Raw genomic sequence first — 124,448 nt, 5'->3', positions numbered from 1 at the left:
CTTCATTTGTAGAATGAGACCAACACACCTTAGATTTGTAATGAAAGGTCAAAGTAATGTTTGTAAAATGTGACATTCAGAAAGTATTGGTCTATCCTTAAGACTTTAATATGAATCTACAGAAACTAATTGATAAAATGAACCCTGGTGGTCCAGTGTTTAGGTGGAAAAGTCCCTTGGACTGCAAGGAGATCCAACCAGTCAATCCTAAAGGAGATCAGCCCTGAAACTTCATTGGAAGGACTGATTCTGGCTCTAGGTAAGTGAGCACACCATTGTGGTTATCTGGGTCATGAAGATATTTTTTTGTATAGTTTTTCTGTGTATTCTTGTCATCTCTTCTTAATATCTTCTGCTTCTGTTAGGTCCATACCATTTCTGTCCTTTAGTGCCCATCTTTGCATGAAATGTTCCCCTGGTATCTCTAATTTTCTTGAAGAGATCTCTAGTCTTTCCCATTCTATTATTTATTAGGTCCATGAATCAAGGTAAATTAGAAGTGGTCAAACAGGAGATGGCAAGAGTGAACACTGACACATTAGGAATCAGTGAACTAAAATGGACTGAAATAGGCGAATTTAATTCAGATGACCATTATATCTACTATTGTGGGCAAGAATCCCTTAGAAGAAGTGGAGTAGCCCACATAGTCAACAAAAGAGTCTGAAATGTAGTACTTGGGTGCAATCTCAAAAATGACAGAATGATCTATTTGTTTCCAAGACAAGCCATTTAGTATCACTTAATCCAAGTCTATGCCCCAACTGGTAATGCTGAAGAAGCTCAAGTTGAACAGTTCTATGCAGACTTACAAGGCCTTCTAGAACTAACACCCAAAAAAGATGTCATTTTCATTGGAGGGGACTGGAATGCAAAAGTAGGAAGTTAAGAGATACCTGGAATAACAGGCAAATTTGACCTTGGAGTACAAAATGAAGCAGGGCAAAGGCGAACAGAGTTTTGCCAAGATAACACACTGGTCATAGCAAACACCCTCTTTGAACAACACAAGAGAAGATTCTACACAGGAACATCACCAGATGATCAATACCGAAATCAGATTGATTATATTCTTTACAGCCAAAGATGGAGAAACTCTACAGTTAGCAAAATCAAGACTGGCAGCTGACTGTGGCTCATATCATGAACTCATTATTGCAAAATTTAGACTTAAATTGCAGAAAGTAGGGAAAACCACTAGACCATTCAGGTATGACCTAAATCAAATCCCTTACAATTATACAGTGGAAGTGACAAATAGATTCAAGAGATTAGATCTGACAGAGTGCCTGAAGAACTATGGACGGAGGTTCATGACACTGTACAGGAGGCAGTGATCAAGACCATCCCCTGGAAAAAAAATGCAAAAAGGCAAAATGGCTGTCTGAGGAGGTCTTACAAATAGCTGAGAAAAGAAAAGAAGCAAAAGGCAAAGGAGAAAAGGAACGATATACCCATTTGAATGCAGAGTTCCAAAGAATAGCAAGGAGAGATAAGAAAGGTTTCCTCAATGATCAATGCAAAGAAATAAGGGAAAGCCAACTCAATGGACATGAGTTTGAGGAAGCTTTGGGAGATGTTGATGGACAGGGAAGCCTGGCATGCTGCAGTCTACGGGGTCGCAAAGAGTTGGACACGACTGAGTGACTGAACCTTCTTCTTGGTTGATTGATTCATTTCACTTTTCAAGTTATATTTATGTATCCTGCTTTAAAATGTTCATTCTAAAGATTCACTGCCTAAATGAGAGTGGAGTTGTAGCTAACACCCAGCTCTTTAAACAGTCTAGGAACCATGCTGGGAATGGATCAGCCAGGAGAATATCATCTCCTCTGTGTCCCAGTGGACTCAAGGGAGAAATAAAGCTCTGGTCTAAACTGTGAGTCTTTCCTGGAATCTAAGCACCCAATCTTTGATCATCGTAGGGTCATAAAATGTTAAAGCCAGAAGCCACCTTTGGAATGATGAAGCCCAAACTCCATTTTACCCTAAAACAGCAGGTTCAGAGGTGGTGAAATAACAGAGATGCTTGCGGTTGGAACAAGGGCACTAGAGTCTGATGAGCCAGGTACAGTTCTGTCTTATTCCCTTCGTTGTCATTTTCCCATAAGACAAGTCATCTAACTTCTCTGAACCTCAATTTCGTCATCACAGTAACCACCAATAAGAGTATGGTGAGGATTGAATGAGATAATAATGCATGTAAAGCATTTAGCACAGGCCCTGGCACATAGTAAATGCTTGATAAGACATTACTTTGCCAACAAAGGTCTGTCTAGTCAAAGCTATGGTTTTCCCAGTAGTCATGTATGGATGTGAGATTTGGACCATAAAGAAACCTGAGCGCCGAAGAATTGATGCTTTTGAACTGTGGTGTTGGAGAAGACTCTTGAGAGTCCCTTGGTCTGCAAGGAGATCCAACCAGTCAATCCTAAAGGAAATCAGTCCTGAATATTGGAAGGACTGATGCTGAAGCTGAAACTCCAATCCTTTGGCCACCTGGTGCAAAGAACTAACTCATTGGAAAAGACCCTGATGCTGGGAAAGATTGAAGGTGGGAGGAGAAGGGGATGACAGAGGATGAGATGGTTGGATGGCATCACTGACACAAAGGACATGAGTTTGAGTAAACTCCAGGAGTTGGTGATGGACAGGGAGGCCTGGTGTGCTGCAATACATGGGGTTGCAAAGAGTTGGACACGACTGAGTGACTGAACTGAACTGATATAGTTACCACTTATATTTCCATTTTGTGACTTCCTCAGGTCCTGCTCCAAATTTTTGGTAGAATTTGAATCCCTCTCTTTTTAGTTTATTTTCACTTGTTAGAAACAACTTGTGTCATATCTCATATCACGGTTGTCATTTTTAGATTTTCTTTAATTTCCTCCTTCAGGTAGGAGGAAGTCAGTCACTTAATTCTCATCAGTGATGTTTTTTTGAATAGGTGGCTTGGAGATGTCTATGATGAAATACAGAAATACAGATTTGGTTCAAATTTCACAAAATTTTATGCTAGTGTCCATTATTTGTTTTCATACCTTATCAAGACTCTACATTGTATTTAATTGCATTGAGTAGCTTCAGCTGCATGCAACAAATTCTGGTAAATTCTCTTTTCATTTTTATTCTATTAAGAATATTTTCTAATTTTCCTTGTTATGGCTTCTTAGATACACCCATCATTTAAAAGTGGACATTTAATTTCCAAATACATGGGATTTTGTTTAAAGTATCTTTAATATTAATTCCTCATGTTGATACTAACTTCTCATTTAAATGCTTTCTTCTCTGCAATCACCATCTGGGTTTTTTTTTTAGTCTAACTTCACTGAGGCTTTCAATGGCTAAGTTCAAGATCTTTCTCAGTAAATGCCATACTGGACTTGAAAATATGTGGGTTATTTTCAAATATCTTTTAATATTGATTTCTAACATAATTCCACAGTGCTAACAGACTCTGTATGATTTCAATACCCTTAGAACATGAAATTTTTGCATTTTTTTTGTGTGTCCCTGGATATGTTCTAGTGTCTCCTAGTTTAAAGTCTATGGAAACTTGAATGGAATTTGTATCTTGCTATTGTGTGAAAAATTTCACTGTTTTACATCCTTCCTCTCTGCAAATGTTTTGCCACAAGCATGCCATACGTGTACAATTTTGTAGTACCTTTTTTGGTTTGTTTGTTTTTTATGTATAACCCATTCTTTTTATTGTGGTGAAATATACATTATATAAAAGTTACCATCTTAACCATTTTAAAGTGTTAATGCAGTTCAGATATTAAATATATGAAATATATTCAGAAGGTTGTGCAGCCACCACCACCATCCATTTTCATAATTCTTTTCATCCAGTAAAACTGAAGGCAACTGAATCTGACTCTGTGCTCATTAGATAATAACTCCCCTGTCCCTAGTCCCTGGCAAACACCATTTTACTTTCTGTCTCTATGATTCTGACTACTCTTAAGTACTTTATACAAGGGGAATCATACAGAATTGGTCTTTTTGTGACTGGTTTATTTCACTTAGCATAATATCCTCAAGGTTCATTCCTGTTGTAGCGTATATCAGACTTTCTTTCTAAGGTGTTAAGTAATTTTTCTGATCGTGAAAATAATATATAAAACTCAGAGTTCTTGGTCTTATTTGCCATCTGCCTTCCACATACTCCAGAAGAGTAGTAGTTTGTGTCTCCTTTAGGAGGGCACAGAAGCTCCATTTAGGAACTTGGCCTGATGCCTGTCTGTTTGGGTCAAGGTAATTACTAGTGGTGCGATGCTCCCACAGTTTGAAACGTTTGACCTTTGACTTGACTTCAAGTTTGAAGACAGTATCATACACCATGCTCACTGTACGCTCAGTACCTTCGTGAAGCGAGTACAGAGTTCAGTAGGAGATGCCAGACTCCTTCCGAGGCCTAAACAAAAAGGATTCAGCTATAATGCTTTGCTGTAACTTGCTATTTGTCCAGCTGTAGTATGCTTTAAAGGGATGTGGCATCAGTAGGAATGTTACTTGGGAAAACGTCAGAAAGGAGAGCTACTGGGCAACAGGAAGTAGAGAGGTTGTAGGGTCGGGAGGCGGTGGGGCGGGATGACGATGCAAAAGCAGCTAGTGATACAGGTCCTGATGGTTTCCAACATGAAATAAGAAATATACGGCAAACCTTGGCCATCATAACTTTTTCTCTTTTCCTGAGGCTCCGCAATTACTTCAGGGGACGGGGCAAAGAATAAGGGATCTACAATTGCCCAAAAAGCATAGCCCGCTCCGAGGGTGGAGAGGACCGGGTTCCGGGTGGGGGGTGGGCACCGAGGAAACGCGATCCCGGTCCCGCAGCCGCATCAGTCACGCTGCCTCCACGGACAACCAGCCTTGGTAGCAGCCCGGCACCAGCGAGAGGCTCCAGCATGCTCGCGGGGCTGATGGGCTGTAGCCACACGCGCAGGTTCCCACCTCGCCATCAACCGGTTAGTAACTCAGCAGGAAGAAACACATACCGAATTCCACATTTAGGGGCTGAGCAAAAGGTTTGGAGCTGAATCCCTTTCGCTTAAGAATGTGCTCTTGTAAAATCAATAAGTAAAAAAAAGCCAAGCATAATTGAATACAAGAATGTGTTTTGGGCCTATTAACAGATAATTAGAATGAGCTGCTCTGTGTGCAACATGAATAAGTGTTTTGGTGCTTTTTTTTTTTTTTTTTAACTGTTTTACGATAATGATCAGTGCAATACTTTTCCCCCCTTCAATATAAATTCAAATGTATATTGTGTCATACATGGTCATATTAAACTTTTTAACAACAATACAGAAATAGAAGAAATACAGGTAACATCATCCCCCCTCCCATTTTTTTAAAAAACAAATGCTGTCTTACAAAACCGTTGGATTTCCAAACATTTACTGCATTAAAGCTGCCTGTTACCAACTCTCTTAGAATCTCCTTTGGGCAGCAGTCTTGAGAATGCCACTCAAATAATTACAGTAATGACAGTAATAAAAATATAGCTAATCTTTAATTTCTGGAAACAGCCAAGTTTGGTGGATAAAGTGGAGATACCATCTCTGTTTCCAAATGAGGTACAACTATAACATAATGTCCCTGATGTTACTGTGTGGGTCTGGAGGACAGCCACAGTTTTATATACCTTGGTAACAGTGGGGATCCAAGGACCTCAGATGAAAAACTCCAACTTTTTTTTTTTAATTAATTAATTTATTTATTTTTTCAGTGGGCTTTGTCATCCATTGACATGAATCAGCAATAGATTTACACGTATTCCCCATCCCGATCCCCGCTCCCACCTCCCTCTCCACCCAATTCCTCTGGGTCTTCCCAGTGCACCAGGCCCGAGCACTTGTCTCATGCATCCCACCTGGGCTGGTGACCTGTTTCACCATAGATAATATACATGCTGTTCTTTCGAAACATCCCACCCTCACCTTCTCCCACAGAGTTCAAAAGTCTGTTCTGTACTTCTGTGTCTCTTTTTCTGTTTTGCATAAAGGGTTGTCGTTACCATCTTTCTAAATTCCATATATATGTGTTAGTATGCTGTAATGTTCTTTATCTTTCTGGCTTACTTCACTCTGTATAAGGGGCTCCAGTTTCATCCATCTCATTAGAACTGGTTCAAATGAATTCTTTTTAATGGCTGAGTAATATTCCATGGTGTATATGTACCACAGCTTCCTTATCCATTCATCTGCTGATGGGCATCTAGGTTGCTTCCATGTCCTGGCTATTATAAACAGTGCTGCGATGAACATTGGGGTGCACATGTCTCTTTCAGATCTGCTTTCCTCAGTGTGTATGCCCAGAAGTGGGATTGCTGGGTCATGTGGCAGTTCTATTTCCAGTTTTTTAAGAAATCTCCACACTGTTCTCCATAGTGGCTGTACTAGTTTGCATTCCCACCAACAGTGTAAGAGGGTTCCCTTTTCTCCACACCCTCTCCAGCATTTATTGCTTGTAGACTTTTGGATAGCAGCCATCCTGACTGGTGTGTAATGGTACCTCACTGTGGTTTTGATTTGCATTTCTCTGATAATGAGTGATGTTGAGCATCTTTTCATGTGTTTGTTAGCCATCTGTATGTCTTCTTTGGAGAAATGTCTGTTTAGTTCTTTGGCCCATTTTTTGATTGGGTCATTTATTTTTCTGGGATTGAGCTGCAGGAGTTGCTTGTATATTTTTGAGATTAATCCTTTGTCTGTTGCTTCGTTTGCTCTTATTTTCTCCCAATCTGAGGGCTGTCTTTTCACCTTACTTATAGTTTCCTTTGTTGTGCAAAAGCTTTTAAGTTTCATTAGGTCCCATTTGTTTATTTTTGCTTTTATTTCCAATATTCTGGGAGGTGGGTCATAGAGGATCTTGCTGTGATTTATGTCGGAGAGTGTTTTGCCTATGTTCTCCTCTAGGAGTTTTATAGTTTCTGGTCTTACATTTAGATCTTTAATCCATTTTGAGTTTATTTTTGTGTATGGTGTTAGAAAGTGTTCTAGTTTCATTCTTTTACAAGTGGTTGACCAGTTTTCCCACCACCACTTTTTAAAGAGGTTGTCTTTTTTCCATTGTATATCCTTGCCTCCTTTGTCAAAGATAAGGTGTCCATAAGTTTGTGGATTTATCTCTGGGCTTTCTATTCTGTTCCATTGATCTATATTTCTGTCTTTGTGCCAGTACCATACTGTCTTGATGACTGTGGCTTTGTAGTAGAGTCTGAAGTCAGGCAGGTTGATTCCTCCAGTTCCATTCTTCTTTCTCAAGATTGCTTTGGCTATTCGAGGTTTTTTGTATTTCCATACAAATTGTGAAATTATTTGTTCTAGTTCTGTGAAAAATACCGTTGGTAGCTTGATAGGGATTGCATTGAATCTATAGATTGCTTTGGGTAGAATAGCCATTTTGACAATATTGATTCTTCCAATGCATGAGCATGGTATGTTTCTCCATTTGTTTGTGTCCTCTTTGATTTCTTTCATCAGTGTTTTATAGTTTTCTATGTATAGGTCTTTTGTTTCTTTAGGTAGATATACTCCTAAGTATTTTATTCTTTTTGTTGCAATGGTAAATGGTATTGTTTCCTTAATTTCTCTTTCTGTTTTTTCATTGTTAGTATATAGGAATGCAAGGGATTTCTGTGTGTTAATTTTATATCCTGCAACTTTACTATATTCAAAACTCCAACTTTTGAGAATTTCCTTTGGCTCATTTAACTAAGGGATCTACTAATGCTCCAGCTATCATGTGGCTTTTAGATACAGGAGACTCTGGTTCGATCTCTGGGTTGGGAAGATCCCTTGGGGAAGAAAATGGCAGCCCGCTCCAGTATTCTTGCCTGGAAAATTTCATGGATAGAGGAGCCTGGCAGATTATAGTCCATGGGGTTGCAAAGAGTCAGACATGACTGAGCAACTGATCACAAACACACACACACAAACACACACACACAAACATGCACACACGCAGGCATGCGTGCACACCCTCAGAGGCCATGGCTCTCTGCAGACAGGAGCTAAGGACAGTAGCTCGGCACAGCTGGAGCCCTGCTTTCCAGTCACAGTACTGCGGCTGAGCAATGATCTGGCTCCTGGGATGGAAGAGAATGGACGTGACACTGCACTGCAGCTGACATGTGTCAGTTATTGAGTTCTGATTGTTTTAAGTGCTTTGCATTCATTCATTTGATCCTCACAGAAACCCTAAATCATGTTGCCTCCCTTTTATAGCTGACATGCGGAGGCACCAGAAAGCCAAGTAATTTGCCCAGAAGTCACAGGATAAGCGGCCAAGCTGGGATTTGAAATCGGCTATGCTGAGCTCCAGAGTCACTGTTGGTGTCTTTAACCACTCACTAAGCTGTACGGACAAGAATCTTAAGCCACTTAAGTGTGTATTTCAGAATCTCATAATGTAGGAGTTTTATTTGTTTTAGCAGATGTCTCATGTAAAAGTCATAGGAACTTGGGACTTCCCTGGTGGTCCAGTGGCTAAGACTCTGCACTTCCAAGGCAGGGGGCCCAGGTTCGATCCCACGCCCGGGAACCAGATCCTACCTGCTGCAACCAAGGGTTGCATGCCGCAACTAAGTCCTGGCACAGCAAATAAAGAAATAAAAGTAATTAGAAAAGCCATAGGAACGTGGACAAGTCACTTAACTGCACCAAGCCTCCCTTTGTCGTCTGAAGAAATAGGGAGAACACAAACTCAAAGCTACAAGGATTCCTAAAAAAAATGGATACAAAGCTTCTGGTATTTAAGAGGCAAGCTGGCCATTTCCTATAGAAGAGGGAAATGCCCACTTACTACTTACTTTTTACAGGGTGGGGGGCACATTATGAGAAGATTATTATGATTCCACTTTAATATAATAAAAGTTTGCTTAATATCATGAACAATCTTCCCTATTTTTAACGTTAACTCCTTTTTGTTCATATGATTCAACTCATTTAAAAATTATACCTTTTTCTCCTTAAAAACAATATATGCGTTGTTTGTAATAATATAGAAAACACATAAATCATAAGGAAAGAAATGCTCACAATACATTTACCCACAAATAACTCAGCATTTTGATGTGTAACCTCTTTCTACATACAAATACATTTAAATAAAACTAGCATCAAATTGTATATACTTTTTGCAAGCTGCTTTGTCTTAAAAATGTTATCATGGTGTGAGCTGTTACATATAGGATGGATGAACAACAAGGTCCTACTGTATAGCACAGGGAACTATATTTGATAACTGATAAACCACAGTGGAAAGAATATTGAAAAGGAATGTATATGTATGTGTGTGTGTATATATATATGTGTATAACTGAGTCACTGCTATACAGTAGAAATGAACACATTATAAACGAACTGCACTGCAAAAAAGAAAAACATTAGTATCTAGAAATATAAAATCAATATGTACAAATAGCTATTTAATCAATATTCCCAAATGATGTTACTATATAATGGCTAAGAACTTCTAGAATAATGGATAGAACACAAAAAAGAATATAAGAAAATATAACAGAAACAAAATAATGGTGTGTCTTTGGTGTTCCTCAACAAAAAAAAAGAAAAAAAGATGAGGAAACAAGGTTAAAAATATGTTTTCACCAAATGTTTTGTAACTTTTAATAAAACACGTTAGTCAACTGTTTTCCTAAAGGAATTAAAGCTATAATAAAAACACAACCATCTCAAAAACAAACAAAAAATGTTATTCTGAAAGTATTAATCTTACTCTCCCATGTCGTTAAATATTCTCCTCCAACATCTTTGTGAAGGTCTGTAAACTATCACATCACATGGATGTATTAATTTACTTAATTAAGCAGTCCTCCATAGATGTTTTGTTTCTAAGTCCACAGTGAATATCTAACTAGATGTTAAGATGGTTTCCGAGGACACAATGAATATCCTTGGGGATAAAATGCATAGAAATACAACTAATTTTTTTTTTTTTCAGGCAAGGCTTTACTGGGACTCCTGCTGCAGCAGGAGAGAGTGAGAACAAGTCACAGGTTCCCTTGCTCACTCCCAAGCAGGGGTGAGCTGGTTCCACGTACGGGGTGAGGGTAGGGATGTGTCCAGACCGAAGGGGTGACCGGTTATGTTGTGTGCAGAGGGCATGAGCAGTACCCTGCTTTTACTCAGGGCACCGTGCTTTTGCTCCCAGCTCTTCAGAAGTGGAGTTGTGTTTTTTACCTTTTTGTATTTTGTTGTCCATAATTTCCTCCACCTGCACACCCACACCGTTATTTTTAGTTCCTTATGAAAGTGAAAGTGTCAGTCACTCAGTCATGTCCGACTCTTTGTGACTCCGTGGACTGTAGCCCATGGAAATCTCCAAGAAAGAATACCGTGGTGGGTTGCCGTTCCCTTCTCCAGGGGATCTTTCTGACCCAGGGATCGATCCCCGGTCTCCTGCACTGCAGGGAGGTTCTTCACCATCTGAGTCACCAGGGAAACCCCTACATAGTTTCCTTGTTTTCTGTTATTCTTACAATTTCTTTGCATTCTGTTGCTCAAGGAGGAGGTGTTTTTCCAGGTGCAAGCACTCAGCAAAGGGTCCCAGGTCCCAGCCTGTCTCATCTCTCCCCCGGGGATGACCCACCTGACTTTGAAGAACAAAGTCTGCAGGCAAAAGGCAGTGAGTCTCAAAGCCCCATGTCCTGACTCTGGAGGAAAGTCATGGTCCTACAGAGGTCAACAGAGCAGATCTTTAGAGTTTGGGGGAAGTTCCATTTTCTCCCAGACCCCAGAGGCTCCCAGGCTCTGAATGGGCCCTGGCTGGAATCCAGAACAGATACAGAAATGTCTCAGGGAGACCGGAACAGAGGTAGGGGGAAAGGACCCTGCCTCTGACAGCCCAGCTAGAGAGGAAGCCACCAGTAATCGTCCATCTCTCGGCCTCAGGCCTGACTCCATTGGCCAAGTCACCCCCTTCCCTCTTGGATCCTACACTGAGAAGAGGCCAAACCACTGGGGTGACCAACTGAACCGTTTGCCTGGGACCTCGCTAGTGTCAGCAGCAAGAGCCCTGTGACCTGCCTAGCCTGGGTGAACTAGCATGGCTCATCAGCCTCCATAAATCCAAGTCACTGCAAATGCCCATGGCGCCCTGGATGCAAGGGCCCGGGTATTCCTGTGGGCAGGGGTCCTCCAAGACTCACTGGCTAAGTTCCCACAATCTGAAGCAGCAGGTTTCACTGCCTGTGAGTGCATTTTTCCTCCACGTTCACCAGGATTTTCCATCGCTCACAGTCAGATCCAGTAAGCGCAGCTAACTAGTAACTGTGGCTGTGGCCAGTGATCGGTAGAAACTGCTTTGAGTTCCTCTACCTGAAACGTCCTCATGCTCTAGGCAGTGGTCCCCGTCTCTGGGGATACACTAGAATCCCCTGGGGGACTGGACGTCTGTGTTGTTCAAAGCTCCAAGGTCATTCTGGTGCACAGCTAGGGTTAAAGACCCACAATACTAGGACATAGAACACCAGCCACTCGATTTCCCCTTTATCTGAAACAGTTTGTTTCTCAGGACAACTCAGCTCTGCTCAGGGTCTTCAGCTCTCCTTTCTGTATCTGTGAACTGGCCTCCACTCAGGCATAAATCCTGGTTAAAGGAATTTTCTTAAACCAAAAAGATCAGCCCTCGATTACATTTTCTTTCTTTTTTATTTATTTTTATTTTTTTTGTGTGTAATAAAGTTTTATTAAAGTATAAAGTGAAAGGTCGGGCATGTTGAGGTATGCCCCGGAAAAGTGCCGCAGGCAAGTTTCGGAGGCTGACTAAACTTCCGGGGACCGACCCCCTGCAGCCTGGTCCAATCAGGTGCCAACACGGAGCCCTTGGACACCAACCGCCGCTGTAGCCCGCGCTTTCTTCCTTATATGGGAAGACCTGGCTTGGACGCCGGCCCTGGCTATAAAACCTCTCCCCACCCCTCATACCTCGCAGACTCCCTTTGTCTCCACTCCCCGAGAGCGACCGCCCAATAAAGGCCTTCATCAACGGTCCTTAGAGGTGGCTTTTTCTTCCCGCAGCGTTTTCTAACATAAAGGAGATAGAGAAAGCTTCTGACATAGGCATCAGAAGCGGGCAAAAGAGTACCCCTTTGCTAGTGTTAGCAATGGAGTTATATACTCTCCAATGAATCCAAAGAATGCCTGGAGGTTGCAAAGACCTCACCAGACCCACTCCCATAATTTACATTTTAAGATAACAGAGTTGGCTAGGAGGTTTAATCCAAAGATTGTCCTCAGGCAGGATACATCCTTGTAAAGACCAGACCTACTCCCTTAATTTACATTTTAAGATAACAGAATTAGCCAGAGGGTTTAATCCAAAGACTGTCCTCAGGCAGGATACATTATTGTTATATAATCCTAAGGAATGTAGAGGAAAAAAAGTAAAAGAGTTTGTCCTTTCTTCCTCCTTGAATATCCCAGACCTCTCTTTCCTTGGGGACCCCTAGACTTCTTATCAACCTGCCTAGGAAATAACTCTCTCATTCCCCTTTTCTTTTAGGAGAATTATGTTGCCTAGGGAAAAGGGGCGTCGTTCTCATTCCATAACTGCTTCCGACCTGACAAGGGGCGTTGTCCCTAAATTGGTGAGGCAACATATTCTCCTAATCCTCATAGTGAGGATGTCTGATCCAGGGGCCCCAAATAGTAGTCGGGAGAAGCTGCAGTGATAGCAGGAGTTTGAGCAACCATTTGTAACTTAAAAGCTTTCATGCGACTAGAAACAAATCCAGTTACACAGTTACAGATGCAGGGAGCAAACAGCAAAAACAAAACAATCAGAATTATTGTAATTAAGATAGATTTCCACCATGGGGAACTAGTTAACGTCTCCCAAAGTGAGACAATCTAGGCTTCAGGAGTATCCATGGCCCCAATCATCTTGTTCATGTGTTTAGTGAAGTGAGTAACATTAGTGCTCATATCAGGTATATATGTACAGCATTGGGTATGAATGATGGCACAAGTTCCTCCTTGTGCAGCTGTCCGAATATCTAAAGCCAATCTGTTTTGTAAAACCACCTTTCTAATTTGTGCTTGATCAGCATTAAGAGCTGAAATGGCTTTTTGAGAATCTTGTAATGCCTGTTGAGTAAAATTAGTCAAAGCATCTAATCGTAGCATAACATCTGTAGTTCCCAAAGAGGGGACAAACACTGCAGCCAAATAATCATACCAGTGAAATACACACCTTGCCCACCGAGTTTTAAGGTGGGGTAAACTAGCAGGCTTTTCTGGAAGCTCTGAAAATATAAAGCCATGAGTAAAGGCTAGACCCAGGGTGCATCTCCCTATCCAGCCAGGGGGAAGCCAAGCCCATAGGTAAGAGCCACATATCCAGTAAGTCCTGTTTGGAGCAAGCCAGCATGACTGAGATATCCAGTCCCAATTAGTGCCTGGCCAGACAAAGGGAGATCCTGAACTGGGGTTGTAAAACACGGGAATGATTATGTTACATATTTTCTGAGGCAAAAATCCCAATTGTTTCCAATCATTGTAATTAAGTTGTTGGCTAACTTTGGGGGATGGCTCTGTTTGTTCCCAGCATATAGGGGCAGTAGATATTAGACGTCCTTTTTCAGGAGTTAGCCAAATAACGTCATCCCATATTTGATAAACGTCAGGTAAAAAACCATCAGATCTAGACCTATTTGTCTTATGTACAGCAAAATAGTCATTAAACTGAGACAGTGTATAATCAAAATTAAAAGTCACATTATGTCCATAGTTAAGGTACAAAGTATTACACCAGTCCATTCTAGGGTTGTTAGATGTCATTAGAGGAAGAAGAGGCATCACATGTGATTGTTGTCAAAGGTATTCGCAGACTTGGAGAAAGTCTTTTCCTTGAAGTGGAGATGTCCACCACGGGAAGACTACCACTGATGAAGTGGGGAGTGCTCCGCAGACCCAGCAGTTAGACCAATTGTGGAATGCAGCATAGGAGTGAGCCCAGGACAGGAAGGCATTGTCTTGAGGATAAAACGACAAATTAATTTATTTTTGGCTGTGTTGCTGTACGCAGGATTTCCCTCGCTGTGGAAAGTGAGGGCTACTCTAGATGCGGTGCATCGGCTTCTCATTACAGTGGCTTCTCTTGTTGCGGCTCGTGAAATACAACTAATTTATAAAAGTAGTCTAAGGCAGACTACTGAGGATAAACCCCTGGCCTCCAAAATGGCCCATCGTGTTTGTTTGTTGTTAAGCAATTATTTGATGTTTTGAATTCTTAGAACCATTACTTCTTCTGAGAATAAAATTAAGAGAATGTGCTAATGTGCTAGGTATATAGGAGCTGTCTAGTTTTAGATAATCAATGCAAACAGCACATTCTCCTGAAAGCTCCCCTAAGCCTGTTACAATTCCTTTAGCTGGCTTTCCTCTCAGTTCAGTTCAGTGCAGTCACTCAGTCATGTCTGACTCTTTGCGACTCCATGGACTGCAGCACGCCAGGCTTCCCTGTCCATCACCAATTCCCAGAGCTTGCTGAAACTCATGTCCATCGAGTCAGTGATGCCATCCAACCACCTCATCCTCTGTCGTCCCCTTCTCCTCCCACTCTCAATCTTTCCTAGCATCAGAGTCTTTTCCAAGGAGTCAATTCTTTGCATCAGGTGGTCAAAGTATTGGAGTTTCAGCTTCAACATCAGTCCTTCCAATGAATAGTCAGGACTGATTTCCTTTAGGATTGACTGATTTGATCTCCTTGTAGTCCAAGGGACTCTCAAGAGTCTTCTCCAACACCACAGTTCAAAAGCATCAATTCTTGGGCACTCAGGTTTCTTTATGGTCCAAATCTCACATCCATACATGACTACTGGAAAAACCATAGCTTTGACTAGAAGGACCTTTGTTGGCAAAGTAATGTCTCTGCTTTTTAATATGCTATCTAGGTTGGTCATCGCTTTTCTTCCAAGAAGCAAGTGTCTTTTAATTTCACGGCTGCAGTCACCATCTGCAGTGATTTTGGAGCCCAGGAAAATAAAATCTGTCACTCTTTCCATTGTTTCCCCATCTATTTGCCATGAAGTGATGGGACCAGATGCCATGATCTTCATTTTTTGAATGTTGAGTTCTAAGCAAGCCTTTTCACTTTCCTTTTTCATTTTCATCAAGAGGCTCTTTAGTTCCTCTTTGCTTTCTGCTATAAGGGTGGTGTCATCTGCCTTTCTGAGGTTACTGATATTTCTCCTGGCAATCTTGATTGCACCTTGTGCTTCATCCAACCCGGCATTTTGCATGAGGTACTCTGCATAGCATTTGCTTAATCCAGCACCATTTTGACTCCTAATTAATTTATCAAACAGACCATTAATGGTATCACAGAATAGTTTTGAAATAGGAGAGAAGAGGGTAGGACATAACATTTGAAAGAGTGACACAGCCTTAGGACACAACATAAGCTGATTAGAATCGAATGGGTCCAAGATGGCAGACAAGGCCACCTGACTAGTCCTTGATCTTCAGTGTATGCTCACTGGAACACAGCAGCGAGCTACATGACACACCCACAGGAATTGTGACAGGTCCAAGGCCAACCATCAAAGATCAAAAAGTGGATGGGGGCCCAATTCCTGGTCATCTCTGCCCTCTCCCCAAAACAGTTGGAATAATTTTTCCACTCATTAGCCTATGAAATTACCCAGCCCATAAAAACTAACCACACCACATTTCGAGGCCACTCATCTTCTGACATGGCCCGTGTTGTTTAGAGTGTGTTTCTTGCTAAATAAATCCACTTATTATCTATCACTTTGTCTCTCACTGAATTCTTTCTGTGATGAGACATCCAGAAACTGAGCTTTGGACTACCCATGTGGTACAGTGGATGGGAATCTGCCTGCCAATGCAGAGGACATGAGTCCAATCCCCAGTCTGGGATGATTCTACATGCCACGGAGCAACTAACGTTCATGAGCCACAACTATCGAAGTCCGGCTCACAGACCGCCACTACTGTGAGCTGCCACTACTGAAGCCCGTGTGCCTAGAGCCTGTGCTCTGGCAGAAAGAGAATCCACTGCCAGAGAAGCCTACACACGGCAATAAAGTGTAGCCCCTGCTGAACACAACTAGAGAATGCTCGCGTGCAGCAATGGATACCCTGTACAATCAAAACTAAAAAAGAACCTGAGCTTTACTAGGTCTTGAAACCAGGTCTTGAAACCTCAACTGGAAAACTATGGCTTTTGGCCAGGTGCAAGTCCCAGCCACAGGGGTAAGAGTCCCAAACTGGGTTTTGGCTGGGTTTGAGTCCCAGCAGATGGGTTTAAGTCCCAATATGAGGTGAATGGTTTCCATTTCACTGCCTTAAAAATCTTCTGGAAACTACTGATCTTTTTGCTGTCTCCATATATTTTGCCTTATCCAGAATGTTATACCAGGGACATATCCAGAATGTCCCTGGTAGCTTAGCTGGTAAAGAATCTGCCTGCACACTGTTTATAATAGCCAGGACATGGAAGCAACCTAGATGCCCATCAGCAGATGAATGGATAAGGAAGCTCTGGTACACGTACACCATGGAATATTACTCAGCCGTTAAAAAGAATTCATTTGAACCAGTTCTAATGAGATGGATGAAACTGGAGCCCATTATACAGAGTGAAGTAAGCCAGAAAGATAAAGAACATTACAGCATACTAACACATATATATGGAATTTAGAAAGATGGTAATGATAACCCTATATGCAAAACAGAAAAAGAGACACAGAAGTACAGAACAGACTTTTGAACTCTGTGGGAGAAGGTGAGGGTGGGATGTTTCGAAAGAACAGCATGTATATTATCTATGGTGAAACAGATCACCAGCCCAGGTGGGATGCATGAGACAAGTGCTCGGGCCTGGCATACTGGGAAGACCCAGAGGAATCGGGTGGAAAGGGAGGTGGGAGGGGGGATCGGGATGGGGAATGTGTGTAACTCTATGGCTGATTCATATCAATGTATGACAAAACCCACTGAAATGTTGTGAAGTAATTAGCCTCCAACTAATAAAAAATAAAAATTAAAAAAAAAAAAAAAAGAATCTGCCTGCAATGCAGGAGACCCTGGTTTGATTCCTGGGGCAATAAGATCTGTTGGAGAAGGGAGAGGCTACCCATTCCAGTATTCTAGGACTTCCCTGGTGGCTCAGCTGGTAAAGAACCCGCCTGCAATGTGGGAGACCTGGGCTCGGTCCCTGGCTTGGGAAGATCCCATGGAGAAGGGAATAGCTAATGGCTCCAATATTCTGGTCTGGAGAATACCATGGACTATACAGTCCATGGGGTCGCAGAGAGTCAGACAGGACTGAGTGACTTTCACTTTCAGAATGTCATATAGTTGGAATCATACAGTATTTAGCCTTTTCAGATTGACTTCTTTCACTTAATAATGTACATTTAAGTACATTTCCTCCATGTCTTGACTTGACAGCTCACTTCTTTTTAGTACTGAATAATATTCCATAGTCTGGATGCACCAAAGTTTATTTACCCATTTACCTACTGAAGGACATCTTGACTGTTTCCAAGTTGTGGCAATTATGAATAAAGTTACCATAAATATCTGCATACAGGTTTTTGTGTGGACACCAATTTTCAGCTCCTTTGGGTAAATACCAATGAACATGATTACTGAATTATGTGTTGAGTATGTCACTTCTGTAAAAAATGTCAAACTGATTTCTAAAATAGCTGTTCCCTTTTTGTATTCCCATCAGCAATGACTGAGAGTTCCTGGAGGGTATTGTTAAAGTTTTAGATTTTGGCCTTTCTGATTGATGTAAACTAGTATCTTGTTGCTTTAATTTGCATTTCCTTGATGACATACCATGTGGAGCATCTTTTCATATACTTATTTGCCATCTATATATCTTCTTTGATAAAGTTCTTGTTCAGGCCTTTGGCCCATTTTTTTATTGGGGTTGTTTGTTTTCTTATTGTTGAGTTTTATGAGTTCTTCCCATATTTTGAAAAATCATCTTTCATCAGGTACATGTTTTACCAGTATTTTCTCATATTCTGTGGCTTGTCTCCTTATTCTCTTGATCCTAATCCATTTTTAGGATTAGAAGATAGAGTGGGAAAAAAATAGGAGAGAGGGTGGTGCTGGATTATCGAAATGGTGGACTAGGACTAAGCTTACCGCCCCAGTAGAAAACAGCATCAAAAACATCAGAAACAAAATGTTCTGAAAGAATCTGATATCAAAAAAGACACGAGAAATGTCGACCTCTGGCTCCCTCCCGCCTCCTCTCAGTCACTCAGTGGTGTCTGACTCTCTGCAGCCCAACTGACTGTAGCCCACCAGGCTCCTCTGTCCGTGGAATTTTCCAGGCAATACTGGAGTGGGGTGCCATTTCCTACTGCTAGGGGATTGAACCCACATCCCATGTGTCTCCTGCACTGGCAAGCAAATTCGTTACCACCAGCGCCACCTGGGACAGCAAGTTAAAGACTTCAGAAGAAAGGATTGGTAAACCCTGAAATCAGGTCAATAGAAACAATACTAGCTAAAGATGAGGAAGAAAATGAGACTTAAAAAAGATGAACAAAGCCTCAGTAACCTATGGGACAGTATCAAGCAAGATAACATGTATTTAACTGGAGAGAGGAAATGAGGCCCCAAACTGGAAGAAACAGGAACGGAAAACATTGCCCAAATTTGGAAAAAGAGAATGAGTTACAAATCCAAGAAGCCTAGTGAGAGAGTCAGTTCTTACGTAGGTTGATAAGGAGTCCAGGGCCTTGGAGGAGGAGAAAGTGGTCTTAGGCCCTAGAGGAGAAAAGGGATAAACCTTTTTTCTACGTTCCTTGTCTTAGTGACTTAAGACTTTTTCTTAAAGCTCTGAGTTGTTACTTGCAACAATCTATTTCTTCTAAGACTAATTTAAGCTCAGAGCTAATCATTATACAACAAAACAATTCATCTTGCGCAAGGGCATGTTTTTCCTTAAATTCTGTACTAATGATTATAAAACAACAATTTTATCTTGCTCGAGGACATATTTCTCCTTCTTAACAAGAACCTTCTGACTAATCCTATTATCTTAAAGTGTATGTTGTGGGAGTGGGTCTGGTAAGACCTTTCTTTTGTTAGTAACCAACTGAAAAAAGTACATAAGGTCTTGATAAGACTAGTGAGTGGGGCACTCTCTGCCCCTTTCTGATGTCTATGGCAGAAGCTTTCTCTCTTTTTCACTGTAATAAAACTTTTTCCGAACAAAGTTCTGAGTGCCTGAAGCTGTGTCTCTGGTCTCGAAGCTAAATTCTCTACTTCAGAGATCACGAATCTGACACCATTCACCAGAAGCTATCATTAGCAAACCCCAAGCAAGATATTTTTTAAAAAAGACACTTAGGCACATCATAGTTAAAATGCTGAAAATCACAGTTAAAGAGAAAATCTCAAAACTCACCTGAGGAAGTAAAAAACATTCAACAAACTGTGGAAAATTCTTAAAGAGGTTGGAATACCAGACCACCTTATCTGCCTCTTGCTAAACCTGTATGCAGGTAAAAAAGCAACAGTTAGAACTGGACATGAAGCAACAGACTGGTTCAAAATTGGGAAAGGAGAACACCAAGGTTGTATACTGTCACCCTGCTTATTTAGCTTATATGCAGAGTACATCATGAGAAATGCTGGGCTGGATGAATCATAAGCTGGAATCAAGATAGCTGGGAGAAATATCAATAACCTCAAATATACAGATGACACCACCCTTATGGCAGAAAGTGAAGAGGAACTAAAGAACTTCTTGATGAAGGTGAAAGAGGAGAGTGAAAAAGCTGGCTTAAAATTCAACACTCAAAAAAATAAGATCATGGTCTCCAGTCCCATCACTTCATGGCATATAGATGAGGAAAAAACAAAAACAGTGACAGACTTAACTTTCTTGGGCTCCAAAATCACTGTGGACAGTGACTGCAGCCACAAAATTGAAAGACGCTTGCTCCTTGGAAGAAAAGCTATGACAAATCTAGACAGCATATTAAAAAGCAGAGACTTCACTTTGATGACAAAAGCCTGTCTAGTCAAAGCTATGGTTTTTCCAGTAGTCATGTACAGATGTGAGAGTTGGACTATAAAGAAAACTGAGTGCTGAAGAATTGATGCTTTTGAACTGTGGTGTTGGAGAAGACTCTTGAGAGTCCCTTGGACTGCAAGGAGATCCAACCAGTCCATCCTAAAGGAGATCAATCCTGGGTGTTCATAGGAAGGACTGATGTTGAAGCTGAAACTGCAGTACTTTGGCTACCTGATGTGAAGAGTTGACTCATTGGAAAAGACCCTGATGCTGGGAAAGATTGAGGGCAGGAGGAGAAGAGGGGTGACAGAGAATGAGTTGGTTGGATGGCATCACTGACTCAATGGACATGAGCCTAAGCAAACTCTGGGAGATAGTGAAGGACAGGGAAACCTGGTGTGCTGCAGTCTAAGGGGTCACAAAGAGTCATACATAACTTAGCAACTGAACAATAACAACAGGGGAGCCCCACTACAAATGGAAGTTGATGTTTCATCAGAAACAATAGAGGGCAAAGAGAACAGAATGTCATCTTTAAAGTGTTGAAAGGAAAGTCAACCAACAATTATATATGCTGTGAAATTACCCATTAAAAGTGAAGATGAAAAAAGACACTTCCAGATAAGTAAAAGATGAAAGAATTGCTAGCAGTTCTGCACTACAGGATATGCAGAAGTAAACTTGCCGTCAGAAGGATGAAGACTACTAGAAATGGTAAATATGTGGAGAATAGATCTATCTTTTATGTATAACTGTATTTTCCTTTGAGAGGTGACTGCTTAAAGTAAATGTAATACTATAACACTGTTAAAAGATTAACTGGGGAACATTACACTTGTGAAGAGTTCATTGGAGCAAACGATTTAAATCAGGCAGTGCCAAACTGAAAGTGGTTACAGGGCACTCACTCCGCCAGCAGGAATGAAGGGGAAGGCTCCAAAGGGCAGACACAGGAGCAAAACAAGGGGGTCGTTTAACTGGTTTTAGTTTGGGCAGTTGCATTACTCGGGAAAGTCTAGTTAGCGGGGTTTGTGATTGGTTGTACTCAAGTGTTGATTTCTTAACCTTGAGGTATTTACAGAAATTGACTCTGGCTTAGGTTGTGGCTTGCTTACGTTGGCTGCCAAGCATGGGAGTCACCCTAGTCTAATGACTTCCTTGTTTAATGACTTTCACAATGGTGAGGGGTTATTAGGTATGTATATGTAAAATGCATGTGGCCACTAAGTCATGTCAGGCTCTTACATGACAACAAGAGCAAAAGAAGTGGTAGATAAAATTTTAATGTAATAAGACTGTCACACTTTATATATTTATTAATTTTAATATATTCATTATAAATAGACTGTGATAAATTAAGGATGCATATTAAAATCCTTAGAATAACCATGAGAAATATAATAAAAAGAAGGGATAGTTAGGGAGTTTGGGACTGACATGTACACACTGTTATATTTAAAATACAACCAACAATTTAAAATAAAATCAACAAGGACCTACTGTATATAGAACAGGGAATGTTCTATGTTATGTCTGCTCAATGTTATGCAACAACCTAAATGGGAAAATAACTTGAAAAATGATAGATACATGTATAAGTGAACCACTTTGCTGTGGACGGAAACTAACACAACACTGTCAACCAATCATACTCGAATATAAAGTAAAAAGTACAAAAAAATAGTATAAGCATAAGGCCAAAAGAGAAACGAAAAAGAAATGTACAACATCTTTGATTAGTCCAAAAGAAGACGAGAAAAGAGGAAAAACAGAAAAAACCCAAAGAAACAACCAAACACAAGTAACATTTTGGTACATTTCAAATCAATAAGCACGTTAAATTCAAATGGACTAAATACTCTAGTTGAAAGGCTGAGATTGTCAGACCCGATGTAAAAGGAAGACCCAACTATGTTCAATCTACATATTTTAAATATAAAGACACAGAGAAACAGAAATTAACAGGTTAGAAATCTATACCATGCAGGTAGTAAGATAAGAAAACTATTTGACTATACTGATATTGGACAAAGTGGATTTTTTTTGTTTTGTTTTTTTAAATGATGTATCATCTGTTTATTTATTTGGTTGCACTGGGTCTTAGTTGTGGCGTTCGAGATCTTCATTGCATCATGCAGATCTTCTGCTGTGGCACACGGACGCTCTAGCTGTGGTGTATGGACTCAGTAGTTGTGGCGTGTGGACTCAGTAGTTGTGACACATGGGTTTAGTTGCTCCACCATATGTGGGATCTAAATTTCCCAACCAGGAATTGAACCCACATCCCCAGCAGAAAAGTCCCAACAAAGTAGATTTTAAGAGAAAGATTATTATGAGACATAAGGGTGGATTTCAAGGGGTTAAATACCACAAAACATATAAAATCCTTAATGTGTATGTACTTGTACTAATTTCCTAGGGTTACCATTACAAAGTACCACAAACTAGGAGACTTAGAACAAAAATTTATTCACTCACAGTTCTGGACGCTGAACGTCTGAAATCAAGGTATCAGTGGGCATGCTTCCTCCGGAATCTGTAAGAGAGGCTCCTTTCTGGCCTCTTTGCAGCTTATGATGACTTTCCCGTGATCTTTGGTGTCCCTTGGCTTTCAGCTACAGCAGTTTAGTCTCTGACTTCAGTGTCATCCTACATCATGCCAAATTAGGGCCACCCTAATGACCCCATCTTAACTGATTACAACTGCAAAACCCTATTTCCAAATAAGGTCACATTTATAGACACCAAGGGTTAGGACTTCAACATATGTTGTGTAAAGACACAATTCAATGCATAGGGAAGTGAAAGTGAAGTCGCTCAGTTGTGTCTGACCCTGCAACCACATGGACTATAGCCCACCAGGCTCCTCCGTCCATGGGACTCTCCAGGCAAGAGTACTGGAGTGGGTTGCCATTTCCTTCTCCAGGGGATCTTCCCGACCCAGGGATTGAACCCAGGGGTCCCGCATTGCGGGCAGACACTTTAACCTCTGAGCCACCAGGGAAGCCCAATTCAATGCATAACAGTACCTAATAACAAAGTTTCAGAATACATTGGGGGGTGCGGGGCAAATATAAAGTGAGAAACAGACAGACAAGTTCATCATCACATTGAAGAAATTAACATCCTGTCAGACTCAACATATTTCAAAAGACAAACATCTTAAATAATAGAGCTGGCTAAAATGAAATTATATTAGAAATTAATAACAATAAGATATCCAGGAAAGTGCTAGATATTGGGAAGTGAAGCCATATCATTATAAGTAATTAGAAAGAAATTGCAATAACAAAGAAGAAATTACAAAGGAAAATAGAAAATATTTTGAATGCAATGAAAATACACATATCAAAACTTTTGGAATATAACTAAAACAATGCATAGAGGGAGATTTATAAACATTTATATTAGAAAAGAAATTTAACAATATTGATCTGATGTTCCAACTTCATAAACTTGAAAAAGAAGAGCAAACTAAACCAAAAGTAAATAGAAGGAAATACTAGCTACGAGAAGAAATCAATGAAAAAAAACAGCAAATAGAGAAAATTAAAGCTGAAAGCTGGTTCTTTGAAAAAATTAATAAATAATCTAGTAGATGGAGTAACCAAGAAAAAAGAAAACACAGATTACTTGTATCAGGAATGAAAGAGGGGTTACTGCCACAGATTCTACTGACATTAAAAGAGTTATATGGCAGAAATAAAGACTTCTGAAAATTCTGCCTCTATAAAAGAAAACTAGCAAAAAGTTCCAGAATAAATGTTTTCAGCGCTCTATAAATTAGCAAAAAGCCTGCAACAATTCAGAAAAATGCTTACTCAAAGAAAGTGGCTGAATCTTGGTAAGAACAGCAAGTTTTGTGGGGTTTTAACTTGACCTTTTCCCAATATCCCCACCCTAGCTCCATGGCAGCCTCAAAAAGTAATGGTCTGCAAATAACACCAAGCCCTTAGAAACCACCGGGCCTGGATTTAGGGACTCAAGGAAATTCATATCTAATCACTGGCTGATCACGAAGCTAAACAAGCAGAGTTAAGAGCAACACATGACAAAGAATACAGACTTCACAGAATTAATTCAGAAAAGTCACTAAACAAAGAACAAATGGCCACAACAACAAACCCCGGGACTGGGGGAATCTGGTGTCCACAGTGCCACACTGTACTATTTTAAATGTCCATGTCCAGTTTTGAACAAAAATTGATGACACATACAAAGAAGCCATGGCCCATATAAGGAAAAAAATCCAGAAACTGTCCCTGAGTAAGCACGGATGTTGCACTTTCTAGAAAAATTCTTTAAATGTTATGCAAAATATGTTCCAAGAACATCAGGAAATCATGTCTAAAGAAATAAAGCATGAGAATGATGTCTCTTTATTGTATCAGTATGGAGACAGAAATTATTATTATTTCTTAAAAAGAACCAGATTGAAATTCTGGTTTTGGAAAGTACAATAATTACAATGAAAAATTCACCAGAGGGACTCAACATCAGACTTGAGCAGGCAGAAGAAAGAATTCATGAACCTGGACATAGATTGAGACAATCCAGTCAGTGAAGCAGAAAAGAAAAAGAATAATGCATACAGGCTCAAAGACCTGTGAGACATCAACAAGCTTATCAACATACACATGATGGAAATTCCTAAAGGAGAGGAGAGAGAAGGAGGGAGGAAAGAATATTGGAAGAAATGACAAAAGAATAAAACAGTTTACTTGAAAATATTGAACACAGTAATTGGGAAGTTATTTAGTTGCTGAGTCATGTCCAACTCTTTCGTGACCCATGGGTTGTAGCTCCCCAGGCTTATCTGTCCATGGAATTTCCCAGGAAGGAATACTCTAGTGGGATGCCATTTCCTTTTCTAGGGGATCTTCGCAACCCAGGGATCCAATCCGCATCTCCTGCACTGGCAGGCGGGTTCTTTGTGGCTGAGCCACCAGGGAAACCCAGTAATGGAGATACTGAAGTGCAAAAAGATATATGACATAAAAATAGGTAGTGAATGACAGATAAAAATCCTATCTTCTGAGGAATTTAATGTAAATGGGTCAGATGCTCCAATTAAAAGGCAGAGATTGGCAGGATCACAAAAAAATGTGATCTGACCATATACAGTCCACAAGAACCACACTTTAGATTCACAGACACAAATAGGTTGAAAATAAAAGGATAGAAAAAGAGAAACTATGCAAATACCAACCAATGACAAGACAGACCACATTTGGGTCTCAATAAATTTAAAGGATTGAAATAATACAAAGTATATTCTCTCTCCATAATGGAATGTATTTAGATAGGTCTTAGTAAATAGCTACTTCATGGAATTTGATAATAACACATGTTCCTCCTAATGTTATTCACTGACTAATCAGCCTTTCTAAACTTCTCTTCCTGGAAGGAAAATTCTACAAGCATTCTGACATGAGTCAGGTCACCTCACCCACAAGAGCTAGGTCAGAGGGAATTTCATAATGTTTATTTCCTGGAAAATGCTCCCCATGGGGGACAACATTTTATAGTAGGACACACTTGGTTTTTGGAATCATAGTCTGGATACCTATAATCATTACCTTAGATAAGTTAGTTTCTCTAAGCCTCAGCTTTCTCATCTGTACCATAAGGTATTTATACCTCAAGGATTTAGATACTAAATAAATAAATCTTAATTTCCTACCCTCTTCTTTCTTTTTCTCATACAAAGAACATCGCAATATGCAAGAGAAGAAATGGGGTAAATAGTCCTGGAGCAATAGTTAGAGAAAGCTGGAATCAGGATGTTGAATAAAGCAATCTTGAGCTAGTATCCCAGTCCTCTTTTGTATGAAATACGTGACCCTCATCTATAAAATGGACATAATGACATCCCTCCTGTAGTGCTAACAAGGATTATGGGAGATTATAAGGGTATCTAGCGCCCAGAGGTACTGATAAATGGCAGTGATCAGAATTAGAATCTGCCTTTCCCCCCTTTTTGGTGCCCACCCTGTCCCCAAAGTAAACTCCAGTTCACTCCTTCCAAAGCACTACCTTTCCTTTCGCTCCGCATCTTCTTTCTTGAACACGTCTCCCCTAGTGTACACACACTTGTCCTGCACCGAAGCTAGAGCAGGCAGGAAAACAAAGCTACAATGAAGTAGAAGAAAATAACTCTAAACAATTGTGAGAACAATGTCTCAGAATTATATTTGTGTGCGTGCACATGTGCACGTGAAAGTGGGTATGTATGAGACAGGAGATTTTTGTGAGACTAGGGTATCTCCAAACTCCAGAAAAGTGGAAGGCGGGGCGGGGCGTGGAGGGGAAAGCTTGTTACATCGCCGGGTGGGGAAAGAAATCGCCAAGCTGAAGCCTCAGTGTGTGACCGGAGGTTCCAGCCTGCGGAGATCATGTTGCCCAAACGCCAGGGCCAGAACCAGAGAAAAGAAAGGAAGGATGAAATAAATAAAATTTTAAAAAGGCAGTGAGGCCACCCGGGAAGCCCTTTCTGTAGGTTTTTTCACAGGTCCATCCGAGAAGCCCGCCTGACTCGCGGGGGCGGCTGGCGTCCGGCCGGGCTCCCGGAGGGCCGGGACCCGCGCAGGCCCCTGGGGCCCCCGGCGCGCCCGGGATCCGGGGTTCACTCCCCTCGACGCGCTCGCTTCCTCCTCCGCCCCGCGCCCGCGGGAAACGCCCGGGAAACCGAGAGGCCGGTCTGAACGCCCGGGGTCGGGCGCCCCGCGCCCGTCACCTCGGGGACACCCCGGGCACCCCCGCCCGGCGCGCCCCGCCCGCCCCGCCCGCCCCACGTGACTTCCTGGAAGCCCGGGGGCCCCGCCCCGCCGCTCGGTTTCGTTTCCTCGGCGGCCTCGCGGCCACTGCGCCGCCGCGTCCCCGCGCGTTCCGTCGGGCTCCCCCGACGCACCATGGCGGAGCTGTGCCCGCTCGCCGAGGAGCTGTCGTGCTCCATCTGCCTGGAGCCCTTCAAGGGCCCGGTCACCACGCCGTGCGGCCACAACTTCTGCGGCGCGTGCCTGGACGAGACGTGGGCCGTCCAGGGCGCGCCGTACCTGTGCCCGCACTGCCGCACCGGCTTCCCCGCGCGGCCGCAGCTGCGCAAGAACACGGTGCTGTGCGCGGTGGTGGAGCAGTTCCTGCAGGCGGAGCAGGCCCGGCCCGCGCTCGCCGACGACGGCTGGACACCGCCCACGCGCGCCGCCGCCCCCAGCGCGGCCGGCCAGGTGGCCTGCGACCACTGCCTGCAGGCCGCCGCCGTCAAGACGTGCCTGGTGTGCATGGCCTCCTTCTGCCAGGAGCACCTGCGGCCGCACCTGGACAGCCCCGCCTTCCAGGACCACCCGCTGCAGCCGCCCGTCCGCGACCTGATGCGCCGCAAGTGCGCCCGGCACAACCGCCTGCGGGACTACTTCTGCCCCGAGCACAGCGAGTGTATCTGCCATGTCTGCGTGGTGGACCACAAGACCTGCTCGCCTGCGCCCCTCAACGAGGCCAGCACCGACCTGGAGGTAGGGGGCGGCGGGCGGGGGCGCCGAGAGGCAGCCTGGGCCGGCTGGGTGGCGCGCAGGGCCCCGCTGTGGGCAGCGTGGCCGACCAGGTGGATCCCCTTGGGTGCGGTGGATGGGCACCCTCAGGCCTTGCTGTGCCTGAGATGGGGGCGGGGGCACAGCCAGTGTCCAAGTGGAAGGGGCCGTGAGAACATACAGCCCTCGTATTTGTGGCTCACCCCATTCACCCATTTTACAGAGGGAACTACTGAAGACACGTGATATGTTGTTTGCATTAAGCCTAGCAGTTGTCTGGTGCTTCCCTTGTGGCTCAGACGGTAGAGAATCTGCCTGCTATGCGGGAGACTCAGCTTCTATCTCTGGGTCGGGAAGATCCCCTGGAGAAGGGAATGGCAACCCACTCCAGTGTTCTTGCCTGGAGAATTCCATGGACAGAGGAGCCTGGCGGGCTACAGTCCCTGACGTCTCAAAGAGTGGGACAAGACCGAGTGACTACACTTTCACTTTAGCAGTTGTCTGACATGTTTAGTAGAGGGTTTTGAACATCAAATATGAGCGCTGGAAGTTACCTCTGTTCCCTCAAGGTCCCCTAGCACCCAGGTGATGGTATAATTAGTTGTTTACAGCTGAGGAAATAGAAAATGGACATTCAGAGAAGTTCATTTCACTCGAGTTAACCCAAGTGGTCGTTAAGCCGTGGCCAGCTGGTCTGACACCATCGTTGCTGTTTCTCCCGGTGGACCAGCCTGAAGGCCAAGTCCTGGAGTTCAGAGCACAGAGCATTCCTGAGGTCATGTGAGATAAAGTCTTTGTGAGCCAGAGACTTCTGGTGACCAGGGAGGACCGACCACTGTGAGGGGGAGGGTGGGCAGGGTCCCAGGAGGCCCAGCCGCACGCTTGCTGTGCCCTTTCTTCTGCCTGAGCCACTTTAAAGCCCGGGGCTGGTCCTCATCAGCACCGTGAGGAGGGGCATCAGGTGGATTCCTCAGGGCCCTTCTTGCTCTGAGATGGTTTCAGTGGTTCGCGGATCCTGATTTCCCATCTGGAATGGAGGCAGAGGCTGAACAGGCGTAGTCCCACTCCCTTGCCTTGCCTCAGTCTAACTCCAGGGTGAGGCCTGGGTTCTCTTCCCTCTCCCAGGCTCTCAGGGAAAACACGGGCTGTCCTTGTGCTGTCTAAGGAGACGTGAAGTCTGGGGAGGTTTGCAGTGGCTCCAGGGCTCGGGTGCAGGTGTTGCTCTGGCCCGGGCAGGCCCCTCCCTGCCTGGCCAGCCTGGCCAGGCTGAGCTGGGTTCCTGCGGCCTGTTTCCCTGAGTCCCTCAGGCCTTGCCTGACGTTGACCTGTGAGGTAAAACCATCTCAGGCCCAGCCCACCTGGTCTCCACCTGTTACAGGAAAGAACCTTTCTGGCCTTCAGAGCCTGGAGGCCTGCTCTGCTTACATTAGCTGTGGTTCAGGGCAAGTCATTGCATTTCTCTTGAGGGTCAGCTTCTTCATCCCTAAAATGGGATTAATAGCATTCTCTCTGCACGTCCAAGGGCGGCCAGGAGGCTTCAGAGGGCTGAGCTGTTTGGGAAGTGCTTCTTAGGCAGGCCCCAGGGCCTGGCTGGTTGACCTGGACTCTGACCAGAGCTGAATGTTGAGACCTGGGTTTGAATTCTGGCTCTGCTTCCTGGCTGGGAACCCATCAAAGGGCCCAATAATGGTGCCTATCTGAGGAGGCTGTTGGGAGGATTAATGAGGTGATCCATAAATGGCAGGGTTTTGTTTATTTGTTTTAAACCCAGCTGTCAATCCGCCTGCAGGGCGGGAGACTCAGGTTAAACCCCGGGGGTGGGAAGATCCCCTGGAGAAGGGAATGGCTACCCACTCCAGTATTCTTGCCTGGAGAATTCCAAGGACAGAGGAGCCTGGCAAGCTACAGTCCATGGGGTTGCAAAGAATCAGACACGACTGAGCAACTAACATTTCACTTCTCAGCTTTTAGGTTGTGTATTTTGTTTTTTTTTTCAGTTGACAGAGATCAGAGTTGCTTTTTAAAAAAAATAGTTATTTTAATTTTTGGCTATGATGGTCTTAGTTGCGGTGCACAGACTCTCTGGTTGTGGTGCACAGGATTAGTTGCTCCTTGGCATATGGGATCTTAGTTCCCTGAGCAGGGACTGAACCTGTGTCTCTTGCATTGGAAGGTGGATTCTTAGCCACTGGACCACCAGAGAATTCCCCATGCATGGCATTTTTATAGTTCACTAGTGCTGCATAGAGCTGCTGCTAACATTGCTGTTACTCAGAAATGCCCCAAGGAGAGTTTGCTGCATGGAGGGTGTTAGACTGCCCAGATTTTCTTCTTCTCGGGATGTGTGGGCCTGAGGACTTGGGCGGCCTGGCTCTGCTCAGAAGGCCTGCTAGCGGTTCTTATCCAGGAGGCAGAAGGCAGGGGCAGAAGGACCCGTCGTAGTCTGGTCTGGAGCCACAGCTTCCACTCGGCCTCCAGGGCCTGGAGCTGGAATCTGCACCCAGATTATCTGTATGCCCTACACACTTGGCTTTTTAATCCTTTTAACAAGCCTTGCCTGCCCCCATCTCCTGGCCTGCTAAGTCCTTTAACCCGGCGGCCCCCCACCTTTTTGGCAGGCAGCAGGGACTGGTTTCGTGAAAGACGGGAAGAGGTGGTTCAGGCAGTGTGGGGAGCGGCAGATGAAGCCTCGCTTGCTTGCCTACTGCTCACCTCTTGCGCTGCGGCCCGGTTCATGGCAGGCCTTGGACCGGTACCGGTCTACGGCCCAGGGTTGGGGACTCCCTGCTTTAACCCGTCTCCTTTTCCAGTCCTGCTGCTGGTCAGTACTGGCAGCAAAGCCAGCCCAGCTGGGTGTGATCACTGGTGTGGGGTGGACTTAGGACTCTGGTGCCTACTTGGAGGACCGAAGTCCCCAGTCTGTGAAGGGATGCTCAGAACTTTGAAAAGTTCCCTGTCCTTGATTAGCTGCTCTCAAAGGCCTTGGGTGGCTTTCTTTTGGTCTGTAGCCCTGTGGGCCCCTGTGTATCATCAGGGACTGTTGTATGCCTTTGATCAATATGTGTAAAATCTTTCAAGATATGGTGAGGGACAGGGAGGCCTGGTGTGTTGCAGTCCATGGGGTTGTAAAGAGTCGGACACGACTGGGAGACTGAACAACTATAAGAACAACCCCTGAGACTGGGTCTTGGAAGCAGTTGTGAGCCCTCAGGAGTCCTGAGGTCTCTTCCAGCTCTGAGACCTGTGAGGCTGGATGTGCCCAGGGCTGGCCTTCCGCCTCTGGCCACGGTTTATCTTGGCCACTGCTAGAGGCCGGGTCAGAGGTTATTGTCACAGAAGTCACATCTGAAACACCATCAGTGACTTGGGCTTTCAGGGTTGAGTTAGTGTGGCCTTGGTTTGTGCTTCCAGGCTTTCCATGTGACTGTCACTGGGTTATTCCAATCCAGAGTGAAGGTCAGTGACCTGGGAGAGTCAGAGGAGAGGAAGGGAAGGCCAGAGAATTGTTGAGCCAGCTAGTTAAGGGACGTGCATGTTTTTCCCCTAGAAATTTCCTGTGTGCTCAGTTTGGACATAAGTCTGTCATTGTAATACCAGGATCTTGTAACACCAGTTAATAGCGATGTGGCCTAGGTAAGCCCCTTGATTATTCTGCTTCAGTGACGTCATCTGTAAAGGGCGGATAACTCTCTACCTCCTACTGTTGTTTTTAGCTTTACAAAGTTAATAACGTGGAAAGCACTAGAATAGTGTCTGACTTGGAGTGAGTTCATGACCAACACTGGCTGCCGTCATATTATGGTGGAGGTGGTGGTGATTTTCGTACCTATTTCTACGCCCCAGCATTTCGCCTGAGTTGGGTGCAAGTTGGCTGGTGATTATGAAAATTTACAAAAATACTCGGAGGCCTCGGGTGGCATTAGCTGCCTTGGTGCCTAATTTACTTTGCATCTGAACATGACCTGGGGCCTAGTGATTCTGAATCACCCTAGTTCAGTTTCAGGGACTGAGCTGGTTTTCCGCCAGTTCATCCTTATTCCAGGGTGTAGCCCTTGGAGGGCTTAGTCTGTGGGGCTTATCAGGTGAGCCTTGGATTTTGGTTTTTGTTCTCCCCCTGCCTCTCTGAGGCGCATAGAGGCTCTCCCAGCTGTGTTCCGGAACTGGCAGATGGCCCTGGGAGAACCCCAGATGCCAGACTTATCTCTTTGGGTTTCCTTCTTCTGGATCTTAACTGTGTGATCCTCCCCTTCTTTGTTAGCCCCCCATTGGTTTTCAGTAGGTGCCCCCTCCCCCAGTGTTATGTCTGCTTGCTGGTTGTTTGTAGTGGGAGGCTTGATGTGAACAACTCCATTTGCCGCTTACTGCTCGACTGTCTCAGCTCATTCTGTCTGGGTGAGCCTGGCCCCCTTGCTTTCCTCTCTGCCTCAGTTTCAACATCTGTAAAATGGGTGCTAGTGAAGAAGCTTGTAATAATCCAAGCTGACATTTACTAAGGACGTTTGTCCTTGCTAAGATCCAGGCACTAGGCTGAGGACTCACACTGCTTCAGTTAATCGTTCCCCTAGCCCTGCAGGGTATGAACAGCTGTATCTATTTCTTGACCAGAGAAGCTGGTGAGAGGCAGTTCGACAACTGAGAATTGAGTCGGTCTGTCTAGCTCCAAGTCCTATACTTATAACTTCTTCACTATCCTGTCCCCCTGAAAGGATGGAAGCTGTAAATACGAGACTGCATCAGAAAGCTGCAAGCAGGAGAGACTTGGGGTGGTGGAAACAGCTGTGGGGGTGACTTGAGGGTAGTCTCTGGTGTTGGGTGCTTCTGGGGGGCTGGGACAAGGTGTGTTCTTACCCGGTTCATTTTCTCTGCAGAACAAGTTGAGGCAAAAACTGACTGTCATGTATGGCCAGATCAATGGGGCGTCAAGAGCGCTGGAGGACGTGAGAGCTAGGCAGCAGGAGGTGCAGGTGAGTGACTGGGCTCCCGGCCCCGCCCAGCCCCGCCCCCGTGGAGGCGGGCACAGCTCTGGCATCCACACGGCTCCTGTTGGGTTCACTCACAGTGTCAAAATTCAACAAAACATGCAAAAATCTACATGCCCAGAGAGATCCTTCATAGACTACAAGTCTAACCTGGGTGGGAGGAATCACTAAAAATTAATGTTAAAACATAGTAATGTAAAAAAAGTAGTTACCGTTTAAGTGGGAGAGAAACAGGAATACAAAGCTGCATCTATTTATTTAGTTAGTTTTTCGCTGTGCTGCATGCAGCATGGAGGAACTTTTGTTCCCCAGCCAGGGATTGAACCTATGTCCCCTGCATTTGAAGCACAGAGTCTTAACCACCAGACCACCAGGGAAGTTCCTGCATCTGTTTGTTAATAGTGTATTTGTCTTTTAGGACTAATGTAACAAATTACCACAAACTTGGGTTATGACAACAGAAAGGTAGTTTTCACAGTTCAGTTTTCTGGTTGTTTGCAGGGGGAGGCTTGGTTTGACCGACCCCATCTGCCACTTACTGAAGCCACTATCTTAGCTCATTCCATCTTTGTGAACTTGACCCCCATGCTCTCCCCTCTGCCTTAGTTTCATCATCTGTAAAATGGGCGCCAGGAGGCCAGCAGTCCAAATCCAAAGTGTTGACAGGGCCACACTGCTTCCGAAGTTTCCGAGGAAGAGTCTGTCCCCGCCTCTCGAGCTTCTGGTGGCATCAGGCATTCCTTGACCTGTGGCTGCATCACTCCAGTCTCTGCCCCCATCTTCACACATTGCCTCCTCCCTCTGTGTCTGCTCTTTGTCGCCAGTAAGGACACTTGCTAGTGGCTTTAGAACCACCTGGGTAAACTAGGATGATCTTGGCTCAAGATTTCTACCTTAGTTACATCTGCAGAGACTCCTTTTCTCAGTAAGGTCACACTTCCAGGTTCTGGAACGTGGATGTAACTTTTTGGGAGCCACCATTAAACCCATTACCAGAAGTGTAGGAAAAAAGACTGGAAGGAAATATAGTCAAAGAATAGTAGTACGAGTGTTGGAATGGTAGAATTATAGAGGTTTTTTTCCCTCCAGGTTCGTAATTTTTATAAGGTTACAGTGCTTTTATATTGAGAGAAGTTCTGATTTTTAAGCATCCTTTCTGGAGTGGCAGCGTCTGGTTTCATTGCCACAGCTGTGGTTAGATTAGATGAGATCTGGGTTAGAATACTAGCCTGTGATACTGTGGTCATGTTGGCAGATCTCTGAGCCTCAGTTTTTCCATCTCCTTCCATAACCTCTTTCTGAAGGTGAGTTTGAGGCTTAAGTGAAAGAATGCACATGAGAATACCTGTATTGATTGGCGGGCAGGCTCAGTTCTTGCAGCAAAGCTACCCCTCAGAATCAGAGGCTTAAATAGGATAGCTGTGTATGTTCCTCACTGTGACCGCTCAGGGCTGGACCTGCGTAACCCAGGCAGGCTATGGAGTGGTCTGCCGCCTGTGACCCATCAGGGTTCAGGACCTTGCCTTCTTACTGCCCTTCCTCGTCCCTGGCTGCCACTGGGTCACCATTAGATTTTGCTGTAGCCTCTGAGAAGGGGGGACAAGGGGGGAGAGTGTTGTGCTTGTCACTTCTGTTCCCATTGTGTAGGGCAGCAGCCTAGTCACGTGACCAGCTGCAGGGGACGCCGGGAGATGTAGTCTGTGGCTGGGTAGCCATGTGCCCATCTGAACCCAGGGGTGTGTTCTTACTGACGGGGGCGAAGGAGGATGAATACTCGGGGACATTGCTAGTCACATTGGAAGTGGCAGGGTCGGGTACTGGTTTAAGAAGTACTTGAATTCTCAGGAATTCCTGGTGGTCCAGTGATTAAGACTCTGAGCTTCTACTGTAGGAGGCTTGGGTTCAAATCCCTGGTAGGAAAACTAAGATCCTGAATGTCGCATGGTGTGGCCAAAAAAAAATTGAATTCCAATCTCCCTGGCCCTCTTGTGTGTTTCTCTTTGTCACGTTTGATTCTGAGCTGTTGAGGTTACCCAACCTGTAAAGGGAAATTGCAGCTTCTAGAGCAGTGAAGCAGCTTCATCCAGTAGAAATATAAAGTGAACCTTATATATAATTTTAATTTGAATAATACATGAGACTAGTTTTATTAATATTTTTTATTTAACTCAGTACATCCAAAGTGTTATTTTAATCAATATAAGGTATTAATGAGATATTTCATGCTTTTTTTATTTTACCCTGTCTCCCATCTTAACTGGGACTGGCCATAGTTCAAGTGTGCTGTAGCTACATGTAGCAAGTGACTGTAGTATTGGGTAGTGCAGTTCTAGAGGAAGTTGTCTAGGGCAGCTTCATACCCTTTAAGAAAACTACTCATGAACTGCGTTCTAGCTTAAGAAATAAAATATCGCCAAGGAGAATAGAGCCCTGGCTTTGCTTCTCCCGTCTGCATCCCTCTTCCTCTCTTCCAGAAGTCGCAGAGAGTCCATGGGGTCGCAGAGAGTTGGACACGACTGAAGTGACTAAGCACGCACACGTGTGCCATGCTATTTGTTTCTAAGTCTTAAGTGAAGCGCATCTTACTGTGTGTCTTCTATAAGTCATTTTTCCCTTATCATAGTTTAATATTCCATCCCAGTGAATAATTTTCAGTCTTCTACTGACAGACATTCAGCTTGTTTCCTTGATTTTTCTATTCAGTGCTGCTTAGAGCGTTCTTCTGTGTCTCAGGAGCAGGGCCTTTTTCTAGAGTACATTCTTTGGACTCAGTTGCTGGGTCCTAAGGTGGCGGTGGTGGTGGTGTTCAGTTGTGTCCGACTCTTTATGACCCATGGACTGCAGCACGCCAGGTCGCCCTGTCCTTTACTATCTCCCAGAGTCTGCTCACACTCATGTCCACTGAGTTGATGGTTCCATCCAAGCATGTGTCGTCCCCTTCTCCTCCTGCCCTCACTCTTCCCCAGCATCAGGGTCTTCTCAAATGAGTCAGCTCTTGGCATCAGGAGGCCAAAGTATTTGAGCTTCAGCAACAGTCCTTCCAATGAATATTTAGGGTTGATTTCCTCTAGGATTTAGGTCATAAGGTATGAACACCTTGAAATTCACTGATCTTGCCAGATCACTCTCCAAATTGGTTGCACCCGTCTGAATTCCCATAAGTATAGGTGAGAGCTTGTGGTGCTCCACGTGTCAGGCCTAGCCTTTCTGCCAGTCTGATGGGTGCCCTCTTGTTCTGGCCTCTCAGGAGGCTGCACACAGGAAGGTGGACCAGCTGAGACAAGAATACCTGGAAATAAAGGCTCTCATTGATGCCTCAGAGGCCAGCTCCACAAGGAAGATAAAGGAAGAGGAGAAGAGGGTCACCAGCAAGTTCGACAACATTTACCAGATCATCCTCAAGAAGAAGAGTGAGATCCAGACCTTGAAGGAGGAGGTTGAACTGGCCCTGACTAAGGGGGACGAGTTTGAGTTTCTGGAGGTAGGTCATGATGAGGACGCTGTTCAATCCTCTTTCTGCCTCGCCTTACGGTGTTGAGTGGATCTCTAAAGGAGTTGGGGCAGTGAGGGGTTTTGGGAAGCATCCCTGAGACACACAGGCCTTATTAGTTTTCTACGTTTTGTGACCACTTAGCGCAAACTGCGTGGCTTAGAAGAAAAGCTGTCCGTTACCTCGAACTCTGTGTGGCTTAGGCTGTGGTCTCACCAGGCTGTATGTTCCTTTTGGAGCTCAGGGTTGTCTTCCAAGCTGACATGCTTTTTTTTTCTTCCATTGTGTAATTTTTTTTATTAAAAGAGATTTGTTTCTCTGATATGATAACTCTACTATTTGAATTCATAGTTGGAATGAGATTCAATCAAAGCACTCAGCAGTTTGTGTCCGTTCAGCCTCTTTTCCACTTTTATTCTTCTGATTGCCCCAGAGTTCTTCTTCCTGTTATTCACATCTGTCAGAATCTTAGTGACAACGTTACTAATTCCTTTCCAGCTTAAACTCTCTTCAGCCAGTGTCTCGTCAAATCACTTGGAATAAGCAGGGTCATCACTGATATCCGATCCTAATTGAACTCCATCTTTGTGTACAGCTTAAAGTCTTCATTCAATGGGCCTCATACTCTGAGAAATCCACACACTTCAGGGAAGTTTTAGCTCGACCCAGTTTTCAGTGTTTTCTGCTGTTTGCTGTATCTCCTTTGCCTGTTTGACAAACACAGACATAATACCTGTGTCCCTTGGACATTTCCCCCAAGACATGGATTTCTTTCTCCCTGAGAAGAGAGTCTAATTCTCCTTTGTTGGGTTCCAGTGTGTTTGGTACATGTGGGTTCTAATAACTCACAAATAGGAAGTCTGACTCTCCTGTTTGAGAAAGGAGGATATTCTGTGATTGTTTAGTCGCTAAGTTGTGTCTGACTCTCTGGCGACCCCACGGACAGTAGCCTGCCAGGCTCTTCCCTCGGTGGGATTTCCCAGAGAAGAATGCTGGAGGGGGTGCCGCTTCCTTCTCCAGGGACGCTCACATGCTTGTTGGCAGAGTTCAGTCCCTCGTGGTGCAGGCTTGAGGTCCCTGTGTCCTTGATGACTGTCAGCTGGGGCCGGTTGAGGTTCCTAGAGGCTGCCACGATTCCTCAGCATGTGGTCCTCTTTCGACTGGGCAGCAGCTTTCCTCAAAACCAGCAGAGAATTTCTCCTTTTGGGAAGGCCCAGTTTCTGTTTTAAGGACTTTTACCTGATTTGGTGAGGCCCCCCCAGAAGAATCATCTTTCTGATGAACACAAAATCAACAGATATGGGATCTTACACCTGCAGTACTCCTTCATTGTTTCCATGTAATGTAAACTAGTCCCGGGAGTGATAACCCTTTCATACTCACTGACCTGCCCTTAACCTGGGGGAGAGGATGTGTAATGTGTGTGCCCAGGGCAGTCAGGAGGCTCGGGGGCCATCTTGGGATGCTGCCTGCGTTAGGCCTCCACCTTCTTTCCCCCTATCCCGCCTCTGCATGGTCCTGGGAAGTATCTTTCTACAGTGTGGACAACCCTCGCCACCCTTTCTGACTTCGTGTTCCTCGGTGTGGCCCTTAGGGCCCTCGGTGACCTGCCTGCCTTTGCCAGCAGCCTTATCTCTTGCGAGCCACCCCCAGCCCGTGCCTGGGGCTCTGACCACAGCAGGGCACTCCTCAGAGGCCCTGAGAGTGGGCAGGGATCTCCGAGCTTCCCTCTGCCTCGTAAACCCTGTCGTTTGTCCAGGGCAGCCCCAGGTCCCCCATCTTCCTGGGATCTGTTGTTCTCCCACTGTTGGCGATCCCTGCTCTCTCCCTTGATGACCTCAGTCTAGACGTGCTTGTTTTCTTGTCTGTTTCGAAGGCTGCCCGCGCCTCTCAAGAGGGGCCCTTCACCCTCCTGGCATGTCCGAGCACAGTAGAGTGCCGGGCACACGACGGGTGTCTCCGGGAGCCCTGCTGACTGGGTGGCGTGCAGGCCTAGATCCCACATTCAGGTCCTGGGTGGCACAGGAGTGCCCAGGAACCTTCTCTCCTATGTGCAGGGTCTTCTAGCCACGCCTGGGTGGGATGGCATTTTCTTCTCACGTGCCCACTCCTGTTTGTTGACCCAGCTGCCTCGAGCTCTCCCAGAAGGATTCTGAGTCCACATCTGGACCTCTTGATGCCATATGATCTGATCTGGTCTCTAAGCTTGGTAAGCCTTCTGTAAGATTCTTCTCCTGCATTGGATGTGTGGCTGAATCCTGAGCCCTTCAGGCCTTCCTGTTCTGTTTTCAGAACATGCATTCAGAGCTGGTCTTTGAAGGGCGATGGTGATGGAAAGAACATTATCCATGGGTTAAGAGGCCTGGGTCCCAGCTTTGTCCTTGCTACTAATTGCAGAGGTCCTGGCAGGACACCTGTCATTTCTTGACTGCAGTTTTTCCCTTTGGAAGGCGAGGGCTCTTCCACCTCCAGATGGCTGTGTCTTAAAGTGGCACTTCAACCCCCAGCCACTTTTGAGAGACTGATTAGACTTTTTGCCCACGGGCACAGGGAAGCTCCTTCCAGGGTTCATGAGGCCTGAGCCTGGGCCCTAGCTTCGCTAGAGCTGCCTGAACTAACCCCCTGCCTCATTGCAGAAAGCGACAAAACTGCAGGGAATCACCACGAAGCCAGTCTTCGTCCCCAAGGTGGAGCTGAACCACGAGCTGATTAAGGAGGTCTGTCAGGGCACCTCCGACCTGAAGAATGAGCTGAAGCGGTGCCTCAGACAGCCCCAGGACAAGAAGCCCGAGGAGCTCACTGTCCCAGGTAACCGTCGGCAGCCTCCCAGGCTTTCCACTGGGGTCCTGGAAACGGGATGGGTCCCCTCTGTGGTTCAGGAAGGGAAATCCTGCTCTGGAGCACTGGGGCTTGAGCTTCAGATGTTACAAGACCACTGCCCTCATCTAGGAGGTGGTGGGCAGTCTTCACCTCATCCTGAGACTATAGCCTTCCTTCCTCAGATGTCTTTTGTGGCCAGGTGTTACGATGGGCCTTTCTGGATAGGCTTTTATTTGGTCTGAGTCTGAGGCTGACTCAGATGGGCTGAATGGATTCTGGGTTGTCAGTGTTATTTGGTAAGGAAGTGGCTAGTTTGGAGGTCAGAGAAACATGAAATTCTTTCTTGATACCCATACGCTCGGGCCTCCTGGGTGGCTCAGTGGTAAAGAATCCACCTGCCCAGCAGGAGACGTGGGTTTGATCCCTGGTTTGGGAAGATCCCCCGGAGAAGGAAATGGCAACGCTTCAGTACTCTTGCCTGAAGAATCCGATGGACAGAGGAGCCCAGCAGGCTACAGTCCATGGGGTTGCAAAAGAGTTGGACACGACTTAGCGACTAAACAACCACCACCCCTTGCCCTTCTGCTTCTATCCAACCCATTGTCAGATTTTGCTTCTTAAATATCTCTGGACTCAGCTCGTTTCACCGCAGCCACCACGTGGCTGCTCTCCGTTGAATCACCTACAGCAGCTTCCTAATGAGCTCCTCTGCAGCCGCTCCCATCACAGCTGGAGAGAGCGTCTCAGGATGACGGTCTGCTCTCCTGGCACCCTCTCCCCTGCCTCTTCGGAGAATTTCCTTTGTTTAGATTGCAGACCACACTCTTGACTCTGGCTGTTAAGCCCCTACCTGATCAGGCCCCATCCACCTCTCCAGCCCTGAAGTGGCCCCCTCCCCCCAATCCATCCCTTTATGCTCAAGTCTTCAAATATGTTAACCTCCCCCCACAGGGTCTTTATACACACACCCCCTCCTCCCCACCTAGAGGGCTCAGACTCCACCGGATGACTCCTGTCTCCCTTTGGAGATCAGTTGAAACGTTACATTTCTCAGCAAAACATTCCTGTTGCCAGTCTGGCTCCTCAGACAAGGTCCCAGGGTCCTTATCCTTCCCTTGGGGCCCTTTTTGCTCCTGTCCTTTTTTTAAAAAGAATATTTATTTATGTAGCTGCATCGGGTCTTAGTTGCATCATGCGGGCTCTTGTATTGAGATGCACGGACCCTCTAGTTGTGGCTTTCAGGCCCTGGAGTGCCCAGGCTCACAGGCTTAGTTGCCCTAAGGCCTGTGGAGTCTTAGTTCCCCAACCAGGGCTTGAACCCACATCCCCTGCTTTGCAGGGTGGATTCTTAACCACTGGAGCACCTGGGAAGTTCCTTCGTGCCCGTCATTTTACTCTTCCTTGCCATCACCCTCTGTCTCCCCTGCCAGACTGTGATCCGTGAGAGCAGGGGCTGGGTCTGTTTTTCATCTAGTACTGTCCCCAGCACTGGGTCTTTGGTCTGTAATCCAGGGAGCAGGCCTGAGTCCCAGCCTAGTCGGCCGAGTGGCCCTGCCAAAGAGCCTCTGCAACCGCGGTGTTGCAGCCGTGGCCTAGGGAAAGCTAATTTGGTGCATTAGCCCTGTGTGTTTGTTTTCCTGCTACGTCCGTGCTCATGAGTGGTGAGAGATTCCCAGGGGAAGGGAACCTCCTGGACACAGCAGGCACCTTGGTCTTGCCCCCTGGGTGAAGAGTCCTCCCTGTGGTGCGGGCGAGCGAGTGCAGCTCGCAGACGGGTCAGCGGCCATGAAGCGGGGTGCTGGCAGGGAAGAGACTGCACCCCAGCTACCTTTTAAGGCAGAGAAGAGAGGGAACACACCAAACTTGTGCTTCTGTTGCCTTGTTTCTAGTCCTTGTGAGTGATCAGCGGGGAATGCTGCTGGGAATCACCTCTGTAAGCTCCCTGCAGCTCGCTGCCCTTCCACCGTGCGGCTGGCTCCTCGCTTGGTGTGGAAGAGCCGCCTAAACTAACCTCTCCTTCTTTGGCCCAGGGGACGCTGGAGGACACTGCGGACCACATACCCCGAAGACCCACCGGCCTGTGAAGAAGCCCCTGAGTAAGTAGTTCTGCCTCTGTGCCCGTGGGTGGCGGCAGCTGTGGGCATCAGCGCTCAGGCTCAGGCACCGGAGGGCATCCCGGCTCCTCCCCAGGGGGCCCGGCCCAGCCCGGGTTCGGGGGGGCCCGGAAGCGTCTCAGGGCAGGTACCGACTGACCCTGATGCGGGGAGGTTTTAGGGCTCCTGGGAGGACCAGCCATCAGCGCTGGATATTTCCACTGCCAAGGACAGCAAGGTGACCAAAGCTGGTTCGTCTTGAGAAATACTTACGTGACGCCAAATTCTGGCCCGGGGGCATCACCCCGAGAAGAGGCTGTCTCTCTTCAGTCCTGGGTGTGACGTGAGTCAGCCCTCACAGAGCCTCTCAGCCTTTTCTCCGTTATTACCCTCCTTTGCTTTTTACCTCTGAAGCCCTTTTAGGCAAAATTTTCCAAATCACCCCATACATGAAGTTTAATACCCCACATATGGTGTGTCTATTTACATATGGTGCTTTGATCCATAAAAAGAACAAGATTTTTCCTTCCTTACCTCTTTCTGAGCCTTTAAGAATCAATTTTTGTCCCCTACTTTGGGGGTAATGGGCTGATGACTCAGATGGTACCTAATCTGCCTGCCATGCAGGAGACCTGGGTTCGACTCCTGGGTTGGGAAGATCCCCTGGAGAAGGGCATGGTAACCCATTCCAGTACTCTTGCTTGGAGAATTCCATGGACAGAGGAGCCTGGGGGGCTACAGTCCATGGGGTCTCAAAGAGTCGGATGTGACTGAGTGACTATCATTTTCACTTTCACTTGGGGATGTTGGAACCCTTGTTGAGATGGGGGCTGGGTGGAGAATGGTCCTCAGTTTCCTCATCTGTCAAATGCAGACCATAATGGCGCTGACCTCATGGGATTGCTGTGTGAGGTTTATGTGGGACACTGATGGTGAAAGCTCTTTAAAGGCCAGGCATATGTCCCTGATGCTGAAGCTGAGACTCCAGTACTCTGGCTGAATGAAGTGAAGAGCTGACTCACTGGAAAAGACCTTGATGCTGGGAAAGCTTGAGGGCAGGAGGAGAAGGGGTTAGCAGAGGATGAGATGGTTAGAAAGCATCACAGACTCAATGGACGTGAATCTGAGCAAACTCCGAGAGACAGTGAAGGACAGAGGAGCCTGGTGTGCTGCAGGCCATGGGGTCGCAAAGAGTGGGACAGAACTGAGCGACTGGACAGCAGTAAATGTCATCAAACTGTTGACCGAAACAGTCAGTGAGGATGGAGGAGGGCTGCCCGCCGCCATGGGGTGGTGAGGGGCTGAGAGGATGCTGCCCTAGTTTTTGTTGTTGTTTGCTTGTTGTTAGTATTTAGTGTTTGTCTTTCGCAGACAAGTGTGTGGTTTCTGAGTGGAGTGTAGTCAGGGGCTGGGATGCCTGGGGCAGGGGAGGAGGGAGGCGTCGGGGAGCCTGAACATGTGCATGGGCACCCGATGTGAAGAGGTGACCCGCACTGTAAACTGTGTCCTTCTCAAGGCACGGGCCCAGAAAGCCTCCTTCCCACTGCCCCCCTCCGCAAGCCTGCTCTGCATGCGTGAGCCGAGGATGCTGGCATCAGGCTGGCTCGTGGATGGACTCATCACAGTGTGGGTGAGCCTCCTGTGGTCACTGGGAGGGGGCCGTGTGCCCACAGCTGAGGTCACAGCCTGGAGTCCTCCCAAGATGCTGGTCCAGTGGGAGTGGGGGCGGGGAGAAGCAGATGGGGAGATGGGGAGAGTGAAAATGACCCCTGAGAGACGGGGCTCTGGAGGGAGAGGAAGGGGCGGCCGGGGGCCAGGTGGGCCGTGGGCGGGTCTGGTGGGGCTGGTCTGGAATGTGCAGGGTCCTCAGGCCGGCAGGGATGAGATCCAGGACTCCCCTTTTCATTTCAGTTGTGGTGGTGAAGAGCGGACCCGAAGTCTTCTGGCCCTCCAAACTTGAGCACATGTCAGAGTCCAGTCGCTTGTAACACAGACTGTTAGTTTCAGCAGGTCTGAGGGGCCTGGGAATTTGCATTCCTTACAGCTGCCCGGGTGACGCTGATGCTGCTGACTTGGGGCGTGTGCTTTGAGGACAGTTGTTTTAACTAAACTCAGTTCCCATAGATATAAGACTCCAGATACTTTATAAAGACTATTGTGATATCTGGCAAGCATGTTTTTTTTTTTTGGCTGGCTTTCTATGTGGGTTTTTTTGTGTGTGTGTTTTTGCATTTTTTTAGTGGAGATATGATTTACCTACAGTAAAATGTCCAGATCTTAAAAGTACAGTTAGATTAACAAACGCATACATCTGTGTTGCTGCTGCCGCTGCTAAGTTGTACCATTACACAAATCGGGATAAAGATTTCCATTTCACCAGGAAGTCCATTCATGCTCCTTGTTAGCCCCTCCCCGCCAAAACCATGATGTACGACCATAGATTAATTTGCCTGTTGACCCCCTTACATTTTTCAAATTAAAACATACTAGCTTTATTTGTATGGGCCACATTCAGGTAGCGGTTATTATTATGGTGTTTGAAAGTGTGGTTGTGTTGTGCTTTGAAACATCTTAATTCTGTAAATTTTTGTTTTTCAGAAGAAGAGAAGAAGCCCAGGAAACCTGGTAAGTTATGCATGTCTGTGTCTTTTAGTTCCTTGAGTGCCTGAGTGCGGAACTAAAAGCCAGCAGGGAAAGCTCGGCTGTGGGCTGGTGTGTGGGGGGGTCTGAGATGGGCCTGGGCTTCACGACTCTGACCTGTGCTGGCTGCCAGGTCTGGGCTTGGGGGTGAGGATACGTGGACAGGCATGAGACCAGTACGATGTATGTTGCCCTGGCTGTCCAGCTGTGTGTCTGTGGAGGCAGCTCTTGAGCAATGGTGTGGGAGGGATTCCAGGCCATCAGGTCACTCTGTCGTTTCCCCAACTGATACCTCTTTTCTCTTATCCCAGCCTCTGCCGCCCTCAACAAGCCTGTCACCTTTGGATCCTCGGAACACTTAGTGAATCTCAAACCAACTGTCCAGGAGGGTAAGTTCAGTGGGCCGTGGACAGTGGGATGCCTACTCTGAATTTTTTTAGAAAATGATTTTCTGTTCCTCCTCCAGGTGCAGCCAAAGCCCCTCCCGTGCCGCCGACCTCAGCATCTCTCACCGCCAAGGTGCTGGAAAACTTCCTAACCAAGTCCAGGCCGGAGCTCCTGGAGTGTGAGTAGCTGCTGCCTTGCTTGTCCTTGCCTCTGTCTGGTGTGGTTAGCCTGTCCCCTGGAGAGTCCACTGTGTTCTGCTCTGTCGTGCCCTACTGCTCTCCTGTGGCTTCCAGCCTGGAAGTGGTGGGAGTTTCTTCCTCCAGGCCAGGCCTCCGGGCCACCCATAGCTTCACCCACAGAGCACCCTCCCCTGGTTCTCACTTCCTTGCAGCTGCCGAAACCTCTCTCTGCACGCTCTGACCCTTCTTTCCCCACAGCCGCAGTGGGCGTGGTTCTAGCGCAGTGGGCGTGGTTCACCCATTGCTGGAGCTGTGGGCGTGGTTCTGGCGCAGTGGGCGTGGTTCACCCATTGCTGGAGCTGTGCGCGTGGTTCTGGCGCAGTGGGCGTGGTTCACCCATTGCTGGCGCTGTGGTACCTGGTTCTCAGGCCCGGCCGGCCTCCCTGGAGCTTCCTGGCTGGGAAAGGCCTCCCCTGCTCCCAGCCCCCGTGACTGCTGCCAGGCTGCTGGGGGCGGTGCTGAGCCACATGTCTGTGGAGCCCCCTGCGCTCTGCCGTACAGCTGTCTAAGCAGGAGAAACGAGTTCTAGGGGCTTCGGGTGTTCAGAGGACATTTTCCCAGGCCATTCATTTTACCCTGGGGGAAGCCCAGGGCCAGGTGCACAGTGTCTTTCCCTGGGCCACTGAGCCAGGGGGTGGCAGAGACCCCTGGTCTCTAGCTTCCCAGTTCCCAAGCGCAAGTGCGGGATTTTCCCTGTCTGCCCTGGTTCAGGGTCCTCGGCGAGTGGAAGGGCAGGGAGGGCTGTGTCCTGGGGAGGAGGTGGAGGCCAGGCTTGTGTCCTAGTCAAGGATTCTATTCAGGCCGTTGCTGTGCTTGGCAGACCTCAGTTGGCTGCCTGTTGCCATCAGTTTAAGTCGAGACCCTTTGACTCACCACTTATGGCTCCAGGGGTCCCTCTTCTCTTGCTGCGGCCTCTGTGTTCCCAGCTGCCCGGCCTTCCCTGGTCGCGGCGCATGTCTGCCATCCTCATGACTCCATGCTTGCCTGCACTGTTTCCTCTGTCCAGCGTAGCCTTTCTCCCTCCTCTGCTCTCCTGTTTAATTCTTCTTATCTCCCTTTCGCTTGGCTCAGATTCCAGTCCGCCCATGAAGTAAGTGTTCCTCTGTGCTCTCCCCTCCCTTGGCCCATTGCCCCCATGGCTGTGTCCTTCCAGCAGAGTGCCTGCCCTTTAGTGGAGTGTGGAGTCTTCACTGTTGTCGTTACTGATGGGCTTGCCTGCCTTCTGTGAGTGTGAACTCCACGAGGCCAGGCACCACGTCTGGTTCATGACTGTGTGTCCTGTATAGAACCTGGCATAAGCCAGGGGCTCAGTACATGGTTTTGGGTGGAGGAATAGACAGACAGTTGGGTGACTAATAGACACACAGATGGCTTGGTTGGTGGTTAGAGAGATGGACAAACGTCTGACGAACTAGACAGAATGAATGGACTGGATGCATGTGTGGATGGAAGGGTGGTTGAATGGATGGGTAGAACAAATGAATAAATATTACCAGCTAGGGAGGGGATTAAAGGTGAGAGCGCTTGGAGCTCCTCATGATTGACCCCTTGATGCTTCCTTAGATGTTGTTAAAGTTGTCCTGGACTACAACACCGCTCACAACAAGGTGGCCCTGTCCGAGAACTACACCGTTGCATCCGTGGCTGACACGTCCCTGAACTACCGGCCGCATCCCCAGAGGTTCACATACTGCTCGCAGGTGTTGGGGCTGCACTGCTACAAGAAAGGGATTCACTACTGGGAGGTGGAGCTGCAGAAGAACAACTTCTGCGGGGTGGGTATCTGCTATGGCAGCATGGAGCGGCAGGGTCCCGAGAGCCGTCTTGGCCGCAACAGCGCGTCCTGGTGTGTGGAGTGGTTCAACACCAAGATCTCCGCCTGGCACAACAACGTGGAGAAAACCCTGCCCTCCACCAAGGCCACGCGGGTGGGGGTGCTTCTCAACTGCGATCACGGCTTTGTCCTCTTCTTTGCCGCGGCTGACAAGGTCCACTTGTTGTATAAGTACAAGGTGGACTTCGCCGAGGCCGTGTACCCAGCCTTCTGGCTCTTCTCCACGGGTGCCACGCTCTCCATCTGCTCCTCCAAGTAGGCCGGCCACAGATGCTTGGCCGGACCGCCCGCGCGCTTCCCCAGGTCCCCCAGAGCCAAAGGGATGGGAGGGCAGCTGCTGAGGGCAGGAGGCTGGGCAGATGGGATGAGAGGTCGGGGTTGGCCAGGGACAGGGGTGGGGTGTTTGCCTTGTGGGTGAGGAAGCCTCCCACTTCCTGGTGCCTCTCCGGCAGGATGCTGGCCCCCCACCCCCGATCGGTTCTGGTAGATCTCCAGGCTGCTGGGTGGGTCTCTGGGGAGTTAAAGTCACTAGCGCCCCTTTCCTGCTGGACATAATCTGTAGCCACTGTGGGTTCTTCCTCAGGCCTCTGGTGCCTGCTTCTTTGCTCTCTGAAGTAGCCTTCAAATCTTGGAGTTCTGATGACTCTTTGTAGAGCTATTCAGCTCTGTAGATTTAAAAAAAAAAAGCCAAAGTCAGTGAATTTCATTCCCCTCCACTGCCTCCACACAGGAGCTGGGATGAATGCTCAGACTTCTGGTGATTTTCTGTGCTCGAGGGAAGCAACAGGTCTCCACCCAGACCAGAGTTTCCCAAAGAAGTATGTCCTTTATCCCCTCCAGGTCCCTTCCTGTCTTGCACCTCATCACCCCATCCACGGTTTTAAAATGTTGAGTCCCAACAGGAACCCTTTCGGTCTGAGATTTCAAACCATATCTGAATCAGCCTGTGTTGACTTTGTGATTCAGGGTCAGCATGACCTGGTCCTCATGTGGCCACAAGCCCCTCCCACTCCTGTGTATTATGAAAGGCATTTCCACAGATGCCTTTGGCTTTGACTGCAGCCCCAGACCCTTCTGGTTGCGCAGGCCGTGGGGCAGCGGTCCCCCATAGATAAGAGAGTGTTAGCAGTTGGCAGTTTTGCTCTTATCAGAGCATCTTGCCTTCTGACTGATCGCTCTCATCAGTGGTAGCCTCCATCCTCCAGGATCGTGAGATCCTGCCCTGGCTGGTGGAGACCCCACCGTGGCCAGCAGAGCTCAACGGTTAGCTAAGCCTGCTGTCACTCAGATAGGGCGGGTGCGGCTGCCTCCGAGGCCACCCTCGTCACCTGCTGGGGTGCCTACCTGTGGCCAGAAGGGTCTGCTAGCAGATCCACGGGAAGCAGCAACATTCCTGTTCAACCTAGCGCTGGTCCTCTTGTGAGTCAGAGAGGCCCAAACCCTTTCTCCTCTCTGCCTCACGTGAGCCAAATGCAGATGTAGGAACTGACCAGGAGAAGGGTCAGACAGGCTGAAACCAGGGAGGAAACCAGCTGCCAGGCTCAAGTACAAGGGGCTCTTTTTTCCTGCAGCATTTCTGTGCAGTGGAAATAGCCTCAGCCCACTGAGGGCTAGAGGGAGTGGGTGGCTGGAATTTCCCGAGCTCCTGATATCCTGACATTGTCAGAATGTAAGTTTTCATCCCCATGGTGGGAGCAATGGAACGGCTTGTGATGAAATAAGTCCTGCTCTGGGCTTGCCCAACAGGGGAGCTGAAGTCAGGTTCCTTATGCCTTAGGGTCTGAACAGGACGATACTATTGGAGGCACACACCCCAGCCTTTCCGTAAAGATGTTCGATGTTACGTCAGTTCATCTCTGGTCTTGTGCTGGGTCCCTAGGCATTCTAGTCAGGCCTGGAGTACTTGATGTTCCTGACAGAAGTGTTGATCTGTGTCATCTTCCAACACGAACTTTTACTTCCTTGGGAGAGAACTCATCTTTGTAGGGAAGATCCCCTGCAATAGCTGAACTGTGGGTGTTTGAAGATTTTCTTCCTTTGCTACTAGGACGAAAAATTCTTTGGTGATTCTTCTCTGCTTTTGGAGATGGTTCAAAGCACCTTCCTTGATCTCCTGAAACAAAAGCCTTGTTTAGAGCCAGTTCGTGCTTGGGAAACAGCTGGGTTAGGAGGAGAATGCCCAAGATTAAACCACAGGTCCTGCTTGGGCTCTGCTTTAGAAATGAGGGCAGCCGGGGGGGGTGCTTCCCTGACAGTGCATCGTCCAGCTCAGGATGGAGGAGCCTGAGCCCCTCTTGTGATGAAAGGTGAGCAGGTAACCCAAGCTGAGGCCTCTGTGGGTGCCTTGGAGACATGAATTGAGGAGCACACCCTCGCTGCCTCGAACCATACTCTATCCAATGGTAAGACTTCGTGTCCCCTCTTGCCTTGCAGGGCTGGTACTCAGTGCTCAAGTCCTAGACTTGGGGGAGCTTTGCATTCATTTGACTTCCTGTTTTGCAGAGTTAAGTCAGATGGGCAGGTATTGGATGAATCTACTCACTGCTCCTGCCATCCCATCTTGGAGGAGGTACCTTGTAGATGCCTCCTGGTACCTTGGGGGAGGGTCAGAACTTCCCAGATAAACATACAAATATTCTCCCAACCTAGGTAGCAGGGACTGTCTCTGCCACTCTGGCATGATAAATAAAAGATTGGGGTCAAGTTTTTGTTGTTCAAAGACTGGTTGAATGGTTTGCCTGTTTTAATTATTCTGAGATGGGTCTGTGATCTATAAATAATACTGATACATTATTTCTTACCTTATTGTGTCTGACCCTGAATTGATTTTATTTAGGAGTATTTAAGCCTGTGATCTTGAGCTTGTTTTTTTATGCGTTGATTCTTTAGGACATAATCAGTGTTGTAGACACTATTCCTTTGAAAGACATGAGAAATATCAGGACCAAGGCTGGCTTACGTGCCTTAGAGGCTTTGAATGCAATAAAGTGGCGTTTGGTGTTCTTGCACACATTGCAGTGTGTGTAGAAAGTGTTCCTTAACTGTCATGCTGGAGTCAGTAAATGAGGTGCCCAAGGGCCTCTGAGTGCCCCGCACTCAGCTGCCTGCTAGATTTCAGCAGAGCTGGAGCCTACTTGAGGCTGCTTGGGTGGGGCAGCCCCTCAGGAAGCTTGCCATGAATTCTCAGCCAAATGTCCTTCTGGGCTTTGCTTCAAGATGATCTGAGGATGAGGGTAGGGAGGCAGGGGAGGGGTATGAGTGAAGAGGTAAATAAACCACAATTGAGTAATTAAGGAAACAGTGGTGGAAATATGAGTGTTTACTATATTATTCCTTCTACTGTTGTCTCTGTTTGAAAATTCCTATAATAAAAACTTAAAAACAATGAAACAAAACTAGCTAGCAATGGGCCCAGATTTTATCCATGTTTGAACAGGGGAAGGGAGTTGTGGGAGATGTGGATTTGAGGTTGCTGTATAATAACTTGACTGGCTGTTGTCTCTTGTTCCTGGTGGGGAGATTCTAAATCCTTGGAATTGCCCTCAGTAATGGGAGTGTCCTTATTGTTCACCAGCCCCTTGGATCACATCTGAGCTTATGCTAAGAGATGAGATGACCCAGGATCGGGGCTGGTCATCAGAGAGACCAGGCATGAGATTATAAATAAAATAACATGTACACAGCAAAGGAAACCATAAAGAAAACAAAACAGAAAGACACCCACGGAATGGGAGAAAATATTTGCAAATGATGCAACAGACAAGGGCTTAATTTCCAGAACAGACCAGCACCTCATACAAGAGCAACAACAAAAAACAACCCAATCTAAAAAGAGCAGAAGACCTAAATAGATAATTCTCCAAAGAAGACATACAGATGGTCAATGTACACGTGAAAAGATGCTCAGTGTCACTAATTATTAGAGAAATGCAAATCAGAACTACAGTGAGGTACCATCTCACACCAGTCAGAATGACCATCTTTTAAAAGTCTGTAAATAACAAATGCTGGAGAGGTTGTGGAGAAAAGGGAACCTTCCTACACTGCTGGTGGGAATGTAAGTTGGTTCAGTCACAATGGAAAACAGTGTGGTGGTTCCTAGGAAAACTAAAAATATTATAAAATTAACCATATGATCCAGCAGTCCCACTCCTAGGCATATATCTGGACAAAACTATAATTTAAAAAGATACATGTACCCCTGTGTTCATAGCAGCATTAGTCATGATAGCCAAGACATGGAGACAACCTAAAAGTTCATCGACGGAGGAATGGGTAAGAAGAGGTGGCATGATGGGATACTACTCAGCCGTTAAAAATGAAAATGTGATTTGCAGCAACATGCATTCAACTAGAGATGATCACACTAAGCGAAGTCAAAAAGAGGAAGACAAATACCATATGACGTAACTCACATCTGTTATCTAAAATATGGCACAAATGAACCCATCTGCAAAGTAGAAACAGACTCAGACATAGAGAACAGGCTTGTGGTTGCCAAGGGGTGTGGGGAAGGGTTGGACTGGGAGTTTGGGGTTAGTAGATGCAAACTATTATAGATAGAATGGATGGACAACAAGGTCCTACTATATAGCACAGAGAACTATATTCAACATCCTGGGATAAACCTTAATAGAGAAGAATATAAAAGGAATGTTCATATGTTGTATAACTGAGTCACTCTGCTTGCAGCAGAGATTGGCATAACATTGTAGATCAACTATACTTCAATAAATTAAAAAAAGAAAATAATGTATATGCTGCTCTTGTTGGGTGGAGGGTTCTGTGTCAGTTGGTCAAGTTGGTTGATAAATGTTTAGGTCTTTTATACTCTTTAAAACAATTTGTTTGGCTGTGCTGGGTCTTAGTTGTGGTATGTGGGATCTTTCAGTTGCAGCGTGAAAACTTTTACCTTAGTTGCAGCATGTGGGATCTAGTACCCTGACCAGGGATTGAACTCGGGGCCCCTGCATTGCGAGCATGAAATCTTAGCCACTGGATCACCAGGGAAATCCCAGGTCTTTTATATGCTTATTGATTTGTGTCTACTTGTATTAATCACTGGGAGAAGGGTGTTAGAAATCTCTAAAACTTTGAATGTATCTACCTTTCCTTGAGGTTCTGTCAGTTTTCATTCTATGTAATTTGAAGTTGCCTTGTGCTTAGAGCTCAGTTGTGTCTGACTCTTGCACCCCTAGGAGCTTGCCAGGTTCCTCTGTTCATGGGATTTCCCAGGCAAGAATACTGGAGTGGGTTGCCATTTCCTTCTCCAGGGGATCTTTCCAACCCAGGAATTGAATCTGGGTCTGCCTGAAGCTGCCCTACTAAGTGTATAAATACTTAGGATTTTTATGTTCTTTTGGTGATTTGACCTCTTTATGAACTAACCCTTTTTACACTGCTACTATTTTTTGCTCTGAAAAACCACTTCTTGTGATATTAATATAGACAGTCTAATTTTCTTTTGATTAATGTTAGTGTGACATATCTTTCTTTCATTCTTTTGCTTTTAACCTGTTTCGTCATATTTAAAGTGTATGAGCATGTATTTGGGTCTTGCAGATCTGACAGTCTGTTTTCGATTGGTATGCTTAGACCATTTACATTTAATGTAATTGAGCATGTAGATTGGGAAATAATGGTGTGGTTATCTCTGGGGAAAAAAATCTGTCATAATCCTCTGAGTCACTTCTTGAAAACAAATGAAACCATGTGACTCATATTGGGACTTGAACCTGGCCAAAACCCAGGTTGGGATTTGAACCCACAGTCTTTTAACTGAGATCACACCTGGTCTCAGGGCTTAATGAATCTGAGAAGTTCTTGATGTCTCATCACAGAAAGAATTCAGTGAGAGACAAAGTGATCGGTAAGAAGTGGATTTATTTAGAGAGAAAAACACACCACAGACAGTGTGTGGGCTGTGTTAGAAGGTGAGAGAGAGCCTCGAAATTGGCAGGTTAGTTTTTATGGGCTGGGTAGTTTCATAGGCTAATGAGTGAGAGGATTATTCCAGCTATTTTGAAGAATGGTGGAGATTTGCAGGCAGTGGCCACCACCCTCTTTTTGGTCTTTGATGGTTGGCCTCGAAACTGACAAGCTGCTGATGAGCGTATCACTTGACACATGCTAATATATTATGATGAACACATGAAGAGACTCAAGGTCCACTGAAGGTGATGTATTCTGCCAACCAGAACCTAGTTGGTTCTAACCAGTTTTCAGCACATACCCAATGGCTATGTCATTCTTTTAAAGGTTAGGCCGTGCCCCCCTTCCTTCCTGTTTCACTTACACACTGGTTTCAGCTTGCCAACACCTGTAATAATTTAGTATTGTTCTTTGAAAATGTTGTTTTGAGTATGAGGGAATGTTTTTATATGTGTGTGTGTATATATATATAATTACTCAGTTTGCAACTTTGCATTCATCTTTGTGTAAAAGATTCAGATACACATACAAATGGCATTTGACTTTCAATACCAATGTCCATGAATAATATTAGAATATTAATCACCCTCTGTTGCCACTGGGACTATCAGATACAATAACCCTTAAAGTTACAAAAAGAAGTGTTACCTATTTAGAGCACAAAAACTAAATTCTTAAAATGCCATGCAAATCAATGTTTCTTTTAACAGAAACTACTTTTTTAAAAAAAAAAAAAAAAAGCTCAAAAGTTTATTCCCACTTTATAAAACAGTCATTGCTTATCTGTAAGAAATGACATCTCTTTATACAACACTTAAAGAAAAGGCTGAATGCAATCTGTGCTGTGTTCCCTTTTTGGAAAGTTATTTTTTGAAAACTATAAGTCTAAATTTTCTAATGGTGTAGGAAGTGCCAACTATCTTTAGTCAGAAATAGATGCCAGTTATGTCATCTCAAAACAATTCTATGAAGTGTAAACAAAAAAGCTACATTTATTTTCGTGTTGTGGGTTGCTGCACAATTTTGTGCTATTCTATGAGCAGCCCTTTGCTCTGTTAGTAGGAGCCCCACCTGTTAGGTGGAGTGGTTTCTGTTTTGTATTTCTAACACTTAATTTCTAACATTAATTCATGATTCATGATTCTTTATGTCTAGCTGTTTAAGTTGCCTCAAGTCAGATTTGCTTAGCAAATTCTAACAATGGCACACAGTGACCTTCCTTTTGTCACCTTTCTGGAAGGTAGCCAATTATGAGAAACTACAGTGGTACTGGGTACTCTTGAACACTTTTAGGAAATAGTAGTTGCTACCATGAGGAAAAGGAAAGAGTAATAGAAGTGATAATTCCTAATTTTATGGCAAGATAGACACTAAGAGAAGCTGAAAAGTAGAGGTAGGAATTCTGTTCCACAGTCATCTTTTCTCTTGTGTATTTTTAATCTTTCCCTTTCCCCTACGCTGCATGGCAACCCACTCCAGTATTCTTGCCTGGAGAATCCCATGGACAGAGGAGCCTTGCAGGCTATGTCCATAGGGTTGCAAAGAGCTGGACACAACTGAAGCGACTTAGCATGCATGCATGCTGCCAATTATGCCGTTACATTTCTTTCTTTAAAAAAAATTATTTTATTTTTGACTGTGTTGTGTCTTCATTGCTTTGCATAGGCTTTCTCTAGTTGCTGTGAGTGGTGGCTGCTCTTCGTTGCAGTGCATGAGCTTCACATTGCAGTGGCTTCTCTTGTTATGGAGCTTAATAGTTGCGGCTTGTAGACTCTAGAGCACGAGCTCAATAGCTGTGGTACATGGGCTTAGTTGCTCCTTGGTATTCAGAATCTTCTTGGTTGAGAGATCTAACTTGTGCCCCTACATTGGCAGGCAGATTCTTATCCACTGCATCACCAGGGACCTCTGCCACTATACTTTTTTAACAAAGCACCAATATTTAATGAAAAATCACACTAACTTGCTAAATCTGTTGTAGTCCAAGTGTTACAGGAAGGGGGACCCCTTCCAGGGCCTGAAAGTGGGCTTTTATCTAACACTCGGAAATGAATCGTCCAAGGAGACACACATGCTGATAAAGCAAGAGACTTTATTGGGAAGGGGTGCCTGGGTGGAGAGCGGTGGGGTGAGGGAACCCAGGAAGACCGCTCTGCCACATGGCTGGCAGTCTCAGGGTTTATGGCGATGGTATTAGTTTCCGGGTTGTCTCTGACCAGTCATTCTGACTCAGAGTCCTTCCTGGTGGCGCACGCGTCACTCAGCCAAGATGGATGCCAGCGAGGAGGGTTCTGGGAGGTGGTCGGACATGTGGTGTCTCCTTTTGATCTTTCCTGAACTCTTCTGGTTGGCAGTGGCTTATTAGTTCCATGTTCCTTACCAGGACCTCCTATCATAAAACAACTCACGCAAATGGTTACTCTGGTGCCTGGCCAGGGTGGCTGGTTTGAGTAAGTGTGCTTCCCCTGACGTGAGGGTCTGCCTCCCAGGTCCTGGTTCATCTTCAGCTGCTCCATGCAGGACAGCTGCTCCTCTGTTACTGAACACAAGTTCACGTGCCTGATGCACAGTGAAGTCCCTGGATCCAAGCTTGCTCTGCTCACTGCACAACAGGCCAGTAAACCATGAGGTAAAGTGTTGAGGCAAGAAACACAACTGTATTTGGAAAGCTGGCAGACTGAGAAGATGGAGGACTAGTGTTCCCCTAGAAACCATTTTATTGGGGTCTGGATGCCAGTTTCTCTTATAGAACAGAAAGGAAGAGGAGATGAGCAAGTAAAATAAAATGGCAATTAGTATTGCAAAATATTGCCTGGCTTGACCAGCATCAGGGAGGGGATGTATTAATTTCTTCTTTTCTGTAGCTGTGAATACCTGTGAATACACAGGTGGGCAGGGTCAGATTGTCGCTCTGTGAGATAAACAAAGTCACTTTAGTTTAATACTCAGACAGAGGGGCACATTTCCTGGGGCAGGCCACCATGTGTGAATGTAATAACAAAAGCAATGAGAAAAAACTCAGAGAAACAGATCCAACACAGAGTCAGATTTTGCTAAACTTCTTGTTACAGTGAAGCCAAATAAACTGAAATGTCAGAGTCTGGAGCAGAGAAAGGTTTATGGCAGTGTCAAGAAAGGAGAATGGGTGGCTTGTGTTTAAAAGCCTTGACGTCCCTGATAGTTTGGGAGAAGGATTTCTTATAGGCAACTTTTGGGGTAAGGGCTGCAGGGTGTGTGACTTTCTTCTGATTGGTTGATGGTGAGGTAACAGGCTGGTGCTCCAAGGATCTAATGATCATGGAGAAGTTACCGTCCTCCACCTTGGTAGAGACCTTTGTTTCTGCAGAAGAACTCAAAGATCCTGTTTTGTGTATTCTTCAGGAGGAATCAGGACCCTGCCCCGAGGCTATACTATTATTTCTTGACTGCTCCTCCTGTGTTTCTGTATTCCTTCCCTTCCTTGATGAGCAACTGTTTGAATCTGCCCTTTGGAACTCAGGGAAGGTCAAGGAGGCTGAATGAAACCTACTGCCTACCAATAAGAAAAGTGGACACAGAAAGGACTTGCACCCAGCACGGCCCCACAGGGTCCTGCTGCGTCACCTCCATGTGACTTGTCCTGTCCCCACCCTCCCCCAGGTACGGCTCCGGTTCACTAGTGCTTCCTCACCTAGAACCCTGGCTTACCACCCCCTTGAAACAATGCTCCTGTTGCTACAGTGGCCTCGTGGACAGGTGCCTTATTCCGTGAGCATTTTTTGAGTTCCAGTTATGTGCCAGGCGTTGTTCTCATGCTGGGGACACAATGGGAAAAAAAAACACCACCACCAAACCCTGCTTTCATGGATCCTACACTCTAGCAGAGGGTACAGACAATACACAAAGTATTAGTTAAGGAAAAACTGCTATAAAGAAAGTAAGGTAAGGGGATAGCAAAGCTCTATACAGTCAGCAAAATCAGTACCTGGAGGTGACTGAGGCTCAGATCATGAACTCCTTATTGCCAAATTCAGACTTAAGTTGAAGAAAGTAGGGAAAACTGCTAGGCCATTCAGTCAGTCAGTTCAGTTGCTCAGTCGTGTTCAACTCTTTGCAACCCCATGGACTGCAGCACGCCAGGCTTCCCTGTCCACCACCAACTCCTGGAGTTTACTCAAACTCATGTCCATTGAGTTGGTGATGCCATCCAACCATCTCATCCTCTGTCGTCCCCTTCTCCTCCCATCTTCAGTCTTTCCCAGCATCAGGGTCTTTTCTGATGAGTCAGTTCTTTGCATCAGGTGGCCAAAGTATTGGAGCTTCAGCATCAGTCCTTCCAATGAATATTCAGGACTGATTTCCTTTAGGATGGACTGGTTGGATCTCCTTGCACTCCAGGGACTCTCAAGAGTCTTCTCCAACACCACAGTTCAAAAGCATCAATTCTTCGGCACTCAGCTTTCTTTATAGTCCAACACTCACATCCATACATGACTACTGGAAAGACCATAGCTTTGACTAGACAGACCTTTGTTGGCAAAATAATGTCTCTGCTTTTTAATATGCTGTCTAGGTTGGTCATAACTTTCCTTCCAAGGAGTAAGCGTCTTTTCATTTCATGGCTGCAATCACCATCTACTGTGATTTTCGAGGCCAAAAAAATAAAGTCTGTCAGTGTTTCCCCATCTATTTGCCATGAAGTGATGGGACCAGATGCCATGATCTTAGTTTTCTGAATGTTGAGCTTTAAGCCAACTTTTTCAGTCTCCTTTTTCAGTGTCATCAAGAGGCTCTTTAGTTCTTCTTTACCTTCTGCCATAAGGGTGATGTCATCTGCATATCTGAGGTTATTGATATTTCTCCTGGCAATCTTGATTCCAGCTTGTGCTTCATCCAGTCCCACATTTCTCATGATGTACTCTGCGTATAATTTAAATAAGCAGGGTGACAACATACAGCCTTGATGTACTCCTTTCCCTATTTGGACCCAGTGTGTTGTTTCATGTCCAGTTATAACCATTGCTTCCTGACCTGCATACAAGTTTCTCAAGAGGCAGGTCAGGTTGTCTAGTACTTCCATCTCTTTAAGAATTTTCCAGTTTGTTGTGATCCACATAGCCAAAGGCTTTGGCATAGTCAATAAAGCAGAAGTAGATATTTTTTTGGAACTCTCTTTTTCGATGATCTGGCAGATGTTGGCAGTTTGATCTCTGGTTCCTCTGCCTTTTCTGAATTCAGCTTGAACATCTGGAAGGTCACGGTTCACATACTTTTGAAAGGCCATTCAGGTATCAGCTAATTCAATCCCTTATGATTATACAGTGGGATAGATTGAAGGGATTAGGTCTGATAGACTAAGTGCCTGAAGAACCATGGACAGAGGACTATAATGAGGTGGAAATTTCTAGGCCATCAGTATAGGACTCTGAGATCTCAGTCTTGTTTTCAATAAACATCTCGCACCATTAACCTAAAGCTATACCCCTTGTTCTGAATTCCTGGAATGTGTTCTTGGTCTGATAAATTATCAGCACTCAGATCCAGGGAAGGGCTGTAATTAGCTTCTGTTCCACATGCTTGAGGGGAAAACAAGTGGTGATCATTAATCTTTAGCCCATACATCTGTTCCATTGTAAAATGACCAGGGGGCATTTCTTCAATCCGAGGATCAACAGAAGCCATAAAGATGTTAAGTTGACCTTTAAACTGATTGGTTAAAAATGATCTATTTTAAGGAAAGGAGCCAACCAAAAACGTACAGGTTAATATGGGTAAAGATATAAACTGTTGTAAGTCCCACCTTTGGGGGACTCTCTACCCCATCTCAGTGTCTATGCTGAGAGTTTTGTACTTTCCTTCTCTTTAATAAATGCTATTTGCTTGCTACCTTGTGTGTGTGTGTTCTTAAAGTTCATCCTTTGGCTTCATGAACAAAAACTTGGATTCCCACTTCATCAACATTGTACAAGAGGCAGTGATCAAAACTATCCCCCCAAGAAAGAGAATTGCAAAAAGGCAAAATGGTTGACTGAGGAGGCCTTACAAATAGCTGAGAAAAGAAGAGAAGCTAAAGGCAAATGAGAAAAGGAAAGGTATACCCATCTGAATGCAAAGTACCAAAGAGTAGCAAGGAGAGATTAAAAAAAGCCTCCTTAAGTGAATAATGCAAAGAAATAGAGGAAAATAATAGAATGGGAAAGACTAGAGATGTCTTCAAGAAAATTAGAGATACCAAGGGAACATGTCATGCAAAGATGGGCACAATAAAGGACAGAAACAATATGGACCTAACAGAAGCAGACGCTATTAAGAAGTAAGAATACACAGAACTATACAAAAACGGTCTTAATGAACCGGACCCCCATGATGATGTGGTTACTCACCTAGAGCCAGACACTCTAGACTGTGAAGTCAAGTGGGCCTTAGGAAGCATTACTACAAACAAAGGTAGTAGAAGTGATGGGATTCCAGCTGAGCTGTTGTAAATCCTAAAAGATGATGCTGTTAAAGTGCTGCAGTCAATATTGCAGCAAATTTGGAACACTCAGTAGTGGCCATGGACTGGAAAAGGTCAGTTTCATTCCAGTTACAAAGAAGGGCAATGCCAAAGAACATTCAAACTGCTTCACAATTGCACTCGTTTCACATGCCTGCAAGGTAATGCTCAAAATCCTTCAAGCTAGGCTTCAGCAGTATGTGAGCTGGGAAACATTCAGATGTACAAGCTGGGTTTAGAAAAGGCAGAGGAACCAGAGATCAAATTGCCAACATCCATCATAGAAAAAGCAAGTGAATGCCAGAAAAACATCTGCTTCACTGACTATGCTAAAGCCTTTATGTGGATCACAACAAATTGTGGAAAATTCTTCAAGAGATGGGACTGCAGAACTACCTTACCTGCCTCCTGAGAAACCTGTGTGCAGGTCAAGAAATAACAGACTGACATGGAGCAACAAACTGGCTCAAAATTGGGAAAGGACTATATCAAGGCTGTATGTATATCAACCCTGCTTATTTAACTTCTATGCAGAGTACATAATGAGAAATGCCGGGCTAGATGAAGCACAAGCTGGAATCAAGATTGCAGGGAGAAATACCATTAATCTCAGATATGCAGATGACATCATCCTAATGGCAGAAAGCAAAGAGGAACTAAAGAGTGTCTTGATGAAGGTGAAAGAGGAGAGTGAAAAAGCTGGTTTAAAACTCATCATTCAGAAAATGAAGATCATGGCATCTGGTCCCATGACTTCTTGGCAAACGAATGGGGAAGAAATGGAAGCAGTGTCAGATTTTATTTTCTTGGGCTCCAAAATCACCTTGGATGGTGACTGCAGTGATGAAATTAAAAGATGCTTACTCCTTGGAAGAAAAGCTATGATGAAAACGTAGACAGCATATTAAAAAGCAGAGACATCCTTTGCTAACAAAGGTCTGTACAGTCAAAACTATGGTTTTTCTAGTAGTCATGTATCGATGTGAGAGTTGGACCATATAGAAGGCTGAGTGCTGAAGAATTGATGCTTTTGAACTGTAGTGTTGGAGAAGACTTTTGAGAGTCCCTTGGACTGCAAGGAGATCAAATCAGTAAATCCTGAAGGAAATCAACCCTGAATATTCACTGGAAGGACTGATGCTGATGCTGAATCTCCGGTACTTTGACCAACAGCAACAACAGATTCCTGGACTCCATCTGTGAGTTTCTGACTTGAGAGTTTGTACTTTTAACAAGTTCATTGGTGTTGCTGATGCTGCTGATCTGGGAACTGTACTTCGAGAATCACTGATATAAAAGTACACCTCAGGGGGTGTTCATCCACCTGGGCTTTTGCATGTCATATTTGTCCCCTTTGAGGTCTCCACTGATAAGACTGCAAGAGGATCTGCTCTGCAAGATTTATATGGTGGAATCACCCCTTGGTATTGATAGAGGTTTACCCTGTATCTGAAAGTAGTTGTTTGTTGTTGTTCAGTCACTAAGTTGTGTCTGACTCTTTGTGACCCCATGGACTGCAGCATGCCAGGCTACACTGTCCTTCACTGTCTCCCGGAGTTGCTCAAATTCATGTCCACTGAATCAGTGATGCCATCCAACCATCTCATCCTCTGTCATCCCCTTCTCCTGCCCTCAATCTTTCCCAGCATCAGGGTCTTTTCCAGTGAGTCAGTTCTTCACATCAGGTGGCCAAAGTATTGGAGCTTCAGCTTCAGCATCAGTCCTTCCAATAAATATTCAGGACTGATTTCCTTTAGGATGGACTCGTTTGATCTCCTCGCTATCCAAGGGACTCTTAAGAGTCTTCTCCAGCAGCACAGTTCAAGAGCATCCATTCTCCAGTTCTCAGCCTTCTTTATGGTCCAACATTTATATCTGTGAAAGTAGAGCGCACCTATTATGGCATAAAGTAAAGAGTATCCCCAGTTTTCAGTTAGTTCCAGTTAAGATACAGACACACAGGCTTAGATTTGGCAACCGTTATGGTTGCCACTGGGGAAGGATGGGCGGAAGGGATAGTACAGAGTCTGGGATGGACATGTATACATTGCTATACTTAAAATGGATAACCAATGAGGACTTACGGTATAGCACAAGGAACTCTGCTCAACGTTATGTGAAAGCCTGGTTGAGTGGTTGGTGGGGAGAAGTTTAGGGGAGAATGGATACATGTATGTGTATTGCTGAGTCCCTTTGCTGTCCACCTGAAACTATTAAATATTGTTAATTGGTTATACTCTAATATAAAATAAAAAGTTAAAATAACAGTTCCAGTTAGATCACTTTGCTTTCACAAAAGTCCTACATTAGTACATTAATATGGCAATGACTTTTTCTCATAAGAACAAAAATTCTTTTCAGATGTCTCCAAGTTGTTGAAAACAGGGACTAAGGTAGGTGTTTTATAAAAGCAAAATAGTGTAATGTGAACTTCCAGAAATTGAGAGATACCTGTAATCTCATTTCCTTGCTTTCACGATACTTCTTTCCTTTCCTGGTATTTGTTACTTTGTCCATTGTTGATTCTCCCTAGCCACTCTCCCCTAAAGTAGAGTGTTCTCCTCAAAGTCCACCGTTTTTGCTGTTCTCACCTGAGTATTCTCATTTCCAAGAATTCACCCTCTTTCTTCATCATCATCATCATCATCATTGCAGACATTTATTTCTACTTACTGTGTTCTTATGTTCCTTGTAATGCACCACAGTTGATAAACATATCAGGATGTTGCCTTTGGAGGCAATGAGCAGAAAATCCAACTTTTAAAAAATAAGGAAGATGACAGAGGAGTAGGTGGACGTGGAGTACATCTCTCTCCAAGGATGCATCAGGAATACACCTTCAGACACAGAAGTGCGTGCAGAACACCAGCTGAAAGCAGACAGGAGTACCTGACCATGGAAAAGAATATATAGAACCATGCAAAACTCAATAGGACGAAGGAACTAGGGGGAAAAACAGGAGTGTTAGTAGGACTGGACTTGTTCTCTGAGGGTAGGGGAATGGAAGCAGGTGTCCCATCCCCACATCAGGGCAATTGTCTTGAGTCAGAGGAGAAACATTTAAGGTTGAGAGTGAAACAGCTGATCTGTGGCAACCTAAATGGAATGCGATACAGAGAGTCCTTGCCACAGCCATACATACCTCGGACAGGGACATAGGTCCCATGGAAGGCACATTGGCTGGGAGCTGGAGTTTGGGGATGGTGGCACAATCTCAGGATGAGTGCTGCTGTTGACTGCGGATTGAGGGGATGTGAGGGAGGAGATGTGGTGGGAAATGCCTGTGGAAGAAAGCCAGGAACCATGGAAGCAAAGTGATACTGCTGAGTCATGAGTAGGGGATGGTGCCATCACCATAGCCTCTCTCTCCCCAAATGGCCAGAATGGGCATTTGAACAATGGAGAGGCTGGCCCATCAAATGCCTGACGCACTGAACTACAGAGTAGGACCCCACCCAGGGTGCCTCTTTAGTGCGTGATGCACTGCTCTACAGAGTAGGACCCCAGCCAAGGGGGCCCCTCTGTGTGCCTGATGCACGGAACAGAGAAGGACCCCAGGCAAGGGAGCCCTCTAGGTGCCTGAATGGGCAGAGCAAGGAGAAAGACTGGCCAAAGATGCCTTCTGATCGCCAGTACAAGGGGCTCGAAAAAGACTCTGATTGGGCCACAACTCCTGGGGTGGAGGCAGTCCGTTTCCCTGCACACTTGGCGCCACCTGGGTCCCCACAAGCCAAGCAGCTGCGCCACCTTCACACTCAACCCTCACTAAGGCAGAGCTGCCACCGGCAAAAAATGTCTTGCGTCTACATGCACAGGGATGCTTCAGGCGTGTCTGACTCTTTGTGACCCTGTAGACTGTGGCCTGCCAGGCTTCTATCAGGGGGATTCTCCAGGCTAGAATACAGGAGCGTATTGGCCAATACTGATTGCCATACCCTTCTAGAGCACTATATTCCCTTCTTCCTTAGCCGCCAACCCCCCTGAGTACCCTGTGCTGCCAGAACCCCTGCAGCCCAAGCAGCTGCACTACTTCCACACCTGACACAGGGGCAAACCCAAGTCCTCCAGGGCAGCCTCAGGAGCACACCCCAGTGGACGACCCACATGCAGAGGCAGAAATAAAACCACAATTGAAACCCAGGGGTAGTGTGGCTAAGGATGAAGACCCAAAACCTTCCCACTACCTGTACAAGCTGTAGATTAAATCCACATGATTAACTAGGCAGACTCTGTCTATGGAATATATAAAAGTCTATTGGGAGCTGCCATGAAAGAAAATGCACTAGTTCTCATAGCTGTGGACATTGGAGGTAAGAACACACAGGAGTAGGACCAGATTAGTATCTGAGCTGCCCCCACAGCAGATGCAGAGATCAGCACAGTGTTGGAGGGCATCCTAGGGAGGTGAGGTGGACTCTGACTCCCAGCGAGGGAAAGGACTCTTGAACCATTTATTATTCTTATGTTTTGACTTGTTCTGTAGATTCTTTCGGATTTTTTTCTCTCTCAACCCCCCTCCTTTTCTCCCTCTGTTTTAGTTGTCGATTTTATTGGCACTATGAAATCTAATTAAGCTTCTGAGGTTTTTTTTTTTTGGTCAGTCACACTTTTTATTGTTGTCATAAACCTCTGCCTCTATGCTGGGCTTTTGCAGTTCTGAGGAGTTTTTCTCTTTTTTTCTTTCTTTTCTCTTTTTTTAATTTAAAATTTTAATTTTTTAAATCTATTATTACCTTTTCTACATTTCTTTCTTTCTTTTTTTTCTATTCCTGAACTCATATAAGTCAGCTTTATTGAATTTTTAAACAGGAACACAACTTTGCTTTCTTTGTTTTTGTTTTTTTAATCTCAAGCAGCATTTTATTTCTGCATTGTAAAGTTTTGATATCATCAGGGCATGAGTTTCCCATAAATTAATTTTCCAATAACAGCACTTATTCTTCTTTGATAGAAAGCTTAGTAATGTTACCTCTATTCCTCAGCATTCTTTTTTTTAATTAAAAAAATTAATTTACTTTACTTTACAATATTGTATTGGTTTTGCCATACATTGACTTGCATCCACCATGAATGTACATGTATTCCCCATCCTGAACACCCCTCCCATCTCCCTCCCCATCCCATCCCTCTGGGTCATCTCAGTGCACCAGCCCTGAGCACCCTGTATGATGCATCAAACCTGGACTGGCGATTCATTTCACATATGATAATTTACATGTTTCAATGTGATTCTCCCATAGCATCCCGCCATTGCCCTCTCCCACAGAGTCCAAAAGACTGTTCAATACATCTGTGTCTCTTGCTGTCTCGCATACAGGGTTATCGTTACCTTCTTTTTAAATTCCACACATATGTGTTAGTATACTGTGTTGGTGTTTTTCTTTCTGGCTTACTTCACTCTGTATAATAGGCTCCAGTTTCATCCACCTCATTAGAACTGATTCAAATGTATTCTCTTTAATGGCTGAGTAATATTCTATTGTGTATATGTACCACAGCTTTCTTATCCATTCATCTGCTGATGGACATCTAGGTTGCTTCCATATCCTGGCTATTATAAACAGTGCTGCGATGAACATTGGGGTGCATGTGTCTCTTTTGATTCTGGTTTGCTCAGTGTGTATGCCCAGCAGTGGGATTGCTGGGTCATGTGGCAGTTCTATTTCCAGTTTTTCAAGGAATCTCCACACTGTTCTCCATAGCGGCTGTACTAGTTTGCATTCCCACCAACAGTGTAAGAGGGTTCCCTTTTCTCCACACCCTCTCCAGCATTTATTGCTTGTAGACTTTTGGTAGCAGCCATTCTGACTGGTGTGAGATGGTACCTCATTGTGGTTTTGATTTGCATTTCTCTGATAATGAGTGATGTTGAGCATCTTTTCATGTGTTTGTTAGCCATCTGTATGTCTTCTTTAGAGAACTGTCTGTTTAGTTCTTTGGCCCACTTTTTGATTGGGTCATTTATTTTTCTGGAATTGAGCTGCAGGAGTTGCTTGTATATTTTTGAGATTAATTCTTTGTCCGTTGCTTCATTTGCTGTTATTTTCTCCCAATCTGAGGGCTGTCTTTTCACCTTACTTATAGTTTCCCTTGTTGTGCAAAAGCTTTTAATTTTAATTAGGTCCCATTTGTTTATTTTTGCTTTTATTTCCAATATTCTGGGAGGTGGGTCATAGAGGATCCTGCTGCAATTTGTGTCAGAGAGTGTTTTGCCTATGTTCTCCTCTAGGAGTTTTATAGTTTCTGGTCTTACATTTAGATCTTTAATCCATTTTGAGTTTATTTTTGTGTATGGTGTTAGAAAGTGTTCTAGTTTCATTCTTTTACAAGTGGTTGACCAGTTTTCCCAGCACCACTTTTTAAAGAGGTTGTCTTTTTTCCATTGTATATCCTTGCCTCCTTTGTCAAAGATAAGGTGTCCATAGGTGCATGGATTTATCTCTGGGCTTTCTATTCTGTTCCATTGATCTATATTTCTGTCTTTGTGCCAGTACTAAACTGTCTTGATGACTGTGGCTTTGTAGTAGAGTCTGAAGTCAGGCAGGTTGATTCCTCCAGTTCCATTCTTCTTTCTCAAGATTGCTTTGGCTATTCGAGGTTTTTTGTGTTTCCATACAAATTGTGAAATTATTTGTTCTAGTTCTGTGAAAAATACCGTTGGTAGCTTGATAGGGATTGCATTGAATCAGTAGATTGCTTTGGATAGTATACTCATTTTCACTATATTGATTCTTCTGATCCATGAACACGGTATATTTCTCTATCTATTTGTGTCCTCTTTGATGTCTTTCATGAGTGTTTTATAGTTTTCTATATATATGTCTTTTGTTTCTTTAGGTGGATTATATTCCTAAGTATTTTATTCTTTTCATTGCAATGGTGAATGGAATTGTTTCCTTAATTTCTTTTTCTGTTTTCTCATTGTTAGTGTATAGGAATGCAAGGGATTTCTGGGTGTTAATTTTATATCTTGCAACTTTACTATATTCATTGATTAGCTCTAGTAATTTTCTGGTGGAGTCTTTAGGGTTTTCTATGTAGAGGATCATGTCATCTGCAGTGAGAGTTTTACCTCTCCTTTTCCAGTCTGGATTCCTTTTATTTCTTTTTCTGCTCTGATTGCTGTGGCCAAAACTTACAAAACTATGTTGAATAGTAGTGGTGAGAGTGGGCACCCTTGTCTTGTTCCTGACTTTAGGGGAAATGCTTTCAGTGTTTCACCATTGAGGATTATGTTTGCTGAGGGTTTGTCATTTATAGCTTTTATTATGTTGAGGTATGTTCCTTCTATTCCTGCTTTCTGGAGGGTTTTTATCATAAGTGGATGTTGAATTTTGTCAAAGGCTTTCTCTGCATCTATTGAGATAATCATATGGTTTTTATTTTTCAATTTGTTAATGTGGTGTATTACATTGACTGATTTGCAGATATTGAAGAATCCTTGCATCCCTGGGATAAAACCCACTTGGTCACGATGTATGATCTTTTTAATATGTTGTTGGATTCTGTTTGCTAGAATTTTGTTAAGGATTTTTGCATCTATGTTTATCAGTGATATTGGCCTGTAGTTTTGTTTTTTTGTGGCATCTTTGTCAGGTTTTGGTATTAGGGTGATGGTGGCCTCATAGAATGAGTTTGGAAGTTTACCTTCCTCTGCAATTTTCTGGAAGAGTTTGAGTAGGATAGGTGTTAGTTCTTCTCTAAATTTTTGGTAGAATTCAGCTGTGAAGCCGTCTGGTCCTGGGCTTTTGTTTGTTGGAAGATTTCTGATTACAGTTTGAATTTCTGTGCTTGTGATGGGTCTGTTAGGATTTTCTATTTCTTCCTGGTTCAGTTTTGGAAAGTTGTACTTATCTAAGAATTTGTCCATTTCTTCCAAGTTGTCCATTTTATTTGCATATATTTCTGATAATAGTCTCTTATGATCCTTTGCATTTCTGTGTTGTCTGTTGTGATCTCTCCATTTTCATTTCTAATTTTGTTGATTTGATTTTCTCCCTTTGTTTCTTGATGAGTCTGGCTAATGGTTTGCCAATTTTATTTATCTTCTTAAAGAACCAGCTTTTGGTTTTGTTGATTTTTGCTATGGTCTCTTTTGTTTCTTTTGCATTTATTTCTGCTCTAATTTTTAAGGTTTCTTTCCTTCTACTAACCCTGGGGTGCTTCATTTCTTCCTTCTCTAGTTGCTTTAGGTGTAGATTTAGGTTATTTATTCGACTTTTTTCTTGTTTATTGAGGTAAGCCTGTATTGCTATGAACCTTCCCCTTAGCACTGCTTTTACAGTGTCCCATAGGTTTTGGGTTGTTGTGTTTTCATTTTCATTCGTTTCTATGCATATTTTGATTTCTTCTATGATTTGTTGGTTATTCAGCAGCGTGTTGTTCAGCCTCCATATGTTGAAATTTTTAATAGTTTTTCTCCTGTAATTGACATCTAATCTTACTGCATTGTGGTCAGAAAAGATGCTTGGAATGATTTCATTGTTTTGCATTTACCAAGGCTAGACTTGTGGCCCAGGATGTGATCTATCCTGGAGAAGGTTCCGTGTGCGCTGAGAAAAAGGTGAAATTCATTGTTTTGGGGTGAAATGTCCTAGATATCAGTTAGGCCTAACTGGTCTATTGTATCATTTAAAGTTTGTGTTTCCTTGTTAATTTTCTGATTAGTTGATCTATCCATAGTTGTGAGTGGGGTATTAAAGTCTCCCACTATTATTGTGTTATTGTTAATTTCCCCTTTCATACTTGTTAGCATTTGTCTTACATATTGTGGTGCTCCTATGTTGGGTGCATATATATTTATGATTGTTATATCTTCTTCTTGGATTGATCCTTTGATCATTATGTAGTGTCCATCTTTGTCTCTTTTCACAGCCTTTGTTTTAAAGTCTGTTTTATCTGATATGAATATTGCTACTCCTGCTTTCTTTTGGTCTCTATTTGCATGGAATATCTTTTTCTAGCCCTTCACTTTCAGTCTGTATGTGTCCCTTGTTTTGAGGTGGGTCTCTTGTAGACAACATATATATGGGTCTTGTTTTTGCATCCATTCAGCCAGTCTTTGTCTTTTGGTCGGGGCATTCAACCCATTTACATTTAAAGTAATCATTGATAAGTATGATCCGTTGCCATTTACTTTGTTGTTTTGGGTTTGAATTTATACACCCATTCTGTGTTTCCTTGTCTAGAGAAGATCTTTAGCATTTGTTGGAGAGCTGGTTTGGTGGTGCTGAATTCTCTCAGCTTTTGCTTGTCTGTAAAGCTTTTGAATTCTCCTTCATATCTGAATGAGATCCTTGCTGGGTACAGTAATCTGGGCTGTAGGTTATTTTCTTTCATCACTTTAAGTATGTCCTGCCATTCCCTTCTGGCCTGAAGAATTTCTATTGAAAGATCAGCTGTTATCCTTATGGGAATCCCCTTGTGTGTTATTTGTTGTTTCTCCCTTGCTGCTTTTAATGATTTTTGTTAATTTGATTAATATTGTGTCTTGGCGTGTTTTGCCTTGGGTTTATCCTGTTCGGGACTCTCTGGGTTTCTTGGACTTGGGTGATTATTTCCTTCCCCATTTTAGGGAAGTTTTCAACTATTATCTCCTCAAGTATTTTCTCATGGTCTTTCTTATTGTCTTCTTCTTCTGGGACTCCTATGATTCAAATGTTGGGGTGTTTCACATCGTCCCAGAGTTCTCTGAGGTTGTCCTCATTTAATTCTTTTTTCTTCTCGGTTTCATTTATTTCTACCATTCTATCTTCAACCTCAATTATCCTGTCTTCTGCCTCTGTTATTCTACTGTTGGTTCTCTCCAGAGTGTTTTTGATCTCATTTATTGCATTATTCATTATATATTGACTCTTTTTTATTTCCTCTAGGTCCTTGTTAAACCTTTCTTGCATCTTCTCGATCCTTGTCTCCAGGCTATTTATCTTTAATTCCAATTTGCTTTCAAGACTTTGGATCATTTTCACTATCATTATTCAGAATTCTTTTTCAGGTAGACTCCCTATCTTCTCCTCTTTTGTTTGGTTTGGTGGGCATTTATCATATTCCTTTACCTACTGAGTATTTCTCTGCCTTTTCATCTGTTTATATTGCTGTGTTTGTTGTGGCCTTTCCATATTCTGGCAGTTGGTGGTTCCTCTTTATTGTGGAGGTTCCTCACTGTGGGTGGGGTTGGACAGGTGGCTTGTCAAGGTTTTCTGGTTAGGGAAGTTTGTGTCGGTGTTCTGGTGGGTGGAGCTGGATTTCTTCTCTCTGGAGTGCAATGAAGTGTCCAGTAGTGAGTTTTGAGACATCAGTGGGTTTGGTGTGACTTTGGTCAGCCTGTATATTGATGCTCAGTTCCTGTGTTGCTGGAGAATTTGCGTGGTATGTCTTGCTCTGGAGCTTGTTGGCCCTTGGGTGGTGCTTGGTTTCAGTGTAGGTATGGAGGCGTTTGATGAGCTCCTATCGATTAATGTTCCCTGGAGTCAGGAGTTCTCTGGTTTTCTCAGGATTTGGACTTAAGCCTCCTTCCTCTGGTTTTCAGTCTTATTCTTACAGTAGCCTCAAGACTTCTCCATCTATACAGCACCAGTGATAAAATATCTAGGTTAATGATGAAAAGTTTCTCCACAGTGAGGGACACCCGGAGACGTACCCAGAGTTACATGGAGAAGAAGAGAGGGAGGAGGGAGATAGAGGTGACCAGGAGAAGAGGGGGAATCAAAAGGGGCGAGAGCAAGCTAGCCAGTAATCACTTCCCTATGTGCTCTCCACAGTCTGGACCCCTCAGAGATGTTCATGGAGTTACACAGAGAAAAGAAGAGGGAGGAAGGAGACCGAGGTGGCCAGGAGGCTAAAAGGGGGAATCAAAAGGAGAGAGACAGATCCAGCCAGTAATCAGTTCTCTAAGTGTTCTCCACAGCCTGGAACACACAAAGAGATTCACAGATTTGGGTAGAGAAGAGAAGGGGGAGGGAGGAGATAGAGGCAACCTGGTGGAGAAAAAGGAGAGTCTAAAGGGGGAGAAAGTAATCAGGCCAGTGATCTCGCTCCCAAGTAAAAATGGGTACTGAAGATTGGGTTCTTAAAGGTACAAAGTTGATAACATATACCAAAAAGCAAAGATTAAAAATCTAGAGTAGAGGTTAGATTCTCAAACTACAATATTTTTTTAAAAAAAACGAAAAAAAAAAAAAAAAACAAAAAGACAAAACAAAACAAAAACAAACAAAAAACACCAGAAAGGCACAGAAATTATAAAATATATATATATGATGTTTGCTTTAAAAATAGGGTCTTTTTAAAAATTTTTTTTGCAAGGTAATAGTAGGTTATAAAAATGAAAATTAAAGGAGTAATGGGGACTTGAAAATAACGAAAAAATAAAAAAATAATTCATTTTTATTTTTTTTAATTAAAAGAATGATAATAGTAAAAATATATCTAAGACTTTCTCTGGAGCTGTTGTGGACAGTGTGGGCTCAGTTCATTTTCAGATAGTTCTTTGGCTCAGCTTGTACTTCTCATGGTCTATAGGCCCCTTCCTATGTAGTTGGTGGTAACTACAGGGTTTTAATCTATTGCACCTGTCACTTCCAAAGTGGTTCCCTCTGTTTATTTTAGCTTCTTCTGTTTTCTGGTCTCTTCAGTGTCTAATTTCCACCCTGACATAAGGGGTGCAGTGGTGGTCACTTTTTTTTTTTTTTTAGGCTCACTTGTTCAGTCGTGCTGTGGGGGGGGAGGGATACTATAAACAAATATCACCGGCATGTGTGGGCCGTGCTCACAGTGTCTGGGCCACACTGGGTTTGACCCCGCTCACGGCGTGTGAGCTTTCCCAGTCTACACTGCTCAGGCTCCAGGTTGCTCTGCTGGGAACTGTCTGATGCAGGCTCTGGTTTACATGTACTTCCCAGGTCTAAGCCACTCAGGTTCAGGTTCTCGGGTACTCCGCAAAGGCGCAGACTTGGTTGGGCCTGCCTTTTGTGCCCGTCCCAGGTTCAAGCCACTCAGGTGACCAGATCCTTGGCGTGCATAGTCGCCCCCAGTTGAAGGCTGTGCCTTCTGCCCTCCCTCGTTCCAGCCTTTTGGTTTTCTGAGTGTACAACGGTCGCGCCTTCTTCTGGGAAGCTGATCTCTGGCTGCGACCCTCCCGGCGGATGGCAGATATCGACCATCCAGAATCCCAAGAAGTCTTGGTTAGCAACGAAGTCTGCTTGCGGTTTGGTATAGGATGCCTCTCTGGGTCCACGATTGCCCCTTTCTGGCTCTGGCTGCCCTTGCGTGCCCCAGTCCGCTAGCTCTGCTCAGTCCTTTGTTCTGTGAGCCTGCCTGGCAGTGTCTTAGGTTAGGGCTTTTTGTGGGATCGCAGGATAGCTATCCCACAGTCTGGGCTGCTGTCTCAAGCTAGTTCCTTCAGATTGCCCTCAGGGCATTCAGGCCTGGTCGTTATCCTAAGCAATGCCACCCGCTCCTCCCTGTCCCTCCCCCACTGCTAGTGGGGGATGTGAGCATTTGGGCTGTTGCACCGCTAGGAGTTGCTGTTAGGCACTTAATCTGTGGGTTTTAATTATTTATTTATTTTTCCTCTTGGTTATTTTGCCCTCTGGATTCCAAGGCTCGCCACAGATCCACCGGAGAGAGTGTTTCCTGGTGTTTGAAAACTTCTCTCTTTTCAAAGACTCCCTTCCCGGGACGGATCTCTGTCCCTACCTTTTTTGTCTCTCTTTTTATCTTTTATATTTTGTCCTACCTCCTTTTGAAGACAATGGGCTGCTTTTCTGGGTGCCTGATGTCCTCTGCCAGCATTCAGAAGTTGTTCTGTGGAATTTGCTCCGTGCACAAATGTTCTTTTGATGAACTTGTTGGGGGAGAAAGTGGTTTCCCCATCCTGTTGCTCTGCCATCTTAGGACCGCCCTCTACATTTATTTCTTTGTTTGCTTTTCCTACTGATCTTTCCCCCTTGCAGTTAATCTTTAATGTATATAAATCTTCTTCATCTACCTCTATTTAACTTTGCATATGTATTTTTTCTTTCCTTTCCTCTCAACTTATTTGTTAGTTTTATTTTCACTGCTTTATTCTCCACTTGACACCTTGCTTTAGTTTTGCTTTCCAGTTTGTGCTTTAGTTAGTTTTGTTCTGGTAGACATAATTTTGGTTTCCTTTTTTTGCTGGGTCAATCCATTGTACTTTATTTTTGTTGGGCTGTTTTGATTTTTCTCGTAGGTGTATATGTATATGTCTATGTTCAGTCACACCTTTTATTGTTGTTATAAACCTCTGCCTTTATGTTGGGCTTTTGCAGTTCTGGGGAGTTTTCCTTTTTTTCCCTTTTTTCTTTCTTCTTCCATTTTTTTTTCTCTTTTTATACTTTTAATTTTTTAAACCTATTTTTTCCCCTACATTTGTTCCTTTGTTTGCTTTTCCTACTGGTCTTTTCCCCTTGCAGTTAATCTTTAATATATATAAATCTTCTTCATCTACCTCTATTTAACTTTGCATATCTATTCTTCCTTTCTTTTCTTTCTCTCCTTTCCTCTCAATGTACTTGTTAGTTTTATTTTCATTGCTTTATTCCCCACGTGGCAACTTGCTTTAGTTTTGTTTTCCAGTTTGTGCTTAAGTTAGTTTTGTTCTGGTAGACATAATTTTTGGTTTCCTTTTTTTGCTGAGTCAGTCTATTGTACTTTATTTTTGTTGGGTTGTTTGGATTTTTCTTATGGGTGTATTATGTATATGTGTATATTCAGTCACACTTTTATTGTCATAAACCTCTGCATCTACGTTGGGTTTATGCAGTTCTATGGAGTTTTCCTTATTTCCCCCTTTTTTCTTTCTTTCCATTTTTTTTTCTTTTCTCTTTTTTGTGATTTTAACTTTTAATTTTTTAAACCTATCATATTTTTTCTACATTTATTCCTTTGTTTGCCTTTCCTACTGATCTTTTCCCCTTGCAGTTAATCTTTAATGTATATAAATTTTATTTATCTACCCCTGTTTAACTTTGCATATGTATTTTTTCTTTCCTTTCCTCTCAACATATTTGTTAGTTTTGTCTTCATTGCTTTATTCCCCACTTGGCACCTTGCTTTAGTTTTGTTTTCCACTTTGTGCTTTAGTTAGTTTTGTTCTTAACTGGTAAATATGATTTTTTATTTCCTTTGTTCACCAGGTCAATGTATTGTACTTTACTTTCATTGGATTATTTTAACTTTGCCCATGGGTGTGTATGTATATGTGTATATTTCATTATTTTAATTATAATTTGCCTGATTTTGTAACTGCCATTTGTCTGGGGTTCATCTTTGGTTGGGCTTCCCTGGTGGCTCAGAGGTTAAAGCGTCTGCCTGCAATGTGGGAGACCCGGGTTCGATCCCTGGGTCGGGAAGATCCTCTGGAGAAGGAAATGGTAACTCACTCCAGTATTCTTGTTTGGAGAATCCCATGGACGGAGGAGCTTGGTAGGCTACCAGTCCACAGGGTAGCAAAGAGTCGGACACGACTGAGCGACTTCACTTTCACTTTCATCTTTGGTTTCTTGTTTTTGGATATTTGTTTTAACCTCACTTAATGTCATAACAAACCACTTGTGGAATCTTCATTTCTGACCAGAGATCAAGCCCTGAGCCTTTGGAATGGGAGCACTGACTCCATGACCCTAGACTACCACAGAACTAACGCTAGGGAATATCAGATAGTGAGAACTCACACAAAGGAAACCACTTGAATACAAGACCTGGCATCACCCAACCACCAGTAGCACCCTGTGCAGGATGCCTCATCTAAACAACAAACAAAACAAAAATACAAACCAAATCATCGGCAGACAGGACTACTATCTCACTCAGGCTTGCCCATCAGAGGAAAAGCAAACAAACAAAAACTCAGCACAAATCTCATCCTATACGAAGCTTACACAAACCACTGGACCAACCGTGAAAGTGAAAGTGAAGTTGCTCAGTCATGTCCAACTCTTTGCAACCCCATGGACGGTAGCCTACCAGGCTCCGTGGTCCATGGGATTTTCCAGGCAAGAATACTGGAGTGGGCTGCCATTTCCTTCTCCAGGGGATCTTCCCAACCCAGGGATCGAACCTGGGTCTCCTGCATTGCAGACAGATGCTTTACTGTCTGAGCCACTAGGAGGGCAGAGAAGAAAAAATTCAACCTTGAAACCTGGGAAAAAGAGACCTCAAACAAGAGACCTCAAAAAAAAAAAAAAAAAGATACCTCAAGTTAAAAAAAAATAATGAAAAGGCAGAGAAATACTACACAAATGAAGGAACAAACTAGAAACACAGAAGTCCAAATAAATGAAGAGGAAATAGGCAATCTACCTGAAAAATTATTGAGAATAATGATAGTAAAGATGATCAAAAACCTTGAGAACAAAGTGGAGAAAATGCAAGAACCAATTGACATAGACCTAGAAGAATTAAAGGATAAACATACAGAGACAATGAACACAATTACTGAAATTAAAAATACTCTATGGAGAAGGAAATGGCAACCCACTCCAGTATTCTTGCCTAGAGAATCCCATGGACAGAGGAGACTAGTGGGCTACAGTCCATGGGGTCGCAAGAGTCAGACATGACTTAGCGACTAAACCACCATCACCAGAGCTGATTCACTCCCTTATACAGCAGAAACTAACACAATGTTGTAAAACAACTAAACCCCAATTGAAAATAACAAAATAAATATTAAAAAAAAATACTCTAGAAGGAATCAATAGCAGAATATCTGAAGCAGAAGAACCAATCAGTGAACTGGAAGATAAAATGGTGGAAATAACTTCTGAAGAGCAGAATAAAATAAAAACAATGAAAAGAACTGGTATGATATCAAACACACCAGCATTCGAATCATAGGGGTCCCAGAAGAACAGGAAAAAAAAAGGGTTTGAGAAGATTTTTGAAGAGATTGTAGTTGAAAATTTCTCCAACATGGAAAAGGAAATAGTCAGTCAGGTCCAAGAGGCACAAACAGTCCCATACAGGATAAACCAAAGGAGAAATGTACCAAGACACATACTAATCAAAGTAACAAAGAATAAACACAAAGAATATTAAAAGCAGGATGGGAGAAGCAACAAGTAACGTACAAGGGAAACCACATACACTTAACTGCTGATCTTTCAGCAGAAACTCTGCAGGCCAGAAGGGAATGGCAGGATATATTTAAAGCACTGGGAGGGAAAAATCTACAACCAAGAATACTGTACCCAGCAAGGATCTCATTCAAAATTGATGGAGAAATAAAAAGCTTTTCAGACAAGCAAAACTTAAGAGAATTCAGCACCACCAAACCAGCTTTACAACAAATGTTAAATGGACTTATATAGTCAAGAAATACAAGAGAAGAAAAAAGAACTACAAAATCAACCCCAAACAATTAAGAAAATGGCAGTAGGAACATATATATCCATAATTACTTTAAATGTAAATGGATTATATGCTCCAACCAAAAGACACAGACTGGCTGAATAGATACAAAAACAAGACACATATATATGTTGTCTACAGGAAATCTACCTCAGACCTAAAGACACATATGGACTGAGAGGACGGAAAAAATATTCCATGCAAATGGGAAGCAAAAGAAAGCTGGAGTAGCAGTCCTCATATCAGACAAAATAGATCTTAAGATAAAGAAGATTACAAGAGATAAGGAAAGACACTACATAATGATCAAGCGATCAATCCAAGAGGAAGACATAACATCATAAATATCTATGCACCCAACATAGGAGCACCTCAATACATAAGACAAACACTAAGAGACATAAAAGGAGAAATTGACAGTAACACAATGATAGTAGGAGACTTTAACACCCCACTCACACCAATGGACAGATCATCAAAACAAAATTAATAAAGAAACACAAGTCTTAAATGATACATTAAATGAGATGGATCTCATTGATATCTTGGACATTCCATCCAAATGCAGAAGAATACACCTTCTTCTCAAGTGCACATGGAACATTCTCCAGGATAGACCACATCTTGGGTCACAAATCAAACCTCAGTAAATTTAAGAAAATTGAAATGGTATCAAGCATCTTCTCTGACCACAACACTATGAGACTAGATATGAATTACAAGAAAAAACTGTAAGAAACACAAACACATGGAGATTAAACAACATGCTTCTAAATAACCAATAGGTTACTAAAGAAATCAAGAGGGAAATAAACAATTTTTAGAAACAAATGACAATGAAAACACCACAACTCAAAACCTATGGGATGCAGCAAAAGCAGTTCTAAGAGGGAAGTTTATAGCAATACAATCCTACCTCAAGAAACAAGAAAAACATCAAATAGACAACCTAACTTTACACCTGAAACAACTGGAGAAAAAAGAACAAAACCCCCAAAATTAGTAGAAGGAAAGAAATCATAAAGATCCGAGCAGAAATATTATGAAAAAGAAATAAAAGAAACAGTAGTAAAGATGAATAAAACCAAAAGCTGGTTCTTTGAGAAGATGAACAAAATTGACAAACTTTTAGCCAGACTCATCAAGGAAAAAAGAAGAATCAAGTCAACAAAATTAGAAATGAAAAAGGAGAGGTTACAACAGACAGTGCAGAAATATGAAAGATTATAAGAGACTATTATGAACAACTATATGGCAATAAAAAGGATAACCTGGAAGAAATGGGCAGATTCTTATAAAAGTTCAATCTTCCGAGACTGAACCAGGAAGAAATAGAAATTATGAACAACCCAATTACAAGCACTGAAATTGAAGCTATGATCAAAAATCTCCCTAAAAACAAAAGCCCAGGACCAGATGGCTTCACAGGAGAATTCTCTCAAACATTTAGAGAAGAGCTAATGCCTATCCTTCTAAAATTCTTTCAGAAAATTGCAGAGGAAGGAACACTTCCAAACTCATTCTACAAGGCCACCATCACCCTGATACTAAAACCAAAGACAACACAAAAAATGAAAACTGCAGGCCAATATCACTGATGAACATAGATGCAAAAAATCCTCAACAAAATGTTAGCAAACTGAATTCAGTAACACATCAAAAAGCTCATACACCATAGTCAAGTTGGGTTTATTCCAGGAATGCAAGGATTCTTCAATATATGCAAATTAATCAATGTGATACACCATATTGACAAATTCAGATCGAAAGATAAAAACCATGTGATCATCTCAATAGATGCAGAAAAAGCCTTTGGCAAAATTCAGCACCCATTTATGATTAAAATTCTTGAAAAAAATGGGCATAGAAGGAACCTACCTCAACAGAGTAAAGGTCATATATGATAAGCCTACAGCAAAGATTATTCTCAATGATGAAAAACTGAAAGCATTCCCCCTAAGATTAGGAACAAGACAAGTATCCACTTTGACCACTATTGTTCAACATAGTTCTGGAAGTCCTAGCTCCAGCCATCACAGAAGAAAAAGAAATAAAAAGAATCCAGATTGGACAAGAAGAAGTAAAGCTCTCACTGTTTGAAGATGACATGATACTGTACATAGAAAACTATAAAGATAGTATCAAAAAATTACTAGAGCTAACCAGTGAATTTAGCAAAATTGCAGGATACAAAATCAATACACAGAAATCGCTTGCATTTCTATATACTAACAATGAAAAATCAGAAAGAGAAATTAAGGAATCAATCCCATTCACCACTGCAACAAAAAGAAGTAAATATCTAGGAATAAACTTACCTAAGGAGACAAAAAATTATAAGACACTGATGAAAGAAATCAAAGATGATTTGGAGGGATATACCATGTTCCTGGGTAGGAAGAATCAATATTGTCAAAATGACTATACTACCAAATGCAATCTACAGATTCAGTGCGATCCCTATCAAATTACCAATGGCATTTTTCACAGAACTAGAACAAAAAATTTCACAATTCATATGGAAACACAAAAGACCCCAAATAGCCAAAGTAGTCTTGAGACAGAAGAATGGAGCTGGAGTAATCAACCTTCCTGACTTCAGATTATACTACAGAGCGGCAGTCATCAAGACAGTATGGTACTGGCACAGAAACAGAAATATAGACAAATGGAACAAGATAAAGAACCCAGAAATAAACCCATGTGCCTATGGGTACCTTATTTTTGACAAAGGAGGAAGAAATGTACAATGAGGCCAAGACCCTCTTCAATAAATGGTGCTGGGAAAACTGGAGAGCTACGTGTAAAAGAATGAAATTAGAACACGTCCTAACATCATACACAAAGATAAACTCAAAATGGATTAAAGACCTAAGTGTAAGACCAGAAACTATAAAACTCTTAGAGGAAACCATTGGCAGAACACTTGATGATGTAAATCAAAGCAAGATCCTCTATGACCCACCTCCTAGAGTAATGGAAATAAAAACAAAAGTAAACAAGTGGGACCTGAGTAAACTTAAAAGCTTTTGCACAGCAAAGGAGACTGTAAGCAAGGTGAAAAGACAACCTTTAGAATGGGAGAAAGTAATAGCAAATGAAACAACTGACAAAGGATTAATTTACAAAATATACAAACAACTTGTACAACTCAATGCCAGAGAAATAAACAACCCAATCAAAAAGTGGGGAAAAGACCTAAGCAGACATTTCTCCAAAGAAGACATACACATGGCTAGCAAACACATGAAAAGATGCTCAGCATCACTCATTATTAGAGAAATGCAAATCAAAACCTCAATGAGATATCACCTCACACCGATCAGAATGGCCATCATCCAAAAGTCTACAAGCAATAAATGCTGGAGGGTGTGGAGAAAAGGGAATGCTCTTGCACTGTTGATGGGAATGTAAATTGATACAGCCGTATGAAAGATGGTATGGAGATTCCTTAAAAAACTAGGAATAAAACCACCATATGACCCAGCAATCCCACTCCTAGGCATATACCCCGAGGAAACCAAAATTGAAAAAGACACATGTATCCCATTGTTCATTGCAGCACTATTTACAATAGTTAGAACATGGAAGCAACCTAGATGTCCATTGACAGATGAATGGATAAGAAGTGGTGGTGTATATATATATACAATGGAATATTACTCAGCCATAAAAAGGAACACATTTGAGTCAGTTCTGATAAGGTGGATGAACCTAGAATCTATTATACATAGTGAAGTGAGTCAGAAAGAGAAAGATAAATATCATATTCTAACGCACATATATGGAATCTAGAAAAATGGTACTGAAGAATTTACAGGGCAGCAGTGGAGAAACAGACATAGAGGATAGACTTGTGGACATGGAGAGAGAGGAGGAGAGGGTGAGATATATGGGAAGAGTAACATAGAAGCTTACATTACCATATGTAAGTAGATAGCCACTGGGAATTTGCTGTATGGCTCAGGAAACAAACAGGGACTCTGTATCAACCTAGAGGGGTGGGACGGGGAGGGAGATGGGGGGGGGTTTCAAAAGGGAGGGGATATATGTACACCTATGGCTGATTCATGTTGAGGTTTGACAGAAAACAACAAAATTCTGTAAAGCAATTATCCTTCAAAAGAATGAAAAGAAAAAAAGAAACATTTTCATCTTACATACCAAGTTATCCCAAGGAAGGGAAATTCCAGAATTGGCTAACTCAGTGACTTAACATTGTAGTCACTGGGTCTTTCCACCTTCTCAGTGGTCTTGCCATTCTTGCCCTGTGAGCTTTGTCCTCAGTTTTGTTAACTTCCTGGTTAGAAAATGACTGCGGTGGTTGCAGGCATCCCACCATCTGTTTCTCTCTGTATCTCTTTTTAAGAGGCAGGGAGTCTTTTCTAGAAGCAGATCTCCCCCTTAAGATTGATTGGCCAGAACTGGGTCATATGTCCACCTATAGCTGCCAAGAGAATGGGATTCCATATTGGTTATCCCTGAGTTGGGGTGGGATCACCTTCTCTGAGTACTTGGTTATTCTTTGGGGCACAAAGATGAAAAAGGGAAATGGGATCTACAGCTGTCAGCTATACATGTGTCCTGGTTATCTACTGCTATGTAAAAGCACAAAAACTTAGAGATGAAAACAATACCAGTTTTGCTCTGGACGCTGCGACTTGCATAAGGTTTGGTTGAAACAGCTCATTTCTACTTCACTTGGCATCTGTGGTGGTGGCTTGAAGGCTGGGCTATAATTGTCTTCAGGCTGACTCACTCACAACATCTGACAGTTAATGCTAGGGGGCCTTTCCTGGCAGCAGGTGGATTTTCTCTGTGTAGGACTGAAAAAATGGCTGAGTTCCGAAGGCAAATGTCTCAACAACCAGGCAAAAGTCATATCACCTTTTATGGCCCATTTTGGCTGCTTTCTCTTCAGTGGAAGCAAGTCACTAAGGTCAGACCATGAAGTGGAATTCGATTTCATTTTTTGATGGGAGGAGAAGCAAGGAGTTTGTACATCATAACGTGTATTATCTGATTAAACCCTTCAAGCAGCCCTGTGAAGTAGGTTCTGTTCTCTGTCTTTTTTATGGATGAGAAGACAGGTTCACCTTAGAACCTTGAAAACATTATGCCAAGTAAGAACAAGCCAGCACAAAAGGACAAATAGTGTATGGATTCCGCTTCAATGAAGTACTTAGAATAGGCACGTTCATAGAGACAAAAAGCAGAACAGAGTTGACTAGATACTGGAAAAAGTGAGAAATAGGAAGCCATTGTTTCATGGGTTTGGAGTTTTTGTTTGGAATGATGAAGAGGTTCTGGAGATGAGTAGTGGTGATAGTTGCATTATGTTTGTGAGTATACTTTGTTGTTGTTCAGTCACTAAGTAGTGTCTGACTCTTTTCGACTCCATTGATTGCAGCACGCCAGGCTTCCCTGTCCTTTGCTGTCTCCTGGAGTTGGCTCAGATTCATGTTCATCGAGTCAGTGATGTTATCTAACTATCTCATCCTCTGCCACTCTCTTCTTTTTCCTTCAGTCTTTCCCAGCCTCAGGGTCTTTTCCATTGAGTCAGCTCTTCGCATTAGGTGGCCAAAGTATTGGAGCTTCAGTTTCAGCATTAGTCCTTCCAATGAGTATTCAGGGTTGATTTCGTTTAATCAGCTCTCAAGTTGATTTCCTTGAGAGTCCAAGGGACTCTCAAGAGTCTTCTCCAGCGTCACATTTCAAAGGCATCAATTCTTTGGCGCTCAGCCTTCGAAAAACCATAGCTTTGACTAGACAAACCTTTGTCAGCAAAGTGACATCTCTGGTTTTTAATACACTGTCTAAATTTGTCATAGCTTTTCTCCCAAGGAACTAGCATCTTAATTTCATGGCTGCTGTCCCTGTTCACAGTGATTTTGGAGCCCAAGAAAGTAAAATCAGTCATTGCTTCTACTCTTTCCCCATCTGTTTGCCATGACGTGATGGGACCAGATGCCATGATCTTAGTTTTTTAAATGTTGAGTTTTAGGTCAGCTTTTTCACTCTTCTCCTTCACCCTCATCCAGAGTCTCTTTAGTTCCTCTTCACTTTCTGCTGTTAGAGTATATTATCTCCATATCTGAGGTTGTTGATATTTCTCCCTACAATCTTGATTCCAGCTTGTGATTCATCCAACCTGGCATTTCTCATGATGTATTCTGCATATATGTTAAATAAATAGGGCAACAATATACAGCCTTGACGTACTCCTTTCTTGGTTTTGAATCAGTCCATTGTTGTATCTGGTTCTAACTGTTGCTTCTTTTTTTTTTTTTTTCCTTTTGGGATTGGAGTGGTTTATTTAAAATAAACAAAAAGTATTAAGATGTGTGGATCTCTCCTCATTTGTCACATTTCTACACAAATATTTCAGGCTGCACTTCAGCAATTTTATGAAGTGGTCCCAAATACTACTGCTCAAAAATGCAGTCACAGCCCTACACACCTACTGGGTTATTTTGATGTAACACAGGTAATGTGATGGGTCAGATACTTCACAATTTCTTTGTTGCTAAGCACACACTTTCTTTGGTCCTTGTCAGCCCTGGAAGAAATTTTTTTTTTTTTCATTTATTTTTATTAGTTGGAGGCTAATTACTTTACAATATTGTAGTGGTTTTTGTCATACATTGACATGAATCAGCCATGGATTTACATGTATTCCCCGTCCTGATCCCTGCTCCCACCTCCCTCTTTACCCGATCCCTCTGGGTCTTCCCAGTGCACCAGGCCCGAGCACTTGTCTCATGCATCCAACCTGGGCTGGCGACCTGTTTCACCCTAGATAATATACATGTTTCGATGCTGTTCTCTCGAAACATCCCACCCTCGCCTTCTCCCACAGAGTCCAAAAGTCTGTTCTGTACATCTGTGTCTCTTTTTCTGTTTTGCATATAGGGTTATCATTACCATCTTTCTAAATTCCATATATACGTGTTAGTATGCTGTAATGTTCTTTATCTTTCTGGCTTACTTCACTCTGTATAATGGGCTCGAGTTTCATCCATCTCATTAGAACTGATTCAAATGAATTCTTTTTAATGGCTGAGTAATATTCCATGGTGTATATGTACCACAGCTTCCTTATCCATTCGTCTGCTGATGGGCATATAGGTTGCTTCCATGTCCTCGCTATTATAAACAGTGCTGCGAAGAACATTGGGGTGCATGTGTCTCTTTCAGATCTGCTTTCCTCAGTGTGTATGCCCAGAAGTGGGATTGCTGGGTCATATGGCAGTTCTATTTCCAGTCTTTTAAGAAATCTCCACACTGTTCTCCATAGTGGCTGTACTAGTTTGCATTCCCACCAACAGTGTAAGAGGGTTCCCTTTTCTCCACACCCTCTCCAGCATTTATTGCTTGTAGACTTTTGGATAGCAGCCATCCTGACTGGCGTGTAATGGTACCTCATTGTGGTTTTGATTTGCATTTCTCTGATAATGAGTGATGTTGAGCATCTTTTCATGTGTTTGTTAGCCATCTGTATGTCTTCTTTGGAGAAATGTCTGTTTAGTTCTTTGGCCCATTTTTTGATTGGGTCATTTATTTTTCTGGAATTGAGCTGCAGGAGTTGCTTGTATATTTTTGAGATTAATCCTTTGTCTGTTGCTTCGTTTGCTCTTATTTTCTCCCAATCTGAGGGCTGTCTTTTCACCTTACTTATAGTTTCCTTTGTTGTGCAAAAGCTTTTAAGTTTCATTAGGTCCCATTTGTTTATTTTTGCTTTTATTTCCAATATTCTGGGAGGTGGGTCATAGAGGATCTTGCTGTGATTTATGTCGGAGAGTGTTTTGCCTATGTTCTCCTCTAGGAGTTTTATAGTTTCTGGTCTTACATTTAGATCTTTAATCCATTTTGAGTTTATTTTTGTGTATGGTGTTAGAAAGTGTTCTAGTTTCATTCTTTTACAAGTGGTTGACCAGTTTTCCCAGCACCACTTTTTAAAGAGGTTGTCTTTTTTCCATTGTATATCCTTGCCTCCTTTGTCGAAGATTAACTGTTGCTTCTTGACCTGCATACAGGCTTCTCACGAGGCAGGTAAGGTGGTCTGGTATTCTCATCTCTTGAAGAATTTTCCACAGTTTGTTGTGATCGTCACAGTCAAAGGTTTTAGTGTAGTCAATGAAGCAGAAGTAGATGTTTTTCTGGAATTCACTAGCTTTTACTATAATCCAACAGGTGTTGGCAATTTGATCTCTGGTTCCTCTGCCTCTTCTAAATCCAGCTTGTACATCTGGAAGTTCCCTGGTTCACATACTGCTAAGCCTAACTTGAAGGATTTTGAGCAGCTTACTCACTTAGAAAATTGAAATTATTATCTGCTCTGCCTTGTCAGTTGGGTTTTGTGAGGAATAAAGAAAATACTTCATATAAAATTGCATTATAAATGATCAAATGCTCTAGAAATGCAAGTTATCATGCTCCTTAATTCCAGACCATATGGTTCTTAGTTAATATATTCCGGTTTACTTACTTTCTTACCACTCTTCAAATAACAGGTTCTTACTAGTCTTATCTCTTCCCCCTGCTGTCCGGGTGTTTCATTGGTCCAGGGTCTATTGCCATTACCTGAATCATGTTCACAAGCTTTGGTGTCAGATCCAAAAGGTCACTGCTGCTCTTACCAAATTAAAGCAAGCCTCTTGCATTATTTTAGAGCTTATTTTTTTCTAAGAAACAGGAACTGACTGCAGCTCAGCCCCTCCTTTCCCAAAGGAAGAAAGCAAGTTATTTAAAACAGTGCTTCTTAAACCACTTGTAGTGAAATAACAGATGTTTTGTTTCTTTTTAAAAATTTCCAATACACTCTAAATATTAATAAGGAGAAACCCCAATTAAGTACAGTCAAGAGACAAGAAGAGAGAGCTCTGAGACTCTGCGATGATAGTAGAGCCCAAGAGGAAGAAGAAATATTCCTCTTTTTTCCTGGTGAGGACTCAGCCTTTGAAAAGCCACGGAGTCTGTGTTGACTACAGCCCTCCCAACCTCCTTCGCCCCCCACCCGCCCCCAATAAAAGTGTGTTCCTTGCCTTCCTCATGGTTGTAGACCTTGAGTTGCAATTCTCTACTGATTGTGTATAAATGTATCTTTGCTGGAGAACTATCTGGTGGTTCAGTTTTAGATCAACAGCATCATTTATCAATATTTTAATAAACTATAATAAAGAGAAAAATGGCATAAAGAGACATGCACAATAAAGGACATGATTTTATTAGGATTAGATCCGATAGCCGGCTATCAAAATAGCTATACAAATTCAAACTCTTACTCTCAGTTTCTGCACTGATTTCCTGGTAGATTGAAAGAAAATAGTCTAAAATAGTCTGTGGGTCAAATTTTTAGGAGGACAGATTTTAAAGGTTACAAAAGGGACTTCCCTGGTGGTGTAGTGAGTATGAATCCTCCTATCAATGCTGGGGACATGGGTTTGATCCCTGGTGCAGGAAGGTTTCACATTAAGCTCAGGCACCATGACTGCAGAGCCCACGTAGTATATCCACACACCTAGAGCCTGTGCTCTGCATCGGGAGAAGCCACCACAACGAGAGGCCGGAGCACCACCACCAAGAGTACTGCTTGCTGCAACTGGAGAAAGCCCAAGCGAAGCAATGAAGACCCAGTGCAGCCAAAGATAAGTAAATAAAATAAAATTCTTTTAAAAGTAAAGGTTACAAGAGCATTTTGTGAAAATGAAGCCCAGTGGAAAATCTGATTGCTTGCTGGTTGGTGGATGGGCTTCCTGGGTCCAGTCAACTGCAAGGGAGGAATTGTGACATGTCTAAACATGGCCGTAGCAATGGGAACATTTTCCCCTCTTGACTCTTCAGCTGGTCTAATAACTAAATTGATAAAAGATTAATAGAAAAAACAGATAAAAGATTAACAGAAAAACACAAAATTATGTACATATGGGGCCTAGTAAAGATATGGAGTCCCAAAGGACAGTTGGGTAATTGAAGCTTCTGTAACATCCTGAGCTAAGGGAAGAGGCAGGGGTCGGGGTACAAAGGGGAGGAAGGCCATTTGTAGGAAGGCAGAGGAGATGCTTGAAAAACAAATGTCCTGTTATGCTAAGTTTCTTAGGTAATAAGGTATAAATCTGGTAATTGCTCTCTTTTTGGTACAGGCTCCTTTCCAACGTAAATTTAGGCAACTGAGGGGGATGTAAGGGCTTCCCAAGTGGCTCTAGTGGTAAAAGAACCTGACAGCAAAGGAGACATAAGAGATGCGAGTTTGATCCCTGGGTTGGGAAGACCCCCTGGAGGAGGAAATGGCAACCCACTCCAGTATTTTTGCCTGAAAAAATATTGTGGACAGAGGAGTCTGGTGGGCTGCAGTCCGTGGAGTCGTGAAGAGTTGGACCTGACTGAAGTGACTTAGGATGCATGCACAGGAAAGGCAAAGAAATTTTCTTAAATCTATTGGCTTTTTGACTACTGTTAGCCCAAACTAAAACTCATGCTAAAGTGGCATATATGGGATACATACTCTGTTCCTGTTCCTGGTCCTTGGCAGAGCTTTGGCTGGAGCATTTCCCAGAGAATGGAGCCTGAGATGTATGCAGCCATGCTCCACGAGCGCACACGGGCCCCGCAAGTGCACACAGGCTCCGCAAGCGCACAGCACTGCAGTTTGCCTGGGTTGCTGAGTGCAGCCCCTCAGCGACTTCATATGTTCAAATACTGCTGGGTACCTACCTGTGCTGGAAACTGGAGGCTGAGTAAGTATTCCATAATTCCTAGAATTTTCACAAAGACATGCAAATACTCACCAGCTTGAATGCAAAGATGACTGGGGTGAGGAACCTGTTGTCAAGAAGCTCAGTGTACACAGATTTCTCATAGATGACTTTACCTCTGTCTGCTCACATGTAATACAAAATTTTTATTTTCTAGTTCCCACAAATTAAATTTCTACCTGTAGGCAACGTGTAGCCCTTTCAGCCCTTAAAAATCTCTTAATTCGTTCCTTGTTTCTTTCTTTGGGGGAGTCCCTTTGAGGACTGTGCCCAGCACAATGGTGAAAGTGAAAGTCGCTCAGTCATGTCTGACTCTTTGTGACCCCATGGACTTATACAGCTCATGGAATTCTCCAGGCCAGAATACTGGAGTGGGTAGCCGTTCCCTTCTCCAGGGGATCTTCCCAACCCAGGGATCAAACCCAGTTTTCCCACATTGCAGGCGGATTCTTTACCAGTTGAGCCACAAGGGAAGCCCTAGCACAATGGCATATCTGCCTATACTCAACTTTTAAAAAAATAATTACATTTATTAATTTTTGGCTGTGCTGAGTCTTCGATGTTGTGTGAGGGCTTTCTCTAGTTGCAGAGAATAGGGGCACTCTCTGGTTGTGGTGTGCAGGTTTCTCACAGCTGTGGCTTCTCTTGTTGCAGAGCACAGGCTCAAGGCCCACAGGCTTTAGTAGTTGGTGCATGTGGGCTCGGTAGTTATGGCTACTGGGCTCGATAGTGGTGATGTATGGGTTCAGCTGTTCTGCGGCATGTAGGATCTTCCTAGATCGGGGATTGAACCCGTGTCTCCTGAATTGGCAGGCCGAGTTCTTTATAACCGAACCAAAAAGGAAGCCCCTATATTCAACTTTGTTAATACTGTTGGTTGTGATGTTGATGATGAAAAAGCAGCAGGGATGAGGACCTGGAATTAACATCCAGCCCTGAGTTATCTGAAAAATGAAGTTCATAATGTCTGCCTCACAAAATTGTGTATTATGAGATAAGAGTAAATAAAAGCCTATGGCACAATACTCAAGTGCCCAAGCTGTAATTTCAGAAGTCAAAACATGAGGAGTTCTCTGGCAGTCCAGGGGTTATGATAGGGTAGAATAGGATAGTTATAAAGACAGTTGTAGAAGTCCCAGTAGGGGACTATAGATAGAGAAACCCAGGAAGCTTTGGGAGACCATTCTACATTAATGATCTCTCAAGAAAGCTATCAGAACATCATGGAACAAAGTGAGCTCACTTAACTATAAAGCCATAAATAAAAGAACAAGATATGCCCTGGGACATTAGGTGAAAGGAAAATGTCACCACCCTTCTGATTTAATAAGCACTATGGCTGGGGCTTCCCAGGCGGTACAGTGGTAAAGAATCCACCTGCCAAGGCAGGAGACGCAACAGACATGGGTTCAGTCTCTGGGTTGGGAGGATCCCTTGTAGTAGGAAGTGGCAACCCACTTCAGTGTTCTTGCCTGGGAAATTCCATGGACAGAGGAGCCTGCTGGGCTACAGTCCAGGGGGGTCTCAAAGAGTTGGACACAACTGAGTACACACTCACCAACATGATAATCCTAGTTTGACCTCATAGGGTCAGACACTTTTCTGCCCAATTCAAAGGAAGCATTAGTGATGTAAAGCCTGATGTCTCCTCGAAGAAGGTGGTCTTTTCCCCTCCCCTAATTTCCTTTGATTATAAAATTGAAGCCCACTTATTCCTTGGGGTAGAGCTCTGTCACTTGCCCACTTGCATCTCTTATAAGCATCCTATATTAATAAACCTGAAAGTGTTAGTCTTTGCGACCCCATGGACTGTAACCTGCCAGGCTCCTCTGTCCATGGAATTCTCCAGGCAAGAATACTGGGGTGGGTAGCCATTCCCTTCTCCAAGGGATCTTCCCGACCCAGAGACTGAATGCGGGTTTCCTGCACTGCAGGCAGATTCTTTACTGTCTGAGCCACCATGGAAGCCCTGCTTCTTGCCTGTCACTTTGCCTCTTGCTGAATTCCTACTGCTCTAAGACACAAAAAACCTGGGCCTCAGTAAGTCCAGACACCAGGTAAGTTCAGTTGCTCAGTCATGTGCAACTCTTTGAGACCCCATGGCCTGCAGCATGCCAGGCCTCCCTGTCCTTCGCCAACGCCTGGAGCTTGCTCAAACTCACATCCATCGAGTCGGTGATGCCATCCAACCATTTCATCCTGTCGTCCCCTTCTCCTCCTGCCCTCAATCTTTCCCAGCATCAGAGTCTTTTCCAGTGGATCTGCTCTTTGCATCAGGTGGCCAAAGTATTGGAGTTTCAGCTTCAGCATCAGTCCTTCCAATGAATATTCAGGACTGATTTCCTTTAGGTTTGATCTCCTTGCTGTCCAAGGGACTCTCAAGAGTCCTCTCCAGTATCACCATTCAAAAGCATCAGTTCTTCACTCAGCTTTCTTTATGGTACAACTCTCACATCCATACACCACTACTGGAAAAACCATAGCTTTGACTAGACAGACCTTTGTTGGTAATGTCCTGCTTTTTAATATGCTGTCTAGATTGGTCATAGCTTTTCTTTCAAGGAGCAAGCGTCTTTTAATTTTATGGCTACAGTCACCATCTGCAGTGATTTTGGAGCCCCCCAAAATAAAGTCTCTCACTGTTTCCATTGTTCCCCATCTATTTGACATGAAGTGATGGGACTGGATGATCTTTGTTTTTTGAATGTTGAGTTTAAAGTCATCTTTTTCACTCTCCTCTTCCACTTAATCAAGAGGCTTTTTAGTTCCTCTTTGCTTTCTGCCACAAAGGTGGTGTCATCTGCATATCAGAGGTTATTGATATTTCTCCTGACAATCTTGATTCCAGACTGTGCTTCATCCAGTTTAGAATTTCACATGATGTATGTACTCTGCATATAAGTTAAATAAGCAGGGTGACAATATACAGCCCTGATGTACTCTTCCCAATTTGGAACCAGTCCATTGTTCCATCACAACAGGTATGTGATTCTAATTAAAAGACTGTAGGGGACTTCCCTGGTGGTCCAGTGGTTAAGAATTTGCCATCCAATGCAGGGGCCTGTGGGTTTGAACCCTGGTTGCGGAACTGAGATCCCACATGTGTTGGGGCAACTAAGCCTGTGGGCCATGACTACTGAGCCTGAGAGGCACACCCAGAGAGCCCAGATACCAAGAGCCCTCATGCTGCAACTAAGACCGGACACAGCCGGAAAAAAAAGACAAGACCGTGGGTTCATGGCCTGAGCAGGGTTTTGGCTGGGTCCCAATCCTGGCCTCATGGGTTCAAGTCCAAATCTGGGGTGCACGACTTCAGTCTGGACTTGCTGCTTTCACTGCTATGGCCTGGATTCAATCCCTGGTTGTGAAACTGGGATCTTACAAGCTGGGTGATACAGCTGGAAGTTAATAAAAGAAGGTGAAAACGTGGAATTGTCAGAGGCTAGGTTCTTAACAGAGAGGCTTCCTTATGAAGTTCTGTAAGTATAACGGAACTCATGTTTAAAATCATTGATCCAGAAAATGTGCATTATGATTGGCATTGTTAAGAAAAAAGGCACATGAGCAATGAGTTTTAAGTTATTTTAAAAAAAACTGTAAAAATAGAATTTTTGTAAAGATGACTGCTTCAGCCGGACCGTAGACTCTCCTTCCTCTAATGAAATGAATAAAAAATGTTATTTGCAATAAAATGTCATGTGAAAGCCAGATCACAGTTGTTAAACAATAAAGCTTTATAAAAATTCAAATGGGGACTTCCCTGGTGGTCCAGTGGTTAAGACTTTATTTCCAGTGCAGAGGGCCCAGAGTCCATCCCTGGTTGGGGTGCAGGCAAGAAAATTAAAAAAAAAAAAAAATTCAAATGGAAGGAAGTGCAAATTTCTGCCAGGTATATGATACCTTCACTTTTCCTCCTATTATAATCATAAGTCAGTGGGAGACTACAAGTAATTAGGTGCCAACCCATATTTTATTATTTTTTTAACTTTTTATTTTGTACTGGGATATACCGATGAACCACGTTGTGATAGCTTCAGGTGAATAGCTGAGGACTCAGCCATACATACACTTGTATCCCTTCCCCGCCCCTCCCCCGAGCCTCCCTCCCACCCAGGCTGCCACATAACATTGAGCAGAGTTCTGTGCGCTACACAACAGGTCCCTGGCCAACCCATTACTTTAAAATTGTGGTTAACATAAAAAGCCCACGAGTTCTGCACTCACTGGGCCTGCTTCCCTGCGGTCAGCGCTCTAGTCTGTACAGTCCCACCACCCCCACCTTCATCACCTGCCTCTCTCCTCTAAGCAGCTGAATCTGCAACCTCTGTGTTGGCATATCTCCCACTTTCACAGCGGGGCTCAGGCAGAACAAGTAACTTGCCTCATGTTAAACAGTGGCAGAGGCTGAGTTTTCAGCCTAGATACTGCAAATAAATTCTCTTCTTCCACTGTATCAGCTGAAAATGAGACTTCACCTCGTTTATTTGACTTTCTTTACTGCTCTGCTCTGCCCTGTCAGTCTGTAAGTATCTTTTTTTCCATTCAAGTGGATCCGACCCTGGACTTGTCACACACTGTAACTCTGCCCTGCTGTAGAAGTGCCATCTTCTGTGAAACTAACTCAGACCTGGTTTTCTCATTGTTGTATCAAAAAGCAACACAGAATTGTACTTTTCAAATGCTATGCTTTACATTTTATTAAAAAACAAGCAAACATCTTCAACATCAAATGCTTTAATTCACGTTTCTCTGTCAAGCATTGACCACATTATAGACCCAACACAACGAAAACAGTTAACACAGGGTGACTCATGATAGGGACGCAGTATGGAGGCCAAGGGGGCAGAAAGTGTGCAGGACCAGCTGGCTGCTTGAGCTGCTCGTCCTGGACACTGTGGTTCACAAGAGCCAGTTCAGGCCGTTCACCCGCAGTCATAAGGGCCAGGGATCCGGCTGCTCTACACTTGCACAAAACACAATTAAAGTCAGGGTTCCCATTTATGTTGGGCTCATTCAAGTTGATCAAATTGGAGAGAAAGAGTGCCAGAACGGGAGTACTAAGAGCAAGTGTTCTCATGAGCCGTCGTCACCCAGGTACACAAAGTGCCCTTCCTTACTGTAGGAATCTGCTCAGACAGCCCGGGCTCCTCATCTGATCAGGGAGGCCCTCTGCCTGGACAGCGGCAGAGCAACAAGGAAAGCAACCTAACTTTCCAGCTCTCTTCCACGTTTTTGGTCAGTCATCAAAAAGCCCCACGAGATGGCGACTTCCTGTAGTTTACCTTCTAAAGCGCATTCTGCTTTGACATTTCCCTTTAGCGGTGAAGTGGCTTGGGGGATGTTTGCAGAGACTGAGGAAGTGTCCTAGGTCTACCATCAGCAGTACACTTAAATTTATAGCCTTTAGGTGACATTTTCTGCAGACATTTCTGTAGACGACTAACCTCAATCATTAAGTTTTGTGAACGTCCATATTAGAGGGTGAATTTTTGATTCTTTCTCCAGAACCTAAGAATATACCTTTTTGAAACCTGTGAGCCTCATGCACTGACTGTACTGTCAGGGCCATGAAGGTAAATGTGTGTGTATTTACAAAACTAAAATGAATTAAATACACGACCATTTCTATACTTTACTAAAATTAGAAGTACGAGGAACAGAGGCTAAGTCAGTGCTTTACTATTCAACAAAATGCCTTCAAAATGTGAGAAGTAGCCAAGTGGCCGTATTCCAAGCAGCAACTAAATATCCAAAATACTTTTTAATGTAAAAATCAGTAGAAAATTAACCAGGTGACAAAATCATTATAATGGCTTCCAAACTCTTTGAAAGAATACTGGAATTTTTTTTTGAAAAGGAAGTGCTTTATCTACTGAAATCTGATCTAAAGCAGCACCCCAGCATGGGGAGAAAGCAGGGGCCCTCCAGGGGTCCATTCCACTGGCCCCGAAGCACTGCCTGTCCTCCAAGACTCCACGGATCACAGCCCCAAACCTACACAGCTCCACAGGAAAACCTGGGGCTACCAACTTTTATGTAATACAGCTTATCAATTTGGATAGGATATGAACACATTTTTCAGAGTTCCTTTAAAGGAAAAACAATTTAAGAATATCCAATTAATTCAAATTTTCTGTATGGTATCTTATCAGGCAAAAGCCCCAGGTGAACACAGGAGGTACAGATGAGTAACTTTAACGTTTTGGTTGCATAAGAAGCACGGGTGCAGATGTCCCTTATCTCCAGAGACCCTGCTTCCTGAAGTCAAGGGCTGGTTCCTGGGCTCAGGCAGCCACACTGTCAACCAGCTCCCATGGTGATTCTGATACTACAGACAGCCTGCAGAGCGTATTCTGAGGAACAGGAGACAAGCCTCCAAGGGAAAATCTGAGAAAGGCAGGGATATACTTTTAAAAGGCAAAACCAAAACAACCTCTTCTGTCTTGTTGCTGAGAATAGACCTTCATTCAGATTGAGATAGAGTAACAACACTATTTTTTCTTTTTAAATTTCTAGAAATTTTTAATAAATCTACCTACGTTCCTATCCCAAATTAGGTATAATTTCTTTAAAAAAGTATGAATATAAAGTGCTGGTTCTTGTTTCAGTATTATCAGCTCGAGGGAAAACCACATAAAATTATCACCCATTCTGTTGACCTTTTCGGCTGAACAAGTACAAATTACGTATTCGGATCCATGTGTATCTGTAAATTAATATCACCTTTAAATTTTTTGGTCAGTGCAAATTTAAAATTCCATAATATACATTAAGTACAATTTTACTTTATATTACAAATGCACACTATTTTTCTTTTGACATGCTGGTAGTATTCATTTTTACAGCAAAAAGGACTGTTTACAATTTCTGAGTCACAGTATATTTTCCAACTCTAGGTAGGCAAACATATTTCAAAAAGCAAATACTACACGTTTTTGACACATCCTAAAAAAATAAAAATAAATAATTTTGACTATAAAATTTTATAAACGTTAGCTACAGTAAGGGTTCACAGCTAATAGTTGCAGAAAACTTAAAACACCTTTAGGATCATGTAATCTTACCATTAGACAACTTGTATGTTACAACACAAGTCAGTTTGATTCCCATTAAACAAACAAACAAAAAAATTAAACTGAAAATTATCATCATCTACTTACAGGATCCCTAAGAGCTGCCAGGCATTCAGTATTTAAGCTACTAAGCAAGGAGCTAGGAACTGTATTAGAACAATAAAAGGAGAAATCTGAAAACAGACATGAATACAAGCTTTAATTCACATATTTCTTCCTGAGAATTTAGAAGTTACTATTTTTTTTTAATCAGAATAGTTTAAAATGGAACAGAAAAATTCTATGGCAAATCATTTTTTGTAAAGTGTGGACTCTGGTAGTGTCAAACAATTGCTACCCTAATATGTAACTTGCAAACATGAATCTTATAAATTGTATTTATTTAAAACAAGGTACATGCCTATACATTTATTTGAAATGCTGGGTAAATGTGCCTAAAAAGTTAGAGAATTTTTCTAAAATAGGTTTTATGATATGATATTCTGAAGTAACTTTCCTAAAAAAATTAAGTCTGAATGAGTGAATAAGGTTAACAGATAAACTTCATGAAGGTCAAATTTCAGTGGATTATGAAAATAAAAGACCAATTTTTTTTTAAGTAAATAAGGGTGTTTTATATGACTCTGTTCTAAATCCAATGTAACATTATAGCTAGAATACAGTTTTAAAAATAAAAAAAAACTATATAGTTATTTTGATTATTTTAATTCTGATACCCCCTAATAACTATTTACTTTGATTATTCTATAATTAGCACTATGAATTATAGATAAAATATAGCCTAAAGCAAAGTGAATCTAACAGTATATTTATAAAATGTGATATCGGTAACAATTTTGATCACAAATTAAAGAATGAAGCTCATTATACTCAAAACATGACCAGCCCATCTGCAGACTCTCCCACCACCACCACAGGTAACTACTGTGAATGGTGTGTGAATAAGGTGAAAACAGATCTTCTCACAAAATCTTACAATACTAGAATTTAGCTGTTCACATTGAGATCTGGAAGAGATTACTTTAAGCAAAATAAAAGCATTCTAATGTAACTGACCACTACTGTATACATTTCTTAGTTATTCCTTCAGAACATGGCCTGGGCCTGAAGGTGACTGAAATTTAAGTTTCTGGCAACTCATAATAGACGACACAATTCATTAACAGATCTTTAAGGGGAGCTAATGGTGTTTGGTGGAAGATACACTCTGATTCTTCAGAGATTAATGGCATAAAAGACCACCAAATCCACAAATGGGCCATCTGTCCTAAAAATACCAGGCTGGAGGCCCCCTGGGGCAGCCTCGCTGTGGAACCTGAGGGAGCAGGTTGGGGAGCAGCAGAAGTGCACCCTCGGAATATTTCTGAAGAATGAGAATATCCAAATAATATATCTATCAGAAGAATTAAATTAGGGTTTTAATTATTACTTAGGCTACATTTCTATCTGCGAGTAGCAGAATTTATGATCAATTTAACTTATTAAATAAAGTAACATATTGTAAACACTAAACACAAGTATACCACAGTGAAGAAAATAAATAAGTAAAAAAAATATATCTCTCATTTTAAAATAAATATATAAACATTTTAGCAGAGGATTCTATATCCATTTCCCCAAGGGAAAATTCTGTTAAGTACTTTGGATATACTCTTGTATTTCAAAATACTGCAAGACCACCAAATTTTTAAAATGTTATCAATCAATATTGAACTTGTTTTGAGCAATTAACCTGACTGGTAAATTTTCCTTAGTACATTTTGTTTGAATTGTTGACACTGTCTTTTAATCAAGAGAAGTTGGTGAACAGTCCGATTTGAAACTTCTAACTTTTTTTGTTTTTGACTGCCACCCGGCAGGTGGGATCTTAGTTCCCTGACCTGGGATTGAGCCCCATACCCTCTGGAGTGGAAGCATGTTGTCTTAACCACTAGAATGCCAGGGAAGTCCTGAAACTTGTAACTTTCAATACAAAGTGCTCTGAATGTTGATTTTTATAATTCACCTAGGTGGTTCCCTTTCAGCTATACTGGAGTATAACAAGATGGCAGATTTCAGCTCAACTCGGTCATTAACAGTTAACCAAACAATAGGAGACTGAAAGTGTCCTTAAAATAAAATTTAAAACAAAAAATCTGAGTTTTGCCTTCCTTTTCCATTTCTCCTTTTAGGGTTTCCTGGAGTAGATATTTATGTGTCGACTTGGTGCTGGGCTGCAAGAAGTCTTAAGAGGCGTGCTGCAGGAGGATGCCCAGCATGAACCATGCTGGTTTGACACCAACCATCTCCTTTCAAAAAAGCAAGTCATTTTTAAATATTACAGTGTCATCACATTAAACATTAAAATGGCAATGATTTTCCACCCACACCTTGCTGGATATACATGTCCAATCCACTGTGTGGTTCAAGAATAAGGAATGGGAGGGAGCGCACATGTCAGCGAGCCTACCCTCAGACACAGAGCCTTTGTGGAACGTTCTGTGACTTTTAGCTAGTGCTGTATGGTCAAAGTGTTTGCTGCAGAAAGACCACGCATTTGTAAACAACCGGAGGTCTGGCTGTTTTTGGAATGCTATTTACATAAATGTATACCCACTCTACTATTGATGAAATGAAGACTAAGCTAGTTGACAGAGTTCTATTTTGGATGAATGGGTATCTGGTTGTTTGCGAGGATTCTACACTAAGTCCTCACATCCTCCTCCATCTACTCAGTTTCCTTTGTATCCTCTTGGTCTGAAGTACTAGAGACGTCGTCATCCGTTTGTTCTCCAGAGAAATACAACATGAGTGCGTGTGTCTTGTGGGTTATGGTGACAGTGCAGGGCCCCTGGGCCCACGGCTCCCCATCTACCTGCATTGGCATCATCGAGCACTTCAAGATCAGCTAGAATTATGGGTAAAAATGAGAAAACAGTTAGTCCCCAGAAAGCTCAGAAAAATCTTCCTTAATAACGTCTTGAGTCCTTTAACCCTTCTTAGGGGCATTTCTTAGCATTTCACTCTTAGAAAATTAATCTGAAATATATTTTATTCTTTAATTGTTTAAGGGATTCCTTTTCACTGAACACTTCACTTCAACTGGATTGAGGGCCATATTTCCTGTCTTTCCCCATCCTACTCAGCCCTGGTAGAGAAGGACTGATAGCATGGGTTATAAACAACATGTTGGTTTAGGGAAAGCTATAGTGTATTATCTTCTAAACCTCAATGGCTTAGAAATGGGACAAATTAGTCCACTGTAGCAATATTTCACCTACTCGAACTGTATGTGCTTGTCCTATTCGAAAAGGATTCGCCAGTTTCACTTGAATCTGAGCACAGTGGAAAGACCCATATACTCCAACAACTTCCAATAAACCGTCATCATGCCTAAAATTGGACAAAGGAAATATGGATTATGTGATGTGGTAAAATAAAACCAGCCACAATAGGACAATTACTTTTCAGCATAGGTGGACCATCAACTTATTAACTATTGATATTAATGAGGTATACAAAAAAGAAAATCTGTGGTAAAAATGTTAAAAGTCTACAAGTTAAAAGTTAAAAAATGTTAAGAGTCTAAAAGTCTGTTAAAAGAACAGACTGCTTTAAAGAAACCAGTGACATAAAAAACCACTTGCAAATGTACATACCTGGCTAGAGGGTAGGTCTCGTCTCCCATCCCTTCCCACAGTCTGCAGCCTCCACCCCAGTAGCCGATATTCAGGACGATAATGCCTTCCAAATTCGGCAGTTCTACTCGCTCACCATCCAGCTCTAGCTTTAAAGAAATACAAGGAGTAAGTGACTTTAGGGCGCACTACTTTCAGACACAGCCACTCAGAATCCTGTCCACTTTCACATACATGTGACAGCTGGTAGGAAGACTGCTTCCTACCCAGGTAATCTAGCCTTTCTCATTTGTTCAATGTTTATTGTAATAAATGAATCATAACAGTGAATTTTTTAAAATCAAAGATATCCTTTTTCTTACATCCCATTATTTTTTTCAGGCTTTATCTAACTTACTGTTTTAATAGCATCTCACACTGCCAACCCCTTCCTCTTTCCCTGAAATATTCTCTTCCTTTGCTTTCTGGGAACCAGACTACTTCTCTGGGCGCCCCTCTGCCACTGCTGAGAGCTCCACTCCCAACCTCACACTGAAGGCATTTCATACAGCTATGTACTGGGCTTCCTTCTCTTCTCTACATACTCTGGATTGAAACCTGAGCCACTTCTGTCTGGCTAATTGCCATCTCTGTGCTGACGGCTCTATTTTTTGTTGGTGCAGAAAAGTGAACCGGGTTAGATCTGTATATCCAACTGCCCACAAAACGTTTCCCACTGACTGTGGCTCCTAAAACTCTCATGCACAAAGCTGAGTTAAGCATCTTCTCTGCCATCTGCTTTCCCAGGAAGGGTGGCAGCAGCGGTCCTCACCCGCACTGCTTCACTGGAAGCTTGGAGATCACCTCTGAGCTTTGTCTCCACCTCCACACCGATCAAGCACTGCTTCCGCGTCCCCGGCCCTCGCCGACACTCCTAGCTGCTTCTCTGGCTCTGCTCTCCCGACTCGCCTCCCAGAGGCTGCTGGACTGACGCTTATCTCACTACGTCCTTCAGTGGCTGGGCTGTGTGCACCATGAACCCAAGTGCCTTAACGGTTTCTCTGTCACCTTGGCCTCTGCCTAGTTCTCCAGCCTTAGCTCTTGCCTCTGTCTCTCCTGCAGGCCACACTCCGGCCTGCACACACTCAAATATGCTATGTTCTTTCCTGCCTCTGGGCCTTTGCCCATGTTGTTCTTAGCACAGAATAATTTTTATCTCCTTCATTTAACCAAGTTTTAATTTGCAGATGACAGTTTGTAACATCTTCCAGAAAGACTTCCTCGTCAGTCACTTTACCTAAACAGTTTCCAGTCTGTGGGTTCAGTTCAGTTTCAGTTCAGTCACACAGTCATGTCCGACTCTTTGCGACTTCATGACTGCACCACGCCAGGCTTCCCTGTTCATCAGCAAATCCCGGAGCTTGATCACACTCAAGTCCAACGAGTCGGTGATGCCATCCAACCATCTCATCCTATGTTGTCCCCTTCTCCTCCTGCCCTCAGTCTTTCCCAGCATCAGGGTCTTTTCCAATGAGTCGATTTTTCACACCAAGTGGCGAAAGTATTGGAGTTTCAGCTTCAGCATCAGTCTTTACAATGAATATTCAGTATTGATTTCCTTTAGGATGGACTGGTTGGATCTCCCTGCTGTCCAAGGGACTTTCAAGAGTTTTCTCCAACACCACAGTTCAAAAGCATCAATTCTTCAGTGCTCAGCTTTCTTTGTGGTCCAACATCCATACATGACATGGAAAAACCATAGCTTTGACTAGATGGACCTTTGTTGGCAAAGGAATGTCTCTGCTTTTTAATATGCTGTCTAGGTTGGTCATAGCTTTTCTTCCAAGGAGCAAGCATCTTTCAATTTCATGGCTGCAGTCACCATCTGCAGTGATTTTGGAACCCCCAAAAATAAAGTCTCTGTTTCCACTATTTCCCCATCTATTTGCCATTAAGTGATGGAACAGGATGCCATGATCTTAGTTTTCTGAATGTTGAGTTTTAAGCCAACTTTCTCACTCTCCTCCTTCACTTTTATCAAGAGGCTCTTTAGTTCTTCTTCGCTTTCTGCCATAAGTGGGGTGTCATCTGCATATCTGAGGTTATTGATATTTCTCGCAGGAATCTTGATTCCAGCTTGTGTTTCATCCAGTTTGGCATTTTGCATGATGTATTCTGCATATAAGGTAAATAAACAGGGTGACAATATACAGCCTTGATGTACTCCTTTCCCGATTTGAAACCAGTCTGTTGTTTGTCCAGTTCTAATTGTTGCTTCTTGACCTGCATACAGATTTCTCAGGAGGCAGGTAAGGTGGTCTGGTGTTCCCATCTCTTGAAGAATTTTCCACAGTTTTGTTGTGATCCACACAGTTAAAGGCTCTCGCATAGTCAATAAAGCAGAAGTAGATGTTTTCCTGGAACTCTCTTGCCTTTTCTAGGATTCAGTGGATTTTGGCAATTTGATCTCTGCTTCTTCTGCCTTTTCTAAATCCAGCCTGAACATCTGGAAGTTCATGGTTCATATACTGTTGAAGCCTGGCTCGGAGAATTTTAAGCATTACTTTGCTAGCATGTGAGATGAGTGCAATTGTGCGGTAGTCTGAACATTCTTTGGCATTGCCTTTCTTTGGGATTGGAATGAAAACGGACCTTTTCCAGTCCTATGGTCACTGCTGAGTTTTCCAAATTTGCTGGCATACTGAGTGCAGCACTTTCATAGCATCATCTTTTAGGGTTTGAAAAAGTTCAATTGGAATTCCATCACCTCCACTAATTTTGTTCGCAGTGATGCATTGTAAGGCCCACTTGAATTCGCATTCCAGGATGTTTGGCTCTAGATAAGTGATCACACCACTGTGGTTATCTGGGTCATTAAGATCTTTTTTGTATAGTTCTGTGTGTTTAATTCCTCCAAGACTGCATATTTTTCTTACATTATTTCTTATGCCATATTAGTGTGGTTTAAATGTCTTTCTTCTCTCCAGACTGCAAACTCAGTGACAGTGAGAGATTTGTCACTGTATGTCTAGTACCTAGAACTCTGCCTGGCATTTAATGGGTGGTTTCACAGGTGATATTTTGTATAAACAGACGACTAGACAAAAAAATGTGCTACCTTATACGCTTCACTCTACCCAAGTAATCCAAGTCCAGGAAAAAGGAAATACAATAGAGCAGAAGGGAACATCCTTCCCGGCCAGCCTCACCACTCCCCCTGTGCTGCGAGCTCAGAGTCCGTCCAGCCGCAGCAGCTTTCCGGGCTGAGCGTGCAGTCAGGCTCCTCCTCTCGGCTCACTTCCCACTCTCTCCCTGAGCTGTTTGCTGTCTGGCTCTTTCCTTACTTTGTTTGGCCATGTTGCACGGCACCTAACAGATGCATCACAACCACAACAGGAATTAAACTTTGGGCTCCATCTTCCTCAGAGTCCATGACTCAGGCACCGCTGTCACAGGGCTTCACACTGGTCATCGCGCATGAGCAGACGCTGTTCAGTGTAAGAGTCAAACAGACTCTAGAGTTACATAAACCTGGGTTCAACTGCTGGTTACCTGTATCCTTGGGCATTCTGTGAACCTGGGCAAGTTATTTAATTTCAAACAGCTTCACGAGTGATGGGAATACAGTAGTATCTGCCTTACAGGCTGTGGTGAAAATTTAGTGGGAAAATGTGTATAAAGCACTTAGAAGTATCTGGTACACAGTAAATACTCCATATATGTTACTGAAATATGTTAATAGAAAATTCAGCATTTTTGTTTAAGAAAAGTTCATAGTCCAGAGACCACCTAAAAGTTTAAAAGCTTACCTCAACTTTTTTATTCAAATCTTTACATTCTTGCACTAAACAATCTTTGGTTCCATAAAATAAGTAAACAGCCTATGAGAAATGGACAGAAAATACGATATTACAGCAATCTAACAAGCCCTGTAAGCTAGAAAAAGACATTGAACCAAAGCTCCCTGATGTGACGACTGAGTCGTGTATCCACACAGTGGACTAGAGACTGATGGGAGAAGGCACCATTATTACTACAGAGTTCAGCCCATTTTTTCAGGGGAATGTAGGATTAGGTGGTTTGTGCTTAAATGGTATTTTCTCCCAGTTTATCCCAAAAGCTACACCTTATAAAGAAAATTTCACCTTTTCCTAGTACTTAACATTACTTAATGAAAGTAATACAGGCAAATGTAGCAAACATTTTATAATCACTTTTGAATATAGAAAGATTGATGGAAGCATTGATATGCTAATTACTATACTGTATAAACAGCAATACTATTGCGTTGGTAACTGTATTAATAAAAGGGAGCTATTTGTAAATTTCAAATATTTGTAAAACAGAGACAGGAACAGATAATTGTAAAACAGAACCAGCATCTATTTGTCACATCCTGTTGCTCAATCACCAAAAGTCTTTAAAAAAAATTCCAAGACAAATGCTCCACCAAGGAATCAATTATACTAGAAACCAGAGATGATCTCAGTTAAAACTGTGGTTAAACAAACTGCTCCTTTTCTTACCTCATTTGCCGTTTAGTTTTTTCAGGCCTATGGAATCTATTTTTCCACTAATGACTTCATCAAAAATTTATCCTGCCTAAATTTACTTCCAATTCTAGTTGCCATTTAAGTAAGATAAGCTATCATATATTCCATTTAGTATGCTCTAAAACACTGCAACTCTGAGTTAAAAAATTTTGTCATGGTTATAAAATACTTTAATAAAATACATTTAAGGATCTAATTTGACAGTCTTACACAAAATGGAGCAGGCAAATGTTTCCGTAAGTTAGTTCTATCTTGAGATTTAGTTGAAAGATCTAGTTGAAAGAGTGCTAGGTATAATTGAACTATTGATTTTTACTGTACCTTAGGTGATAAGCAGGAAATGTTATTTTATCCAACACACCTTATTAAGAATTCTGCTAGAAAACAGAGATGGGGCCTTCTCACGATGAGCGTGAAAATTGAGGGCCATGAGAGCATCAGGTCCAATAGAAAAATAGTTGTTCATTGTGAATTCCTGTGGAAAAGGGTAAACAACATTAGGCTTCCATCCATGCCTGTGTCATTTAATAAATGTATAAATCTTAGTCTTTATGATCTTTATGAAAATTGAGTCATTTACTTTTTGCATAAGCTATTTTATGCTATCCAGTGATGTTCCAGAGATAAAGCTTCAGTTTAAAGGCTGATTCTTTAAGACAAAATTTCACTCTGCATTTCTTGTTAATATGCTACATCTAAACAGCTCTACTCTACACCCAGGCTTCCCCATCCTGTGTTCTCATTATACTTGCTTGTTCCTTCCAGCACTTCTCAAGTTCTCAGCCTTGTCAGTCTCCATTAGGCTATTGGTCCCTGCTCAATTTTTCTTACTTCCCAAGCCAGCCTGGGTTCCTCAGTCGAGCTGCACTTGGTCTTCTCCCTGAGCAATAGCTTGCACTTCTGACTTCTTGTTCAGTGGGTCACAGACTAAAGGCTGACATGCCCCAAATATTAACGCATTTTCTTCCTATTCAAACCTGAAACCCTATTTTTCTTATTTTGGTTAATGTCATTTGCACACATCCTGTCATAAAAACTAGAAATCTTGTAGTCAAGATCTTTTCCCCGCTTCCCCTAATAGCAATCAATGGCCAAGTCTTGATCAATACTACTTCTAAAATGTCTCTGAACAGGGAAAGTGCTGAGTCATGGTGAGGAAGGTGCTGAGTTATGGTGAGGAAGTACATAGTCCTCCTTCTAAAATTCCCTTTGTTTTGTCATGGTGCAGGTTTCTTACCTATTTTCACATTATCTCCAGTATTTTTTCTTTTTATTATTTTCTTTCTTGTTTTTATATATTAATTTTAAGTTGGGGTTTAGCTGCTTTACAATGTTATATTAGTTTCTGCTGTACGACCAAGTGAATCAGCTGTATGTATGCACACACCCCCTCTCTCTCGGACATCTCCCCCCATTGCCACTCCCCCACTCCACCCATCTAGGTCACCACAGAGCACCAAACTGAGCTCCCTGTATTGCAAAGACGCTTCCCACTGCCTAGCTATTTTACACATGGTAGTGTGTATATATGTCAGTGCTAATCTCTCAGATCATCCCACCCTCTCCTCCCCTTGTGCCCACAGCACATGTCTGTATATCTTTATGTCTGTATCTCTATTCCCGACTTGCAAATCAGGATTTGCAAGGTTCATCAGTACCATTTTTATAGATTCTACATATATGCATTAATATACAATATTTGTTTTTCTCTCTCTGACTTACTTCACTATGTATGACAGACTCTAGGGCCATTCACATCTCTACAAATGACCCAATATTATTCCTTTTTATGGCTGAGTATAGAAAGAGTGCCTGAAGAACTATGGATGGAGGTTCGTAACATTGTACAGGAAGCAGTGATCAAAAGCATCCCAAGAAGAAGAAATGCAAAAAGGTAAAATGGCATTTTTATCTTCTCCGAGGAGGCCTTGCAAATAGCTGAAAAAATAAGAGAAGTGGAAGGCAAAGGAGAAAAGGAGAAATATACCCATTTGAATGCAGAGTTCCAAAGAAGAGCAAGGAGAGATAAGAAAGCCTTCCTTAGTGATCAATGCAAAGAAATAGAGGAAAACAATAGAATGAGAAAGACTAGAGATCTTTTCAGAAAACTAGAGATACCAAAGGAACATTTCATGCAAAGATGGGCACAATAAAGGACAGAAAAGGTGTGGACCTAACAGAAGCAGAAGATATTAAGAAGAGGTGGCAATAATACACAGAAGAACTGTACAAAAAAGATCTTAATGACCCAGATAAACACGATGGTGTGATCACTCACCTAGAGCCAGACATCCTGGAATGTGAAGTCAAGTGGGCCTTAGGAAGCATCACTATGAACAAAGCTAGTGGAGGTGATGGGATTCCAGCTAAACTATTTCAAATCCTAAAAAAGGATGCTGTGAAAGTGCTACACTCAATATGCCAGCAAATTTGGAAAACTCAGCAGTGACCACAGGACTTGTAAAGGTTTGTTTTCATTTCAATCCCAAAGAAAGACAACACCAAAGAATATTTAAACTACCACACAATTGCACTCATATCACACACTAGCAAAGTAATGCTTAAAATTCTCCAAGCCAGGCTTCAACAGTACGTGAACCATGAACTTCCAGATGTTCAAGCAGGATTTAGAAAAAGCAGAAGCAGCAGAGATCAAACTGCCAACATTCACTGGATCATAGAAAAAGCAAGAGAATTCCAGAAAAACATCTACTTCTGCTTCATTGACTATATTAAAGCCTTTAACTGTGTGGATCACAACACACTGTGGAAAATTCTTCATGAGATGGGAATACCAGACCATCTTACCTGCCTCCTGAGAAATCTGTATGCAGGTCAAGAAGCAACAGTTAGAACTGGACATGGAACAACAGACTGGTTCAAAATTTGGAAAGGAGTACGTCAAGGCTGTATATTGTCACCCTGTTTATTTAACTTATACGCAGAGTACATCATGCAAAATGCCGAACTCTATGAAGCACAAGCTGGAATCAAGACTGCAGGGAGAAACATCAATAATCTCAGATATGCAGATGACGACATTCTAATGGCAGAAAGCGAAGAGGAATTACAGAGCCTCTTGATAAAGGTGAAAGAAGAGAGTGAAAAAGTTGCCTTAAAACTCAACAGTCAGAAAACTAAGATCATGGCATTCGGTCCTATCACGTCATGGCAGACAGATGGGGAAACATGGCAACAGTGACAGACTTTATTTTTGTGGTCTCCACAAAATCACTGCAGATGGTGACTGCAGCCATGAAATTCAAAGATGCTTACTCCTTGGAAGAAAAGCTATGACCAACCTAGAAACATATTTAAAAGCAGAGATATTACTTTGTCGACAAAGGTCAGTATAGTCAAAGCTATGGTTTTTTCAGTAGTCCTGTATGGATGTGAGAGTTGGACCATAAAGAAAGCTGAGCACCAAAGAATTGATGCTTTTGAACTATGGTGTTGGAGAACACTCTTGAGAGCCCCTTGGACTGCAAGGATTCAAATCAGTCAATCCTAAAGGAAATCAGTCCTGAATATTCATTGGAAGGACCGATGCTGAAGCTGAAGCTCCAATACTTTGGCCACCTGCTGCGAAGAACTGACTCACTGGAAAAGACCCTGATGCTGGGAAAGATTGAAGGTAGGAGGAGAAGGGGATGAGAGGATGAGATTGTTGGATGGCATCACCAACTCAATGGACATGAGTTTGAGTAAGCTCTGTGAGTTGGTGATGGACAGGGAAACATGGTGTACTGCAGTCCATGGGGTCACAGAGTTGGACATGACTGAGCGACTGAACTGAAATAATGTTCCACTGTACACATTTACCACATCTTCTTTATCTATGCATCTGTCGCTGGACATTTAGGTTGCTTTCATGTAAATAGTGCTGTAATGAACACTGGCATGTATCTTTTCTAATTATGATTTTCTGCAAGGAAGACAATACAGATGGCGAAGAGGCACATGAAAAGATGCTTAACATCACTAATTATTAGAGAAATGCAGACCAAAACTACAATGAGGTATCATCTCCCACTGGAAAGAATGACCATCATCATAAAATCTACAAACAATAAATGCTGGGGAGGGTGTGGAGAAAAGGGAACCCTCTTGCACTGTTGGTAGGAATGTAAACTGATACAGCCACTATGGAGAACAGTATGGAGGTTCCTTAAAAAACTGAAAACATACCTTGGGTTTTCTTAAGTTGTAGTATCCTTTATTTGTTACTTGAACTTTCCATCTAAAAAACAAAAGTTAAAAAAAATCAGTAATTACTAACATATTGTCAGTTAATTATAATTATTACCAATCAACTCTGGGTGCCTGGTAGATAAGGTTCTTCTATTAAAATAGCTTTTGGGAAATAAATACATTTAAATTACTATGTAAATCTTGAGAGGAGTACTCAGCCTAATGTATGACCTAACTTATGATTTACATAACAACACAGTATACAGCAATAAAACAAAACACCAGTATCCATACATAAGTACAACTGACATAGTCTCTTACATTTAAACTACATTTAACTTTATAACTACACAAGTCTTCATTTATAATTCAAGTAATATTCCCAAAGCTCAAGAAATCACTTTTGAGGGTAAGTATAACTTACCTATCTAGTTTAATTCCATCTGCTTCCATCACGTTTCTTAAGACTTGTGCAACTGGGATTTCTCCCGCATAACCTGTACCCCACCCCAAGGTATTGGATAGATCATTGCCTGTTCCCAGAGGCAAGACTGCAACTTGTGGAATGTATTTCTCTTGTCCCTACAATACAGAAGATTATTTTAGATTTTTCTCTTCAGACTATTTGGAGGGTAATAATATTTGGTAAAATTTAAAGCCAAAGCAATAAAGATACAAATAATAACTGCTCAATTACAATATTCAAAGCTGGCAAGGTCTTCTAATATTCACCTGTATAATAAAAAATATAACCACAAATACTGTGTAACTTTCTTGGAAGTGTTTCTGTGAGAGGAAAGGAGGTCTTAAGGATGGATACCTTAATCTTCATTTCGTCAAGGGCATCCAGGACCCAGCCAACAGTCCCATCCCCTCCACAGACAAGAACTCGAGCTGAGTCATAGGGAAGAAGAGTACAAAGTTGTAGGGCTTTGATGGGGGGAGTTTTAGTAACATCAAAAACCTGTAACGTGAAAGAAAAGGAAAAAATTATTTTACCCAACACTGTCACCCACCTGTGAGGATGGGTGACATCTCTAGATGAGGACCTAGATGTGCTTAAGTAACAATGCTGGCATTTATCTTTATGCTGGGCAGTATACCAGACTATAGTCACTGTGGCTCATCCTGAGTGAAGTGAGTGAAAGTTGCTCAGTCGTGTCCGACTCTTTGCGATCCCATGGACTATACAGTCTATGGAATTCTCCAGGCCAGAATACTGGAGTGGGTAGCCTTTCCCTTCTCCAGGGGATCTCCCCAACCCAAGGACCGAACCCAGGTCTCCCATATGACAGGCGGATTCTTTACCAGCTGAGCTACAAGGGAAGCCCTAATGCTGCCCCTGAAAACACGAGTAAACAGCATTCTACTGGAAATGGAGACACAGGAAGGTTAAATAACTTGCCCATGCTTCCTCTGATAATTAAGTGCTGACATAGAAATCGAATCCTATATTCTATCCACTATACAATACTGCCACCTTTATGTTCACGTAAAACCAGGCTGTGCTAAGTTCACTTTAACTAGTGCTTCCTATTCTATATGAGATTTAAAAAATCCATTACTAGTGCAAGTTAGTACACATTTCTGAAAAACAATTTTGCAATATGAGTAAAATGACATAAAGCTGAAAGGATCCATGATACCTATAATTCTATAAATGATCTAGGAAAATATTTCAAAAGATGAAAAACCTTGTGTATAAAGATATTCAGTGTAGCATTATTTATAATCATACAACCGTAGAGACAGACTCGACTTCCATCAGCAGGAGACTGTATAAATAATGGATACATCCACTTGATGATTTCTTAGTCATCACATATATAATTATGAGGACTAGGTTGCAACATGGGAGAATATACTTTTAGGTAAATGCAAACTTAGATTACTTTTAAAGAAATGCCAACATATAAATGTATGCACAATTCATGAAAAGAACACAGACAAATGAAAACAACTTTGTGTATTTGTGTAGAGGTACTCAGGTGATTTTCTCTTTTTATTTTTAAATTTTATTTATTTTGGCCTTGCTGCAAGGCTTGTGTGATCTTAGGTCCCCAACCAGGGACTGAGCCCCAGGCCGTGGCAGTGAAAGTGCCAAGTCCTAACCACTGAACTCCCAGGGAACTTCCCTTTCTCTTTCCTTTAAAAATTATTTTTATATTTTCTTAAGTTGTATAATGTTGAAAGGGAAAATTACAAATTAGAAAGAATGATTGCTGCACAATGGGTTGTTTAGTTTTTCAAAGTAGAAGTTGCTAGCATGTCATCTCAGTCTCAATGGCGTGAACCTTTTAGTCTTACTTTTAAAATTGAGGTATAACTTACATATAATGAAATTCACTGATTTAAAGTGAACAATTAACTGACTTTTAGGAAGCTTAGTGAGCTGTGCATTATTCAATTTAGAACATTTTCGCTGCTCCAATAAGATTTCCCAATGTCCATGTGTAGTCACTCCTAATTTCCAGCCCTGGTCTTAGGCAATCACTGATTTACTCTCTGGTTCTATAGATTTACCCTTTCTGAACACATCGTATAAAAGGAATCATACAATATTGATCCCCTGCATTGTGCTTCTTTCACTCAGCCTGTTTTTGAGGTTCATTTAATTTGTAGTATGTGTGTACTGGCATTCCTTTTTATAACTGAATATTCCATTTATATGGGTACGTCACATTTTGTTTCATCCAGCCACTGACTAATGGGCAATAGTGTATTTTCACTTTTGGGCTATCATGAAAAATGCTGCTATGAACATCTGCATTAACGTATTTGTGGGATATATGTTTTCGTTTCTGTTGGGTAGATTCCTAGAGGTGCTATGTGGTATGGGAAATTTAAGTTTGAATTTTTAAGAAATTGTCCAAGTATCTGCTAAAGTTACTGCACCATTTACATCCCCACCATGAGAATCCCTCTTTATCCACAAATTCGGATGGCTTGATGCTATTTTCATAATTATTATTCTTCCCTATAACCAGGTGATTACTGGCTTAAAGCATTAACAACCATTACAATTTAGGGAAAATGTAAAACTAAAAATGAAAAGATTACTACAGAAAGAAAGGTCTCCTCTTTGGTTACCTGGACGGGATTTAGGAGGATCCTGAATTCTCCCAGCAATCCTTCTCCCATGTTAGTTCCACTACGAGAGTTGGCCAGAATTATTAATGGAGTCCATTGCTTTCCAAGTTTAGAGGCTAGCTAAAAAAATTAATGTGAGTTAAAAGACCTTAATATCTCAAAGACAGTTTTTCATTTCTTATTAACAACAGTGCTGTAAATCTGCTGAGAGAAAAATCAACTATCCTAATCAGTACAATATAAAATTCAAAGAATTCTAAGAATGGAAAGAGATGAACTAATTTAATTTCTGCTTAATATATTAATTTAAATCTCTTCTACATTATTCTAGATAAGTTATCCAGTATACACTTGGGTACTCATGTAAGAAGGAACTCACTCTAACAAGGAATTCCACTGCTAAATCAAATAACTAGAAAGTTTTGACTTAAATTGAGTTAAAAATCTGTCTTTCAGTAACTTTCTACTTTTGATTCCTGAAGTAAGGAATAATCTCATTTGTTCTTCCATTAACTGTTGTGTTCAATCACCTGAAGAATTATATCATTTATTAGTCGTGCCTCCCAGGCAACACATTTCAGCCCTTCATAGAAGGGACATTGATCTTCTCTGCTCTTTTAAAACCCTGACTGTGCTTTTCTGGATGTACTCTAATTTTCAAGCTTCTTAATTTTTTTGAATGGTGTATTCAGAAATATATTCAAGAATCCAGATTTGTACAAAGCCCTAAATCAAATTAAATTCATGTTTCTCTAATCTAACCACTTCTTTCCTCTCCCCTTCTCCTTGTGGGTATAAACATTAATGAAGATGTTCCCTGGTTTTACTTAGCGATCCTCAATCTCCTATGATGTCAGACTGAATTCAGATACATAAGGGGTTGTGCATTTTTTAAAAGAAGTATCACAATAACATTAAACATAATGTTTTTAAATTTTAAAATGTCTATTTTGGATTTCCCTGGTGGGAATGTTCACTATTATTTGTGGGAGGATCTAATGTGCAACGTAAATTCCTATCTCCAGGCACCCTATATGAGGTTCCAAAGGAAAACATTCTTCAGAACAACGTGTGAGGAAAATCTATTTTCTTTTTACTGATAATAATCATGAGTCCCAAACCTGGCTGTTCATCAGTCATCTGAAAACTTAAAACAAATACAGGTTCCTGGGACTTATGGCTACCTATTCCAGTATTCCTCCCTGGAAAATCCCACTGACAGAGGAGCCTGGAGGGCTACAGTCCCTGGGGTCACAAAGAGCTGGACACCACTGAGCGACTAACACTTTCACTTTCACAATATGGGGTGGTGGTTTAGTCGCTAAGTTATGTCCAACTCTTGCAACCCCATGGACTGTAGCCAGCCAGGCTCCTCTATCCCTGGGATTCTCCATGGAAATGGGTTGCCATTTCCTTCTCCAGGGGATCTTCCCGACCTGGGAATCGAACTCGGGTCTCCTGCACGATAGGCAGATTCTTTACCAACTGAGCTATGAGGGAAGCCCAAAATATAACAAATCTCAATTTCTCTTTAGACGTGAAAGAACTCAAGTGCCAAAGTTCATGGCACATCTTTAGGAAATGGGTACGCTATTATGGCTTACCATAATGATTCTTCGCACACACACAGTTCTCAGTGTTTTACACTGACTTAAATAACTTTGTGGAAATCAACTATGTAAAGAAAAATAAACTCTGATTACCATTTCATAATCTGTTTTTTTGTCTTTACGCATATGATTAATGGAGGTTAAATAACTTGGTGGAATGATGAGGTTTTTGAATTCTCCAAAATCACACTTTTCATTCCTTAAGCTATTTTTCATACACTCATCATGTACTGTTTTCTGACACCAAACGCACCTGAGGGAAGGAAAAAAACAGATAATAATTAACTGGAAACTATAATTATACTAATCTGCAAACCAATCATTTTTGTCAAAAAAACAAATTGTAATCTTATCACCAATGAAAAAATTTGGCAAATAAAAATTTATAATGGCTTTCTACACAGTGAAAATAGAGCAATAATCTTTGAATAAACTTGTTTAACAGTAGTTCTTAAAGTGTGGTCTGGGGAAGATCATTTCAGGGGCTCTGAGGTTGAAACCATTTTAATAGTAATATAAGATGTTATTTCACCTTCATATCTATCAAAAGTATCCAGTAGAATTTTCTGGAAGCTTTGTGAGACGTGCCAAGCTGAATGTAGAAAGAGATACAAGCCTCTAGCTGACTTCTACACCAAAGAAATGTACCAAAAATATAAAACGATGCCACTTTTCTCTATTTTCACAAAATATTTTGTTACCAGTATTATTTTTAAAGTGAATATTTTAACCGTTTCTCAGTTTTAATTTATAATGTGGTAAGTATCAGTAGATGTAATAGATGTAATAGTATCAGTAGATGTAGTAGATGTAATTCACATAAGCAAAGCTGGTCTGGAATAATGGTTCTATGTACCATGTATTTGGGCTTTGGCTGGAACAGGGTAATTAGGCCTAAAGGCCTGCAGCTTAAACACCCCACTGGTCCCAGTACTTGAAGGGTTTCTCAAGGTCCAGTCTGAAAACCTCCTGATTTATAACCATCTGTGAACACTTAGGCAAAGATAGCAAAACAGTCAATTTCTTATTGGTAGTTAATATGAAACTAATCTATATATTTACATCTAAATTACAGGCAGAGACATTTATGTTCAAATTTGTCTCTGTGTTTAAATCATATTTGAAACGAGAATAGTGCTGGCAAAGGTTTTAGGTTTCTATTATTAATCTGCTAAGTATTTAATCCACTCACGGATAAGGCAGATCTGACTGTACAGACTAAGAGCAGGCCAACAGAAGACAATGGCTATAACTAAATAAAAAAAAAAAGAGGATACAAACTCTTCCACCCCAAGGTCAACTCTCTTGGAGTTCTATTTTAAGGTTGTTTTTTTCCGGTTGGATGTTCAGTTTTGTCAAGTAATTATTGCTATTAATTCAAGAATCCTAATTACTGCTGAAATTATAATTATCTGCATGATCTGTTAAAGGGAAAATGTAAAATAACTTGCATCATAGACTTTGTTAACACTTGCTTTCAACCTAAGCTTGAGAAATTACAATTGATTGCTTATGTAGCCAAAGTATGTTACCTCCACCTACGGCTCTACGATACACTTTAAACTAGTGTATTGTTATTGAAAATAATCTGAAAGGAAACCCCACTGAATTATTTCCCGGTTTCCTCTGGCAAGAAAAGTGGGACTGAGGAAGGAGAAGAACACTCACTTCTCATGCCTGAGAAATACCATAATCAAAATCGAGACCTGTTCTCTTTATATATTTTGTGCCTGGTGTTTTACTTGATCTAGATTTCAAATCTGATAGGAAAATAAGACATTAACAGCAATATTTTGATATTTTAGTTTTAGTAGTCATGTTTTTGAGTGATTGTTTATGATCTTTATTCTTTCCCCAAATCTCTATCAAATCTCCCCAAATGTACTCTACGTTCTTTTGTATTGTTTGAGTTTCTAAACATCAGTATATATTCATAAACTACTTGAATAAATTTTTAAAAGTGTATTTTAGGTGATATTGGCTTGAAAGTGATAGTGTTAGTCGCTCAGTCGTGTCTGACACTTTGCAACCCCATGGTCTGTAGCCTGCCAGATTCCTCTGGCCATGGAATTCTCCAGGTAAGAATACTCTAGTTGGTAGCCATTCCCTTCTCCAGGGGATCTTCCTGACACAGGGATCGAACCCATGTCTCCTGCATTGCAGGTGGATTCTATACCGCTGAGCCACTGGAAGCCCAAATTAAACTAGTATCTGCAACAAAGCACAAACCAAATTAAGGAATAATTCACCATATCAGTGGAGGAGTTTTGATTTTAAGAAGACTTCTCAATTTTGAAGAGAGAATAAAATTTTCTGGTATGGGAGGCACTGCATGCAAGTGTGTATTCTAGAATCTAGATCTTCCCAACCCAGCAATTAAACCCAGGTCTCCTGCATTGCAGGCAGATTCTTTCCTGTCTGAGCCACCAAGGAAGCCTGTTATGCTTGAGAATTTAGAAAATATAGAAGGACATAAAAGTCATCTAGAGATAGTTACTCTTAACTTTTTGATATATTTAATCTCAGTTTTATAGTCCTCATATATTTATTTTTCATGTTAGGGGTAACAATGTATATATGTCTGGAGGTACTTTTCCTCAGAAATTGTATCATGAATTCTGTCTTAGGCCATTAAGTATTTTTTTTTTTAAAAACATGGCTTGTAAAGATGTATCACATCACATGGACATAACATAATTCACTTAATCCTCCCCCCTCTAAAAAATTTAGATAGTTTTTCTAAGTATAAACAACATGATGCACAACCTTAAACATAAACGAGGTTATTTCCCTGGAATCTTTAGAAGTCAAATTACTGAATCAAAGGGCATGCGTTTTCCTAAGTTTCTTGAGATGTTTGCCCAGAATGCTTGATACCAGCAAACAAAGGTGTCCATCATATTTAATACTTGCTCAACACTTTTCCTTGATAATTTGATGAGTGGAAAAGTACTTTGTTGTTTCAATTTGGAGATCTTTGATCACTAGATGAAGCTGAATATTTTTCTGCCTTCTTTTGTGAACTGATTCATAGCCTATCTTTTACTAGGTTTTAATAACTGCACACACTGTTAGTTATGTAGGATATCAACTTCTTTTCTGTCATAGTTCCTGCAAATATTTCAGTTTTCTCTTAAATTTACTATTTAATGTACTTAAGTTTATTTTTTGCTAGACAGATCTATATTCCCATGGTGGTTTATTTAAATGCTTTCAAGTTTTGAAGACCTTTACCTTTCTAAATTAGATAAATATTCGCCTATAGCTATATTCCCCCTCACAATTCAGCTTTAATCCAGTGCTTCTTAACCTTCTGGGGCTACAGATTCCACTGAGAATCTCATGAAAGTGTTAGGCTTCCTGGAACCTTATCTATGAACTAACAATTCCTGCTTCAATCCGTTTGGGGTTTATTTTGGTACACAGTGTGATATGAAGGGTTAACTTTTTTCCCCTAAAAGAGCACTTGTCCAAGCACGACTGATAAAGTTATCTTTCCTATCCTACTGATTTTGTGACACCTTTATCATTCACTAAATTCTCATAAATTTCAGAAAAGACTGTTTTAACCAAGATGATGGCTATTATCAGCCTTTGCTCTGTATAAGTAAAGCCAACATACTCACTCCTTCGGCAGCACTCTATTTTTCCTGAGAAATACCATAATCAAAATCGAGAGCTGTTCTCTTTATATATTTTGTGCCTGGTGTTTTACTTGATCTAGATTTCAAATCTGATAGGAAAATAAGACATTAACAGCAATATTTTGATATTTTAGTTTTAGTAGTCCTGTTTTTGAGTGATTGTTTATGATCTTTATTCTTTCCCCAAATCTCTATTTTGAAAAAATTTAAACTCTTACACAGAAGGCAAAAGAATAGCAAAATGAATACCTTCAAACCAACCCTTAGCTTTGATTCTTAATTAACATTTTTCTCCCATATTTTCTTTCTTTCAAAATAAACTCATGGAAAGAAAATTGTGGACATTATGAAATTTCACCTTTCAATACTTCAGCAAGTATTTCCCAAAATACAAGGGTAGTCTCCTTGCTTTTTCCAGTGTTTTGCATTAGAAATTTTTTTTTAACAGCAACACAGGTAAGCCTACCACTCATATTCCAGCATTAGTAACTTACTGTAATTACTTTGCTTCATTTCTGTCTATCCATTTCATGCGTGCTTAGTCACTCAGTCATGCCTGACACTTTGCGAACCCAGGTACTGTAGCCCGTCAGGCTCCTCTGCCCATGGGATTCTCCAGGCAAGAATACTGGAGTGGGTTGCCAGTCCCTTCTCTAGGGGATCTTTCTAACCCAGGGTCTCCAGCACTGCAGGTGGATTCTTTACCATCTGAGCTACCTGGGAAGGCTCTTTTTTTTTTTTTTTTTTTTTTTTGGTGCACAAAAGTAAATTGCAGACATTAGAATATCTCCTAAATACCTCAGCAAGCTGATGAAATCTACAAATACATACAGTTTCTGAGTTCTGACAAGTAAATATAATCATGTAACTTATTCTTATGAACACATAGAACATTACCCTATGAGCCATTTTTGTGCAGAAATATGACTGCTTTATTTAAAAAAAAAGTTCACGAGGGAAAAAAAAAAAAACACTTGCTGGCAACACTGCTTATTATTTTCTCTAAAGTTGCCTGTTAGTAACTTTACCAAAAGGTACCAGCTCTCTTAGTATGCTGGAAGAGGCAACAGAATTATATGTGAAACTGAGATGGTCACCTAAGAAATTCATGTTAGAATGGGGTTCAAACTACAAACATATCTGCCTCCTAATTTTGGGAATATGTTTTATTGGAATATAGATCCTCATTCATTTATGTACTCATTCATTTTGTACTATGATGGATGGTACAGTGAATTAATTATGACAGACCAAACGCTCTGCAAAGCCTGAAATACTTAGCTTTGGCTCTTTATAGAAAAAGTCTGCCCACCTCTGCTCCAGAAGATAACTTGGTATCTTTGTTTCACATAATTAATGAAATGAATAAACACATACCAATAGAACATAAAATCAAAAAGTTAAGATCAAAGCCTAAAGTTGCCAACATTGCCTTCTAAGAGTCAGAAGTTCTATATTATTAATCACAGTGGGTATGTATGTGGGGTGGGGTGTTGTGAAGAAAAGGATATAAATAAAAGTGTTTTATAAATAAAAATATAATATAAACCAAAAAGTTTTCTTAATAAGAGACAGAACACAGTTTTATTCAATAATGTAATGAATACTTAAAAAAGAGAACCCAACTTCCTATTTTAGTCAGACGAGAGGTTAGACGGAAGAAAAGCAGCGTGGGGTGAGAGATGAGGATACTAGGTGCAACACACTCTGCCATGGGTGGGATGGAAGCAGGAAAACACAAAAAAGAAAGAAGGCTACAGGGAAAATAGGATCCAACACAGTGCCTGGCACAAAATAGATGATTAATATGTGAAAATTATAAATAATGACAATATAATAATAAATAATGACAATGGGACTAAATTCAAAGTCCTTTGTCACTTATTCTGTAGTGTTTAACTGGGTTGCAGGCTTTAAAATCAGTTATCACATGGCCCTTTGAAATTCTATCTAGCAGAGTAGTCTTCATGGTTTACTTGAAATCTTGGACTTCCTAAGAATGTGAGGCAGACACAGAAGGAGCCCTCCCCAGGGCTGGATAAAATCCAAAGGAGGACAGTCTGGTCTGTGTTTAAAGGTTATAAATATTTAGTTTCTTTATCTGAAATATCTCATTCCTGCAGAAGGTCACAGCAGACGGTAATCCTACATAAAGTGATCAGCTAAAATAAATCAGAGCATTGTAGAACACATACTATTAATACTTCAGGTCACTGCTCTTTTCTTCTGGGAATAATAAACATTTCCTAAATTGTACAGAAACCATTTTTACCACGGGTTAAGGGTTCCAGCATGCTAGGAAGAGACTGCTCAGTAACCCGGAGAACAAGCTAAGGAGGAAAAGGAGATCTTTAAGGACAGAGGCTTGTGTTTAAGAAGTACATAAATATAGCAGTAATTCTTAAACTTTAGAATCACCTGCAGGGCCTGTTAAAGCGAAGATTATTGGTTCCCAGCCCAAGTTTCTGATTCAGTGGGTCTGGGGTGAGGCTAACATTGCCAGGAAAAATAGAAGATGCTCAGTTAAATCTGGATTGTAGATAAACAACAAATAATTTTTTGGTCTAAGTATGTCTCAAATAATGCAAATATTTTTATTTCATTTTGTGTTAGATGCAAATATCTGGTTTTTATTCTGTGTGCTAATCTAAATCTGTGTTAGAATTTGCATTTCTAACAAGTTTCTGAGTGATACTGATGCTGCTAGTCTGGGGACCTTACTTTGAGAACCACTGATACACAGGATATTATGTCATCATCAAGAAGGAAAAATTAGGGCCAGGGATGAGTGGATTAGGGAAGGATTCCTGGAGAAAAGGGCACAAGATAGTCATTAACGATGCCAAGAAGCTAGCCAGGAGGAGGATACTTCAGCCGTGAGGAAAATAAGGGTAATATGAAAAGTTGACATTTAAAGGAAACCACAACCAGCCTGATGCTGCTGGTGCACAAAGCTTAATGCAGACAGTGGGAGGTAAGACTAAAAGGGCAGGCACGGTCCAGAGAGCACAAGGACCTTATATGTACCATGTTAAGCACCTGGAGTTTACACTGAAAGACCATCACTGATGGGGGTTATGGAAGGGTTTTAAACAGAGCAGAGACCCCATCAGATATGTATTTCTAGAAAGATCACTTAATTGGAGAATCAGAGCACTGTGATTATTTGTTAAGGAGTAACTGAAATGCAGTTAAGATATTTACAGACGTCACTTTAATCTAATTCTGCACAGACAAAAAGAAGGGAAGGAAATAAAACAATACTTAATTCATGTCTTCTTTTAAACCAATCCCAATTCTCTAAGACTAAAGTTTAACTAAGAAGAGAATTATGAAAAATTTTTTAAAAGATACTGGTAACTGAGCTCTCACTGAAGCCAAAAGGACACCTAAATTTGAAAGATACCAAGTAAAAATGGTTATAAAACTGTAGTTGTTGAAAGTATCTTTTTCAAGTCTTAATCTGATTTGTATATGTTTTAAAATAAGATTTAAAAATAATTGTTGATATAACAGTGCTCATGTTAATTTTAAAAAAGGACTTTTAAAAACAAAATACAAACAAAAAAGTAACCTGCTATCTTATGCCAGTTTTCTATTTCTGTTCTTAAACATGGTTAGGGGCTTTTCAACCTGTCAGAAACAAAATACAACACAATGAAGATGTCCAGACTTAAGGCAGAGACAAGACTGTACTAGGGGTTAGAAATTCCAGAGGCCAATTCTATTTACCACTGAGTAAAATTCTCCATCAAATTCTCTCAAATGTAAAATGAATCTGCACAGAAGCATCCCCTTTTATTACCAATGTCTAACACGAGCAAAGAACACCTTCACCTATTTTCAGACAATATTTAAGTACACAAATGTGTATTTAAAAGCTATTAAAATATTCTTGGCTTAATCAAAGTCGCTTGGCTAAGATGCCAAAGGTCCTGAAAGACCATCTGGCAAAAGGAGTATTCCTTTAAGTGTTCTTTTGGAATGTGCACTATAGCACCAAACCTATACTAAAAAGATACCAAAAGTGCTGCCCTGGAATGACACCTGTTCATTGTACATTCATAATACAAAACCCAGGATGAATCAGTTTTGCAATTTTAGGGAAAAATTAACTGGTCCATACTTCGTTTTTCTTTACGCAAAATGGAGCTAATCAATAATTAACAAAAGTTAAAATATAACATACATTGGCCATAAAGTCTGCAGCACTTAGAGACCTCTGGATGAAAGTTAACAGCCAAGTTTTATTAGCCAAAAAGGGTAGGTTGGCTAAGGAGTGTGGGCCAGAAGCACTCGACAAATAACTACTGCAAAGCTGCCTCGTTCTACCATTCCAGGGCTATATATTAACTTGTTTCCTCTAAGAGGGCAGGTGAGGTCTTTTGTGGCGATCAAAGCAGGCTGCTGACACCCACTCTTTGAAAAGCTTGACTCCCTCCAAGCACTGTGGAGCAATCAGGACCCACTGAAGCCGTACCTGTAATCGCAGAGCTTGGGCTGGTTGCCGCACTGTTGCTTGCAAACTACACAGTAACTGCACAGGGGGACGTTTCCCCGGATCCAGTGGTGGGGCATGGCGTCCAAGGCCTTGCTGTCACTCTTAAGCATGATCTCCTTGCAGGGGAAGCGCTTGTCCGCCTTCTTGAGGCAGCCCTCGTCCACGCGCAGCCCACAGCAGTCGCAGAAGGCTCCCTGCAGGATGTGCTGCGCGCACACACAGCAGTAGGTGGGCTGGCTGAATAGGTCCGTGTCGCGCCAGCCGTGCTTGCTCTTGCGGAAGATGTCCCTGCGGTGCAGCTGCCGGCGCGACCGCTGGACGCTGCACCACAAGGTGATGAGCACGGGCAGCAGCACCGAGCACAGAGTCCACAGGACCAGGTGCCCGTCCGCAAACGGGCTGGCGGGGGGCGCCGGCCGCTCCTGGCCTTCCATCTCCTCCAAAGACGGCGTCTGACTGGGAGAGACGCGGGCGGGTCCCCCACGGGCTCGCTGTCCCCTGTCGCCCCCCTCCCTGTCTGTCCAAGTGGCCCCGCTCGCCCCGCCTTGCCCACGGCCGGACCCCGGAGCCTCAGGGTCGCCGACCCGCCTCGCCGAGGGGGCGGCGCCCGGGGCCGTCACGCTCCCCTCCCCCGCCCAGTCCTCGCCAGGCCGCGGGGAGGGGAGCGACCCACTGTGGAGGCCGCTCCCCACGAAGGCGGCGCGGCGCCCCGGCTTGGGGCGCCGTGGCGCACTGGCCGCGCCCGCAGCCGTTAACCCAGGCCCGCCTCACGCGCTCAGGGCCCCACGAGCCCGCCCACCGCGCGGCCTCAGCGACTAGGGTCCCCTCCTCGCCCGCGCGCCCGGCCTACCTCGTGTGGGGCTGGGGGTTCGGCTCCGGGGCCCAGGCCTCGGGCCTTGCTGTCGCCCTCGCGTAGCTGCGAGGCCCGCCGGGCGTGCGGACTCCGCGGGAGAGGCCGGCGCCGCCGCGGCCGCGGGTTATGGGACGGGGCCTCAAGCCGGACGCCCTGGGCTACAAGGAGGTGTGAGGTGCGCCCGCGAAGCCGCGGGGCCTGACGGGGCGGTGCCTGACGGGGCGGGGCTAGATCGGGGGCGGGCCTCGGCTGGAGCGCCGGGGCTGAGGGGAGGTGTGAGGTGCGACCGCAAGGCCGCGGGGCCTGACGGGGCGGCGCCTCGACAAGGGGAAGGGTTAGATCGGGGGCGGGGCCTCAGCGGGAGCGCCCGGCCTGCGAGGAGGTGTGAGGCGAGGCCGAGGGGCCTGAAGGGGCGGGGCCTCGCGGACAGGGAGGGGCCTGGCGGGGAGGGCGGGGCTAGATCGAGGGCGGGTCTGTGGGCGGGGCTTAGGGAGGACAGTGGGCGGAGGAACAGTAGAGGGGGCCTTCGAGGTCTCTGAGCCTGTGATCACAGAGAGTGCTGGCATGAATGTTTTGTTTACACAGTATACGTTTTTCTATGACCTGTAGCCTCACCCCTCCTCAGTATCACAAGAAGCTGGAACCTGGCACAGTTCTGAACACGGAAAGGGAGAAAAGTGACAGTTTTGAGTGTGTTATGTACTGATCGAAGGGGACAATCCAAGTCAAAAATTGACGGCTGTTGCCTGCGCTCTTACTAGTTACTTATTAGACACACACTGGCTGCGGGCTCACTCTGTGCCAAGCACTGTGCGAGGAGCTCCAACTCTCTTGGAGTGCCGGGACTGTTGAAGCCTGCCTAACAAGGAGAATTTGGTAGCCTTATTTAATGACTTACAGCACCGTAGCTTCCATCTTTGCACTTAGCAGGGGCCATGCTAAACTTATCATGCCCATTTTACAGATGAGGAAGGCCAAGGTACAGAGAGGTTGAGAAATATGTTTGATGTCATAAACTCAGTGTTGGGACTGAGATCACCTTAACTTCGTCACTGAAATTCAGTTCAGTTCAGTCGCTTAGTACTGTCCGACTCTTTGCGACCCCATGAACTGCAGCAAGCCAGGCCTCCCTGTCCATCACCAACTTCCGGAGCTTGCTCAAACTCATGTCCATTGAGTTGGTGATGCCATCCAACCATCTCATCCTCTGTCATCCCCTTCTCCTCCTGCCTTCAATCTTTCCCAGCATCAGGGTCTTTTCCAATGAGTCAGCTCTTCACATCAGGTGGCCAAAGTTTTGGAGTTTCAGCTTCAGCATCAGTCCTTCCAATGAACACCCAGGACTGATCTCCTCTAGGATGGACTGGTTGGATCTCCTTGCAGTCCAAAGGACTCTCAAGTCTTCTCCAAAACCACAGTTCAAAAGCATCAATTCTTCAGCGCTCAGCTTTCTTTATAGTCCAACTCTCACATGCATACATGACCAATGGAAAAACCATAGCCTTGATTAGATGGACCTTTGTTGGCAAAGTAATGTCTCTGCTTTTTAATATGCTATCTAGGTTGGTTCTAACTTTCCTTCCAAGGAGTAAGTGTCTTTTAATTTCATGGCTGCAGTCACCATCTGCAGTGATTTTGGAGCCCCCCAAAATAAAGTCAGCCACTGTTTCCACTGTTTCCCCATCTACTTGCCATGAAGTGATGGGACTGGATGCCATGATCTTAGTTTTCTGAATGTTGAGTTTTAAGCCAACTTTTTCACTCTCCTCTTTCACTTTCATCAAGAGGCTCTTCAGTTCGTCTTCACTTTCTGCCGTAAGGGAGGTGTCATCTGCATATCTGAGGTTATTGGTATTTCTCCTGGCAATCTTGATTCCAGCTTGTGCTTCATCCAGCCCAGCCTTTCTCATGATGTACTCTGCATATAAGTTAAATAAGCAGGGTGACAATATACAGCCTTGATGTACTCCTTTTCCTATTTGGAACCAGTCTGTTGTTCCAGGTCCAGTTTAACTGTTGCTTCCTGACCTGCATACAGGTTTCTCAAGAGGCAGGTCAGGTGGTCTGGTATTGAAGTTAGCTTCAATCTATATGATCAAAGGGGCTTCCCTGGTGGCTCAGTGGCTTCTCGTTGTGGAGCACAAGCTCTGGGGCACGCGGGCTTCAGTGCTCGTGGCACACGGACTCGGTTGCCCTGTGGCATGCGGGATCTTCCTGGATCAAAGAACGAATTGGTGTCCCTTGGATTGCGAGGTGAATTATTAACCAGTGGACCACGAGGGAAACCCAGGGTATGACCTTTGATCACCTCCATTGTCATCATCTAAAAATGTGGGTTCCCAGGTCTTCATCAGATCCCTGAATCAGAATTGTACTGGAGTTAGGAGTCTACCTTCTTAACAAGCTCCCCAGATAATTTATTTATTTATTTATTTAAACTTTTGTTCAGTTTAAATTGTGAAATGTATATAACACACATACAAAAGATTTTTATAAAACATATGCACAGTCAAAAAAATAATAAGCACATGTATACCCACCATGTAGGTTACTGTATTGAACATTAAGAGCCTTTCCTGTGCCCACCTGATGGCTATGCCTCCTCCCCCATCAGGAAACTGTCATCCCATTTTTTGTGTTCTCCATTCCTTGCTTTTCTTTATAGTTTTACCCTTGCTGAAGGTGTCTCTACGCAATATACTTTTGTTTAGAAAAACAAGCCCAAGCCTTGCGCTGTCAGGAAGTAGCAGCGAGGCCAGTAATACATGCGGGCTCCCAGGATGACAAGATATACTGAGCAGGGGCCGGGACAGAATCTGGGCTCAGTTTCCACCCTGAGAAGATCCCACCTGGAGAAACCAGTGGCGGTGGGCTTGGGAAGATTGTTCAGCACCGTGGGGGTCAGCTGGGCTGGGCTGTAGTTTGAATATCTGGAAAAATATGGCTGCGGAAGGGGATGCTCTCTAGGTTTGCTTCTCAGCTCGGTAAGACTTCCTTCGAGGTCTTAGAAGAAGGTCCAGATAGAATGCTGCTCAGGGAGGAATGAGTATCTTTAGCTGATCCAGGCCACATACATGGTCATTAAGATAAACAAGGTACAGATAGTCTGTCCCAGGCTCACCCAGCTGCCTATCCTCAGTGTGTCTCCGTATCATGATGCCGACCTGCACCGCCTGTCCCCTGTGTCAGAACACAGAGGTCGCCTTGGGATCCTCTTCACCGCCATCCTGTTTGCATCTTCTGTTTCCTGGGTCCTGTGACTTCCCCTTTCTTGGTGATTCTCTAGGTTTTGTGGAGCACATCCTTCAGTAGCTTTGAGAGCAAAGGTACATGGGAAGCATATTTTTGAGTCCTTCCATGTTTACAACTGTCTTTATTCCTCCTTCTATACCTGATTGTTTATCTGCATGTACAGTTCCAAGTTGGAGAAATTTTCCTTCACACCACTGAAGACAGTGCTCCATTTCTGCTTTCTCTCACTGTTGCTGTAGAGATGTCAGTGTTGCTGATGGGCTTTCCTGGGGTCTCAGGAGGTAAAGAATCCACCTGCCATGGCAGAAGACACCGGTTCAATCCCTGGGTCGGGAAGATCCCCTGGAGAAAGGAATGGCTACCCACTCCAGTATTCTTGCCTGGAGAATTCCATGGACAGAGGAGCCTGGTGGGCTACAGTCCATTGAGTCGCAAAGAACCAGACACAACTGCACAACTAAACCACACCATTAAGAGATGTGTGATGTTCTTCCTGATCCCTAGAATGCGACTTGTTTTTGCTTTCCTGAAGCTTGTAGAATCCTCTCTTTTTCTTCAGTGTTCTGAAATTTCCCAAAGATGTGCCTTGGCATGCATCTGTTTTCATCTGTTTTGCGATTTGCCCAGCCCTTTCAGTCTGGAAGTGTGTGTCCCTCAGTGCTGGAACTACTTTGTTGATTTCCTCCTCTTTGCTGTCTGTGTTCTTTTTGAAACTTCTGTAATCTGGATGTTGTCTACAACATCTACAGCCCAGCCCAGCTGACCCCCACGGTGCTGAACAATCTTCCCAAGCCCACCGCCACTGGTTTCTCCAGGTGGGATCTTCTCAGGGTGGAAACTGAGCCCAGATTCTGTCCCGGCCCCTGCTCTGTATATCTTGTCATCCTGGGAGCCCTCATGTATTACTGGCCTCGCTGCTACTTCCTGACAGTCTACTTCCTAGACTGTTCTCTGTCTCTCTCTTTTTTTGTAAATAGACTTTATTTTTTAGATCGGTTTTAGATTCACAGCAAAATGGAGCAGAAAGTGCAGAAGATTCCCTTATATCCCCTGTTGCCCCACATGCACACCCTCCCTCATCATCAACATTCCCCAGCAGAGTGGTGCTTTTATTGCAATCGATAAACCTACTTGGACATCGCATCATCACTCAAAGTCCACCGTTTGCAGTAGAGTTCACCATTGGTGCTGTGTATCCTCTGGGTTTGGACAAATGTATGATGACATGTATTATAGTGCCAACGCAGGACAGTTTCACTGCCCTATAAATCCTCTGGGTTCTGCCTGTTCCTTTCTCCCTGGTTCCTCACCCCTGGTAACCACTGATCCTTTTCCTGTTTCCATAGTTTTGCCTTTTCCAGAATGTAGTATAGTTGGAATCCTAGGATATGTAGCCTTTTCAGGTTGGCTTCTTTCATGTAGTAATGTGCATTTAAGTTTCCTCTGTGTCTTTTCATGGTTTGATAGCTTATTCCTTTTTAGTGCTAAGTAATAGCACTTTAAATTTAGGGCTAAGTAATTGTTTGGATGTGATCCTATAGTTTATTTACCCTGTAACCTACTGAAGGGCATCTCGGTAGCTTCTAGGCTTTGACAGTTATGAGTGAAGCTCCTAGAGATATCTGAATGCAGGTTTTTGTGTGGGCATAAATTCACAACTCCTTTGGATAAAAGTCCTCTCTTTAATATTCTAAAAGACTTCCATAGCTTTACACTTGAATCTTTTTATTGAGTTTTTAATTTCTAAGAACTTTTTTGTTGATTTTTTCAATGAATGTTCCTTTCCTACAGCATCCTATTCACACCTCCTGGGAGCAAAATTTTTCTCTCATCTCTCCAAGGATACTGTGTATGTATGAGTGCTTCCTTCTTTTTTTGCATTGTTTGTGATTACCCCAAGTTGCTTTCTCCTGTAGCTTCTTTTGTCTTCATCTTCCACATCAGAGTCTTTCTCAGACGTCTGATGACCCTCCTGGTGAGTCTTTGGCATCTTAAGATTTGAGAACCACGGCTAGAGTGTCTCTTTATCCCTCAAGCTTGTCATCCCAACTGAAATCCCACAGAGAAAAACAGCACATATTTCAGTAATTTTTTTCTCCAGGAGAATTGGGGCTTTTCTGTTCTAGTTACAGGCCTTGCCCTTTTCCTGAATGAAATATGACAGTGTCCTTAGAGGTGGTTTCACGAGTTAGTCAGTCCACGCTCCATTCCTCGTGTGTTTATTTGTATTGTCTTACATTCCTATGCCTTTGCCAGGGCCGCGGTCGTTCCTGTTTAGTTAGGCTGGAGAGGAGCTGGCACCGGCAGCCAGGGACCTGGTGAGACCTTGGCCGTCCTTACCTGCTGGGCAGATGTGTAAGTTGAAGTCGATGTCCTGGCCCAGAGCAGATATTACAGCCCGCTTGGAAAGGGCCCGTCCAAGGCCACTGTATTGCTGCTTCACAGAGGAAGGCACGTGTTTCTGCAGCAGTACTGAGGTTGTGAGAAGAGAAAC

General features: G+C 42.9%; 2 protein-coding genes across 5 annotated transcripts; one reads left to right on the top strand and one right to left on the bottom strand.

The window, feature by feature from the left end:
- Nucleotides 1–26,895: 26,895 nt before the first annotated feature.
- TRIM25 (tripartite motif containing 25) lies at nucleotides 26,896–94,968 on the top strand. Of its 4 annotated transcripts, XM_061142589.1 has the most exons (11): nucleotides 26,896–27,560; nucleotides 32,444–32,539; nucleotides 35,802–36,035; nucleotides 38,681–38,852; nucleotides 40,895–40,960; nucleotides 43,556–43,582; nucleotides 43,909–43,986; nucleotides 44,064–44,162; nucleotides 45,787–45,998; nucleotides 85,369–85,573; nucleotides 94,836–94,968. In XM_061142589.1, the coding sequence occupies exons 1-11, from the start codon at nucleotides 26,961–26,963 to the stop codon at nucleotides 94,922–94,924; spliced, it is 1,878 nt and encodes a 625-aa protein (XP_060998572.1). In that variant the 5' UTR covers nucleotides 26,896–26,960; the 3' UTR covers nucleotides 94,925–94,968. The 4 variants fall into 4 exon arrangements, with proteins under 4 accessions (XP_060998572.1, XP_060998573.1, XP_060998574.1 ...); XM_061142590.1 differs by lacking the exons at nucleotides 85,369–85,573; nucleotides 94,836–94,968 and adding an exon at nucleotides 84,362–84,735 and having other exon boundaries at nucleotides 26,897–27,560; XM_061142591.1 differs by lacking the exon at nucleotides 85,369–85,573 and having other exon boundaries at nucleotides 26,898–27,560.
- Nucleotides 90,271–118,844, bottom strand: DGKE (diacylglycerol kinase epsilon). Its single transcript, XM_061142592.1, has 12 exons — nucleotides 118,700–118,844; nucleotides 117,829–118,305; nucleotides 109,798–109,957; nucleotides 108,095–108,214; nucleotides 105,825–105,968; nucleotides 105,429–105,586; nucleotides 105,002–105,053; nucleotides 101,175–101,288; nucleotides 100,070–100,141; nucleotides 96,303–96,430; nucleotides 95,925–96,036; nucleotides 90,271–95,551 (listed from the first exon to the last, which is right to left on the bottom strand). The coding sequence occupies exons 2-12, from the start codon at nucleotides 118,281–118,283 to the stop codon at nucleotides 95,372–95,374; spliced, it is 1,695 nt and encodes a 564-aa protein (XP_060998575.1). The 5' UTR covers nucleotides 118,284–118,305; nucleotides 118,700–118,844; the 3' UTR covers nucleotides 90,271–95,371.
- Nucleotides 118,845–124,448: the final 5,604 nt, after the last annotated feature.

This window comes from Dama dama, chromosome 5 (assembly GCF_033118175.1).
Source record: "Dama dama isolate Ldn47 chromosome 5, ASM3311817v1, whole genome shotgun sequence".
Lineage (NCBI taxonomy): Eukaryota > Metazoa > Chordata > Mammalia > Artiodactyla > Cervidae > Dama > Dama dama.
Note: the sequence above shows the minus strand (reverse complement) of the source record. Positions and strands in the feature narration are given on the sequence as shown.

Bases quoted from the DNA above. Each gene is read 5' to 3' on its own strand.
- TRIM25 (XM_061142588.1), top strand. From the start codon at position 26,961: ATGGCGGAGCTGTGCCCGCTCGCCGAGGAGCTGTCGTGCTCCATCTGC. The intron at 40,961-43,555 runs GTAAGTAGTTCT...TTTGTTTTTCAG, and splicing joins GCCTGTGAAGAAGCCCCTGA to AAGAAGAGAAGAAGCCCAGG. The intron at 43,987-44,063 runs GTAAGTTCAGTG...TTCCTCCTCCAG, and splicing joins CAAACCAACTGTCCAGGAGG to GTGCAGCCAAAGCCCCTCCC.
- DGKE (XM_061142592.1), bottom strand. From the start codon at position 118,283: ATGGAAGGCCAGGAGCGGCCGGCGCCCCCCGCCAGCCCGTTTGCGGAC. The intron at 105,969-108,094 runs GTAACCAAAGAG...TTCACGTTACAG, and splicing joins TCCTCCTAAATCCCGTCCAG to GTTTTTGATGTTACTAAAAC. The intron at 101,289-105,001 runs GTATGTTTTCAG...CCTTTTCCACAG, and splicing joins ACAACTTAAGAAAACCCAAG to GAATTCACAATGAACAACTA.